At 52.5% G+C, this 141228-nt stretch overlaps 2 protein-coding genes and 2 long non-coding RNA genes across 6 annotated transcripts; 1 reads left to right on the top strand and 3 right to left on the bottom strand.

Annotated features, from left to right (window-relative positions):
* Positions 1-11876: 11876 nt before the first annotated feature.
* LOC140696167 (uncharacterized) lies at positions 11877-28633 on the bottom strand. Its single transcript, XR_012072273.1, has 3 exons — positions 28241-28633; positions 13107-13178; positions 11877-12120 (listed from the first exon to the last, which is right to left on the bottom strand). It is a non-coding gene; the product is annotated as an uncharacterized lncRNA (long non-coding RNA).
* LMX1B (LIM homeobox transcription factor 1 beta) lies at positions 27129-108716 on the top strand. 3 transcript variants are annotated; one of them, XM_072960135.1, is made up of 9 exons: positions 27129-27156; positions 29294-29422; positions 30260-30446; positions 102380-102612; positions 104911-105092; positions 105263-105340; positions 105489-105555; positions 107509-107673; positions 107966-108716. In XM_072960135.1, the coding sequence occupies exons 2-9, from the start codon at positions 29353-29355 to the stop codon at positions 108121-108123; spliced, it is 1140 nt and encodes a 379-aa protein (XP_072816236.1). In that variant the 5' UTR covers positions 27129-27156; positions 29294-29352; the 3' UTR covers positions 108124-108716. The 3 variants fall into 3 exon arrangements, with proteins under 3 accessions (XP_072816236.1, XP_072816234.1, XP_072816235.1); XM_072960133.1 differs by lacking the exon at positions 27129-27156 and having other exon boundaries at positions 29002-29422; XM_072960134.1 differs by lacking the exon at positions 27129-27156 and having other exon boundaries at positions 29002-29422; positions 107509-107652.
* Positions 88149-89678, bottom strand: LOC140695910 (uncharacterized). Its single transcript, XR_012071746.1, has 3 exons — positions 89184-89678; positions 88856-89059; positions 88149-88322 (listed from the first exon to the last, which is right to left on the bottom strand). It is a non-coding gene; the product is annotated as an uncharacterized lncRNA (long non-coding RNA).
* A 13259-nt stretch (positions 108717-121975) lies between the features above and the next one.
* LOC102531872 (large proline-rich protein BAG6-like) lies at positions 121976-123402 on the bottom strand. Its single transcript, XM_031677210.2, has 2 exons — positions 122590-123402; positions 121976-122097 (listed from the first exon to the last, which is right to left on the bottom strand). Exons 1-2 carry the CDS (start codon positions 123351-123353, stop codon positions 122067-122069), a joined length of 795 nt encoding a protein of 264 aa, XP_031533070.2. The 5' UTR covers positions 123354-123402; the 3' UTR covers positions 121976-122066.
* Between the last annotated feature and the right edge of the window lie 17826 nt (positions 123403-141228).

Raw genomic sequence — 141228 nt, forward strand, 5'->3', positions numbered from 1 at the left:
GTAGATACACATGCCTACATGGGTGATAAAATTGCACAGAACTAAACACACATACAAATGAGTACCAGTAAAACAGGGGAATCTGAATAAACCCTGTGGTTTATATCAATGTCAATTTCCTGGTGATGATATGATACCACATTTTGCAAGATTTACCAATGGAGTGAAGTTGGGTAGAGAGCATAGGGATCTTCCGATGTTATTTCTTAGAATTGCATGTGAATTTACAGTTATCTTAAAATAAAATGTTTAACTTAAAAAAAAAGGTATAGGATGTCCGTCAAAAACAACAGCACAGCTGTTGACTCCTGGGTAGATGATTGCCAATGGGCCAGTTGTCCACTAAGAGTCAGTTTGTGATAATAGAAATACATCATTCAAATACACAAAATAAACTAAAACTAAACTTCTCACCTCTAGAGCTGTGCTGTCCAACAGTAGCCAGTGGTCATGTGTAACTACTGAGCACTTGAAATGCAGCCAGCACCAACTGACACTTGCAGCTAGTGTGAAATGCACACCAGATTGTGAACACACATATGAATGAAAGAATGTAAACTATCTCACTAATTTTTATATTGACTCCATGTTGAAATAATAACATTTTGGATATATTGGATTAAATAATATATTTTATTAAAATTGGTTTCACCTGTTTCTGTTTTAATATGATTCCTAGAAAATTTTAAATCACATATATTTTATGTATTTCTATTGGACGGCACTACTCCAGAGCAAACAAAGTATCCACAATTATCATCAAATCATGAAGGTTCCACCTGGAACACACTCCGGGTTGATGTCACTTTTCCAGCTTCCCAGAGCTCTAGCTCTGCAGGGCCCAGGATCGGTCCCACGTGGGCATCAGAAACCAGCTCAGCTCATAAGGCTTGGCCCAAGTTCTCCCCAAAGGTCAAGACATGACCCATAAAAGCCACAACCACCTGCTCTTTCTGGAAGGCTTCCTCACAGGCGACTCAGAGGGTCAGGCACAAGGCTGGTTCATTCTCATCTCAGGTCCCAGCCCAAATGTCACCTCCTCAGAGATGCTGTCTGGACACGCTTGAGCCTTTCAGATGCCGATGGGCTCTTCTGCCTCTATTCCAGTTCCACATCAGGGCAGTGGGACGATGCCTCATTCCAGCTGGGCCGCGCTTGGCTCACCTCCTGCCTTGGGGCTTCTCACCACACACTGCGAGGTGGGAACTCGCTCTGAGCCCACACTTTTGCAACCCAAACATTCAGGAGATGATGTTCAGTGGGGTGAAACATTGACCAGCAAGTGGAGTAAAACTCTGAGCAATGGGGGACTGCTGTGGTGAGCGAACGCTTCCCCCATCTGGCCCCAGGTAGGCCGTCCTGAGATGACACCTCCATGGGTCCAGTGGGACTAAGCAGACATTGTCCCTACATGGCAGAGGCCAGCTTGATGACAGGTCCTCAAACTGGCTCTCCCACCTCCCCGATTCACTGTGTCCCTCACTCCTCCCTGGGGTCACATAAAATACTTTCACCAAAGACTTTGTCTCGGGCCCTACTTCTTGGGGAGCCCAGGCTAGGGCGGAGACCCTCCCCAGCTGTCTGCTCCAAAGCGGTTCTCTGGGCTCCAGCCTCCGAGCTCCCCCATCTCAGTATCTTTCATGCTTCTGATGATCATGTTTGTTTGTTTGACTTGTGTTTTCCTCTCTGCCTAACTAGACTGCAGGCTTCATTGGGGGTTCCATCCCCAACACCTGAAACTGGGCCTGGTGCATACTTGGTGCTCGACTGAAAGGAATGGCCCCGACCAAGCCTGACTGCTCCTCTTTGAGAACATTAGGCTGAGAAGCCCAGACTCCGCACGGCGTATTTAGAATAGAGTACCTAGTAAGCTGATAGGTCTTCATCCTGGGGAGAGAAGATGCGGTTCTTCTGAAAAACAGGATGCTACCTTCTGGATCCACCCAGAGAGGACCTTGCCCTTGAAGGTGATAAAGGTCAGCAAAGAAGCAGGTATTGAAATTCACCAGCCAGAGAGCATTTGGAACACTTCTGGGGACACATAATCTTCCCCTGGAGCCTTGATGGCCTTGAACTTCCAAGTCAACTGGGATATTAGGAAGTATCACTGGGCCCCAGAGAACAGCCCGGGGGGGGCTGAGCTGACAAAATGGACTTTCTTTTGCAAAGTGGTCAAGGTACTACAGGTACTGAACTTGCACAATCTCATTCACCAGCCTCTCATTCACCAGTAGGGGCAGAGGGTGGAGGGGCTTCCTCAAGGGGTTGAGGTGAGGAGCAAGTAAGGTGCCACATGCTGGAGTGCGTGACATATGTATGCACTGTCTTCATCATCGTTCTTCCCACCTACGACCCAGAACCTTCCTGGTCAGACCTAAAAGGCAAGCCCCAGTCCTCTCACACAGACCCCAACTGCCCCAAGGGAGCAAATCTAGAGCAGGGGTTCTCTACCAAGGGCAAGGTTAGCCACGACCCAGGTCATGTTTGGCAATGTCTGGAGGCATTTTGGGTAGTCACAGCTGGTGGGAGGGTGCTACTGGCATCTGGTGGGTAGAAGCCAGGATACTCAATCCTGCAGAGCATAGGACAACCCCTCACAATGAAGAGTTAACCAGTCCCTAATGTCAGTAGAGCGTGGTTAAGAAAGCCTGAGCTGGAGGATTCAGGGTGCATATGGACTGTGCCCTCAGCCCCCTGCTGTACTGGGCAGCGTGGCAGCAGGACTACAGCAGACCCGGGTTTGAGGCCTGGAACCCCCATTGAATGGCTGTGTATCCTGGAGCAAGTGAAGTTCCCTCTCTGAGCCTCAGTTGCCTGGACTAGAAAACGAGAAAGACAACAGCCGTCTCTTTAGGTGGCAGGAGGATTCAGTGAGATAATCTAGAAAAGGTTTAACTCAGTTCATCACAAAGAGAGCTCAAGGAATGAGGGGTCGTGCTGGGCTGAACAGTATCCCCACCCCTCACCCCCATTCATGTCCATCTGTGACCTCAGCCTGTGACTTTATTTGGAAATAGGGTCTTTGCAGATGTAATTAGTTAAGCTAAGATGAGGTCACACTGCATTAGGGTGGGATGGAAATTCAATGACTGGTGTCTTTATAAGAGAGAGGAGGGGGACATTCAAACACACAGGCACAGAGGTGACCCTTGGGGAGAAGGCCACGTGGAGACAGAGGCAGAGATTGGAATGATGCAGCTACCAGGCAGGGAACACCAAAAATTGTGGCAACTCCACACACCAGGAGAGAGGCGTGGAACAGACCTTCCCTTGGGGCGCTAGGAGGAAACAGCCCTGCTGACACCCTGATTTCAGACCTCTGCCTTCCAGAAACTGTGAGAGGATAAATTTGTTATATTAAATCACCCAGTTGGCGGTACTATTTTACAGCAACCCTCGCAAGCTAATCCCGGCTCTGGCCATTCTGTGCTCGTCATTACACCAAGAGGAGAGATCCGGAGCCTACAGAGGCCTCCACACCCTGAGGGCACCTGCACACAACTCGAGTGCCCAGGCTGACTCTGGAGCTCTGGGGTTTTCTCCACGGATCAGGGAGAACGACTGTATCTCCAGGCACCTGGTTACGTTTAGAAGGTGCAGTACGGGAGGCTCTCCAAGGATCTCTAAAGCCTCTGGGAGTTACCAACGGTCCACATGTATACAGTCGGTGCTACCTGCGTGCACCACCCCCGGGATGTGGTGTGTCCAGAACGGCACACAGCATGGTGCGTGTACTGACACAGCTCACCACGTGGGTCTAAGGAAAGGTGAACGCATTTGGAGGATGGATGGAGCCTGCAGCAGACGTGCGCGTGCGCAGGGAGCACGCGGTGCCGCCGCGTCCCCGGCAAACCAGCAGTATTCACCGCACACGGCAAACCCGCAGCGCCCGGACGCACCCCCAGCTCGCCGGGGACACCCGCAGTCCAGGAAGGATGCCTGCCTGCGGAGATGGCTACGAGGGGCTCAGAGTAGCTATGGCACATGGAAAGCAGAGAAGGAGGAAAATCCATTTGGGGCCAAGAGCTCTGTCTGAACTTTGTCCTTTTCTCAAGCAAAAGAAAATATTATTTCACCCTCTAAAGAACCACACATAATAACAGGCGAAATGTCAAGACCAATGTTGATCTAAACCCCCAAGGAAAACAAACATCTCCGTACCTTCTCCGCGGCCTCCCCACCTCACCCTGCTCAGCTAGTTTAAACAGATCTAGTGGTGGGCAGAGGGGAGGCGGGGCAAGCTGAAAGAGCCTGCCTGGCTGGGAGAGCTGTGAGGGAAGCCGGGCCTCTCCAGGACCAGGAGCCACTGGGGCAAGCCTGGCCTGGAAGGACGCTGACCAGGCCAGTGGTTAAGAAGCCATCCTGAGTTCAAATCCCAGTGTCACTCACTGGCTGCGTGACCTTGGGCAAGTAGCCTGACCTCTCTGAACCTGAGGCTCCTCATTGGCAAATGGAGAGAGAGGATGGCGTGAGATAACGCAGTAGGGCACCAAGCACAGTGCCTGGCATGAGTGCTGAATGAAAGTAGCTGATCATTATCCTCTGTCAGACCAGGTCACCCCAGGAACCCCTGCTCCTGCATGGCCACATGCAAGAACATTTCCTGAACACTCACTAGGCGCTGGCACTAGTCTAGCTGCCCTTCTGAGATCACTGACTCCATGCGGCCCTGTGGAGATTACCGTCGAGTTGCAAGAGGGGAGAATAGGTTTGGAGAAGCAAAGGGGCTCGTCCAAGGTCACACAGCTAGGAAGAGGGACTGCAATTCAAAGCCAGGTCTGTCCAGCTCCAAAAGCCCCAGGCAGGAATGACTGTGAACTCATCCAGGAAGCTGGAAGCCCAGTTCCAGCCCCAGAGGTTGCAGGACTCTGCACCCCAGGATGTGTGTTGAGGGGTGTTGGCTTATACTGCCCAAGAGACCCCCGCCCCAAGTTTGGCTCTCACTTGAAGCCTCAACTCATCAGCCTCTGGCTTTTGGTCCTCTCAGGCCCACCCAGGTGATCCCCCAAACTTTCAGCCCAGTTTGTATTTTTATTTTCTTTTCTGAATTGAAGACAATCCAACAAATATTTGTTGAGCTCCCTCTCAGTGCCAGACCCTGGGCTGAGAACTAGAGGCTCAGAGCTTAACTCTCCCTGAGCCCAACCCTCCAGAAACTCTCAACCCAGTGGGGGTGGGGGTGAGGGAGACGGCAAGATATAACAAGACTGTTACAATATAATGAAGACTTGCTTTCATGGTGCCTGTGTAAGCTCCAGTGGGACCATAGAAGAAGGGGCACCTGAGACTTACAGGGGAATCAGAGGGAGGTGGCACGTGAGTGAAGACTTGAAAGGAACAAGAGTTTACCTGGAGGACCAGAGGAGGGGTTGTTCAAGACAGAAGGAACAGCGCGTATAAACGCGTGGAAGCAGCAAAGCCTCAAGTGACAGGGATCTGCATGCAGTTCGTGTTGATATTGAGCATGGGAGACTAGCAAGAGAGCGTAGTGGCTGATGGAAGACCCCCCCCCCGCCGCTGCCATGAGAAAATAGGATGCAGAGGCTGGCAGGGACCACATCAGGATGGGTTTTATTGTGAGAACAACAGGGAGCTATTGGAGGGACCTAACCGGATCAAATTTGCATTTGAGAAAGATGGCTCTGTGTACAGTGGGGAGAAGAGTTTGAAGGAGCAAAGCTGGAGATGGGACACCAGTGGGGAGGCAAGAGAACGTGGTGGCCTGAATGAGGGCAGTGGGCGGGGGGTTGCCAAGGAGGAGGGGGAACAAAGATGTCCACAAGGTAGAAGTGATAGGATCTGGTGCCCCATGTGGAGCAGGAGGAACGGAGAATGGAGGAGAAGAGGGAGGAGTCTACAGGATGCTCCAACTTCATACCTGCTTGGAGGCTGACAGTGATGCCCCCTGGCAAGATGGGCAGCGTACGAGGAAGGCACTGGACAATTCCAACAGGGATGTGCTAAGTCTATGAGGCCAGCGGGGTATCCCAGCAGAGACCCCAGGACACCAGGAGGCAGGTGGCTCTATGGGTCAGGAGAGAAGCTAGAGCTGGGGTGCATGCAGGTTTGGACATGACCCCTGTGGTACGGTGACTGAGTTTTCCAGGGAGGGTAGGCAGTGTAGGGAGAGCTGTGGTGCACCGACATTCAGGTCAGACGGAGAACAAAGGAAGAAATGTCAAGAAGTAGCTGGAGAAGAATCCGCTAGAGATGGCGAACCAGAGAAGAGAGATATTAAGCATGTTACAATAAAAACTAAAAACCGGACAAATGGACAAGATGACACAGGGGTCAGAGGTGGCCTCACCAGAACCATTTCAGGGGAGGGATGGGAGAAGTGGGCAGAGTGAAAAGAGCTGAGGGGTGGGCAGGGGTGAGGAGGCGGGTATACGGGGGGCCATCCACTCGTCTCTTAACAGCTTGGCAAGAGATGGAAAAAGGGACAGAAGATGGCAGATACGTCAAGGGAGGGTTTTTATTTCAAAATGGGATCGTTGAAGAGCTGCTGGTGATTCAGGAGTTCAAGTCACAGGAGCTGATGGGCTCCTGGAGGCAAGAGGTCCCTGTGGAGAATGCTGGGGTTGAGGTCTGGAGCCCATGGGTTGGGCTTCTGCACTGAGACTGAGGGGCAGAAGTGATGAGCTGGAGGGTGAGCCCAGAGAGGGCAGAGGAGAAGCACAGGACGTGAGGCCAGGAGAACATCGCACCGGCCATGGTGCTCGTGAGCCAGGCTGAGGACTCAGCAGTGCCGCAGATCGCCGGGGAGCACAGGCTCTGCGTGCAGACTGACCTGCGCTTGCATCCCAGCTCCCCCACTCACCAGCTGCGTGACCCTGAGCCCCCACCTCCAACGCCCCTGTTCCCTCTTCCCTGCGACCGGGGTAGCAACAGTCCCTGCCCCACGGGAACAAATGCACGAAAGGCATTCAGCGCAGGACCCGGCGAGCAGAGGACCTCGATAAATGTGAGCGAATAAGAATAATAAATAATGAGGAGCCATCGAAGGGTTTTGAAGCCGGGAAGTGACAAGGTCAAATCTGTATTTTAGAAAGACCCTGCTGGAGGAGGAGGTAGCCTTGGGGAGAAACCAAAAGGTCGTGCACTTCTCGAGGTATTTCTCTGAAGTCTGTGGGAAGTTTGTAGTGTCAGGTTAAAGATTTTATTGGTTCCATGTTTGGTTTTTGATTCGGCTGTTTCCTCGGGTCCTCACCCGTCGGATGCCGGTCTTACTGGCGGGCTCGTAACTGGCCTGGTGAGTTGGGTCTATCTGGGGCTTCGAGGCGTATTTCAGAAATGAAATGAAGTGATGGGAAAAGTAAATACAGAAGAATAAACAAATAATGGGGAGAGTGGATTTGGGGGAGGGCCTGGGCCAGGGGATGGGTGGTCCTGTGGTCCCGTGAGGACAACGCAGCAGGGAGAGGGGTGCTGGCCCCCCTGGGGAGGGGCTGGGGGTGGTTCTTTGTGAACCCCCTGGTCTGCCCTCAGGGACGAGCGGCAGCAGGGATTCACACATGGGTCAGCCCTCCTTCCTCACCCCTCCTGGCCTCGGCAGGAAAAGCTTCCACTTGGGAACGGCATCTTGCAGGAGACTCCGGGGCCCACGGGGAGCTGGGGGGTTTAGGGCTGGGTGAGATGGGAGGACGGCAGTGCTGATAATAACATCAGTGCTTCTTATCGAGTCTCACTCCTCATCAACCTGCACGGCTCTCTGACGAGACAGACACTGTTGTTAGTCCTGTTACACAGAGGAGGAGGCTGAGGCTCAGAGAATGCTGCCTGTCCAAGGCCTCAGCTTGGATTAGAGCCCCTTGGAAGAGACGCCCGCGCTCTTCTCCATCCTGCTCCAGGGACCCTGGCCTGTGTGGAGCCCTTGGCAGTGCTTCTTCCATGAAGCCCCAGGGAGGCTGAGTTTCTCTGTCAGTAACTCAGGCACAAAGTGGAAAGAGCCCAGGGGAGCAGGCGGCCTCCTCTTCCAGCACTCTGCTAGCCTGCTGTGTGACCTTGGGCAAGTGGCTTCCCCTCCCTGAATCTCGGCAGCCTCCTCCTCAGTCAAGTGTGACTTGGCATCTAATCTCTGGGGGTTGGGATTTCATTGGCTCCTGCCTACCCTGGGCCTAGCACATAGTAGGCACTCCACAGAGGCCTGAGCCCTCTTCTAGGGCTTCCCTGTCAGGGCTGATTATCTCCATGGAATCCACACTGTGAAAATAAACATGAACTCAAGTGGCCCCGGTCTCCGTGGCAGCCAAGGGGAAGCTCGGTCCCCAGCCTGTGTCTGTTCTAGGCAAGAACAAAAGTTTCCCTGTGAAGTTGCCCCCACCCCCTCTTCCCTTCTGGAGCCAGCTGGGAGGGGGAGGAGGGGAGGGGGCCAAGCCTGCAGGCTGGTGAGCTGCCTGTCAAAACCCAGCCTCCCTCCCACCCAACCCCATCCTGACACCAGCTGAGGCCCCGGCAGGTGAAGGGCCCCCAAACTCAGGAACCCCAGGGGTAGAAATCTGGGTCTGGGAGTGGGATCTGAGGAAGAGAAGGTTCCTACGGTGGCCCTGAGGACAGAGTGCATGGGACTGGAGTCCAGGATGTGGAAGGGAGAAGCTGCTGAGTTATCCTTGCACAGAGCACCGTGCCAGTCACCCATCTCACACCCCTTCACCCACCAGCCTCCCCACTGAAAGCCTCTCCCATCGCGGGTTTCAGGAGCTGGCGGGAAATGGCCAGCTCTGGCGGACATGGCAGAACCAGCACAGAACTTGGCATCAGAGAGAAATGGGGTGTTCTGACCCCATCGTAACTTGCAGACACCTTGTGCAGGTGAGGTCCTCTGAACCTCCATCTCTGCATCTGCATCACGGAATGAATCCTCCGACAGGGGCCGAGGGGCAGCCGCATCCAAGTGCAGCAACAAGCTTCTATTCAGCAGCTGCTGTCCCCACAGAGGGTCAGGTGCCACCCTGGGATGGATGTGAGGCTTACCCACAGTGGGGTCAGACGTGTGACATGTGACAGCCAGGACGAACCAGCGAGCTGAGTGATGGGAGCAGGGTGTTGGAGAGGAGCAGCGGCCCCCTGAAAGAGGGAAAGAGCCAGACTCAGCCCAGGGCCTGAGGCGCAGAGCTGGGGGGCAGGCAGGGTGTGGCTGCTCTGGGTGGCGTGCAGCGGTCTCGACCCCTGCGTGGACACAGCTCTCCTGACAATGTGCTTGCTCCCTGCAGGGGAAGGGACTGCGTGGAAGGAAGCCTGACTTCACTGAGCTCTAGCCCTTCATGTGCCCAAGTAGTGCTGTTGCCAGGCCCCCTAAGCCAGAGGAGTGACCTCTCCTTCCCTTCCAAGGTCATCAGCACACAGAAGTCCACAGGGAGGAGCATCTCTGTGTAACCAGTGGCCACAGAGGTGAACTTTATTCAGCAGTGCAATGGCACAGGAGGTGAGGGAGGATGGAGGAGTTAAATGACAACCAGGACTTGGCGTGAATTATATCTCAAAGCTGCTTTCAAAAAACGTAACTTAGGACAGTCCATTGCTAGTTTATAGAAATACAATTGATTTTTGTATTTTGATCTAGTATCTTGCAACCTTACTAAACTCACTTACTAGTTTTAGCTGCTTTTTTTTTTGTAGGTTACATTGGAATTTCCCCATAGATGGTCATGTCATCTGCAAATCAACCAATTCTACTTTTTCCTTTCAAAATAAAGTGACAGCTAGGACTTACCCGTGGGTGCATGTTTCACACCTCTTGGGGTTTCCTTGAAACACCTAGACGAATGGGGCTCTGCAAGGTGCTAGTTTCTTGAGTGAAGAGGCTGATGCCCAAAGCCAGCAAGATCTGGCTTATTGTCCTCATAGGCTGATGAAATGATGAAATCAGAGTTATGGAGATCACAGTCCCTCCCCTCCAGGGGAATCATGAGAACTCATGACATCAGAGCTGTAAAAGTGTCTGATGGAGAGATTTGGAGCCCACAGAACTGGGATCCCTGCCATCTGGAAGACATTGAAATGTTTGGTAACACTGCCAGGGGCTAAATGTTTGCGTCGCCACCCCCAAATTCATATGTTACAGCCTGATCCCCAACGTGAGGGTATTTGGAGGTGGAGCCTTCAGGAGGTGATTAGGTCATGAGGGCTCCACCCTCATGAATGGGATTAGCATCCATATAAGAGAGACCCCAGAGAGCTCCCTCAACCTTTCCACCATGTGAGGACATAGGTGTCTGAATCAGGATGTGAGTCCTCATCAGACACCAGATTGGCAATCTTGGACTTCCCAGCCTCCAGAACTGTAAAAATAAATTTCTGTTGTTTACAAGCTACTCAGTCTCTGGTATTCTGTTACAACAGTCTGAAAAGACTAAGATGTGTGTTTTATTCAAAAATTAAACATTCCAGTAAAGATTACAATGTAGGTTTTTACATCTGTAAAACTCTTTGACTCTGAAATCCTAGTCTTAGAAACTGATTACTAGAAGATTATGAAACACACAAAGATACAGATCAATCGAATGACAGATAATAGAGAATGCCATCACAACATCATTTATATAAAAATAACTTTGTGATAATTGGAATATTCAAAACATGGAATGCTGTGTAGCTGTTACAAGTGACTGTGCTGTGCAGATAAGCCGTTGTGATGTGCTTGATTTCCGTCTAAGTGAAACAGGTTCAATACAGTATTAGAGAACAGCCCCATGTGGGTTTTTATAAATCCATATATCTAAGAAAATGTTTGGAAGAAAAATATTTCAAAATATTTACCTGATTATCCCCTAAGAGGTGAAATTAGGAATAACGTGCACTTTGTTCCCTGGGTTTTGTTTTGTCTGTGTTTTCTTGCTTTTCTACAAAGTTATAATGATAATAATATAAACAACTACCATTTATTAAGCACATACTTTGTTCTAAGTATTGCTTTCTGTATGTTTCCTTGTCTAATCCTTGTAACAATTCTGGGAGACAATTCTATCGCTTTATCAGGCAGGATTCTTTCACTTGAAAGTGACAGACTATCCAATTCAAGCTGGTTTCAGCAAAGAAAGAGGATTCATTTGCTGGTGTCAATGGAAAATCATGACTGGCTTCAAGCAGGGGCTCAAAAGTTGTTCACAACTGGTTTCTCTTGGCTCTACCCACCTGGAGCACACTCCATATATTTGGGAAAAAGATGGGTTTATTGCAGGGACCAGTCACACCGTCACAACCGCAAGGTTATGGAAAAGAAGTGATTCACAAAAGCCCTAAGACTGGCTTGGGTCCCATGCACCCCCACCAACCAATCTCTGTCATCAGGTGATGGGTCCACTGATTGGCTTAAACCCAAGTCACATACTCACTCACGGAGCCAGGGAGGGAACTCATAGTTCAGGGTAGCAGAGAATTGATTCTCCCAGAGCAAAAGCAAAAGCCGGGTAATGGATGCTGGATGGAGGGGGAAAAAAAGCTGTTCACTGCAGCTACCATATCCACCTTACTAATGAGGATGCTGCAGCTCAGAGACAGGATATAGATTGTTCAAAATGATACAGATAGTAAGTAAGGAGACAGGGATTTGAACCTTCATTGTCCAGCTCCAAAGACCAGAAACTTAGTTACCGTGTGATATTGACTTCCATGATTACTTGTGCAGTATTTTGATGAATTTAGAAACAAAATCGTAATCTGGCTGCTTAAGGTCAGGGTGGGGTCAGAGCACACCTGAGACACTCATGCCCAGTGCTTCCTTCCAGGATGGTGATCATCCAGTTGCTTTGTATCTTTCTACCCAGATGAGCTGTCAAGAGCAACCCCGACACCAGAGAATGGCAAGGGCAGCTTGGAAAAAATAGAAGACGCTTCAAACACACAAGGTATAACAATATCTGATATTTATTGGTGGCTTCTCATGTGCCAGGCATTGTGCTCAATTTCTGGTGACTGCCCGTGGAGGTGGGCGCAGGTGCTGCCCTGTGTTACAGATGAAAGAACTGAAGCCCAGAGAGGTGAAGGTCCTTGCCAAGATCACACACCCATCTCAGGTGGAGCCAGTTTAGGCTGAATCTGACTCCAGAGCCAGCCCTTAATCACACACTCTGATGCCTGTATCACAGTTCTTCTGCAGCCACAAGGGAATTTTCGTGGTACCTACAGAGATCAAAACTGTAGAAAGTGAATGTGCTGATGATGTAACTCTGAGACTTAAAGGAGCCAAGTAAGGCTGATGCCTCCAGCTGACGTTCTCAAGGCATTTCCCAGGGTGTTTGCTGGGGAAAGACTGAGCAGCCATGGCTGAGGCCCAGTGTGCAGCCTGGAAACCTGCTAAATATTCTTCCCATGTTGATTTCAAACTCAGTCTTGGGTTTATAATTATTTTATATGGTAAAGGATGTCACCGTTGGTGAAAATAAATCCAACCTCTAAGTAGACACTTAGGTTTGAAAGAATGTTCCATTAGGAAAATGTTCATGATACACGGTTAGTGTTTTTTATAATGTAAACTGCAAAGCTATATATATAGCAAGATCCAAGTGTTGTTTCTTTAAAAAAGATATCCAGACATATAAAAGACCAAAGGAATAAACAAAAAGACTAACCCTGGGGGCTAGTATTCTGGATTATTTTTGTCTTCTCATTTGTGAATTTCTATACTTTCCAAATTTTCTATAATGAAGTATGTTATATTCATAATTTAAAAGTTACGAAATTTTTAACAAAGGTTTCTGAGTGTAAGAGGCATAAGACTTCCGTAATAACCTCAAGCATTGTTCTTCTTTCAACCTTCTTTCTCCGTTTATTTATTTATGCATTCAATAAACATCCACTGATTTCTGCTGTGCGGGGCTCTCGCTTAGAGTTGATCAGATTCCCTGGAGGCGCTCCCTGTGCAGTGGGTGGACCGACAGACGAACAGATGCTCAGACATGAATGATCCCACTAGACGTGAGCCCCTTGAGGACAGAGCCCTGCCTGGTTCATCTCCGTATCCCAGGACCTGGGATGGGGTCTAAAACAGAGTTAGGAGCTCTGGAAATATTTATGAAGAAATGGGTGAAGTCAGGGAGACACGGGTTCCAGTCCCAACTCATTCAATTCTAGTTTCCACTTCTGCAAAATTGGGGGATAATACCTACCTTATGGCGTTGTTTGAAGGCTCAACTAGTGTGCAGAAATCTTTTTATATAATGCCTGGAAATAGCAGTAGGCTGTTGACAAAGAACAGAAATTATTTATTTCCAATTGGGTAGATTAGGATGGTTACCTAATAGGAAGAGGACAGGGGAGATGGGCAGAGAAGGAGCTAGACTACTTGTAATAGCCCATGATTTGTAGACCTGACTTGGAAACCAGGCGAATATTTTACATAATCATATGTTAAACATGTTAAATATTTAGAAAAGAAATTCCAAATATCAAAAGCAAAATAAACAAAAAGCTAACTTATGGCAAGTTGGTGATAAACACATGGAAAAGAATTACCCCAAATGACTAAAACACAGTACTTTTGACTGTCCATCCCTCATAAGATATTCCCTCAAGGCAAAGCAAAAGTAAATAAACTGCAAAGAAAAAAATCAATAACTGTATTGTTGGTGGCATCAGTGTTCTTATCTGACAGTGTTATGTGGAAGTAGGACTCAGCATATGAGTATCTCTTTCCCTGGGAACTGGGGAGAAAGGACATACAGCATGGGAGAAAGGATATGCAGATGTAAGGTGGATGAGGCTAAGTGAAACACTGTAACCCTGAATTTAAATTAGAAGTGTCAACAGAGACTCACAGTTTGAAAATAAAGTAATGGACTCTTTTTTTTTTTTAGCAGTTTAAGGTTTATAGAAAAATTGGGCAGAAAACACAGAGAATTCCCATATACCATTTCATCTCCCCCTGCAGCTTCCCCATTATTAACATCTTGCATTAGTGGGGTACATTTGCTACAATTGATGAGCCAACATTGACACATAATTATGACCCAAAGTCCACAGTTGATTTCACTCTCCGTGCTGTACATTTTAAAGGTTTTGACAAACTTATAATGACATGTAATCCAGCATTGTAGCATCATACAGGCTAGTTTTACCACCCTAAAAAATATCTTGTTCTGCCTATTCATCTCTCCCTCCCCACCAACTCCTGGCAACCACTGATCTTGTGTCTCCACACTTTTGGTTTTTCCAGAATGTCATATAGTTGGAATCATCCAGTATGTAGCCTTTTCAGATTGACCTCTTTCACCTAGCAATATGCATTTAAGGCTCCTTTATGTCTTTTTAGAGCTTGATACCTCATTTCTTTTTACCACTGAATAGCATTCCATTGTGCAGATATATTACAGTTTGTTGATCCATTCACCTTCTAAAGGACATCTTTGTTGCTTCCAAGTCTTGGCAGTTATGGCTCACTCTGTATTCTATCTTTAAGAAAACAAATGTCTTCCCTAGCTCTGTCCACTGAAAATGCCCAGAAACAATGACCAACTCAATGACAATGAGCATCACTCAAATCTTGACTGTGGTCCCTAAAAACCACTCCCAACTCGAAGAAACCAGGGCTCCTTGGAGAAATGGTTGATTCCAGGTCTGGGGCAGAAAATGTCCAAGACAAATCTGGGACATCTTGCTAGTCCTGAAAGCAAGGAAGTTATCAAAGTTTACTAAGGTCAAAAGGCTGCAGGAGCCAATGCAAAGAACCTCACTCTAGCCGAGTGGGATCATTTGAGCATCAATAAGAATAATGATTGTGGGGGATTGAAACACACCAAATCACATTAAACCCTCATGTTCATAATGACAGTAAAAAAGAACTCAATAAAAAATAACTCCAAGGATGTCAGGAAACCAACTCATTATTTGAGAACTGTTAAAGAATCAAGTCTTTGTACCACCTGTGTTGTATGTACAGTGGATATTGTACTGTACCTTGGGGTAACTAAAGAGTTGATGAAGAGAAGTTTCCCGTTTACAAGTATTCCAGCTAATAAATGAAGAAGGAAGACAGAATTAGAATATCATCATCTCGCATCCTCTAAGGAAATAATGAGCCTGGGCAAAGCCCATCGATGACTGCCAACTTCACCAAAAGAGAGTTCACAAGACGTTATGGGCCTCCTGATGGAAGAACACAATACCTCCTGTGAAGTATTATGGCCAAAAATCGAACCTGAATCTGATCAAGACTTAGATCTAATTACAGGAAATACAGAAGACAGAGGAACATGTTAAAGAACCCCACAGGAATACAGTCCAGATTGAGGGAAACTCCACAGGACAAACCACCAGGTTCCTTCAACAAATAAATGACAAGGGTAGAGACGGAGGGAGGGGAGGGCACTCTAGATTAAAAGAGACTTAAGAGTCATATATGGACTTTTTTATAAGGTGCAAAAAACATTTATGAGACAGCCAGGGAAATGTAAACATTGACTAGATATGTGCGCTGATAATAACTTACCCACCATGGTAGTATCATACAGAATAGTTTCAGCACCCTAAAAATCCCCTGTGTTCTGCCTATTCATCAGGTGTGATAATGGTATTATGGATATAATCTTGTTTTTTAAAAGATGTTCTTATCTTTTAGAAAGATACACTGAAGTAGCTGTAGTTGAGATGTTACAGTGTCTGGGATTTGCTTCAAAATAATCCAGTGGGAGAGAGAGATTGGGATGCGATGTAGATGCAACAAGATTGGGCATGAGTTATAATTGTGGATGCTGGGTGATAAGTACATTATTCTCTCTACTTTTATATGCATTTGGAATTTTACATAATTTTTTAAAGTTTACCAAAAGTAAAAATATAAACTCTTTTTAATAAAGGCAGAGGCAACCCAGGATCTCGTGTGCCTCTGATGTTTTTATGTTGTCACTTCTTTGTGTAAAATATGACCTGAGTAGCAACTTTCTTCCCTTCTTCCTTCCAAGTGCCTGTTGGTGAGTTGGTTCTAACCTGCCTGAGCAGGGGTGAGGAGGGGCCACCTGTGATGCCCCCTCCCCCCATCAGCCTGCACCCTGGGAAGGACCACCGACCATCAGGCAGAGGGAACCAAGCTGGGTTTGAGCCCTAGCACTGCAGCCAACTTTGCGTAAGTGAGGAAAGGAGAATTATCACCCCCACCACCATCTGGGCAGGCTCCCCTGTGGGTCCCGTGCAGTGTTGGGGACATCAACCAGGTGGATAAAAGCAGAATCATGTAGTGATTGAGAGCCTGGGTCCTTATATGAGTACCTTCCCCATAAGGCTGGTGTGTGGATGCAGGGTGAGAATGTGTGTAAACCACTGTGCTCAGTGCCAGGCTGGAGTGGTTCCCAACAAATGGTGGTGATTTCTGCTGCTATTATTATTGCTATTATTTTATATTAATTATTCTATAGCTAGAATATAAAGTAGGGCTTTTCCTCTCAAAATTATTCCTTATATTTGCCTCGTTCCAAAGCAAGTTGTATTATGGGACACTGTCTCGATTATTTCATTGGACCAATAGAACGCTGTTTGGGGAAGACATATTAGCCTGAAATGACCTCATTGGGTGCTCATTTTGCTGCTAATCGCAATAAGCTGACAAATGGGCTAAAAGAGATAAAGTAATTTTGTGTAGCTATAGAATTTCTCCTGGGAGTGTGGCCTCATACGTACACACTGGGGTTGGATACTGTTGCAAACAAGCCTTTTACAGTTCACTTTATGATGCAATACAGAAACTGCAGATCATGAATTTGTATCTACAAGAATAAGTATAACCTAGTGGTGTAATGTTTGGCAAACAGGCATTTGCGGCTGGGATGATTACAGCACCAGACATAAATTTGTCTGTCAAACTACTTAGGGAGAAATGGGGGGAAGTGCTCTGGAAAGTGATGCTGGACATTTTGAAAAGCAGCTCAGTAAAGGCAAAGGACAGAAATTCAACAATGCAGGCAAAGTACAGGCAACAAAAGCAAAAATAGATAAATTGGACCTCAAAATTGAACATTTCTATGCATCAAAGGAGACAATCAACAGAGTGAAAATGCAACTCACCGTATGGGAGAAATATTTGCAAATCATATATTCGATAAGGGATTAATATCCAGAATATATAAAGGACTTCCATAACTCAACAACAACAACAAAAATCCCACCAAGTGAGGAAAAGACTTAATAGACATTTCTCCAAAGAAGATATACAAATGTTCAATGAGCACATGAAAAAATGTTCAGCATTCCTATTCATTAGGGAAATGTAAATCAGAACCACAATGATACCACCTCATACCCATTAGGATGCTACTATCAAAAAAAAAAAAAAGAGCTGGGGGAGGGTGTAGTTCAAATGGTTGAGTGCATGCTTAACTTACACGAGGTCCTGGATTCAATCCCCAGAACCCCCGTTAAAAAAAACTACTAATAAATACATAAATAGGCCTAATGACCCCCCACCCCCTCCAAAAACAACAACAACAACAACAGAGGACATGGAGAAACTGGAACCTTTGTGCACTAATGGTAAGAATGTAAGTTGGTGCAGCCGCTGTGGAATACAGTATGGCAGTTCCTCAAAAAATTAAAATAGAATCACCATATGATCCAGTAATTCCACTTCTGGGTGTATACCCAGAAGACTCGAAAGCAGGGATTTGAAGAAACATGCTCATAGCTGCATTATTTGCCATAGCCAAGGGGTGGAAGCAACTCAGGTGTCCACTTCCAGATGAATGGATAACCAAAACGTGGTGTATACGTACAATATTATTCAATCATAAAAAAGAAGGAATTTCTGACACATACTGTAACATGGATGAACCTCAAGGATATTATGTTAAGTGAAATAAGTCCCTCACAAATGGACAAGTATGTACGATTCCGCCTAAAGGAGATACCTAGCGTAGTCAAATTCATAGAGACAGAAAGCTGGATGGTGGCTGCCAGGGGCTGCAGGGAGGAGAGAATAGGAAGTTATTGTTTAGTGGGGACAGAGTTTCAGTTTTGCAAGATGAAAAGAATTCTGGAGATGGATGGTGGTGATGGCTGCATAACAAACGTGAATATACTTAATGCCACTGTATACTGTACACTTAAAAACAGTTAAGATGGTCAACTTTATGTTCTGTGTATTTCATCACAATTGAAAATAATCATAAAAAGGAAGAAATGTAAGTGAAGAGTTTGAGATTAAACTGTCTCAGAAACTGCAAGGAAAAAAATCAATATTTATATTTACTATCTCTTTTTAACCCAGTTATCAGGTTACTGTTATAAACATACAAAATTATAATAAATATTGTGATTATAACTTTGCAGGTAATACCCAACTCAAAGCATAAATATTTTAAGTAGGCATTTGACAGTCTCCTTGTCTTGAGTTTCTATACTCAAAATGGCCAAAAAAAAAAAAACACACTTGAGGGTATCTTCTCATTAGGGGAATGCAGGGTACTTACTGCCCATCCCTTCTCACATATTCAGGGCATAACAGAATCATCTCCCATCACCACTGCCCCCCAGCCTGGCTCTCCTTTGGACAGCCTGGACTGTTCCGGGCTCCCACGCAGCCTAGAACCCAGAGCTCAGGGCTCCAAGACTCCCACAAAGCCTGCCCTCCTGTGATGCAACGTTTCCTAAACCCAGAGAACATTTAGTGTCTAAAAGCTCTTCTTTGTGTTATGCTTCTTAATGTTCATTTATTTTTTAAAAATGAGTGTCTTAAGGAAATGATTGAAAACAGATTTTTAAAATTGCTCCTGTGCCCTAACATCCTCAAAACACAGTTTTCCTTTTGAGGGGTTCCCTCAGGGCTGCCATCTTCCATTTGCCCCCACAATGAGGTCCTTCCATGGGAGTCTCTGCTCAAGGGCAGCAGACAAGGGCTTGCGGCCTTAGGGATGGAATCCTGACAGTCACCAGCACGAACTGGGTGTTTCTGACAAGGACCGGGCTCCTAACTAATGCCTCTTGTCCCCTTGCACTGTGTGAGCCCATCACAGCGCCCCTAGGAGCTGTCTCTGTGGTTGCCATCAAGAATCCCCAGGTACATCAACCATACTTCAATTAAAAAAAAATGTTTTAAAGAATTCCCCAGAGAACAGCCTCTCCTTTCCTCACCCTCTCCCATCCCCCACCTCCAGGCCTCCTAGCTCCTCTCCCATCCCCAAGACCCTGCCGCCTCAGTTTCCCCACACCATTCCACCCTCCCCAAGAATCTAGCAAGCCCAAGGCTCCATCTGCATCTTCTCCAGCGTGGGTTGTGAGTCCATGCTGTCTTCTCCCCCATGCTTAGCGCCCCAGGTAGAAGGGAAGGCAGTGAAGGCAGACGAAGGAAACAGGGTGACCATTCAGTACAGTCAGACTCGTCTCGTGCAGTGAGAAGTCGTTTCTTGCCTTGAGTCCTCAGCTGGTCTACATGGGAGAGGCATACCTCCAACCATCGAGACAGCACAACACAGATGGTGTTATATTCCAAGGGCACTTGTCCCCTCCCCATCTTACAGATCCCCTTCCATTGCCTTGACACTGAGGATGCCCTCCCCATCACTCCTTCCTCACACTGCAAGGAGATGGGAGAAGGGTGGGGAAGGCAGATAACCCATCTCAGCGTGACGGAGAAACACATGTTGCTGAAAACATGTAAGATGGAGACCTAGGAAGCGAGGAAGGCTTCTGGGAGGTGGTGACATTTACACTGAGACAGAAAGCATGAATAGGAGTAAGCTAGGAAAACGGAGTGGAGAAAGCCTGCCAGGCAAAGGGAACAGCCTGTTCAGAGCCTGTAGGCAGGAGAGTATGAGTTGCTTGAGAAGCTGAAATAAGGCCAATACACTTGGCGAGTAGCACAGCCTGCAAGGGAAGGAGGCAGGGATGAGGCCAGGGAGGTGGACACGGGCCAAGAGGACTTAGAGGCCACTGGGAGGATTCTAGACTTGGAGGATTTTCCTGGGTTTGGAAAAGCCTGAATTACCAAGCTCTTCCAGAGGAATAACTATGCCGGGCAGATTGTGTGGGCTGAAGTGGAGGTGGAAGCCAGGATGCCAAGTTGGAATTTTCTGGCTTTTCTGTGCCCTGGGGACAGTTGGAGGGCCGTCTGGATCCCACAGAACTCAACAACACGCCTGCTCACCATCCTTCTGAGGCTGCCCAGCAACCATAGGTGGCAGCATAAGGGCAGTGGATGCCAACCTAGCTCTGCTGCTCAGTAACCATGAGCAAGGCACTTCCCCTCTGTGGGCCTCACTTTCCTCGTCTGTACAATGGGTATCAATGCCAGCTACCTCACAGGCTTGTTTTAAGATGCCATGAGATCACAGATGTTACAGACTTTACAAAGGGCCTGGGATAGTAAGTCCTCAATAAAGGTTAATTATTATCATTACTCTTGTTGCTATGACTGATGTTTGCAGCCTGTCCTAACTCATAAGCACTGCTCCATCTGTTGGTTGCTAGACTGTTTCAAGGACAGACATTGCCAAGCCCCGGGACTGGGATGTTCTACTTTTTTGCATAAATGTGCATCTTGCATTCAGAAGAGCCCCTCCTTCCACAGAGGGTCCAGCGGGGTTGCTCGGGGGACACATTCCAGAAAGAATAACTCTGTGTAACATGAAACCCTGAATCTGGAAACACAACCTCTCTGGGAAATTAGAGGATAAGGTCTGCTCTGAGGACCGCCCAACCTCATTCCATACAAAAGGGATATTGAAACCCAAAGGCCTCGTCATTTGGCCTCCGGCCTATGGTCTCGCCCCCTCACTGCAGCCAGAGAGATCTTCCTAAAAAACAAACTTGACCGTGGCACTATGCTGTTTAAACCCTCCCATGGCTCCCTACTGCCCTCAGCTTCAAGTCCACACTCCTCATCATGACCTATAATGTCCTGTGGTCAGGCTCCTGCCCACACCGGCAGCCACATCCTTCCTTCGACCAGCCATATAGGCTTCTTTCCCGCTTCAGGAACTTTGCATATCCAGTGACCCTCCTGCCCCCTCTAAGAGGCCACTGCCAATTCTTCCACATTCAAAAGCCCACCGACCTTGTTGAACCTCCAAATAGTAATGGAAAGTAGAAATAGTAACCCCATTTTCAGATGAAGAAACTGAGGCCCTATGAACTACCACATGACCCCTGAAACTAAGCCTCAAGCCATGCCAGCCAGGCTCCAGAATCTTTGCACACCCAAGAGGAAGCACTTGTCTGTACCTCCATCATAACAGGAGAGTGGAGGGGGCTCAGATAAAAGGGCTGAACCAAGAAGAAGAGTGGGGCCAGTGTGGCACAGAGCAAAGGCATAGCCCTCATATACTTGTGCTCTAAGGCAAGATATTTGACCTCTATCAACCTCAGTTTTCTCATCTGTAAAGTGGGGCTACATAATAATACCTACCTCATAGGCACCTTGTGAACATTCAGGAATGACATACAGGAAGCACCTGGCTTGTGGTGGATACTCAGTGGTTGGCATGATGCCGCCCTCCCTTGCTGCATCTGGGGAGGCTTCACCAGTCCAGACCAGCCCGTCCCAGACTAGACTTGCATCACCCGAGGTTAGGCTGCCGGGGCCTGGGAACCATCCCTGCCCTGTTTTCTGTTTTGGGTTTTGTGTTTCCCAGCGTTTCCTTTGGAAAAAGTCCAGCTTCCTCCCTGCTGGAAGGAGGCAGAAGGGGATTGTTCACGCCTGGGCCTGGATGCCCAGGGGAGCTATGTGGGGAGGTGACAAGAGCCTGGGGTTTGGGGTCCAGCCAATCCAGGTTTGAATCCAGGATCTGATACTTACAATGCTGTGTGACCCCGGGCAAGTGACTTCACCTCTCTGAGGTGCTGATTTCCCCACCTGTTAAAAGGTCTCATGGTTTCTACCTCAGGGGGTACTGGATGTAGGTGGAGAGACTGGGATAAGAGAAGATTCTGGATATACCTTCTCAGTTTACATACAGTGATTCCTTTGAGGGAGGGACTGAAGACCAGGGAAAGAAGCCATAGGCCGACAGCAGGAGTCACCTGGCAAACTGAAGAGGGTGGGTGTCCTGCCTGGGGCAGGGTGGGAGTGGGGGTTAACTGGGGGATGGAGGAAGGGCTCCAGATGATCAACACCCTGCTGGAATCAGGGTCCAAGATAATCAGACCTCTGATTTTTCAGGAGCAAAATCCGTATTTCCATACAAAATCTCATGATTAAAGTATGGTAAGGAGCACATACTCTATGACTCCACTTACATAAAATCCAAAAACAGACAAAATTCATGTATGGTGATAGAAACTGGATAGTGGTTTCCTTGGAGGAGGGGGTGGGTAGCACCTGGGAAGGGGCATGAGGAGAGATTCTGGGGCACTAAAGATTCCTTGATTGAGGTGTTGGGGGCATAAGTGTGCCCCCTTTGTAAATGTATGCTTTGTGCACTTCTCTGTATGTATATCATACTTCAATAAAAATGCTAAAATAACTTTAGAACAAATAAATCAAGACTGTGGTGCTGGGAGGAGAGACAGCAAACGTGGGCCAAACTGAACACACCTGCAGGCTGCATCCTGCGCACCAGGTGGACACCTGAGACAGGGGCATAGGTGCTCCTAGCCCCTGCCATCCTGGACTGGTTTCTGGCCCTTAGGGAGCACCCCTGCTTCCTGAGCCACACAGGAGAAACTCCCATCCTGCCCCACCCCAGCCACCTTGTCGAGAGACGGCTGGGGAGCCACATCTCCATCCAACCTGCCCCTCTGCCAGATTCTGCTGAGCTCAAATTCCAAAGAAATCGGTTTATCCTGCCACTTGAATGATAACATGCCGCCCAAAAAACTCACCCTTATTTATTATTCATTGTGCTCCACCAAGAATACCCAGAGGACAGTAATCAAAAGGCAGGCAGAATTCTGTTTCCAAAAAAAGCCTTCCTAGAATCTGCATTCCACCAAGCTTGCCTCCCAGCCCTGAGCAACTCCGCACAGCAGACCCAAAGGGTGCAAACTCATTTGGCGGCCTCCGCAGTGCCTACGAGTCAGGGGGTGGTGGTCTTCTGTGGGACTGCCTTGGCTCCACCCCTCTGCCTGGTCCAGATATCTCGGTTTTATTTTTATTTTCACTCTCATTCTTTTCTGAGGGCCAACAGAAGACGCACATGCCTCCTATATAAAGCGGCACTAGCCAAAACAAATGCACATCAAATGCATTTATTTGCACAGACACTCATAAAAACTTTACTAGACACCAAATAATTACAGGAAGAGGCAAACCTCCAACTCTGCTGATGCCCAGCTTTTGAAGTGGATTTAAGATAAAGATCAAATAGGATGGGCGCTGGCCCCCACATCACACCCAGCCCCCTTCCCCAGCCATGGACCCTCAGGGTGGAGACCAATGAACTTTCCTGCTTTTGTGAATTTGTGTCCAATTCATATAAAATGTCTTTCTGCAAGTTATTCTTAGTGTCCTAATGGGGCTTTTATGGCTGCAAATATGGTTCTTGGCCTTTTCTTTGTTCTGGCTCAGGTCCTTCGCTGGGGAAGCCCCTGGTTCTACATGGACTGCTGAAATAACCCAGCCCATCCATTTGGCAAGAAATGCAGAGATTCTTGAGGAAAGTGCCTTTTAAAAAATAAATATAAACGGCACCTTGAGAGTCTCACATGGTCACTTTTGATGCATTGGGTTGAAGCCCCTAATTCTGTGGCCTTCCAAATACCCCCAGCCCAGACACCACAGCCAGAGGCAGTGGTGAAGGCAGAGGCTGGCTGTGCTGGATGTCTGGGCACTGCTGAGGGGGTCTCCTGTCCCAGCCCACAGCTGCCTAGCCCTGAGTTCCACCTGCCCCAAAGGAAGATAGATTACCGAGCTCAAACATGTCTGGTTCCCCTTAGTCTCTGGTTGGAAGAGGAGGAGGCAGCTGTGATTTCCCCAAGTCCTGAGGACTCCCTTTCATCCAAGTATTTGAGTAGAGACTTACTATGTGCCAGGCACTGTGGTGAGCATTTATATTTCATTTTCACAAGGACTCTATGCTATTATGCCCACTTTACAGATGAGGAAGCTGCCGTACAGAGAAAGGGCAGGACTTCCCAGAGGTCCCACAGCCAGATGCCGAACCAGATCTGAACCAGATCTGGATGACCCTCTGAGACCTGCTCTTGAACCCACTTCTAACCACTGCCTAGCTGGTGAAAAACCTTAGCCCTGGGCCACCTGGCCAGTGCACTGGCCCTCTCCAGCCCTGAGGGCTCTCAGCAGCCTTTGTAGCTGATCTCCTGACCCACCAGGGAGGAATCCCATGACTAATGACCCGGACCTTGTGCTGAAAAGTCATGAGTCTGTGGCCAGAGACCCCACCAGCTGGTTGAGAGTGGAGCTGGGCCGCAGAGAAGACAGAAGGACTTTGCTGGGGTTGGGCAGGCCCCACATTGCACACACAGCCACAGCAGCACACTGTCCCAGAGCCACACACACTGTGCCTCACCAGCAAGCTCCGACTAAAATCCTTTCCCCTGCCACCTCAGCCTCAAAAACCCCAGATGGGAGAGTGAGACGCTGCTCCCACCACTGCGTCAGAGGGATCCCAGCTTGGACCTCCCCAGCCATTCCTCTCTGTGGACCTCCCCAGGGCTCAGCGCCTCTGAGCTCTCTGCTGGCACATGAAGACCACAGACACTTTTCCCTGGGCTGTGGGAAGGGGGCCAGATTACTTATCACACACACTCATCTCTCTGGTGGCTAAGAAGGGGCCCGAGCCTTTGACTCACGTGTCCTGGGGTCAAGTACACCAGGATCCGGGGAGGGAAGTGTGGTTACCGCTGGCTCCGAAGCCCAGGACACTCGACCTCTTTCAGTGCCCCCCTGTTCCACTTCCTGAGCACCCAGGTCTCCGAACACCAGGCTGCACCCTGGAAATAGCAGACCTCGGCCTGGGTCTTTCCTTGCAACAGCTCTGGTCCAGTCTGGCTGCCCCCTGCCCAAGGATCTGAGGCGCTCTAGGGCCAAGGATGGGCGGGCAGCGCCGAACAGGTCTGGGCACTCTGGCAGCCCTGACTCTCCCTCCTGGCAGGGTGGAATCTCGGATCCATGCGGCTCGGTGCTGGCGCCTTCACGTTGCGCCCTATACTCCATCCCTGCCCAGGATTCTCGCTTTCAGCTGGGGTTGTGAACAGGGAGGGGATCCCGTGGCTTGGCTCTGGTCAGAAGCAGGACCCTCCAGGATGCACAGGGCTCTGATGCCAGGAGTGGGTCACAGGGTTGTGTTCCCAGACAGCTAGTTGCACAGGCAGGCGCCGAGAGTGCAAAGCCTTGAGAGGAGCCAAGAGGGGTAGGGAAGAGCTCTGGAGATGGGCGTCCGCAGGATTGGGAGAGCTGAGACTACCGCCCTAGAGCTTCCATCTCGATTTTTGCTTCTTCCCAAGTAATTCCAAACAGCCGACTCGGTCTCTCCTTATGTGGAGAAAATCCAAAGCTCTTTCTGACGCTTTAGTCCGAGTCTAAGAGAATCCCGGATCTGCCGGAGCGCCCGGGTGCGGTCGGCCGCCAGCGTTGTGGGTCCGGGGTCGCCCCGGGGAATCGGCGGGTCCCGGATCGCACCGGCTCCTGCCTGGCGGAGAGAGGTGCCGCTCGGTGCCTACGAGCAACACCCGACTTCTGGCCTAGGCCGCGGTTCTACCGTCCAGTCCGCCACGTTTTCAGCAGGCAAAGCGGTCGGGAGGCGCAGGAGCCTTGATTGTGCTCCAAAGAGATCTGGGGCCTCGGAGCGCGCGTGCGAAGGAGCCGGACCTCTGCTGACTCCGCTGCGGGGAATGAGGGGCCCAGGGAGCCGAGACAAAGAGCAAGAAACAGGACCTATGGTGTGATCCCGAGTGTGGCGTTGGGGTGGGGTGGAGAGTTAATGTACAGTGAACGGTGAGGACGTGGAGAGGGGATACCAAGTTTGTGGTCTGAGCAGCCCCACTTCCAGACCAGAGAAAGCAGCCCGATGCTTGGGTCCCGGCCCCGCACCTCGGCAGCCGCGGGTGGCTCTGAGCATCACCCTTGGCCCTCCTGATGTCGGCCCTGGTGATGTGGGCAGGGGCACGGGGTGAAGTGCCCTGATTCTGTGCGCCCCAGGACAGAGAGCCGTGGCACCCTAGGGGGGCCGCCAGCACGGCCTCCTGCCTAGAAACCTGGGTTTCGGGCGGCCGGGGACCGCGGCCGACTTGGCTCTGGACGCCAGCCAGAAGATCAGAGAAGCCTCAGAGGCCGGGCCGCAGAGGCCCCCATTCTGCCAAAGAGAAGTGTGAAGAAAGAGTCCCGGGCACAGGGAAGGTGGGGAGTGAGACACACGGGGTGGGGTTGGAATGCTGTACTGAGAATTTGGAGTCTGGTGTAGTTCTGCAGAGTCTGTGATGGAAGGAGGGTTCCTAAGTGCTTTCTGAAGAAAACGAGGGTCTGGGCTTGGTATTAGGACCCTCTTGCCTACGGGCTGTCGCCCGACAGCGGATGCAGGGACGGAGTGTTGCCAGCAGAGGGCAGAATGCGCCCAGTCCGTCCGCCAGCTCTGCACCAGGCTCTGAGCTGCCCGGCTCTGCGCGCCTGAACCTTGTCCGCCGGGCTTCTCCCGGCAGCAGCCGAGCCCCCGCCCCAGATGTCCGGAGAGGGCGACCCAGGCCCAGAAGCAGGCCCAGCCTCCGGAGCTCAAGGCCTGGGGTTTCCAGGCTGCGCAAGAACGGGGGCCAAGGGCGTGTGAGAGAAAACCCACATCCACTCATCCACCGTCCTGGATACAGACACACAAAGACGCCAAGAAATACACGGAGACACAAAGACACACACACACACACACCCCGAAAAACTCTGAGGCACACAGGGACACAGAATCATTCAACAAGTCGTAAGTACACACAGACACATAAAGGTGACACGAAGACACACAAACAGAAAAGGGTCCCAGACACAATACAGAGGATGGGAGACAAAGACCTCCGCACCCGCATAGAGTGACACATTCACAGGGACACACAAAAGACCTCCAAAAACACGGAAGATTCGGAGCATGAAAGGCCTAGGAGATTAACAGCCAGACACACACACGGATGCAGGGGAATCGCATACAGATTCACAGATTCACACGCTTGGAGCCCAGACAGTCGCAGGGTCGCAAAAATACTGTATGTGCACAGAGACACGGGTGCATAAGCATTTAAGAGCCTCAGAGGCAGGAGCATCGACACGCACAAACACAGAGAGATTCACCGACACACACGCAGGTACTGGGGTGGGACGGGAGCCTCTAATCTTGCACAAAGCCGGGCCCCTCCGCGGGGCCCCGCGGCACAGGGGGCCACTTCTGACCAAGCTGCCCGCAGACTCCAAATCCGATCCGCCCTCTCGCCTCCAGCGGGGTCAGGGGACCCGCCTCTCATGCCCTCCGCCCCCGCCCCGCTCCGCACCGCTGCTCCGCGCCGCTGCTCCGCTCTGGGAGGGGCCGGGGCTGCCCCGCAGCGGCTCGCGGGGGTCAGCCTACGCCTGCCTCGGGGCTGCATCAGCCCCTCTGCTCCTGGGCGAGCGGCGCCTCCGTGGGGACCCCGGGGGCCAAAAACACAGCCGGCCAGGGTGCGGAACACTGCAGCCCGACGCAGCGGCCTGCGCACGGAATTCGGGTGCCAGGCCCGGCATGCGCCCCAGTCGGCCGCTCGGTCTCGCCGGCTTTTCGCTTTCCAATGCCGAGTCCCACTCTGTCCAGGCCGGCTAGGGCGCTGTCCCTGCGGGGCGCGGCCTACCGACCCCTGGCCCCGTCCTTCCACCATCAAAGGTCGCCCATCGCAGCAATCAATCCGGTTTCTTTCGAACAGCAGAACGCACGTCGTCCTGGGCCTTCAGTCAGCGCGCGACCCTGGGGCCACCACCCCCTACCCATGCCCTTCACTCCCAATCCTGCGAGGCTAGGTTCTCGTCCATTGCCCCTAACCCTAACGGAGATCCCTTTCTCACACCTAATCGTCCTCTAAAGTCTACGTCGCCTGAACCCGGGCCTCACCTTTTTTTTTTTTTTTGGCCTGCCCCGTGCCCAGTGGGCATCCTTGATCCCGGGGCCCCTCTCGGATCTTCGTTCACCCCTCCACCCGACGTCTGCCACGCTTGAAGGTTTCCCGGACCTTCACCGCAAATCCGGGGCCAAATTCGCTCCCCAGCCCGGGCCAGAGCCCTCTTTGGCAAGTCCTGGACCAGGAGCCCTCCCCTCCTGCCGGCCCCCGTCCCTCAATCCCAACTGACAGCCCTCTCCACGGTCCAAACCGGCCCTGGGAAGGCGCCGCCACCCGGGGGACGCCAACTTAGCCCAGTGCAACCTACCTCGGCCGACAGTCGGGGTCCCTGGGCGGCCGCTCCCGGCCGGCGCCGTCCCCTGGTGGAGCCACGGCGCTCCTGGCCGTCCGTGCAGTCTGGCCTCGCTCGGGGCGACTCTTAGCACTGAAGCTTTACAAAATATTAATAATAAAGAAGGCAAGAAAGAAAAAAAGAAAGCCTTCATTCCCTAACTCCCAAATCAATTTTTCAAGGGGGTGGGGCAGAAGGATTTGTTTAGAAGGCAACCTAAACTTCTGCGAGGGGCCAGCGGGGAGCTCGCCCTGGCCGGGGAGCCTCGGCCCGCGCTCCGGAACGGGAGCGGCGCGGGGCGCAAGCCGGGGGCGCGGGGAACCCTCCCGCGGGCGGGGGGGCAGCGACGGCACTATTTGACGTGGAGCCGCCGGCTCATCCCGGCGCAGGGATACGAGGCGCACCAATGAGTTCAAATGTCAGGAAGTTTGAGGAGGGGTGAGGCGGCTCCCGGCCGGAGTATCCCTCCGCCGCCAGCCCCTGCTCTAAACCGAGCGGCTCCTCGGGCGCACCATGGCACTGGAGTAGTGCGGGGAGCGCGCCTGGAGCCCCGCGGCCCGCTGCGCCCCGCCCGGGACCCCGCTGCGCCGCCCGCAACCCCCCCCAGCCCGCGGGGCCGCCCCTGCACCCCCGCCCCCTCCCCCGCCCGCCGCCGCCGCCGCCGCCGCCACCGCCGCTGCCGCCGCCGTCTCCTCCCCGCGGCTTCGTCTGCCGCCGCCGCCGCAGCCCGGCTCCCGGGCTGACAAGCAGGTGACAGAGGAGCCGGCGCGCGTGGCTACAAGTGCCCGGGAGAGCGCGGCGCGGACCGCAGCCGCCCCCGCCCGCCCGCACGACGCCGGGGCCCGGGGCTAGCGCGTCGCCGCTCCGCGCTCGCCGGGGGCAGCCTGCGGCCCCAGCCGCAGCCCCAACCCCGGGGGGCCGCGCCTCCCCGGCTCCGGGGCCGCGGCGGCGGGAAGCGGGCAGGCGGGCGGGCGGGCGAGCATCCTGGCCAGCGGGGCCCACAGCGCGCCCCGCATCCCATGGATATAGCAACAGGTCCCGAATCGCTGGAGAGGTGCTTTCCCCGCGGGCAGACGGACTGCGCTAAGATGTTGGACGGCATCAAAATGGAGGAGCACGCCCTGCGCCCCGGGCCCGCCACTCTGGGGGTGCTGCTGGGTGAGTGCGAGTCGGAAAGCCCGAGTGGTCACGGGCAGGGGACAGGGGCCTCGTCCCGAGGTGGACACAGGCGTCCAGGCCAACGGATAAAGGCAGTGGTTTGCAGAACATGGGGACGTGGGGGACACAGAGAGAAGACTCCTGGAGTTAACCACCAGAGGGGCAGCAGGCACCCCTAGACAGGCATCCTGAGGGGATAGAGGTACGCAGGGACACCACCTAGGAGGAGGGAGGGCAGGACAGCTCCAGACACCACCCCCCATTCTCACCGGGCCTCGGTTCTAGAGCTGCCACTCAGGGCGAGAGGTAGGAGGTGGGTGGCAGGGGTGATGGAGGACCCAAGTAGTCACCTTGGCAAGCTTGGGAGTGGTGTCAGGTCACTTGGTGGGGGGGAGTCTCTAAGAGGAAAATGTTTCTGGGGCACCCAAACCACAGGTTTTGGGGAGATGGGGGACAGAAGACAAGGAATGCCACCGTGGGGCGTGTCAGCGAGCGGCGCCTTAGCCTCACCTCGTCTGTCTCGGTCCCAGCCGGCTGCCCCGCGCCGTACTCGTTTTCATATGTATTAACATCAAGCGTTGAATCTCCAGAGAAGGGGAGAGCGCAACGCAGAGCCAAGCCTCGAGGCCCGAGGCCTCTCCGCTCCAGAGTCCGCGGACTGGGACGAACTAGCTGAGGCTGCCCGGCCCCTGGCGTGGCGGCCGGGGAAGCGCCGGCGGCGGGCGGCGCGCCCGGGCTGCCTCGCCTTTGGGGCCGGGGCTGTGGGCACCGCGCGACACGGACGCCGGGCCGGGCTGGTCCGCGCTGACGACCTGGCTCTTGCCCTATGCGCTGCAGGCTCCGACTGCCCGCATCCCGCCGTCTGCGAGGGCTGCCAGCGGCCCATCTCCGACCGCTTCCTGATGCGAGTCAACGAGTCGTCCTGGCACGAGGAGTGTTTGCAGTGCGCGGCGTGTCAGCAAGCTCTCACCACCAGCTGCTACTTCCGGGATCGGAAACTGTACTGCAAACAAGACTACCAACAGTAAGCGCCTCTCGTCCTCCTTCTTCCCTGCCGCCGCCCGGCACTCGAGCCCGGCGGCCCCCCCTGCCAGGCCAGCCTGCGTCCGCCCTGCCGCCGGCCCTGCGTGCCGCTGGGCCTTGTCAGCTCCGAGAACTCCGCGGGTTGCGTGTCGCCCGGCAGGGTAGGACCACCGCAGCCCGGCCAACACTGGTAGGGTGGCCGGGAGCCTCCGGCAGCCCCTAGTTACCATCCTTTGTCTGGGAAACCTGTGCTGGGCCGCTCAGTTGGGGTTTGGGACAAGGCCCTGGGCGGACTGGGGGGGGTGGGTTCGATGCTGTGTTTGTGGGACAGGGCCTGGCCCCACTGAGGCCTGATTTGGGGATCAAGAATTGATGTTCAAATGAAAGCAGTGCTTTAGGGAGCCAGGCCCTGGCGGTGTGCTTCGTCGGCCCAGGGGCAGGATTTGTGGCAGTTTGGGATTCCTGAAGCAAGGAAGTGGGGTGCCGGGGTGATGTCGAACTGCCGGAGTAGTTGGGAATGCCCCCTTCCTGCCAGGCTCCCTGGTGCATTTTTAGTCCCTGATGGGGAGAAAAGGGTGTTCATCCTCCCCAAACCGTTCCATGCGGGAATTTTACACTTACAATTATTGTTGGCTGGAAAAGCTGTCTAGGAAGAGGACCTTAAGAGGTGGCAAACCACAATCTGGGCTCCCCTTGGGGTGAGGAACTGACCAAGTCAGCCTTCCTCAACAGGCCTTCTTCCTCTGCTCTGCCTCAGTGTAGCCCAAGCCTCAGGGTTGAGGCCAGAGACTGTGGGCTGAGCCCTACCTGCTGATTTTTGTTTTTAGCTGAGGCTGTGTATGGGTTTGTCCTGCAAGAGGCCTGGGACAGATGAGAGTAGATCCAGGTTTTTGTTGTTTTTTTTTTCTTTTGATCCTCTCAGGGTTTTGTGCCTGGCAGTGTGAGTAAGAGAGAGGCAGAGAGGAGCAACAGCAGAAAGAGGGGTGTGGGGATCCCCAGGGCAGTATTTCAAAGACAAGTGGGTGCCTGTGAGAACTTTCTAGTGAAGCCCAGAAAACCATTTCAAATGGGGCTGAAACGTGGGTAGGTTGCTCAGGTGGTTTGGGGCTCAGAGTGTGTGTGCCCAAGCCTCTGGGAAAAGTCTGGCTGCCAGTGCCTGGTAGTGAGTGCAGCTTACCTGCTCTGCCCAGGGACTGTCCCTAAATCCAGGCCTAGATGGGAGGTGGAGCAGTGGGGGTGCCCCTTCCTTACCTCTCCAGCTTCTTGGCTGAGACCTAGAAATAGGTGGGACTGCAGGCCAGAGCCTTTGAGAGGGTATCGGGTTCTACTCCGAAAGGTTCTGGATGAGCCCAGTGCTAGCACCTAATCTGACTATGCTCCTTTGGTTTGGGGGCCCAGCAGGAGCTTCTTTTTGTGCCTCACTTTTCCTACCAGCTGGGGAGGTCTGCGGGCAGGAATTGGGGCCCTGTTCAGAGTCAGCTCTTTTGTGTTCCCAGATGCCTCCTCCTCTGCCTGGAGTGCCCCAGATTAGGCACACTGCAATGGGTTTGTTCTGTGTCCTGTACAGATATGATTGTAGTTCCAGGAGAAGATGAGGCCACCAGTCAGCTCAGCCACAGGCAAGCATGGAGTTTGGGGGTAGATGTGGTTGGAGGCTTTGGGCTGGCCCCCCAGCAGGGCTCACCAGCCTCCAGCCCACATGTGTCCTGCTGTCCTGCTTGCTCTGCCTGCCCTTGGCTTGCTCTGCCTGCCGGACCCAGGCTGGGCTCTGGCAGTGCCACAACCCATGCTGCTCAGCCTGGACGACTCAACACGTGGGGGCCGGAGGCCCAGAAAACTGGAAATGTGCCGCTGAATCATTTGTGCAGGTTTTTGAAAAAAATGTTTACATGTTGTAAAGACTCTTTCCAGCCTCTTGTACATATCTGTCCATTCTCTCCTCTCCACCTCCCAGTCGTTTATAGAGCTTTTCTTTAAAACGGGGAGAAGATGCCCCCTGGTTCTTCAGAGCACAGAGTTGTAAAGTCATAGAATTTGAGCTGGGTGAGCCCTTAGAGCTGAGCAGCAAACTCTCTCATTTTACAGAACAATTAAACATTAAAGAGAGATTGTTTTGCCGAAAGTATATTTGTTTAAAAAAAGAAAAGGCGCCTAAGAGCTTTCTCCTTCAGTGCAGTAGAAGTGTGTTTGTGAGTGAATTTTGGATCCGGGGACTCTCCAATTCCGAGTCTAGGGCAACGGGCGGGCATTATTCACACCCTCACGGCTCCCTGCTCTGCCCGAGCCCCCTTTTTTCTTCTGATAAGGCCAATTAGATATATGCACTAGGCGGGCCGACTGGGGGCTGAGGAGGGGTTGTTATCAAGACAATCTGGGGGACAAATACCCCAGTGGATCTGGCCTCAGCGTTTCTCAGGGAGAGACAGTGCAGAGAGGCAGGCGGGGGCTCACTGGGAAGCGATGTTCTCTGCACAATAAAAATGTATTTCACGATTATTTTCTTTGAGGATCGCAGATGCATATTTATTGCATCTGTGCGTAAATGCTTTTCAGACGAGAATCCAGGCAAATGGACGCAGAAACGTGCTCTCTTGATTTTGTCTTAATTTGAGTCTGGGCATCAACGGTATTGGGAAATTAACACCACCTCCACCCCCCCAACTTTTGAAAAATGTTTCTTCCACTCGGGAGGAGCTGCCGGGCTCAGTCCTTGGAAAGAGGTTGCTATTTTTATTAAGCGTCTCTTCCTCCTTTCGATTTGTTTTAAAGATCTGGGACACCCAGAAGCACAACGTTATTTTACGCACCACGGGGGTGATTAATTAACGTTCGGGTGCATTTAATAGCATTTGATAAAATCCACTCGTATGTCCTGGACCTACAAAGGGAAGCCCAGGCCACGGCATTTGGGGCATTTTCAGGCATAACTCGAAGTCTCCTTTTGCTCAGTACGTGTTTTGGGGGGCTTCTTAAAGGGAGGGAAGCATCGGATCATTTTCCTGTGCCCGAGACCCTGACCCCTCGGCAGCCCGAGCTCCTTCTCGCACAGAAAACCCAGTTAGAAACCGAGGAGGAAACTCAGCCTCCAAATGCAAAATCAGGAACACCTCTCTCCTTCCTCCACCGGAGAACAGAGGGGAAAAAAGACAACATAACCCACCCCTCCCCCTCATTTTTTTTCTTTGCCGCTTAGCCAAATAGAATTATGCAAGTCTCTTTCCTTGTCGTCTGTCGCTCGTCTGGAAAGTGTTTCTATCTTTCTATCCCGAGGAGGTGGCGAATTCCGGGAGGAGGCTCCGGAAGGGGGGAGGGTCGGTGGGAGAGTCCAAAAATCTGTCACAAAATGGAGCCTGATCGCTTGTAAGACAGCTCCCAGGTCTGGCGACCCGCGCCTCCTCGGTGAGAGAGCGGGAGCCTGCGTGCGCGCGGAAGGAAAGACGCGGGGCTCCTGCCCAGGCCGGGCCGTGCGCCCACCTCGCGTCCCGGGCTGGCGGCGCCCTTCCGCCACCGGGCCTGCCCAGGCGGCCTCGCCTCTCCGCTGCAGAGCCTGCGCGGGTCCTCTCGGCCTCGCCTGCCCAGGTAGGATGCGCCCACTGCAGAAGGAGTCTGGCAGCGAGGCTCTGAGTTTCACAAAAAAGCCGTCTGAGTCCTGGGGTGGTTTTTTTTTTTTTTAAATTTACCCCAGCTGGCTAAGACTCCAGTGGCCCAACCCCACTCTTCCCAGCACATTCCTTGCCTGGGAAGTGTTTACACTGGGAAAGGCCTTCCTGGGAGGCTCACCTCTCCTCGGAGCACCCGGTGTGGTGCAAGGGAAGAACAAAGTCAGGCCTCAGCCTTTTCTGACTGCTGCTTCTCCCAGCTTGGGAGTCCCCACTCAGGCCCTACTGCAGGGTGACAGTTAGCAGCTCTCCCTCCACCAGTGGGTACCCCCCCCCCCCGGCATGGCTCCCATCAGACTAATTCAGAGCCACAGACACCCGTGCCCACAGCCTGGGGTAGTGGGCCTGTCCTGGAAATGAATTTCCTTGGAAGGAAGAGCCAATGCTTTGCCTTATAGAAAGGCCTTCGTAGTGCTCTCCCTGGAGATCTGAGGGCTGAAGGGCTCATTCTGCCAGCCCAAGTCTGGGGACCCTCTGGCCCCCCGGAAGGGCATCTCTCCATTTAACCCCAGCACTTTGGCTGCAGGCTGAAGGGTAAGCAAAGGCCTTCCTGAGGCCGCAGTCCTCTGCCGCTGAACGGAGGCATTATTCACAGCTGACTCCTGGCTCACCCTGTATTCCCCAGGCTCTGAGCTGGTGTAGCCTAATTTGTTTGCTGGGTTTTTCTTGAGTTGGGGAAGCAGGCTGTGAGGATCCCCTCTGGAGTATGTGATCAGTGACCCTTAGCTGGCTCCCGCCTGTCCATTGGAGCTAGGCTTAGGACCCCCAGAGCCCTGACACCTACCTGAGCCTCTTCTGTGAAAGGGGGGGACATACCCACCTGGGGGAAAGTATTATAAGGATTTGAGATAACGTGCCCCAAAGGACCTGGCATCTTGCCTGGCATGTTGTTAATACTCTGGAAATTATTGTTGTTACTTTATCACCATCAGCGTGGCAAGGAATGCCTTGTCTCCAAGGCTATACCAACCTGGCCATGGGTTCCATGCCAAAGAGAGGGGCAGCTGGTATGCTAGGCTTGCAATAAACCTTCTCTGCAGGGAAGTTGAGGAGCACCCCTGGGAAAACCATTTCCTTTGCCTAAGTGGGACACTGTGAGACAGACCTGGGTTTGCCTGCCAGCCCCAGCACTCAGCAGCTGTGTGATCTTAGCCAAGTGGCTGCCCATCTCTGAGCCCTAGGTTCTCCCTCAGCAAAGTAGGGGTGATGAAATAATTTCTTAGGGTTGTTGTAAGGATTACACAGGGCACCTGGACAGGGGGTGGAGGGGCTTCAGTAAATGTTCCATACTCCATGGGATCCAGTTTCCTCTCCTGCACCTCCAGAGAGGCAGAAAAGCTTCTGACTGTATGGATGAAAACAAATGCCAACTGTGCATTTTCAGGAAGGGCAGGCAGCAGGCTGAGTCTGGGGTGCTGGCCTATTTCTCCTTGGAGGCTGGGGATTGGGCTAAAGTAAAGATCTTTCCACTGGGGAGCAGTTGGAATCTCCTGGGTTTACATATAGCTTGGAAAAGCATACTCAATAATATAATTTAATATTTGGAAAACTGTTCATGCTCATTGTTTTTGTGATTCAAATGACAGAAAATAAAACTCAACCAACATCTCAGAGGCTGAGGGGGAGATTGAGATGCGGGGGTGTTGGAGGGGGAGGAATCCAAGGATCTGTATATTTCTCAGAAAGAAGATGAGATTTAAAAGGTGAGAAACACCAGCCCAGGCAGTCAGAAGGATCTTCCAGCCCAGGGAGGTTTTCTGGTCCATGAAGAGCTGGCAGTTCTTCCCCAGGAAACTTCCTCTACCCTGCAGCCGTGAGGTTTTTAAAACAGAAAAGAAACACACACACACACCCCCCACACATACAACCACCCAGTCCTACTTTGGCATTAGTTAGGCAGAGGGATGGAGGATACTCTCAATGACATGAGTTGTAACTTCCAATTTGTTGGACACCACAATCAGGCCTCAGCTTTAGGGAGGGAGGAGGAGAGGGATAGTCCACTCAGCCAAGGAGTTGTATGAGCTGTCAGTCAGTTGAGGGTGCTGGAGGACCCAAGGCCCTTGGCTCTCTGGCTGACCCAGCCCTCTCCAAACCCCAGATTCTGTGCTGATGGCAGCAGAGAGCAAAACCAAAATTATATATCTTTATTGCCACTGCAGTCAGAAGTGGGGAGCTGGTGGTAGTGAGGGGAGGGCAAGGCTGAAAACCATATTTGAAAAAGTTGATTCACGAAGGCAGAGGAAGCAGAGTGGCAGACGTTTGCCATTTCATCGACCGGCTGGTGTTCTCCATTCATGTCATAAATGTCTCCTGTCATTTGAAGCCAAAAGCAACATGATTTGGTTCCCCGGTGGCCTATAGGGTTCCCCCCCCTTTTTTTTGCAGTAAATGTTTATTTGTTAATAATATACTTTAAACAGCCTAGCCTTGACCTCAAGTCTCCTGAAGCATCCATCTTCTCTCAGAAAAATCTTTCAAAGTTTGTATAATTTTGGGGGGAAGGTGTAACTGACAGGGCAGTGAAGGGCCTGTGTTTGCTTTAACTACTGCGACGTCGGGAGTGGAGGGGTATAAGGGGCCACTGTGCTCCGAATGGCAACTTTCTTGGGTTTCAGGCCTGGCTGACAGCACTTCCTCGCTTCCCTTTACCTTTGCTTCTCCTGATCAGTACAAATAAATTTCTGCATGGGCCCTTCCTTTGTGATTCCCGGGGCAAAAGTGTATGCATTTCTGTTCAGCTTCTTGACTGGCAGCCGCTGGACCTGCCTGGTGGACCCTGGGGCCCTAAAGGGAGGTGGGGGAGTAGAGGGGTCTTGGGGGAATGTGTGAGCACACTGTAGGGGGAGGGGCCTTTGTGTCAATTGGGAACCAGGCCCAGAGGGGACCAAGGGTTCTGGGTAATGGCAGAGCACCTGGCTGGCCTGGCACTTGGTGAACTGTGGGGGAAACCTGGTTCCTGGAGTCTGGTTCCAGAAGAAACAAAGATGTTTGCTTCCCAACCGGCTGTGCCATAAGAGGTATCCCCGGGAACCGGGAGGTGGTTGCCAGCCAGGGAGGGTTCTGAAGGCTGCCCAGAGCGACAGAGATGCCCACCAGGGCTGGCAGAAGTGAGGAGACCACCTAGCAGCTGGTTGGGTGCAGGAAGATGAGTGAGCATGCTGCAACACGGGGCTGCCGGGGTCCCCCCACCTAGGTGCCTCTGCTAGCGCTGCAGCAGCAGTGGTGGTGGGAGGGGAGGAGCAGTACTGGGTCCCGACAAGCTGGGTGTGACTGCCGTTCCCCCACCTCCCGCCTCCTGCTTTTCTCTGGGACTCAGTGACTATTGTCATGTGATTCCTGAATTGCCATAGTTACTGGGCTGCCGGGGTGTGGGCACCAGCCCAGGCCTGGAGTTGCCCAAGCCTGTGGAGATGGAGAGGACCAAGACGCTCTGGGGCCACCTCCTCCAAATGAAAGGCTCTCTGGGTGGGCACTTTTTTAAAAGGAAAGAGCAAAACTGCAGTTATAGATTGGGGATCGAGATCATCTCTGGGTCCCAGTGACACAGGCCAAGGGCCTTAGGGAAAGCTGATGGTCTCAGTTTCAGTCTCTTGAGTCTCAGTTTCTATCTGTGTCGAATAGGGGTGATCATTCCAATCTCACGAGGTTGCCCTAAGGAAAGTGAAGCAGACCCAAAGGTGCCAGCCTACTTTGGGCATTCAGTCAATGTATGTTTCCTTCCTCCTGCCTGGGAAGTAAGCCCGAGGCTCCCTGCCTGGCAGGAATGCATTGTCTGCTGCCTGTGGGAGGCCCAGAGAGGGAGCCTCCTAAACAGGCCTCCTGGAGGGGCCTTGCATACCCTCTTGCTCCTCACCTGGGTCTGGGCTGGTGTTTTGAATTTTTCCCTTGCAAAAGGAATAGGACAGGTCTGGCTGTCAGAAATGGTCCTTGGAGGCAGGCAGTCAGCAGCCTGTGGATGGGCCCCCATTACTAGTGAGGCATGTATGGCCAGTGTGGATGTGACCTGGCAGGAGCGGAACCTTACGAACCCCAGAGGGGTAGGCCACAGTAGTGCATCTGTAAGGAAAAGAATTGGCATTTCTGGAGCACCTGGATGTGCACTGACCTCTTTTGCTTTAACTCCATGCATATATAGGTGAGAAGACCCAGACTGAGGGAATTCAGTAACTTCCCCCAGTCTGGAGTTACCCTGTAGCAGACTCTTCTCCAGGCGAGTCTAACTCCCAGAGCGGATGGGATCCCTAACCCCTCACTCCTGACCTCCGGAAGCCCCAGATTCCCCACTCTGGACATTGAATCTCCCTAGAGCACCCAGCCTGGAAGAGGTTGTGTGTGTGTGTGTGTGTGTGTGTGTGTGTAGGGGGTGTCACTCCCTGAGGGCTGGAAGAAGTGGAGTTGGGTGGGTCATAGCCCTCTTCCCGCCAGAAAGCCCCCAGTAAGGCCAGCCCTTGCCAGAGAAGGAAAAAGGTTAGAATAACTGCCTTTCTCCATGCCGGGTAGCTTCCTTCGCTGGCCCCCGGCGCGCGGGCGGGGCTGCTCTCAGCGGTCTCCACCCAAGCTCTCCTCCCGGCCCACCTCTCGGAGGGTTCTTGCTTCTTGTTCTCCTTTACCCCCGAGTAGGGCAGCGCGGTGCACAGGCTCCTGAGCTCCTGGGCTCCTTGGCCGAGCCGCGGGCGCCAGCGGTGGTTGATGAATTTCGGTGTCACCAGGGGTTTAGCCTGGATTTGGGAACCGTGCGCTCTAATACGCGCACACGGTCCTGCCCTTTCTAAAGCGCAGCCCTTTCACCCAGCCGCTGATTTATGAAGGAATCCGATCCCGGGACGGGCTGGGCTGGAGCCGGGAGCCCGGGGCCCCCGCGGCAGCCTTCGGGCTCCTTCGCGTTGCGGGGACCTTTGGCGGCTCGGGGCGTTCTCCTGGGCTGGACTCAGGGAGCCCTGCCGGGCGGGGCCTCCCGCGGCCCAGGGGAAGCGAGTCCCCTCGGAGCCGTTTAAACCCGCTGGAACGGAGCAACGCCGGCAGAAAGAGTTCGCATTTTCATTCGGAATTGAGCAAAGCCCTCGCCCCTCCCCAAGCTCTCCGGTCGACCCCCTCCGGCAGGCCCAAAAGCGACGAGATCGAGAGGTTTGTTTATCGAGGGAATAGAAAATTGAAAAAAGAGTCTAAGACCTTTTTCCCGCCTGAGAAATGTGCAAAGTCCCTCCGCTCCTGGAGGCGGCAAGGCGCCCCGATAGCCGAGTTCCCGGCGCGGATGCTGGGGCCGACCTAGCCCCCTCCCTCCTGCGCCCCGGCCGCAGCGCGGCGGGAGGGCGGATTTTTTTCAGATTTGGTTTGCAGGGGGGAAATGGGGTTGTATCAATCCACAAATATTTACTCTTAACAGACTTGTATCTGTGGAGATTTCGAACAAAGACAGTTTAGGGGGATTACAAAAACCCTAAACCCCGTTTTTCTCCCGGACTTGGTGCTTTAAATGCCAATTACAGGCGAGCCATATCCAACAGCAACGGGGGGAGCTAGCAGGGTCGGGGAGCGGGTGGGGGGCGAGTCCAGCCATTAAATGTAACTTTGCATTATGAAAAGGATTTCGCCGGTTTTATCTTCTAATAAGATTATGTCACGAACACAAGTACCTAGGATGGTGCTGAGTGACAGGGCTCTGTCGTTTAATCAGAGGCTGCTCCGCTCAAACCGCGGGGCCCTTTGTCCGACGAAGTGAACGACGGAAACTTGCCGTCCTAATCCCCTTATTCATGTCAAGCACAGAAAAGAAGCCGAGCACCTTACAACCGTGTCCCCTCCACCCCTTCCGAGGGCGGAGGGAGGAGGGGGGCTCCGGCCTCGTGGCCCCCGGGGCGCCTTTCGTTTCCCAGTGCTCTTGGGTCTCCTGAGCTTGCCAGGCGTTGCAGCAAAGGTGGGGGAAGGGGTTGCTTTGCGGGAGCCTCAATTGTCAGCTTCTGGAAAATGGGGGCAAAGGCCCCAGGATCAGAGGTTACAAGTTGGGGATTTTGCCTCCACTGATGGAGAGCACAGGCCCAGACCGGTCCCCTTTTCCCAGGAAAGGTAGCGCTGAGCGATTCACACCCACCATCCCAATTAAAGCAGGATAGTCAAGCAGTGAGAGGCCGAATGGAGATGCCAGGCTACGGTCCTCCGCAGGGCTCATTTCGTTGGATCCCTGGGACTGATGTTGCCACGTTGCTACTCCTTTGAGTCTCGGGGTTGACATTCCCAGCTGCTCACTCGGCCCCTTTCTTTCAAGGGCGAATTCCTTTCTCCGACCCCTGCAGAAACCTGCTTCAACACCGGGCCAGTGGCGCCGCCACCCCTGTCCCACAGTTTGCAGATCTCTCCTGCGGCGCTCTGGCCACGCAGATCCAGCCAGGTCCACTGACCGAGCCCTCGACGTTGCCACCCTGAGTTCTGGCTGCCTGCTCGGACAACTAGAACTCCAGCCCGCACAGCGGGAGCCACAGGAGCGGACTTCAGCTTCTGTGTTCGCCTCTGGGCACAGTGGGAAGCCTCGGGCGTTGGGGAAGCCACCGCACGCGGCTCCGTGAGTCGCTGCACAGGCTGAAGAAACCAAAAGCAAAACCAACACCCAGCAAATGAAGCCCGCGCACCCCCGGGGCTCTACTCTGCACCCCTCCAGTGGACCAGGCAGGCTTCTTCTGGTCCCACTTCTAGGATCTTACACTCAAGGCCCCAGAGGCAAGGAGTTGGAGGGGGACTTCGTAGGAATTTGTCTGTAATATACCCGGCTCCTTGGCCTCCCTTTAAAGGTCTTAGGCTGTGCTGGGGCAGCCTCCCAGGGACCCCAGTGCGCCCTGGGAGCGCTCTGGAGACGCCTGACTGCACGCAGTCTCCTCCCTCTCGAGCTTAGGCTCCGGGCTCGGGGAGGATCAGGCTGAGAGCAGGGTGTCACCTCGTAAAAGCGACAGGCAAGGGTTGTTTTATGGGGAGGGAGAAGGGGCAGGAAGTGATGCTTCCATCTCTGGCTGTTCTGGGATGGAGAGTCCTATGGATGGAGCTCCATCTTGGCTGGGGGCGACCAGGAGGACAGGGCAGGGTCAGAAACAGTCAGGTCCACGGCTATTAAGCAGGAGATGGGGACTGGTCAGAGCTAGAAAGGGAATGGATGGACCTGGAAACCCAGAGCTCACCTCCTGCCTGCGCTCTCCCAGAGCCCCCTCTGCAGTCTGGGGCTCGGCCTACAGCTCCAGCCCTTCCTCCCAGGCCAGGGTGGGTGGGGGAGATGCTTTCTCCCTCGAAACACTTGATACCAACTTTGTTTTTTTGGCAAGAAAAATAAGCCTTGTTTGGAAAGGGGGGGGGCTGGTCGAATGAGAGAGGGAAGGAGTGAGCCAGCAGCAGAGCAAACTTTGCGGATTAGGTTTCAGCGCCTCCGCCCCACCCCCAGCCCCGCGGCAGTGATTTGTGTGCGGGGGTCTGTGACCCTGCGAGGCATCAAACGGCCCGCGGGAACCGGCCGAGTTCAGAGGGACAGTGGGCAGAGGGGCAGCCTAAGACAACGCAGATGGTTCGTATCAGCCCGGCCGGGCCAGCCCTGGGCTCGCAGTGTCTGCCTGCTGGCCTGGGCTCCTCGGCAGGGGAGAGGCCAGGGTCTTACAGGAAGGCCAAGGCCTGAGCGGCAATAGGGGACCAGAAATGCAGCAGTCAGTGGCCAGTGGGCTCCAGCTGAAAGGAGGCTAGGTAGCCAATGACAGAGTTTCTCCAGCAGGCGGTTCTGACCCCATTCAGCTCAGGTGGAGCCTGACCTCCTTATCTGCCCGAAGTAGCCTCTGAGAACTGACTGGTCGTGAAAGGAGACCCTCCCGCCTCTGCCTAGTGGCCAGAGTTTACCCCACCCCTGCCCTGCAGCAGCTGGGGCTCATCCAGGTCATAGTGTTCCTGCCCGAGGGACCATTAGTAGCATTTTTACTCTCTGGGAGGTGCCCTGTCCTCAGCCCGCCTGCTGTATTGAGTTTGGGAAGCCCTTGCCTCCTGACAGCCATTCATTCATTCATTCAGAGACCTTGCTCTCTCTGCCCACTTAGCCCTTCTAACTAACTCTTTTCTCTCTCCTAGCCCCAAGGGAAACCTAAGACAGAGGCGCAATCAGACCTTGGGCTCAGAGCCTTGCTTTGGGGGTGGAGCCCTGTTTGGTTGGGGTGGGAAGGGTGCTTACCCACACCAGCCTTGACTCTGAGACTGCTGCCCCCTCCCTGCAGAGCTGAAGTCCTGTTGCGGACACCAGCATGCCCAGGCCTCCCTGCCCTGGTCTCCAGGAGCTGGCCTTCTCTGTGGCCTCCTCTTCAGTGACCACAGAGAGAGTGAAGCAGGATTACATCCACCACTGGGACCTTGGCCTGCTTTAGAATGTTCCAGCTGAAGGGCTCTTCAGGATCCTTGTAGAAATGGGAAAACTGAGGCCCAAGTGTGGCCAAGACTTGCCCTAAATCTCACTCAGTTGTAGCAGAATAGAGGCAGGAAGCTCAGTCTACCCGCTGCCAGGTTAGAGGTCTGTGCGGCAACCCCACAATTTTTTCTAGAACCCTCTTCCAGGATCTGGCTTTATCAGTGACCTAGTCTATCCGCTTAGGGTAAGGTCATTGGGAGGGAAAGGTCCTTCGATTCTGGTTCCTGAGAGGGGGTAACAGGCCTCCATGATGAAATGATTTTTCAAACTTTCTGGATAGTATGGGGTTATGTGAGTTTGGGAATTTTATCTTCTAAATTGGGGCCTTGAGGGACAGGACTCAGGTGTGCTCATGAGCTCAGTGCCACATCCCACCTTTCCTCCATCCTTCTAGTGTCTGACTCCCAGACACCCTGGGCTTAGCCCTTCCTCTCTACAGCAGGTCACAGGGAGGCCAGTGGCCTGGCCAGGGCCACAGAGAGCCATTGGGCTGCCAGGACCTCTCAGGGCTCCATCTCCCAGGGTCCCTGCCTCGGGGGAGCAGCCGGCTGGGTCATCTGTGCACGGAAGACACATCTGTCCTCCACATGTTGGAGGCCGAGCAGAGGACATGTGGTTTGGGATGTGTTATCTTAATCATATTTATTCACCAATCCAGAAATTTTAAAAAGAGTTTGATATTGTTACGATTCGGAAAAGATCCCCAGATCTACATGGTAACAGATCGGGAGAGACTGCCAGCGACAGCCAGGTTTCTTTCAGCTGGGATCAGGACATGGCTTTGGAAGTTCTTTGAGCTGTTCTAGTGCGGTGGAATCTCTATGCTGTGAAACAACACTTACCGCTTTCATTTTCCCAAGCAGAGATCTGAAGCAAAATTAATTACCCACCTTGACTGATAGTTGTTCTGTTGGAGTATGGTTCTAATCCTTATTAACATTCTCTAAAGTCAGGCATGAAATATGACTTTTGCACCACACTCTTTGGCATATGTTTTTCTTTTCCAGGATATTTTTCAGGCTATCTCTGAGCCTCACTGCTGTTCATTATTTTTGCCATAGGTCTAAAATTGCCAGCCCCAGCTCCAGAGTCAGTCCCGCACAGAGCACAGCGAAGGGGGTGGGGAGTGGGAATGACACATCTCTGCTCACGACGCAAATTGCTTCTGATTATTGAGCTTTGAATGTTTTCCTCCATCATGTTTTTATTAAAAACTCCAGCATATTTACGCTTGATGGTGTCTTCAATTAGGTTTTTTTTTTTTAAAGCCAGGGGTTCCCCTTTCTATAGCAGTATGTAAAGAAAATAGTTGTTATGACCGCAAAATTACCGTTCAAACCTGGTTCTAGTAAATCTGGCCCTGCTTTGACAAGCCCAGCAGGCTGGGAGCTTTTTTTTCTTCAGTGTTCCAGCTGCTGGGGAAACAGACCAGGGAGGAAGCCCACAGAAGCCTGCATTCTGCAGGGTACACTCAGGAGCTAAAACTTCCCAAGTCTGTGAGCTGCAGAAGGGGCCTGGCTGCAGGGGGCTTGCTGATGGGCAGGCCCAGCCCAGACAGCGCACAACAGCAGCCGCCGCCGCAGTGATGATCACAGCTGATGCCTGTTGCACGATCGTGGTTTGTCAGGCGCTGCTCCAAGTGCATCACGTTCTTTACCAGCGATATAACAGGGGCACTATTATTATTTCCATTTTCAGATAAGGCAAGTGGCGTGGAGAAGTTGAGTAACTTGCCCAAGGTCACACAGCTAGTAAGGGGAACTGGGATTGGAGCCCAGGCAGTCTGTCAGGAGAGAACATTCAGGGACCCTTTGGGAAGGCAGATTCTGACCGCTTGCTGGGTTCCTTGGCCTGGTGATGCCTGGCACCAGAGCTCACTGTTATTTGTTGAATGAATGCTTCATAATTAAAGGCCAGTGTTCCTTGCTGCTGCCTGCGGTAAAGGTTCCATGGGAATTAGCCCATTGAATCTTCTCACTGACCTGGGGAAGGTATTATTATTATCATTTCCCATCTTGCATCCTTAACCTGAGAGGTGCAGTGTTTTTCCCAAGGTCACACAGCTTCAGATAGTAGTGATAAGAGCTACCATGTATACTGGGTAGATATATATACGATATATCTACGATTAGGGCTAACCCCTTGGCACCCCAGATCTTGATGAGAGTTCCTAAAAGCTCAGTTGTTTACCCAGGTTCCTGAACTGGGGCTCAGAGAGGTAAAGCCACACACCCAGGGTCACATAGCCATTGGGGAGCTGCACCAGCATGGAGCCAGCATCATCAAGTGCCAGGACTTGACCAACCCTCAGCCTTGAGGGGCCCAGAGTTGGGGGAGTCCTAGGACCAAACCCTCTTGGTGGGTCTCACTTGGGCTGAACAACTGCCCTGGCAGTAGGTGGGGCATATGCTGGCACTGAGGGGAGGAGCGTGTCTGTGACCTGCCTCAGGCCAAGTGGGCATGGCATCATCCCATTCCAGCCTCCCTCTTCAGATGGGAAAACCAGGGCAGAGAACTGAAGTGACTTACCCTGGGTCACACGGCTAGTGAGCAGCTGATGAGAATCACATTGGGTATTCTGGCTTTGGGGTGGTGTTTCTCAGAGGGAGACTCTGACTCATCATCTTCATCGTCAGCACTGTCGGCATCATGCCTGACCATCCCTGAATGCCTTCTGAGTGCTTTGCAAATACGGTGGCCACAGGGAGGTTCCCAGAGGGAAGGTGATTTTCCCAGTGTTGCACTGCAAGGTATAGCCCGACGGCTGGGCTGTGCCCTCCTGCTCTGGGCAGGGGGACCAGGGAGCAGGACCAGCCCATGGATGGGAGCTCTGCCAGCTCTCCCAGGGCTGCCTCCGCCCCTGCCCTGCCTTCCCAGCTCAGGCTGCCGGTACAGCAGCTCCGGGCAGGCTCTGTCTGCCCTTTGAAGGGGACAGACGCCTGAGCCTGTCACTTTGAACTGCAAAGGGGCCTGTGGTGAGGGCTCGGCCCCCTCCCACGTGCCCCCGCCTGCCCACCCCTCCAGGTCTGGTTCCAGTCGGCAGGCCTGGAGCCGGAGGGGCGGGCAGGGCGGCGGCCCCCCTGTGGGATGTCAGCCTGATAAGTGAGCAGCGGCAGACCCCTGGAGGAGGATGGAGCAGGCCGCCCACTGGTCCAGCCATCCCACGTGGCAGGAGTTCGAGCCAGTCAGTGAGGTGCCATCCTCCCACAGACATGCCCTTGTGGCCGCAGAGAAACATCTCTCCAAACGTCAAAGATTTAAATTAAAATAACAGTAATGATGGTAATAATAATAATAACTTGTAAAAAGAAACATCTTGCCCTGGAGCAAAGGGAGTATCTTGGAATCAACCATGTGCTCTGCATGGTGACTGCTCGGTGGCAGGAAGTCAGGAGGGGTATTAGGTAAGAGACTGGGGCATCTGGGCGGCTAATTACCAGGAACCCAGCTGGGGTCTTTTAGTTGCTCAGCCAGGTTCTGGCTCAGTTGGGCCAGAATGGAGCTGACCCACCCTGCCCTCAGAGCGCTCCTGGGCTAAATGGATGTGGTGGAGGTGGGGCCAGAGTTAAGCAGAAATCATTCCAGCACAGGCCCTCTGCCCAGAAATGTCGGCCTCTTCTCTGATTTTATGACCCCAGAACTGATTCTTTGGGTGGCCAAGAATCTAACAAGCTTCTTAGCCAGGTAGATGCCGGTGCTTTGAATCCTCAAGGTTCAGAGTTTGATCTAGGCTCTGCCACTTACGGCTGTGAAACCTAGGGTTAGATGCTTTACCTGTCTGTGCCTCAGTTCCTTCAAAGTCTGTTGAGGACCAAACACCTGCCTCAAGTTAATGATGAGATTTAAAGGAGAGAGCGGATGAGAGGCCCTCATGCTGGGTGTGTGGCTCTTGCTCGTATTGTTACTGATGCCCCAGAGTCCTCTGGGTTGGGCTTAAGCAGGCATCTGGCTTTGGTTACATGTATCAGGCCATCCTCTGACCAGAGTTCTTTGTGTGCACCATGCCTTGGCTAGAACACGGCATGACACACAGTAGGTGCTCGATTAGTATTGAAAGGATGTATAGGCAAATAGTTCAGGGCCAGACTGGCTGGGCTGGATTCCAGGCTCAGCCTCTTTCTAGCTGTGTGACCCTTGGCAAGTTCCTCAGCTTCTCTGAGCTGAGCCTGTTTCCTTGTTGGTAAAACGAGAACAATCAAAAAGGCCAGCTTCTAGGGTGGTTGTATTAAATGAGACGATGCAGGCAAAGAAGCAGGCCGGGAGATGTACGCCATTTTTGTTATTGAGAAGGGCCGTGGCAGGGGTCTGCTTAATAACACAAGACAGCAAAAGTCTGCGCGGGTTACCCTGGGCAGGTGCCTGTGAGATGAGAGCCTGGAGCCAAGGAGAATTTCGAGAGGGCATTCCAGCTAGGGGCAATGTAGGAGGAATATTAGGGGTTAAGTTGGTGGACTGAGAAAAGTGGCCTGAGACAATGAGTCTGGCTGGAGAGGCTGCCTAGGGGCTGTCGGGACGCAGGGCTGCAGTGGGAGGCAGGGGCCAGTAGCTATGCAACCGGGTTTGGATTTTTTCCTGTGGGCAGGAGGGAGCCATTGAAGGTTATTGGACAGGGGAGTGACAGGACTGGAGAGGCACTTAATGGAGATGACACTGGCAGTGTGTGCACAGGATTGGAGACTGGAGACAGGCAGGAGGAGCTGCTGCCACTTTGGAGGCCAGGGAAGTGGAGGGGACTGGAGAGGGGACAGGTTCAAGCCAACTTTAGGAGGCAGCTCTGAGGGCTCAGGGGAGGGGATGGGGCAAAGGGAGAATCAGAGGGGCCCGGGGCTTGGAGCTGGGTTGACTAGAACCCTGGGTTCTGAGCACTCTGGACTGGACACAGCAAGGGTGACCCACTTGACAGGTCCAGCTTCATGGACCTATTAACTGTTTGGTCACACTGGGCCCTGCACTTGGAAGGGTTCTATACTTGGTTTAATGCTCTGCCGTTGCCCTCTTGAAATTCTTAATATGTTTTGAACAAGTACCCTGTGTTTTCATTTTGTGCTGGGCCCTGCAAATTGCATAGCTGGTCCTAGTCCCTGAGTCTCCTGAATGGAGGCCTGGGAGGGCTCGAGCTACAGCCAGGCCTGCGGGGCTTAAGGAGACCTTCCTTTCTACCACTGGCCCAAGGCTTGTCCTCAAATGGCTTCTTCCTCCTGGCCCTCAGCTTGGCCATCAGGCCTTCCTCAGTCAGGCCCTGCCAAGGCCTCTCATCCTCTGAGCTCAGCCACCAGCTCACCTGCTATTCCCCACACATCTCAGATGCTTGTCCACATCAGAGTCTTATTCAGGTCCTAGCAGTTGTGCAGGGTATGTTCCTGGCCTCCATCATCCTATATTCTTCTGGAAAAGTCCTCTGAAGGCCTGGCACAGGAGTCACCAGTGTTATGGAGTTTCCGTGGCTTCATATTCTACCCCCCACCCTCTGCCGAGGCTTGGATCTGTCTCCTAGTACTTGTTTAACATGCAGATTCCTACTCCAATTCTCAGGGTGAAGCCTATGAATATGTATCCCTAACTGACCCCTGGGGGTGCCTGTGAACACTGAGGTTTGAGAACCTCTGTCCCAGGTGCTCCCAAGCCTGGCACAGGGCCTGGTACCGGGTAGGTGCTCCATGTCTGTATGCTGAGTGAATGAATGAGCTGTGCTTGTCTGTCATCTTGATGTGCACAGCCTCCCTGCGTCCTGACGTGGAGTGGCACCAGTGGGTGACTTTAGGTTGTGATGGGATGGCAGCAAGTGTGGATCTGGAGGAGGGTTTGGAAGGATGCCTGACCCATCCTGGCTATTCTGGCTGAGCCAGGGTTCTTCCCCTCTCCTTGAAATCCCAGGATGTGGGGTGTACCCTCTAGGAGACAGGAAGTGTACAAAGCTCTCCCCACCCCCTTGTAAAGGGCTGTCTGCTCCTGGTATGGTTCTCCCTGCCCACAATCATAACAGCACAATGGAAGTAAAGGGCTTTTGTTTTTATTTCTTTACACTACATAGGCACTGAGTTAAAGACTCAAGTTATTTCATTAAACCTACACAAGTCTGTGAGGGAGGGTCTGTCATTCCCATTTCAGAGATGTGGAAACTGAGGCACAAAGAGGTGAATTCAGCTATCCAAGGCCACACAGCTTAGCTCAACCACTCCATCAGTCTGCCTCTGAGATGACTGATCCCTGCTGTGGCTTCTGTTTGTGATGTCCCAGGAAAGCACCTGACCTCTGGCATGTGCTCAGTGAGGATTTGCTGAAAGAAGGGAGAGTAGAAGGAAGCCCAGCACTGCCCCCATCCAACCAGAAGGACCCCTGCTCCAGGCAGGGCTGAGCTGACACCATGAGCTCAAGGTGAGCAGGATATCCTAGCCTGGTACACATGGGGATGAGGAGTGCAGGCGGGCTCAGGGAAGAAGCAGCTGACTCTGGCAGGACGGGCTGTGAGGGGGCACCCAGAAAGCTACGTGGTGGAGCACGGGGCTGGGAAAGCCTCCTTGCCCAGTGGTGGCGGGGCTCTGTCAAGAGGCCCAGATGGACCAGTCTCGAAAGGTGGCATTCCAGAAACATGGTGGAGCCCCCTCCATGCCAGGCCCATGTGAGCACTGGGGAGGCCTGAGGAGCAAAGACAGATGGCAGCCTTGCCCTTAGGGAGTTCATGATCCAAGGGGCAGACAGCATGGAGGGGACCTGGTCAGTGGGCCCTGGGGCACAGAGCAGGGTGGGGTCCAGCCAAAGAAAAACAGTTGCCAGGAGCAGACCTGGCACATATTAGGTGCTCAGGGATTGTCACCATGACATTTTTCAGTTGTCCACCTACTGCAACAACCCCTTTAGTCAGCACCCGAGAGAGCCAAGCTCCAGGCCCTCCCTAATGCCATGACTATGAGGGGCTGTTTTTGAAGAGGACTTTGGCCTTCCTGAGCCTCAGTTTCCTTACCTGTAAAATGGGTACAACTCTTCCTCCTTTCCAGGTCATTGGAAGGATTAACCCTAGGTGGGAGGTCATCACTTAAAGAAAAAAGAGAAAGTAAAGGAAAAAAATGTTTCCTTTATAGCTATTGTTATTGTGGTGGTCATTATTATTTGTGTTATTAATAAGAAGTCTAACAAAACAAACCATAGGAAGACCAGTCTTCCCCTCTGAGCCCTCCAGAGACTGACTCACCTCCTTTTCTCCTCTCCCTCCCTCCTCCTCGGGGCCGGCCCCCATTCTGGTCCCACTTCCACCACTGCACAGGGAGCAGAGGTGACTCAGCTGGCCCAGACCTTGCTGGAGCTCCAACCTCAGAGGGGACAGAGCCAGGGAAGGGCAGGGATGGCAAGGATAATCCTGTGGGTGGAGAACTGTGATGGGGGTGGTTCTTAGGGAGGGGGCACCTGGAGGAAAGAGGTGATGAGTGCTGCCTGGGGAGGCAGGAAAGGTTTAACTAAGCAGCGGACATTTGGACAGAGCTGGGAGAAGTGGTGGTGGGGCTTTCCAGGCCGAGGAATGGTGTGTTGGCCAAGGCCTGAAGATGTGGAAGACTGCGGCCTGTTAGACAAAGCGCAGTGTCCCCGCCCTCCCGTTCCCTTCTCACTCTGTCCCTGGCTGTCCTCCCCTCAGATCAGTGCTGTTCAGCAGATCTGATTCCAAGTCCTGCTACGTCCCAGACTCTGGCTGAGTTGGTCACTTGCACCCTCTGAAGCCCCATGACATGCCTGAGAGGTAGGTGTTATTATCATTCCCATTTTACAGGTCAAGAGACTGAGGCTCAGAAGTGGTAGGTGGCTTGTCCTGGGGTGTAGAGCTGCAGCACAGCTAGGTCCAACTCCAGGCCTGCCCCGCCCCCTCTCCCCCACCCCCTTCCCCTTTTAGTCAGCCGCTACCATCTACTCTCTCATTGCCCACATCCGTCACACGGGGAGCAGGCAGGACATCCTTGTCATCCACAGACAAGGGGCGTGGACTCTTGGGACTGGGGAGACTGGGGACAGGTACAGGGAGGAAGCTTTTGAAAAACAACTGCAGTCGGAGGAGGTGCTGTGGTGAGGGCGCTCCAGGCTGCAGGTACTGTTTGGGCAAAGGCAGAGAGGCTGACAAGCCCCGAGCACACTAATATTCCCTGCACATGACTGATGACACTACTCAGTCACACTCTGACCTTGGAGGTTCAAAGGATGAGCGTGTGTTTCGGAGCCTGGTGTTCTTGAACTTGGTTCCATCCCTTCCTGCCATTTAACTGCAGTTTCTTCGCCTATGAATTGGGCAATCTCAAAACCCAAATCAGGATTTTCAGCAAAGAAATAGTAGCTGCAATTTTCAAAGTAATAATAATAACAACAACAGCAGCAGCAATAATAATGGTCTCAGAAATTTGCAGTTGAGGAAGCTGGAACTTAGAGAGGTTAAGTGGCTGCTCTGAGAAGTGCGTGATTTTCACTCCGGCCGGAGGGCTGCACCTCTTGGTACTGTGGGCTGCTGCCTCCCTCCAAGGCCTGATTTGAACCCAGGCGGCCTGAGCCAACACCTGCCCTGTGGGCTGCCAGCCCTTCAGTGGTGGACAGCGGGGAGACATTCCACTCCCACGGTCTAGGGACACGCTGAGGTCAGGGAGTGACAGAGCAATAGCCACTTCTGCAGAAGGGCAGCCTGATGGCCCAAGGGGTCTCTGGGTACCTTTCGCTCCAGCGCCCTCCCCTGAATGACCCTTTCAACACTGGCTTTTCTGTAGGCTTCACTCAGTCTCACTTAGGAGGTAAGAGCCCACGTGTGGCTTCCTCCACTTTCTAGTGTTTTCTGAGAGGCTACTGTGTACCTTATCCCAGATACTGAGGACACAAGGCAGACACAGCCCTGTCCCCAAAGAAATGGAGGAAGTGTGGGGCATTGTGGACCCTGGGGACAGGGCTCCTCTCCCAGACTAGGGGGTGTGGAGGAGGGCTTCCTGGAGGAGGAGCTGTCCACGCTGAGAGCAGAGGGATTATCCAGTTAAAGAGGGGAGAGGAGCAGCTTTGAGACGGAGAGATGGGCATCCTCAAGGGCCTGAAAGTGGGCCGTGGTGGGGGTGCAGGGAGAGGTCAGATCACACAGGCTCTTGAAGGCCGTGCTAGGGGTCTGGCCTATACTCCAGGGGCCACTGGAGACCGTGGAAGAATTCTAGGGAGAGTAGTGTCATGGTCAGATTTAAGCACGACATTCATTCCAATGGCTGTGTTAATTGCTGGGGGAGCAGGGCGAGGCCAGGGAGGAAGCTGTGGACCTGGGGAGGAGGCCCTGCAAGGCAGTGTTCAGGTGTGCACACCTGAGTGCACGTGGCTGCGAGTACAGGTGGACAGGGCCATCTGTGTGGGTGTCAACAGACCTGAGCCCCATGAGGGTGTGGCCCATGGTGGGGACTTGATGAATATGTGGTGACACGTGTCAGTGGGCACCTTGCACTCATATCCGTGTGACTGTCAGCGATGATAGCGTGTCCCTGTGTGTTTCCAAGGGTATTTGTGTGTGTGCACGCATGGCAGCCCTTTGTCCAGCCCTGCTGTCCTGGAGAGGCCCAGGGAGCCTTGGACCAGAGGGCTAGAAGCTGCTGGGCTCAGCTGGACTGGCCCAACGTGTGTAGATACCACCTGGTCTTGACACCCCTCCCCTGGCCAGAGGCTGTCAGCTCTGCCTCTGCTCAGCGTTGGTGCCTTGCCGTTTGTCGGGGTTATCACTGCTGTAAATTGTCCTGAACAGTTTAATCACTGCAGTACCTGCCTGGCTCATGGTGGCCGAGCTGACGGTGGGCGGGTGGCGGGTGGTGGGCACAGCGCTCTGAAACAGGCAGCATCTGGAGAGGCAAGCTCTGCGCCTCCTTGGGGACCCTGGCTTATTCTCTCACATTGGCATGCCAGTGCATGTGTCGGGTGGGCGGTGGGGAGGACAGCACCTGTGTCATTGTGTTTGTGTCCCTGGATGTGCTCCTGTGTGCCTGAGCGTGCTGCTCTGTGGGTGTGTCTGTGTGCCTTTGCTTCCTCCTCTGTGCCTGTGACAGTGTGTCTGCCTGTCAGTGAGCTCGGGTCTCAGGGTGCACACATGTGTTTGTCTCTGTCTGCCTGCGTCTCTGTGTGTCAGCGTGGGAGGGCGTGCTGCTGCCTGTGTGTTTCTCAGTGTGTGTGTGGACATGGGTGATTTCTACAGCGGGTGGTGTATGTGCCTGTCATTCTTGGGGATGCTGGGTGTGGGAGTGGGTGTTGGCTATTGTGGGCTGACATGGCAGGATGTGGGGAGGGTGTACACATGTGTCGGGGTGGGTGTACACATGTGTCAGTGAGGGCACTGTGTGTGTGTGTGTGTGTGTGTTTGGACACATGAGTTGGGTATGCCAGGTAGAGCAGCAGCTGGCCCCTCCTGGTCTGTGACGTCCGTGGCCATGACTCCAAGAGCCCAGCCCAGGTTTAGGCAAGAATTTCCTCTCACCTTTATCATGGTCAGGAGGGTGGAGGGTGGGGCGTGATGACAGATGACTGCTCTGAAGCAGGCAGGCAGGCAGGCAGGCAGGCACCCTCCCAACTCCTGTCCCAGGTGGGAACAGTCGGCAGCTCCTCCTAGCCCCCTTCCCCTTTCTCCTTCTCCTCCTCTCCTTCCCTTCTCTTCTTAGGTGCTGGGCCCAGGCTTAATTTACAGGCCAAAGGTGTGGATATTCAGGACACCCTCCCCTGAGATTGAGGTTGGATGCAGACCCTGGGAGGAGACACACACTGCTCCCCGCCACAATCCATCCTCTTCTGTGGACCCTCCTGGGGTCTACTTTAGGCCTGTGGTCAAGGAGCCTCATCAGGGTGCCCAGGCTGGGGCCTTAGGGCCCGGAAGCACGTGGAGAGGGGTCAGGATGGCACAGTACAGAGCAGGGGGCAGGTTCCTGGAAGCCCAAGGAGCCCCCAGCTCAGGTGAGCCCCTGCCGGTGTCCCTGGCAGGTGGGTCACGACAGGTGCGCTCCAGTGGATGTGCCCTGGCTGCTGTGTCCTCACAGGTGTGCTCCAGCCCTCGGTCCCCAACAGGTGTGCCCTGACAGGTGTGCCCTGACTGAATTTCTCTGGGAGGAGCAAGTGGAGCCGGCCCGCTGGGGCCCGAGGGGCCAGTGGCTGAGCCTCCAGGGCTCCCGCGGACTCGGCTCAGCCTCAGCCTGCCCTCCCCGCCCCGGCCCGAGGCCAGGGCTCCCCCGCGACTGCTGCTGCCCCACCAGCAGCCCAGCCACCCCGGGGAGCTGACCCCGACCCCACCGGGCCCCCCACGTCCCAGCTCAGGGGCTCACAAAGGGAGAGGAGGGAAGAGAAAAATCGCAGAGATTTGTCTTGTCTGGGGCTGACAGCGGAGCGAGTGATTGCCAGGCCCGCTTGGCAGTTTTTAATCATTTTATCTCTGTTCTCGGCTCTCCGGGGAGACAGCCAGTGCTTAGCAGTCTGCTCAGAAAGACCTCGGGGCGCGTGGCGCAGCGGCGGCTCCGAGCTCCCATTATTAGCTGTGCTCTTCGGAGCGCGCTCCGATCTCTCCCGGGGGAGCCGGTGAAAAATTAACACGGGCCGGCGGCGCGGGCGCCCGGTGTAACTGTAATTACTCCATTGATATTCCTCACACAATAGCGCTGTCATCAGTCATTTACATAAACTTTCTCTCTGCAAAGACGGGCGGAGGTGCCTAATCCTATTGGGTGCTTCCACTGCATGCATTATACATGGCAGGGGGCCCCTAGGTGCGAGCCGAGGGGAGGGGGAAGGGGAGGAGAGAGAGGGGAGGGGAGGGGAAAGAGTTGGGAAGGATCATGGAGAGGAAAGGAAGGAGGAGAGGAGGGGAAGGAGGCATCACTGAAGAGAGAACTGGAGAGGCGAGAACCAGGAAAGGGGCCGAGGCACGAGTGAGGGCTGGAGCCGGAAGCCCCCTGCCTCCAGAGGGCAGGGTCCCGGTGGGCTGGGGTCCTGCTTTGCCTGATGAGAGTCCCGGCCCTCCAGGGCTGGGCAAGCGGGGCTCTGTTATCCAAGGGCAGGTGAGCCTGGTCCTCCAGGAGCCCCCAGCAAACCTTTGCCCCCGAATAGGGGTCTATCTCCCGCCCCCTCTCCCACCCGGAGGGCCAGGCTGTGAACCCCACTGGGTGTCTGGGCTCAGGCTGGAGGCTCTTCAGCTCCTAAGGGGTTAAAACCTCCCTGGAAATTACCCCTGTAATGACCTAATTACAGACTTGTGGGGGGGGGACCTACTCCAGGATGAAAGCTAATAACACCCGCCCAACAATAATCCTGGTGAAGCCCCCTCCCCTTATTGCTGCAGCCTCAGCCCCCTTCCCACCACCCTCCCTTGACCCCGTCCTCTGCTCTTGCCTGCACAAACTCTGGGTGGCTGGGGCAGGCCAGGGGCTGAGCCCCCAGCTGGGCAGGGAAGGGCTCCGATGGGACCGAGGGGAGAGGCCCGGGATAGTCAAATTTCCGTTGCTGAATATTTAATGAAGCCTCCGCGGTTTATTTCGTTGGCCTGTCGATTTTTATTCTTCTGTCAATAGCTTCTCATATGTGGGGCTGTGATGATCTTTAGCAGGGCCTCTCCAGGGACGGCTGCCACTAAATGCAATTATGGATTTTATACCTCAATGTGTTTGATATTTCCACTGATCTAATTTGCAGCCTGGTAGTTTATTGTTTGGCATTTTAATGGCGTTCAAATGCTATGGGAAATTTGATTTCTTTTTATAATTCCTCCTTAACGCAGTTAATGCGGGTGGCGGGATGGCCCAGATTTTAGAGCCCAATGTATAGAAAGAAGAGAGAAAAAAAAGAACACACCCTGTATATATTTGAGGATGTGTCCATTGAAGGGAGATGTCCCTTTGAGCCATGGGGCCCAGGTGCCTCCCTGCCTCAGGGGCTGGGGCTGAGATGTGGGGGAGCTGATGGTGTGCCCAGGGCTCAGGCAGAGGGGCCAGCACACAGCCCTTTGCTCCCGCTGTCCTGAGCTCCATGGCCTGTAGGCCTTGTCATAGGACCACTCCAAGTGGCTGTAAGGTCATTGCCCTGTCCAGTTTTGAGCAGCTGCAGAGTCAGAGAGGCCAGCCCTCCCAACTGCCACCAGTTTTTGTGGCCTGCATCTGAGGGCAGGGGCTACACCAGTCCTGGACCTTTGAGAGTGGGGGTGATTTTATGACCTGCCTGTCATCTATGTGACAAGTCCTTGTGGGGCCTCAGCCATATTCACCACATGTGTCTACTTCCAAGTCCCAGGTCAGGGAGGCCCCCACTTCTGTCCCTGCCTGGCCTCCTCCGGGAGGCTGAGTGTCAGGGCACGGCCGGGTCAGGCACTGGCTGCTGTGTCCCGGACCTGGGTTCTGGGAGGCTGTGCTGGTTCTTTTCTAGACTGGACTAGAGCGGAGAGGTAGCTGAGGTCCACAGAGAAAGGTTGAGGTCCCCCACTTCCTTAGGGCAGTTCCCCTGAGCTGAGCCACCTTCTTTCCTGACAGTGAGTCCACAGGCTGGGCTCGGACCAAGAGTGGCCTTCGGCCCTTGGTTAGCAGGTTGCGGCCATGGAGGACCCTCGGAGAGCCTCCCCTCGGGAGATGCCCGCCCATTGCAGGATGTCTTGGGCTGGGCTACCAACAATTGCTCTAGACTTTCTAAAACATCTGGGGAAAAGGAGTCCAGAAAGGCTCAGAGGTGCTTCCAGGTGGCCTGCCTGGAAGTGGGCAGGGAAAATGACTGGGGGCAGGCAAGGTGAGTTCCTGTGTCCTGGGTTCCCAGGCAGCCTGGCTGGGGGTGCAATGAGGGAGCTCATCCTCAGGCCTTCCGGGGAGGATGTGTCCAGGCCCTCTGTGGCCTGCAGACTCCAATTCTGATTTGAAAGGTGCCCTTTCCTGGAGCACAAGGGGGCCTGGGGTCCAGGAGTCTGGGGATATAGAACGAATCCCTCTGCCCTTTACTGGACTCCCACTGTTTGCAGAGCAGCTCCCTAAGCACTTTGCATAGGTTATCTCATCACGTTTCCAAGAAGCACAGGGGCTACTTTTATCCCCATTTCACAGAGACACAGACTGAGGCTCTGAGAGTTTTACAACACCTGCCTGAGGCCATAGTAATGGCAGGGCCAGAACGTGAATCCAGGTGTGTGTAGCTTCAGAGGTGCTGCTCTTGACCACGGTGCCTGATAGTGTGTCTTCCCCGGGCTGGGCGCGCCTGCGCAGGGAGAGATGTCACCCCCTAGCCGGGACCCTCCTCCTTTTCCTTTCTCCTCCTCCTCCTCCTACTGGTCCCCCCCAGCATAGTTGGCCCTAGTTTCTGTCCCTGGACCAGGCTACTCCCATAATCCACAGAGCTGCTGGCTTAGCCAGTGGGTGGGTTCTGTCTCTGGGGTAATTTTGTACCTTTTGGACATGAATGGCTGTCCTTCCCATCCTTCTGGGAGATTCTAACCCCCTCATCTCTCCCAGATTCCTGCTTTGTCCAGTCCATCTCCTACCCGGTTGCTGTCCACAATACCAGCCCCACCAGCCTATTGCACACTTAAATGTGAGCAGTCTTGGTGAGAGCTTACATTCATGAGCCCCTGCTCTGGGCCAGGCCCTGGGCGAGTATTTCCCACGTGCTCTCCCACAATTCTGTGAGGCAGGGATCAGGGATCATATCCCCATTTCACAGATGAGGAAACTGAGGATCAGAGAGGACATATTCCTGTTAGGGTCCTAGTGAGACTCAAAGCTTCCCCCCACATCTCCCCCAGCTGGAACAATTATATTGCCCCATAGCTTTCTTGTGTGTCTCATGCCACCTAATGCCATGGCAGTTTGTGTTCATATTTGTCTCCCCAGCCAGCCTAAGTGGCCCAGCAGGTCAGGGGCTGGGTCTGTCCTGCTCATAGTCTGTCTGCTGCTGTAACAGGACCTGGCACCCTCTAGGTCCCAGAAAGATTGTTGAACAAATGCACGAATGAACAAGGGAAGCCCCAAAGCCCACACTCTTGGCCTCTCCTTCCAGCCTTTCTGAGATCTCCTGGCACCTTCAGGAGACATTCCAGTCTGGGTGCCAGTTGCCAAGGTTTTCATAGTTTTCTTTCCACAGACCCCTCAGGTCCCATTGCCAGCCCCTCAGACCCCACCTCCAGATGCCAGTTCTCACTTTCCCTGGACATTGAACTGTCTGTCATGCCTCCATGCCCCGTCCTCACTGTCCCCTCCACCAAATAGCTTTCCCTTCCCTCCACCAGGCAAACTGCTCATCCTGTAGGACCCAGCTCTGGGGCCATCCCCAGGCAGCCTCTGCAATGCTCTGGGGGCTGGCCCTGCCTCCTCTGGGCACCCCTGCTGCCCCACCCCTTATCACATGGCTTTGACACTGTCCCCTGCTTCCCTGGCATTACCTGGAGGGAGGCTCTCCTATTATAGTACAAACAATGGGGAGGGTCTGTTGAATGAATGAATGAATGCATAAATGAGTAAAAGAAGGAAACGGGGAAGAAACACTTCTGTTGGTCCTTTCAGATAACTCCCCAGGAACTTCCTGGTGGTGGCCCAGACTGGAGGTTTGAGACAAATTGGCCTGTACTCACCCAGAAACTCCCACCGCGGGGTGGAAAGGAAAATGGATTGAAACTCTGTCAGCCCCAAGTGTGGACGAGGACACTGTCAGCAGGTGACAGATAAGCAGCCCCCTTTGGCCTCACCCTGTCCTGAGAGCTGTCTGGGTGTTAAGTGGACACCCGACCATCCCACCCCCAATCAGCAGTGAAATCAGACCTGCGTAATCTGATGTTCCACTTAGGAAAGAAAACAGGATTCCCCAGGCTGGGAGGAGGCGGGCGGGATAGCCTGCTAGCATCAGCGGCAGCCATCAGGGACCTGATAAGATCTTCACAGCTTGTTATCCTGGGTCAGGCTGACTTGTGTGCAGGGCTGCGGGGAGCTCTCCAGGTAGCTGGATCTGCTCTCTCTAACGTGCCTGTGGAGGGCTGAGGGGCTGAGTGTACGTGTAGAGACAGCTGCAGTAGGAACAGGGGTCCCAAGACCTCTGTCTGCCCCCAGGAACACCAACTTTTGACCCTTGAGCCTTCAACTGCATCTCCCATAGAACCCAGGAGAATGAATGCAGGCAGTGCAGGTCGGTGGGGTCACACAGACCAGGGCTCAATCACTTCCTGTGATTGTGTGTCCTTGAGCTGGTCACACACCCTCTCTGAACCTCAGTTGCCTACTCTGTAACTAGAGAGCACGACTCCTACTCCTGGATTGTTGACAAGATTTAGTGACACTTGTCCCTGCCACAGCTAAGCTACTCAAAAATTAGGTGACCAAGTCATTCGTTGTTTAAATGAGGACACTTTCAGAGTGAAAGGGGACATTATTAATAATTATGCTGGGACCATAGGTATAAACCAAGAGTGTCCCAGGCATCCTGGGATCTATGGTCACCTATCAGTAAAGCACTTTTCCACAGGTCAGGGACCAGGCATGTCAAGGTGTGTCACAGTGCTCCCAGATCTTACCTGGTGCTTGTTGGTAGGCAGAGGGCTCCTAGGATGAGCTAAAAACAATGTGGTGTAACATTTATGGAGCACTTACTGCATGCCAGGCACTGTGCTCTCTCATGGGATTGTCACAATAGCTCAATGAGATAGGTACCACTTTGTGCCCACTTTACAGATGAAGAAACTGAGGCTAGAGGAGTCAAGTGACTTGCCAAGTTCTCACAGCCATGAAGGAACAGAACTGGGCCCTGAAAACAGATCTGGTTGACTCTCAAGCTGGAGATGTAACCACTGGACTGCACTGCCCACTCTTCCACCAGGGCAGGCCAGTCGCTCTGCCCCAGCAGCCGAGAGGAGAAGAGATTGGGCTGATAAAGGGCCATCTGGAGGCCAGGTGGAAGCCATCTCACCCTGCCAGGTAACCGGGCACTGGCTCTATGGCCTGCACGGGCCTCCTCAGGCCCTCAGTGTCCTGCACCCCGCCAGCGGGGCATCTGCAGAATAGGTTTCCCGGCTGGTGGGTCTCCCCCATCAGCTCAGCAGCTGTCAGGATTAAAGAATGAGATGGGAAGAGAAATCTATAAACGGAGGTTTTGAAAAACCTGTTTGTTGGGTGAGCTATTGATTGACTGGAAGGCTCCTCCCAAGCCACCATTTAAGCTTAACGTGGAGAGAGGATGGTGGGGTCAAGCGCAGAAAGGAAGAGGGAAATGCCGACTCCCCACACCCCACCCTCAGCCTAATCCCCTCCCCAAAATAACTTGCTTGGGCGTCTTTGGGCAGTCCCTTTCCCTGGAGGTGGGGTGCCCCTGCAGCCTCTGGACAGTTGTCTTTGGGGACCAGTTGTTCCCTAATTGAAAGCTCCCTGTTTCTGCCGCCTGCATCACAGGGCTGTGTTGTGACAGGGCAGGGTATGCCCTCCATGAAACAGAACAGGAGGGAGCCTGGCTTTGCCGTCCAGCTGAACCAAGTGAGAACCCTACCCTGCCCCTTCCTGGCTGCGGGACCCGGGACGAATGACTGCCCTTCCCTGAGCCTCAGCTTCTTTTTCTGTGAAACGGGACCACTACCCACCTTGCAGGGCACCAGAAGACTCAGAAGTACACCTGGCTGGGCTCGACCCCGACTCTGAGGGCAGTTCCTGGGCGCATCTTCCTGAGTTAGGTGGAGACGGGCGCGCTTCACTTGGGATTCTCTGGAGCAGGACAGGCCGTTCGGCAATTATGTTGAGTTCCTTAGAACCCCTGCCAAGCTCTGACAGAGATGGGGGCCTGGGGGCTTCTCCTGCCCTCCCAGCCCACCAGCTGTCAGTCTTCCCCCAGAGAGGCACGCTGCTCCCCATCTCCCACCTGGCCCCAGCATCCACAGGCATCCTCCCTCCCTGCATTCTTTTAGCTTCCTCTGGCTAGGTTGCCCCCACCCCACTAGAGGTCCTGTGAAAAGCCATCCTCAGACCAGGGAGCCCACCTCTCAAGGAGACCCCCCTGCCCCCTACCCAGTGATCGCCTTTCTCGAGAACTCAGCACTTGGCCCTAGGCAGACCCCTCAACGGCACCTCTTCTGGGCCCAGTTGGCCCTGTGGAGGGACAAAGGGAGCACTCAGACCTGGACCCCCATCCTCGGGGAGCACACAGCCTGACAGGGGAGACAGATATGAACACTGGTGATACCAAACTCTGGGTGATCCCTGCTGTCCTTGAGGGATGTCCCATGGCCCAGCAGGGAGCAGAACTACTTCTAACCCAGCCCTCCCCACAGGGTTCTTGCTTGGCAAGCTGAACACGGACTGAATTTCAACCCACTCACCCCTCTAGAAACATCTTGTTCAGTGAACAACTTAGGCATGCATACAGGGCAGCCTGGGAGGTCCATGGAGGCAAGATCCATGGAGAAGACAATAATGTAGACCCTTTAAGCCAGAGATGGTGCTTACAAGGCCAGAGGGTGGAAGATCTGCTCTCCAGGGCCTGTGAACCCACTGGGAGGGAAGGCAGGGGTTAATGTCGGTGGCAAATGGCTCAAGGGGAGCTAGGGGGAAGTGAGCTTGTCCTCAGAATTCTCAGATTCCATGGGTAAGAGTTTGAGTTGACTCTGGACTCTAGAGGGAGCCACAAAGGGGTTTTTGAGCAAGGGAGCAGTGGTACCCCAACTGCTTCAAAGAGGGTGGGTTAGAGGGGAGAAGCCAATGAGGAAGGAGGTTTAGGGAAACACTCTACCTCTGGGATGGAAGTGCAGTGAGGGCAGGGCCTGCCCTGGCTTGTTCTGCACACTTAGTGCAGTATCTGAAGCCCACCAGGCACTTGATAAGTATTTCCTGACTGGATTATTAACCCAGGGGAGAGGGTTAGAATCTTGGCTCAGTTCTTCTCATTTAAGGCCAGACATTCTTGGTTTCTTGGCAGTGTGACCAGGGCAAAACATTGGGCTAAATTCTGTTCGTCCTCTTGAAAAGAAGGAGAGAACCTTAGTTTGCTCCCCTGTAATAAGGGGGTGTAGAACAGAATGTGGATGAATGGAATGTCTGAGTACCCAGAAAAGCAGGAAGGTGTGCTGACCCCTCCTACCTCATATATCCACCACCTCACTCTTTCCATCCACCCATCCACCCAGCTATCCATCTAACCGTCCACCCATCCATTTATTTACCTATCCATCTGTTCATCCATCCATCCATCCATCTGTCCACCCATCCATCCACCCACCCACCTATCCATCTACCCATCTATCCATCATTTGTCCATCCATCCATCTATCTACCCATCCATCTGTTCATCCACCCATACACATATTCACTCATCCACCCATCTGTCTATCTGTCCACTCATCCTTCCATCCACCCATCCGTCCATCCAGTATTTACCGAGAGTCCAATCCATACCAGACCCCATGTTAGATGAATGAAAACACAGCAGTGGAACCTACAGGCATAGCTGGCCCTCATGGACTCACAGCCCAGTGCAGGAGACAGACAGGCAGTGAAGTGACTAGGTACAGCAGACTCCAGTCCCATAAGTCCAGAGCCAGTGTGGACATCTGGTAAGACGAGCCCTTTGGCTCCTGGGTCCCATTTCTGGGAGATGAGCAGAGTCCAGCTCTAAGAGCCAATGTCCCCAGAATCAAACTTTTGGTCTGTATTTCTTGAGCTCCTCCCCTGTGCCAGACCCTGCCCTAGTGCTGGGACACTGCAGGTAAGGTCCCTGCCCTCGGCTGTTGGGGGTCCACGCTCACACCTCATGCTGGCTCTAGAGTTGCTGAGGTGAATTGAACAAAGTCATAGTCTAAAGGAGAGGGGGACACAGTTTGTGATATGTGCCCCAATAGCTCCAGAATCAAGGTTTGGAGTTTGCCAAAAGGAAGGACAAACACATTTTGCTTTGGTGGATCAGGGAATGTCTTAGGTAAGAAAAAACAAATGGACTAACTCTTTTGAACAAATATCCTTTTAAAATTATTATCATGATTATTACCAAAGCAATAGAGGCTAGGAAAAAATTCAAATACAGAATGTCTAAACAAAGAAGTGAAAGATCTCTCCCACTGCCCGCCCCGCTCCCTTGGTGGGATAAATTCCTCCAGACATCACTCTACACATTTACGTTCAGTTCTGTGTGCATAACTTCAGGATGGAATGGAATTGTGCTGCATATAGTGTTTGGCAACTTGCATTTTTCACTTACTGTAGGTGAATGTTGGTGCCTCCTCTTCACTGTGTGCTGGCCCAGAGTTCCTTTAACCAGCCCTTAATGGGGTTTGCATCCAATTTTCACTATTACCAACACTGCCACGGTCAACATCCTTACAGAACAGCTTTGCACAGATACTCAAGGAGTGGATTTGGCCGTGGATTGGGAAAGAAGAGGCGGAGACCACCAGACAGACCTGAGGGAAAAGACAAGCACCCACAAACACAGAGTGGCTTCTGCCTGGTCCAGGGGCTGGTTAGTGGCTCCCAGGGGGCTGAAGTGTTATATGCCTGATGGGAATCCATGATCTGGCTGATCCCTTCAGGAAGCCACACCAGGAGGGGGCTCAGAGCTTGGGGCGCCTGCTCAGGACTCTGCCACCCTACCCATGCATGAGGACGACAGCCTCTCGGGGAAGCCCAGAGGTGTCACACAACCCCAGGCCCAGCTCCACAAGCCCACCCGGTGTCCTTAGAAGCAGCCAGCCCAGGGCAGTTCCAGGCATGGACAAGGTGAGTTCATGGGGACCCAGGCTTCTCTCTCCGGGGATCCGATATCTGCCCCCAATGCTTCATCCTGCTGCCTCCAGGGACCTGCCATCTCTGCCCCTCCCCTGCTCTCCTGACCCTGGCAGCTCCTTGGGTGATGGAGCAGGCAGCTTTCCAGCAAGTGGCCCTGACGCGATGCCGTATGCATCTTCATTTTTTCAGCATGTTATGAAATTCATAACACCCAGTAATGACTTCCTCACTGTACTGGGTAAAGAGAAGAAAGGGGGAAAAGAAGACCCTTGAAGAAAAATGAACCGTGGCAGGCGTGGACTCCATTTGTAACAATATGGAAATTGATTGTTGAGTCAGAGGAATATTTTGTAGTTTGCTTAGCTGTGCTCGGCACTAATAGCCGGGAACATTAGTGAACCCAGGGAATGAGTTATGGGCACATTAAGGAGGCTCTGAGACTCCCAGGCCTCCCTCGAAGGGAGGTCCCAGCCCTTCGGGTCTGCTCGCCTGGGCACTAGCTCCTTCCTGCCCTGGGAAAGCGAGGTGGGGCTAGAGCTCTGCCACTGGGAAAGAACACAGGTGCTGTCTTGGTGGAGTGGTGGGGGCAGGACTTGGGTTCAAATGTGAACTCCTCTCACTTACTTGCTGTGTTACCTTGGGCAGGTGACTTGACCTCTCTCAGGCTTAGTATTCTCAACTATAAAATGGTGTTAATCATCCCTCGCTTAGGGAGTGTGGGAAAATGTAATGACTGCAAAGCAACAAGCCCAGGAACGGGCAGAGTGCTGGCTCAGTAAGCCAGATGGCTAGATGGTGGACAGATGTATAGGTGGATGACTCCCCAGCTGAAGATGATGCTGGACTCAGGTGGAGAGATGCTGGCTGCCAGTGAAGGCACTGTGAGTGAGCAGTGGGGCTCCCTAGGACCAGGAGGTCACCAAGACTGGGGAGGCTGCGACCTTAGGAACCACAAGTAATTAGGTGGAGGGAGACCATGACTTCCGGCCCCCTTTGCACATTAGCAACTTCCAGACCCAGAGCTCTACCTAAATGGGACATCAGTGCCTTTTTCTGTAATTGAAGAATAGTCAGTTTACAATGTTGTGTTAATTTCTGGTGTACAGCATAGTGATTCTGGTATATATATTTAAATATATATATATACACATTTATATATTGCTTTTCATGCTCTTTTTCATTATAGGCTATTATGAGGTACTGAATATAGTTCTGTGCTATACAGTAGGACCTTGTTTATCTGTTTTATGTATAGTTGTTAGTGTCTGCAAATCCCAAATTCCCACTTTATCCCCTCCATTCCCCACCTTTTCCCCCTGGTAACCATAAGTTTGTTTTCCATGTCTGTATGTCTTTTTCTGATTTGTAAATAAGTTCATTTGTGTCATTTTTTAGATTCCACATGTAAGTGATATCATATGGTATTTTTCTTTCTCTTTCTGGCTTACTTTACTTGGAATGACAGTCTCCAAGTCCATCCATGTTGCTGCAAATGGCATTATTTTATTCTTTTTGTGGTTGAGTAATATTCCATGTCAGTCACTTCTTGACTTCCTCATGTGAGGACTCTGCAGGACCCTGAGACACCGCTGATCAGAACCCCCTACCCATCAAGCCCTCCTTCCTGTCTTGGTGAGAGGCACCTGTCATCCTCCTGGGTACTGAGGTCAGATTCCTTGGTGCCTCCTTTTCCCTCACCTCCTACATCCTGGCCGTTTGACTCCTTGACTGTCACTCCAACCTCTTCCCTTCTTTCTGTCCCCTGGGCCATCCCCAACCCAGGCCTTCCCATCCTCCTTCCCCTGAACAACTGTGTCAGCCTCTTCATGGCCTCCCTGCCTGCCAGCTGCCCCCTCCTCCCTGAAGTCAGAGTTTACTTTTTAAAATGTTGATCTTTGTCACTCCCTTGCTTAAAAACTTTTCAAGCTCTCCAGTACCCTTTCACAGATTCAAGACCTCCTAGGAACCTCCCAGAGGCTTTCAGCTGCTGAATCTCTCTGCATCCTCCCAGCTCCCCTCCCATGTACACTCCAGTACCAGGGTTCTCAAGCCTGAGTGGGCATCAGAACCCCCACCCTTGCCCCAGGGCTTATTAAAATAACTACAAACTGTAGTTTGTACCAACTACCAACAAACTAGCTTGTTAAATTAAACACTTTCCCAGAGTTTCTGATCCTGTACGTCTAGAGTAGGGCCTGAGAATTTGCATGTCTAATAAGATTCCAGGCCTCCAGGCTGGGGCCACTGTTCTGCGGAACCTCACTTTGAGAACCACTGTTCTAGGCACACACACAAAAAATTTTTAAACTGTTCTCAAACATCAGTTTCATTCTTGCCTCGAAAGCTTTGCACCTGCTGTACCTGCTAAGACTATTCTTTCTCTTCTCAGCCTGGTGAAGCCCCTCTCTTACAGTTTCCTTTTGTCCCTGTTAGTCCATGCAGCAGGGAGCTCGTCTGACCACCTCTGAGTCTCCATGAGGGCCAGGCTTCGGAGCCTTCAGATAAGGGGCTTTCTGCCCTGCCCAAGCATCTGGGCAACTTGTCCTAGCACATCAGGCACAGGACCTGGTTGCCAGGGGTACAGGCCATTTGTGGGGACACAGACCCCTGTCAGTCCTCCTAGAGGCCAGAACAAGAAGAAGCCTTTGGGAAGACAAGGCCAGAGCCGCAGCTCTGATGGGTCAGCTGAAAGGCTGGCGGGGCTCCGAGGGGGCAGCCCAGTGTTTTGTTTTAATCACGAGCAAGATGCTGACGTGGGCCTCCCTGGGGACAGTGAGGGGGAGACCAGCCCCACGGGTGGTGGAGGTGCTTCTGCAAACAGTGAGGAAAACCCAGGTCAGCAGCGGCGGGGGAGAGAGGGCCAGCGGTCCTGGAAAGGGAACATTCATTACGCCAGGACGGCAGTGAGAGAGCTCCGAGATGGCCCTGCGGCCTCCTGGCTGGCTGCTCGGCTGCCCGCTGCTCGGGCCTGGCCCCGCGTGCCCTTCGGTCCCCAGGACAGTGTGGCCAGCCCCACAGGAGCCTGGTTAGGAGCCTCGGTGCAACTGGAAGTTGTTGGCCACAGCAAAACTTCCAGCGCATCCTTTTTGTGGGTGCCCTGGGCGGCCCTCTGCGGGCTGGGAAACTGCTCACCATACCTATTTTAAACACCAGTGTAATGGTTTATGGCCCATAGAGGGATAATTACGGAGTGCAGAACCCGGCTTTTATGGCCCCTCCTCCCCGGGGCGCACTTAGAGAACAGTATGTGTCATGTAGCCAATTTAGATAATGATTCTGATAAAGATAAACGGAATTGTTTATTATAAGTAATTGGGTCTGCTAAGGCCCAGATGAGGCGGTGATGGGGAAGGATGCAGTTGGATGTGGGGATGTGGGGACAGGGGCCTGGATGGGGCTCCAGGGCAGAGACAGGCTTGCCTACCTTTCATGCTCTCTCTTTCCCTTTCTCCCTCCTTTCTCTCTCTCCCCCTCTTCCATCTCCCTCTCCTTTCTGGGCCTGAATGGAGCCTCCTCCATCTGCATCCTGGGCAGAGGCCGCTCCTGGGCATAAATAAATCATGGGGTTTTCTGTCGAGTCAGCTGAGCGGGGGAGGCACCTTGAAGGAGGGCTGGGAGGAGCGTGAGAAGGTTCCCACCCACCCTGGACTCCAGGGCAGCCTGGTCTGCTGGTGGCCGTGGACCCTATGCAGGTCCCGGGTCCCCTGAGGGCTGCCGTCCTCCTGGCAGCTGGCAGGTGCGAGGTGGGGGTTGCAGGGAACTGGGGGCAGCCTGGAGCTGAGATGCAGTGTGTCTCAAGGGGGACAGTGGCCCCCTGGTGGGGTCTTTGTGAAAGATAAACAAAATGAAGGCCCTCTGAGCCCAGCCCCGCCCCACAACACACACACCTGAGACCTTTAATTATGCCTCAGCCACAGGCAGGGCCGTGGGAACGCTGCCCCTTTAACCTGCCCGCCTGACCCCTCTCCCTCAGGTCCCAGTTTCCTCTCCCGAGGCCTCCTGGGTCTCAGTGCCTGGCTCTGTGGGAAAGGGGAGCAGGATCCTGGTGACCCAGATTCTGAAAGATGAAGCGCTCAGAGATGAGAGCCTCTGAGAACTGGACCTGTGTCCCCAAGGTCTCTGAGATGAGGATCCCCAAAGCCATGTCCTAAGCTGATGATTTAACAAACCAATGTGTGCACTCACAGATCCTGCCAACTAGTGCCCTTGGGGGTGGGGTGGGGACCTACAAGCCAGGGTCTTAGATGGATCCCACAATCTAGTTTGAAAGGGAGACATTACAAGCTAAGGTGTGAGCTTGGAGACCCCACAAAATAGGAGAATCCTATAAACCAGAGCCCTTGGGACAAAAAAACAAACCATGAGCCAGGGTGCCTGAGGCTTGGGGGCCCCTGCGAGCCAGGACCCTGGAGGCAGGGTCCCCACAGCAGAGGCCCCAGTGGCCCATCAGACCCAGGTGTAGGGACCCCAGCTCGGCTGCCGGAGGCTGCAGCTCCCCCGATTGAAACCCAAACCGGAGGAGCGGCCTGTCACCGCGCCTGTGATCCGCAGCGTGATTGAGAGGGGGCGAGGCGGGAGGGGGGCTGCAGGCCCGCAGGCAGCCCCCCTGTGAGGAGCGGCAGCACAGCAGGAGTCTGAGGAGGAGAAAGAGCGGGGATTTTCTCTTTCTTCCCTGTCTGCTTATCTGATCACAGCGGAGGGGAGGGCTCCGGTTCAAAGGCAGTGTCCTTATCAGCTGGGATTTGTTTGGGGCGTGATAACTGCACCTGGCAGGGAAGCCTTCCTGCAGGTGGGGGGCAGGGGAGGCAGCCTGGGCAGGTCTGGGCTCCAGGGTGCGTGTGTCCCCGTGATCATGAGTGTGCACACATCTTTACGCACATCCACGGTTTCTGCATGCAAAGGTCTGTGTGCCGTGTGTGCACGTGGCTGTGCTGGTTCTGTGCACGTCTCCCACTTGTGTGTGACTTTTCGGTGGGTGGGCACGAAGCAGACCTGCTCGGCGCAGAGGACAAAAGGAAGGGGCTCAGATCTGTGCCTGGGACCGAGCTTCCCTAGTGATGCTGGTCCCTGCGGCTGGCACTTTCCTGTGGGAATCAGGGGATGGGTCGGTAAGCGGTGTCACAGGTCACTCATGGGGACAGCGGGGACGGGGGAGGGAGAAGGGACATGATGCTGAGGTGTGGCCCTGGGGATATTCATGGAGAAGAAAGAACCTGTGGGAGAGGCCAAGTCAGGTGAGGGGGACTGGTCTTGCCCAGCGCCAGGGGAGACTAAAGGGAAACCAGCTGTAGGGCCAGGGTGCCCAAAGGCTGAGACAGAGCAGTGAGCCCAAGGGTGCTATGGGGCCTGGGTCTTTCTGTGCTAGGAGTTGACTTAGCTTGAGGCCTATCCTGTACCCCCCTGGTTTTTTTCAACTGATGTTTTTAAATTAAGGTTTTATTTGAAGATAATTGTAGATTCATATTCAGTTGAACGAATAATACGGAGAGACCCCCTGTACCTTTTACCCAGTTTCTCCCAATGGAAACATCTTGCACAACTAAAGCACAATATCACAGGTGGGACACTGACTTCGGTACAATTCAGATTTCCCCAGTGTTACATACATTCGGACGAGTGTGTGCCAATAGTTCTGTGCAATTTTATCATATGTGTAGGTTCCTGTATCCACCACCACAGACAAAGTACAGGCCGGTCCTATCACATCCTTCTGCTGCCCTTCTATAGCCTCACCCTTCTCCTGCCCACCCCTCCATCCCTAACCCCCTGGGGTTTATTGTTTTGTTTAATCTTAGGTAATGACACCTCTATATCCCAGGCTCCCACGCTGAAAATCAGCCTGTTGTCTTGGTACCTCTCATCTATACTCCCCATCACTGTGCAGTGCATCCAGTCAGCAAGGCCTGGGCATCCACCTAACCCTAATCGTTTCTGAACTCTCTCCCCTTTTCTCCAACTCCCATCACTCTCCCATCACTGGCTCATCTCTCCATTGTATCTGGTCTCTCCTCTTCCAAGCTGGGCCCTGCCAACCCACCCACAGTGCCAGCCATAACTGGGCACTGCTTCTCAACCACAGCATTAGCTCCATCATGGCCACAGACCCCAGGTGGCCCACTGCTCCACTGTTAGGACAGGAACACGAAACACGGTGCTAGCTCTGCCCTGCCCACCTCCTCAGCCCTCGCTGTCTTTCACTCTGTGTTCCAGTCGTTCTGAGCTGCCTGCAGGGCCCCCGGGGTGCCGCACGACCAAGCCATTCCCCCACCGGGGCCCAGCGACTGTTCCTGCCTCCTTCTCTTGGGGAACCCCAGCCCCTCCTGCAGGTTTCAGCTGGAGTGCCGTATCCCGGGGCCTTCTCCAACTCTGCCTGGGTTTGCTGCCCCTTGGCTGGGCTCCCGAAGTCCACTGTGCTCCCCCCACCCCCCAGCCCCCAGCCCACGTATTGTCACGATCTGTTTACTCGCTGGTCTTCCCCAGAGACAACAAATAACTTGAAGGCAGAGACTGCATCTGGTTTAGCACAGTAAGCCTTGGGTTTACGTGGCTGGGAGCAGACATGAATCGAGTTTGGCTGAATGATCAGTGGACGGATGGGTGGGTGGTAGGTGCCTAGATGGGGACCTACAGCCAGGAGTTGGAGCCAGTGGAGGGAGGGACTGCTTTGCTCTTGCCAAACCATAGCCACATGTCCCAGAATAGGCCCTTCCCACTGTGAACTCTGTCTTCTCTCCTGTGACCTGAGTGCCAAGGACTGAGCAGCTGGCTCTGGAGAAGGAAATAAAGGAACAATTATTGAGTGCCTTCTGGATATCAGGCCCAGAGCATGCCACCAGGAACAAGGTGGGCCAGTGGGAAAAGTAGGGAGTAGGGACAGTTGTGACACACAATCCTGGGTCTGTTTTTGCCTGCTGGGTGACCTTGGACAAGTCCCTTCACCCTGGGTCTGGAGGGTCATGATAAAATCTTCCGGGTGCAGTGTCTAGGAGGAGTCAGGGAAGCGGTGGGTACACATGTGATAAAGCTGTGCGTCCATTGTGGGATAGTTAACTTTTTGGAGGCCCCCAGAGGTGCTCCAGCCTGGAGTTGAAGCCAGGAGGGTGTCCCCAGCTCAACCCTGAGAACCCTGCTAGTCCTGCCCTCCAGCCCTCTTGCGGTGGCCCCACCGATGGGAAGACCTATGTGTCCCCTGCCCCAGACACACAGCTTGTTCTCCTGAAGGGGTCAAGCCAGATGGGGGCAGGATGGGTTGGGCAGAGCGGGCTGCCCGGGGCCAGAAATTGGGGGTCACCCGCCCAGCACAGGGGAATTCTGTCCCTAGAGGGAAGACAGGCGGCTGGGGAGGGGGGCTCTGGGATGACTGGCATCCCAGACTGGAATCCTGGCTTTGCCCCCTACTGGCTGAGACACTCTCCACAACAGACACAGCACAGAGGGAGGGGGTTTGTTGTTTGGTTCACCGATGCATGAATCCCTAGTATCCAGAACAGTGGCTGCTCAAAAAACATTTGTTGAATGACTGAATCTATCTTGGGCAAATCACTTCTCTAAGCCTTGGTTGGAAATGGGACTATAATGCAGCTGTTTTGTTTGTTTTAGACATAATTCGCCTAACATAGAATTTTGTATAACATAAAATTCACCATTTCAGTGTGTCCATTCCACTGGTTTTTAGCATAGTCGCAAGGTTGCATGCTGCTGTTTTGGTCATTGAAATTGATATCGAGGGGCATGCGATCCACAAAGTGACTGGCTGGGGCTGCCCTTCATGGTTTCTGATGTACACCTACTCCTTCCTGAGAGGGTGTGAGCAGCTTCCAAGATTCCTAAAATAAAAGCAGTGTGGATCCAATCTCTGGGGAGTGCATGGGAAGTCAGTCGAGCACCCAGGCTAATACATTACTGAGATAAGGGTTACATTGAGCTCTAAGCATCCCAGCAGCCAAGGCACAAGGGGAAATAGGATGGAGTAGAGAATCCCAGTGGTCTGACCACAGGAGGCTGATGAGTTTATTGTGAGAGACTTGGGTTTTGTTTTGTTTTATTTTCCGATCACCAAATCTTCTTTTTGCAGATGTCCTGTATGAGGAATGGGAAATGGGCAGGTGTCAGATCCCTAGCCCTTGCCTGGTGCCTGCCCATCAGAGGCTCTAGTTAAGCCTTTGATGAAGTGGAATATTGAACAGGACTATCAACAGAGGCTGTCTCCCCTCACTCAGAGTTTCGAACAAACGCGGACGAAGGGCACAGAAGCCCTTGGAGAAGGCATATTTGAGGGTCATATGCTGGGGAAGGAAGGGATGTGATGCTTCAGGAAACTCAAGGAACCTGGGGGACAGGAAGGGCTCAGCAGCCCAGCCGGAGGGCGGAGGCACATCCCCCAGCTCTCCATGCCCACGCTCCTTAGTGCTGAACTTCGTTGGCGAGAGTCTAAACCACGGTTGGACCACGGCATTTCTTACCCTGTGCGCTACTGCTCTTTGTCGTGAGGGGCTGTCCTGCGCACTGCAGGGTGTTCAGCAACATGCCAGCCTCTCCCCACAAGATGCCACTAGCACCACACCCCCCAGTCACAACAATCAAAAGTGTCTCCAGACATCGCTGATGCCCCCCCTGGGGGGGCAAAATTGTCCCTGGTCGAGAACCACTGAGTTGGAGGAACACTTACACTTTGGGTTGGCTGCTTTTGGAGATGTTGTACACTGATACCCCAAGCTGCCCTCCATCCTGGGTCCAGCTTTTGCCTATCACCTGATGAAAAAAGGAATCAGCACTCTTGTCGGTGGCACTGGCCACCCCCCTCACCTGGCCCCACTGCCACCTTTTAAGTAATGTGTATGCATTTTTTCGACTATTTTATTACATTTTGTTCTGAGCTTCTAAAAAGTCAAACAAGTGGGAACTGGTCAAAGTAAAAGCCCTACTGCTAGTAAGAGGAAATGTTCTTCTCACAGAGGAGACACCATCAGCTTGACAAAGTGGGCAAAAACTGGTTGTGGAGGAAAATAATACTGTTAGAGAACCCCAACATGGAAGTGCATTAAAAACACTGGAGGGCATCTTCAAAGGCTGGGCAAGTATTTTATACGACACACAAAAACGGACAGAAGGGGCCAAGTGTGCTTGCGAATCTGATCGCAGTTTTTGTTCTCTGCAAACAGAACTCTGCTCATACGTGTAAGTCTGCTCCCCAACAGTTCCCAGGGGCTGCCTGCCTGCAGTGGGCAGAGGTGAGGGCCGTGGGAACGGGATCCCAGAAGCCTCATGAGGGAGGGTATCCAGGCATCCTCACTGTGGAGCCCTTGCCAGAGTTCTGGAAGTAGGGGGGTCCTGACGCATTCATCCATTCAGTCAGGCAGGACCTGCTGTGGGCCAGCCACCGTGTTAGGCATGGAACAAACGGAGATAAGGAAGGGAGCTCCCAGTTTTGTGAGAGCATCTAAGGCCACTTGTGAACCATTGTATAGGTTGTTCACTGCATAAGGGCAGCCAGCGAGGGGGGTGAGTAGGAGACTGAAATCTATCTTGTACTCTGTTCACCTGGTACAGGGCTCTGTCTGGCCAGGAGAAGGGGTGCCACCTCCATAGCATCAAGGGCCAGTGTGGGCTTGCAGTCCAGGTAAGGGAGGGACAAGGGGCTTTGGGGCTTCAATTGGGATAAGTAGCAGTGGGAAGAGGGGGAAGGAGTCCCTCAGAAGAGGGGCTGAGGGACATGATAGCATTGTCAGAGATTCCTAGATGTGGGGGGCAGAGAGGGAATTCTCAGGTGAGTGCAAAGGTCGAGGAGGCATGAATTAGGATACTGTCTTTGGGGCGAGTGGTGGCTGGGTTGTAGGAGTTGGGAGAGGGGTGAGAGGTGAGGCCAATGGAACAGGAGAGGTTGAGCCTGCAAAGGGCACCAAATGCCAGGCTTGGAGCTTGGGGGAAGGGAGTGGGGAAGGGTCTGCAGCCAGGGAGGGACTTGTCAGCTCTGAGACCCCTTTGGCCAGGGCACAGGGAGGGGCTGGAAGCAAGCCAGCCTCCAGTTTGGCCTGCCCCTCCCGCAGGCAGCCAGGCCCCCGGGGGCCTGGGGGCACCTGCCTGCTGACCCGCTGCCCTCCCTGCCGCCTGCCAGCCCCCTCCCTCTGGTCCAAATTCCCACCTCCTGATTAGATTTGGGAAGGACTAATTAGATATAATTCATTATCCTCAAAAATGAGATCAGAAATCAGGAGCTCTCCTCAGAAGAAGGTGGCCTCGCCCCTCATCCATCATGCCTCTAAGTAACCAATTTAAAGTCAGGCGGACGCACGCCGCAGCGTTATTACCTTGTCATAAATAGTTAGGGGAAGGCCCCCGAACGAGGCAGCTTTATAAATGGTTTTTATCACATTAGTTTGCAGTTATTTGTCATCCACTTTGCTTAAGATAAATGCTGAACAAATAATCAAATTATCAAGCCAAAACCTTGGAAAATCATTTGCATTAATTGCAGCAGGAAAGACCAGGCATCCAAATCCAGAGAGCCCCCTGCCCCTCTCAGACCTGGTTTGGCCGGTGGGGAGTGAGGACTTCCTAGCAAGTGTGGGAAGTCTGTACTGAGGGCCAGAGTCTCCCCCCATGGGACACGGCCAGCCGGACCTGGGGCTGGGGTGCAGGCTGGGGAGGGCCTTTCAGGGGGCTAGGGCTGGGGTGCTTGAGGGTGGGTCTGCTGGGGCCCCCTCTCCCTCATATACACATAGACATACACAGACATACAGACAGACACACACAGATGCATGCAAACACATGCAGACTCACGCACGCGCGCGCGCACACACACACTCCTTACCCTCTGTTGCTGGGAGCTGGTGCCTTTTGTCTGGACCCAGAAGGGCCCTGTCACAGGCCTGAATGGACCCCCTGCCCGCTCAGAGTATGACAGCTTCAGGCAACTCATGCCCCAGGCCTGTCTGGTTCCTGTCCCGGCCACCAGTGCTGGGCAGGTGGTGAGGAGGGTCCTGGGCCTGGGCGGAACATGTCCAGGGGCGCCCGCTGACCCCCTCCCAGCTGGGCCCGGAAGGCTCCCTCCAGCAGTAGCCCCTCAGTAGAGAATGGCAATTTCACGCTGCCCCCGGGAGGCCCTCCTGCTCCCCAGCTGGGCCGGGGATGGGCCAGGCCTGCAGGTGCCCACCCCTCCTCTCCACGAGCAGGGCCAGCCCTGGCCCATGCAGCCTCCTCCACGTTCAGGTCAGGGCAGGGGCCCTGCTCAGTCATCTGCCTGCAGACACTGGCCTGACCTCAGAGATGATCCTGTGTGTGCGTGTCTACACTGACCTTAGGACTGTGCTGTGAGGGGCTGTCCACACTGGCCTTAGAGGCTGTCCTATGTGTGAGTCTCCACTAATGTTAGAAGTTCTCCTCATGTGGCCAAGGCATTATGAGCTTGCTGTGGTTGGGGTAGACCCTCTTGGAGCTGCCCAAGAAGTGATTTCTAAGGCCAGTGAAACAATAAAGCAATTAGCATCGACTCTGGGACCAAGTGGATGCGGTCAAATCTTCCCTTGACCGCTGTGGGACTTTGGGCAAGTTGCTTAACCTCTCTGTGCCTCAGTTTTCTCATTTGTAAACAGGGTGGTAACAACACCCACCTCCACAGGGCGCTGTGAGGGTTAACTGGGTTACTATTTGTAAAGTGTTTGTACTGAAGCCTGGAACACAGCACCACAGCAGGGCTCGAAATACAAGAGTCTGGGTGATTTCCAGGCTCCTGTGAACTTTGGGGTGATCTTTGCTGGATAGATTTGTCTGCCCATCCCTCCCTTCCCTCATCTGTGTAGCCGGGGCACCTGTGTGGGCAGGGGCTGTGGCTGGAACCAAGCCGGCTGTGGTCCAGGCCTGCTGTGGTTCTTGGGTCGGAATGGGGACACAAACAATGAAACAGGCAGTGTTGGGGCCTTTGGAAGGTGTCCTGATGGAGAACACACAGACTCAGAGCAGGAGGGCTTAACCAGTCAGGGGTCCCCACACCCCACAGAAGGTGTCCCTGTAAAAGCAAGATCTAAGATCTGGGATAGGAACAAGGTAGCTCAGGGAAGAGTAGGCAAACTTCACACGGGACAACCTCTGAGTCCAGTGTAGAAACCCCGACCACGAGTGGCCTCTGCAGCCAGTGCAGACACCCCACGCAGGGTGATCTCTGAGGCTAGTGTGGACACCCCTATGCAGGGCTGCCTTTGCCGGTCCCTTGGCTGCTTGCCAGGAGCTCCAGCCGGACCAGGGCGGGTTACAAGCTGGGCAGCCGGGCAGCCAGGGCAGCCGAGGATGAGAGAGGCAGACCTCTCCAGGGCAGCTGCTCAGGGTGGTGGGCAGAGGCTGGCGCGTGGGGGGCACTGAAGCTGAGCTGCAGCACATGGTTGCCGTCTGTTTATTGGGCAGCAGAGCGGGTTTAATGGGCCAGCCCGGAGGCCATAGGGAGGCGGCCCTCAGAGGAGCCAGAGCCAAGGGAGGCCCCTCCCTCCTGCCCCAACTGCCCCAGCTCAGCTGGGCCTCCAGAACCTGCCCGCCCCTCCCCACCCACCAGCCTGCGGTGGGGCTGTGGCCCAGCCCTGAGCAGGCACCTGGAAATGCCAGGCCCGGGGGGGAGGGGCTGGCCTGCCCACCCCCCGACCCCCTGCTATCATCAGAGGGGATTCTGCAAGGTGTGGCCATCACAGCCGGGAGGAGGACACCTGGCCAGGCACGACCTTTGCCCTCGTCCGGGCAGGCCTGCAGCGCCCCCCCGGCCTAGTGGCCCCCGCTGCCCCCAGCCGTCTCCATCATTCATCTCCCCACCCTCAGAACAGCTGGTGCTTCCAGGGAAATTACCTAATGAATCAACAATGCGGGGATTGTGGAAGCAGAATGGCTAGAAACTGGCTTCTGCCAGCGCTAGGCCCACAGGGCACAGACAGTACCTGCCGGACAGAAGAGCCCCCTGCACCCATCCCCCACCCCCAGCTCCCACCCCCAGCTCCCTGCAGGTTAAAGAAGTCTGGAGTCAGACAGGCCTGGGTACCACTGCCGGTCTGCCACTTGCCAGCTGTGTGGCCTTGGGAGAGTCACTTTACCCCTCTTAGCTTGCGTTTTCCTTATCTGTACAAATGGCGTTAATACGGTACCTTATTTGAGCTCAGGGACTGTGTTGACTGAGTGAGATGGCCCATGCAGTGCTTGGCAGGAGCCTGGCATGAGTGACTGCTTAGTACATGTGAGCCTAATAATAATAATTATCATTACTCTATCTGCCCAGGAAATACTCATTTATTTGTAGTTCCCAGTGACCCTTGCCGGGGAATTCCTTTCAGCCTCACTTTCCCTACCTGTCAAATGGGGCCAGGAGCCCCTTTGCTTGAGGGTAATGGCAGGGACAGAAATGTCCCAGTCTGTGCATAGCGTCTGGCCTGGTTCCTGCCGCTGGAGACCTCCTGGCTCCTAGCCTGGGAGCACAGCCCTGGGAATACTGCAGAACCAGTTCCCTGGTCTAGCTGTGTGTGACTCCCACGCCCTGCCCTCAGGGGGAAGGATGCCTGCTCCCAGGGTGGGCACAGGGGCCTGGGGAGGAGCTTCGGAAGTATGTGGGGCTGGGACTAGGCTGGTAGCCGGTGGGCGGCCTGTTGGAGCAGGCCCTGAGCTGGGCACAGAGGGCCCATTGTTGCTGGGCCCAGCCAGGCCAGGCCCTCAAGAGAGGACACCAGTGCCGAGTTTCGAGAAGTGTCTAGACAGGGCAGCCCCAGGCCCTAGCCTGGCCTTCCTCTGGGCGGGGCTGTGCCACAGGGGACAGGCAGGATTGCTGGTATCCTCAGCTCAGACAGACAGAGGAGGCAGGGTGGGGACAGGGCTGCCAAGCGGAAAGAAAACAGGCACAATTCACACTGCTGGCAAGGAGGGTGGTGTTGGCTGTGGTGACTCACCTGGGACCTGGAGAGGGGCTTGGACCTGAGAGTCAGAAAACCTTGGGTTCCAATCCTGGCTCTGTTGCTGTGTGACCTGGGGCAGGTGAATGCCTCTCTCTGGGCCTCTGGGCCCTTTAACAACTCTGAAGTCAGAGAGACTTGGTTTCAAATTCCAGCTTCGACAATCCCCACGGCTGTGTGCCTTGGGCAGAGGGGTCTTTGTGAGCCTCAGTTTCCTCATCTGTGAAGCAGGGATAATAATAATCCTTCCCTCATTTCCAAAGTGAGATGAAACACGTGGAACGTTCAGAACAGAGTGAGATGAAACACGTGGGACGTTCAGAACGTGCCTGGCAGGTAATGGATGTGCAGTAAACGTTAACGACCACAGCTATCGTTATCATCGTCATCGTCCTGATTTGTCTTGGTTGAGGCCAGATCTGCAGATCACTTGCCCGGTGGTGCCTGGCCCAGAGCCAGCACTCACACTTGAGAGAGCCTTGTCTGAGACTGCGGGCTAGGGCCCTTGTCCTGGCCTTGGCCTCAGTTGCCCTGCCCAAGAGATGGGCTCATCACAGACGAGGCCACCCACGACGCAGGGGCAGCGGGCCAGGCTGTCTGTGGGGAATCCCCATCCTGGCTTCTCTGCCTTCCAGCGTGGGACTGTCTGTAGGTGGGTGGGTAGGAGCTGCTGCTCTTATCTCTCCTGGTGTTTTTGGCAGGTCCTGACTGACGGGACTCCTCTGCCCTCCTGTGCCAGCAGCGCCCACGGAGCCTGCCTGAGTCCTGGGCCTCCCACCCCAGCCCGGGAAGACAGCAGGTTTTAAGGACACCTGTCCAGCCACCTCTTATTTGCCTCTAGCAGCCTCCAGGCCACCCACAGCTGGCCCTAGGGCTGAGGCTGTGGGGGTCTTACAGAGCCCGCCAGGCTCCCCTGCCCCCCATGCTCTGTATGGTTTCCATGGCAATGAGCACAAATCCCCTAGCCCTGCACAGAGGAGCCTTGTTTGTTTTGCCCGCATAACTCTGGAGACCATGTCACAGGCCCCGGCCCCCCAAATCCCCACTCAGCCCAGCACACTTCCCGACCTGATCAGATGGATAGGCCCAGAGTGGGGGACAGCACACTCTTCTCCTCTGGACCAGGCCACGGGGCCACTGACAGGGAGCCCAGCCCATCACCTCCCAGTCCCTTCCCCACGTGGGGCCTCAATTCCCTTATCTGTAGAATGGGGATGTGTCATGAGATAGAACATGTGGTGTGGCCTGTACCAGGTACTTAATAGATGCACAAATTATGCAAAAATATTTCCTGTCCTTAACTAATTTGCTTTTCTGAGCCTCGATTTCTCCACCTGCAAAACGGGGGTAAAAGTCTGTACCTTTATAGAGGGGACAAAACATTAAACGAAACGATGCACGTGACAGTGTTTAGCATGGTGCTTGGCCCAGAGCAAAGGCCCATTCAGTGGGGATGCTTTCTTGCAGCTAGTGGTTCTGCTGTGCTATTATTATCTCCAGGTGGGGGTAGGGTGCTCCCACCGTGCCCTCCTGCCTCTCTGGCTTCCTCCAGCTCAGGGAGCCGCTGCCGGAACCCAGTCCCCGTCCTTGCACCCCCCCACCCCACCGCCTGGTAACCTGATTTGGGGGGGAGGGGCGGCTCAGCCTGGCACGGCCCATTGTTCGCCTCCCCCTCTAGTGGGGGGGGCGGGGCGGCGGCGGGGGCGGGGCTGCCAGCTGTGCGGTGACATTCCGCAGCCCTGCTAACCGCTGCTCCTGACTCTAGTGGCTAAATTGAGTCTCGGTTTCCTTAAAATGACTATTTATTGCTTTAATGCAGTATTGAGTATTTACTGAGTGTTGGCAAAAGGCTCGCCCGGCTCGGGGCGGCGCAGCCTCCGGCAGCAGCGAGCGGCAGCGGGGCTGCTCCAGGAGGGCTCGTCTGGAGAAGGGGGGCAGCCCCTCTTTCCCAGGGAAACAAAGGCCCCTCCGGTGCTCCCTGTGCTGGGCTGCAGGGGCGGGGTCACCGAGTCTCTGATCCGGACCACCCCCCTCCCCAGGTGGTGTGTGTTCAGGAGGAGCGGGCCTGCCTGAAACCCCCCACCTCCCCTCACCAGCGTGGAGAATTGCTGGCCTTTGAACAGATCAGGCACCAGCTGCCCCCCACCCGCCCCCGGGTAGCCCGCTTCCTCAGTGGGGCCAGATCATGCCAGCCTGGGGCATCTCAGCTGTGTCCCCCCTGCACTGAGACCCACACATACCCAACGAGGGGGGCGTGGGCCCTCCCTGAGGGCTGCACCATTGTCTCCAGGGTTAATGCAAACACTGACCAAAACCCAGGAGTCCTTCATGGAGAGGCTGCAATGTGCCAGTGGAACAAAGACAGGAGGAGGAGGAAGGGTTTCCATCAGAGCTACCATTGCCCAGCACTGGGCTGCGGGGCTATGCCCTGGAGGGCAGTAATCCTTCTGACAACCTGTGAGGTAGCCACTGTATTTGCCCTGTTTCACAGATGGGAAAACTGAGGTTTGAGAGGTCAGATCAGAACCCAGTTCTGGCTGCTCAGCTCTCCAGCTCCCAGGGGCTCAGGGCTGTTATGGCAGCCCACAGGAGGATGCCAGGGGCACAGGCAGGCTCCCTGGAGGAAGCACCCATTGAATCTAGCCCTGAACGATGGAAAGTGTTCAGCCCACAGCCCCAGAGGGGCACCAGGCAGGCCTGGAGGAGGATGGGGGGAGCAAAGGCATCGAGGTGGACGGGGGAGGATTTCAGAATATAGCGTAGCAGCCTGAGGGAGGCTGATCAAGTGAGTGGGGCCAGATCAGGGAGAGCGTGCCTTTGTGCAGCTGGAGCCTCACATCCACTTCTAGAAAGAGAAGGTGAGGCAACGAGGGAAAGAGAGAGGACGGAAAATTGAGGGCCAAGAAGGAAAGGGCAAAAGGAAGAAGGGAAGTGGGAAAGAGAAGTTGTTGAAGTGGCCACAGTGATGACAACAGCTCAGGTGTCAGTGGCCTTTCCTCTGAGCTGGTGCAGTTCTAGGTGCTTCACGAATATTGAAAATGTAGACGGAGCACTCAGGCTGGCTGAGGAGGATGCTGGAGGCACACTCGGATGTCTGGCCTGCTGCTGAGTGGAGGTCCCCTGAGGCTTCTGAGCAGTGTGGCACAGTTTGACTTTCATTCCAAAGATCCAGGAGGAGGGCCGGGAGGCCAGCGGAAGGCCCAGCAGGGTAGATGTACAGGGGCAGGGCCCGCAGCGGTGCCATGTGAGCAAACAGGGAGAGGAGTGGGCCGTGGGCCCTCGGTCCTGGACCTCAGCCCTGGAACATGGTGGGCATCACCTCTGGAAGAGCTGGTCAGAAGGGACTGAGCTTAGGGGGAAGGACAAATGGAGTTGGGGCATTTTCCTTTCTTTTTTATACTATAAAAGTCACTATTCCTTGTTTAATAAATCTAGACCAAGCAGGGGTAAGTCAAACAAAACGGGACAGTCGTCACCCCTTCCCCCACCCCCTTCTCAGAGGCGGTGAGCGACTGATGGGGAACATTCCAGACCTTTCTTACATGTGTGCGAGCATGTTCTACGAGCATGTCCGGTGCACATGCAGCCGGCTTTCCTTTTTACGGGATCCACATTTTCTCAGCGCTGCTCTGCTCCCCATTTGCTTGCTCCACTTAGCAACATGCTGAGGACATCTGCAGTGTCAGTGCATGTGGATTTACCTCTGTCTTTGTAACCACGACATAACAGTCCAGGGAATGGGTGAGCTTTGATTTATTAACCCATTTCCCCCACTGACAGCCCCTTGGGCTGTAGCCAGTGCTTCACAGTCACACACACAATACATCAGCAAACATCCTGGTATATATATCTTTGTGCACATGTGCCTCTTGACGGGAACTGGGGTGTAAACACATTGGGCGGTGCTGCCCTGGGGGCATCGACTCGGAGCAGCCCAGGAAGCAGGTGGGGAAAGGGATCTGGAGCCCAGGGGAGGAGGAGGGGGGCCTGAAGGAGGGGTCAGTGCTACAGAATTGGAGGTGGTGGCTTGAGGGCATTTGGCATCAAAGTGACAATCAAAGTCATAGGGGACAGAGCCCTGGGGGTCCTAGCATTTAAGAGCAGGTGGAGAACCAGGAACTTGCAGACATGTCGGAGGAGACCAAGGCCATATGTCATCAGAGTTTCCAGAAGAAAGGGATGGCAAATGGCAGAGGAGGGTGTCAAGCCCCGTGCACAGTCCTGGCCCATAGTAGCTGCTCAGTGAACACTGGCTGGTTAAAGGAATGAATGAGTCAGTGAGGCCCTCAGGTCTGGAAGGTGGTGTGTTTTTTTTTGGCTGAATAGTACTTTTGGGCAAGTGGAGAAAGCTGAAACCAGGGTGCTTAGAGGAGGGAGCACAGGCAGAGTTGTGGTAGCAGAGGGTGGACATTCTCCCCGGAACCTGGCTGGCCAGAGAAGGGGAGAGGCAGGCAGGTTGAGGACGTGGAGGGGAGCTGAGTGTCCTGGCAGGTTAGGAGAGGGAGGGCGAGGAAGAGATGAGGCTTTGGAGGGGGTGTGGGAGTCACTTCCTGAGCACTGTCCTGGGCTGTCAGCCCTATCTCAGTATGTCTTCACCAGGACCCTGCAAAGGCAGATTATAACTTCCCATTTTGCAGATGAGGAAACTGAGGCTCTGGAGGTGAAGTCATGAGCCCAGGCCCTCCTGGGGTGGTGCTTAACAAGGAGTAATACTTAAATGCAGAGCCAGAAGCTGCCAAATGTTTCCCTTTACCCACAGAGTTGGGAGAGTTTTTTGCATTTTTCCTCCTTTCTTAAACCACTGTGGATGCTTTATTGGGTAAAAAAAGAAAAACTGAGATGCAGTCAGACTTGTTTGCCATTTAGGAATGGACACTGAGTCTGTGATGGGCCTGGGATCCAGTCCAGCCAAGGGGCTCTCTGGTCACCTTCAGCACTGAGCAGCCCTGGCTCCACAGCCTGGGGTGGGAGGAGGAAGAGTGTGGCTTGCACAGGCAGAGAAGTTGGGAAGGCATCAAGGGAGCAGCCGGGCAGGAGTGAAGGGTGGAGAGGGGACAGCATGTGCAGGAAGCAGCAGGGAGGCAGAGCAGGGCCCCAGCTGAGGGCTGGGGCTTCATGGCAGCTGAGATGGGATGGGGCCAAGGAAGGCTGGATGGAGGGCAGGGAGACCTGAGCAGGCCTGGGACAAAAGGGCCAAAAACGGGACAGATGGCTCCCAAGGGTGTGGGGACTGGGGGAAGGTTGGAGTTCAGGAGTAGAGGAGGCAGTCAGCGAGCTGGAGGCCCTGGATGAGCCACCAACCAGCCTCGGCCTGTGGGCCAGCCACTCCCCTCTCTGCCTGGGCCTTCCACCCCATCCAGCATTAACCCAGTAGCCACTTTCAGGATCACCAAACCTTCCTAGACATTTTCTCCTTAAAAAGAGCTCCACTTGGGCCTACAGTATGTATTTGTGTGTGTGTGTGTGTGTGTGTGTGTGTATCTGTGTGTCTAGGTGTGTCCCTGGGCACCTATGTGGGTCTGTGTATCTATTTGTGTCCTAGTTTGTGCAGCATCTCTTGTGTTCTTGTGTGTTAGTGTGTGCCTGGGTTTTTGTGCTCCTCTGTGTGTGTCTCTGCACACCGTGTATGGCCAGATGCCTGTGTGTACCTTTGTATGTGCCTGCACGTTTCCCTCTGTAAGTAGATGGCATTCCAGTCACCTTAGATGTGTATGACAATGTGTCCAAGGTATGCATATGTGTTATGGGTGTGTCCCTGTGTGTGTCTTTCTATGGACTTATGAGGCCATGCGGCACTGGGGCCTGGGGGGTCAGTTGTACCTAGTGCAGGGCAGAGAGGGAGCCCCAAGTCCCTTGGAACCTGGGTAGCCCACTTCCCTTCTCCCAGGATGACCTCCCAAGCACCCCAGGGCCACAAGGCAGGACAGGAGCCACAGTGACCTTGGCAGAGGTGAGGGAGGCAGGTGAGAGGGAGGAGCCTGCAGAGGCGGCTAAGGTCAGGGCTCCTAGTCCTGAGATTGATGACAACTGTAGGCAGGACTTTCCTGACTGACAAGGACCCCAAATTGGCAGCTTTTCCAGAAACCTGGCACTGGGAGGTCTCCCAAATCTGAATTCCCAGGAGTACCTCTGGCCTGTGCCTCAACCTCCCAAAACGTAGGCCAGCAGAACTGGGTCCCCTAGAGCAGTCACCGGCTTGAGATCTGAGTGACACTCCTCTAAGGGGCAGACCCCTGAAACAGCCCCGACGGCTTCCCAAGGCTAGACACCGCCTGCGTGATGTCTCCCTGGTGGAAACATTTGTGTGTCCATGTGTGTGTGCAGGTGTAGGAGCAGTCATACATTTGTATAAACGTGTGAAATGCTCAGAGATCAGCCTGTAGATGTAGCTGTGCACATGTGCAGTACTAAAAGGTGGCGTGTGAGTGTGCGCCTGGATATGTGACAGGACGTGTGTGCGCGTGGGTGCAGACACTCATATTTGTATAGACAGGCATGTGTGAACAGCAGGCTCGGGCAGATACAGAGGTTCAGGTGGGTGTAAGTGGCTATGCGTGCATGTGCATGGATGTGTGGGAGCCTATAGACTATTGGTGTGTACAGCCCCGGCAGACACACATGCATGTATACTAGGAGGCATATGCATGTGTGGAGTCCTGTGTGCCCTGGTGGAAGGCGAGCTCACAGGAGACTTGGGGACATAGACCTCTTCTCCCTGACCAAGCTCGCTGCTACCACAGTGCGTGCCTGGTGGGGAGTGTGGGACCGATCAACACACAGCCAGGGGGCATCCATGGGGGCAGAGCTGGGGACAAGGGAAGCTCAGGGTGAGGCCACCTCGTCAGCACTCCTGGAGCTCAGCATCCCAGACACATATCCACACCCAGCTCACCCACAGGCAGGATTCAACCCCACCCCAGTGAACCCAGCTCTGCTCCACCATGAGCAGGGGGAGGGGACCACACTCGGAAATCGACCATAAATTTCTCGAGATGCTTTAATTTTTAAAAGCCCCATGTAGATGCTTTGCATTGCGAAAACCCACAAATATCAGCTAAATGAGGTGCGCCAGCGGAAGGCCTGGCCAGGCCCGCCGCCCTCCCTTCCCGGCAGCTGGGCCCGGGCTCAGCTGGGGCCCCTGGCCTGACCAGTGGGGCCAAGGGGCCCATCTTTGTTCGGAGCAGGGCTCAGACTGCAGAGTGGCTGGGTAAATAGTCGCCCAGTAATCGCAGGCTGATTCCAACTAATTAAATCCTGCGCCAAGAGCCCACTCCAGCCAGTATCCCGAGAGGCCACGAAAACACAGACACCCCAGACGGGGCTTTGCTCCAGGTCGGGTCTGGTGCTCTAATCCCGTATCTTTTGAAAGATAGGCGCGTCCCGGGATGAGGGGTCAGCGGGCCTGCCCTGTGCCGAGCGGTGGAATTTTTCAATAACCAGCAGCTGGGTCACCAGGCACACAAAGGCAGTGTAATATCCTGTGGGCTTACGCAGGGAGAGAGCTCAGGCCGCGCAGAGCCAGCTCCCTCCAGGCCTGGGGCGGCGGCCCCCCACAGCCCAAGCCCCCAGCGGCCAGGCCTCCGCTCCCCTCCCACCAGAAGGGCAGAGAGAGCCTTGATGGAAGCCTCTGCTGCCCCCTCCGTCCGAACCCGGGCTTCCAAGAAAATTCGTCTTCCTTATTAAAAACCAGCCTTGATGCTCTCAGGCCCCAGCTGCAGCTGTAGGGGGACCTGCCCGGGGCAGGGCTGCAGGTACCAGGCCCCTTCCAAGGGGCGGCGGATGCCCCTCGTGTGGGGAGGCCATGCCATGCAGGGCAAAGGTCTCCAGCTCTGGCGTCTGAAGGATGGTGGTTCAAATCCCACGGGGCCTGTGGGCCTGCGGCGATCCTGGCTGGCCCATATACTGGCTGATAACCTTAGGCAAGGTGTTCACTTGTCCCCTCTGTAAGTGGGTTACCAGGGTGTGGTCGCTCTCTATTCCCTCCCCAGCCTCAGTTTCGTCCACTGTGCAATGGGGATCAGGGCCTCCTCACAGGCTCTGGGGAGAAGCAGGGTCTGTGCCCCTGAGGGGCTCACACACTGTAGAGGGCTGTCCTCGGCAGGAGCCACGCAGCACATGTGAGAGTGATTAGAAACTGCAGAGACCCAGTTGATTTTATTTTATTTTATTTTTTCTTAGAGAAACAATAGTTGCCCCCTCTCCCGAGTCTGGAATGCTTTACGCCTAGGGTCTGGGACCCCTCATTTAAATTGGCTGCGAAGGGACAGGCGCTGTGAGCCCCGGGAGGAGGTTGTTAGGGATGGAAAGCCGGGGGCCCAGGAATTTACAATCCGTTACTTGAGAGGTGTCCTGCCTCCCCCTCACCCCATCCAGACCTTCACAGGCCCAGCATGTGCCGTAAAGATGTCACATTGGGTGGGGGTGCCGAGGAGGGCTCCAGGGCCTGGCCTCTGGGCTTGGTGGGGTGTGCACAGCCTGGGGCAGCACCGTGTCAGGTCAGATGAGCCCGGACAAGAGCTTCCCTCTCTGAGGTTCAGGGCCCACCCTCTTTAAAGCAGGACACAGATAGAGCTGGGTAAGGAGGAGCATTTAATCACGCATCCTCCACCCCAGTGCTGCCAGCTGGGAGACAAGTGATGGGCTGGTGTGATGAGATCACAGACCCCGTGGGGTGCCTTGCAATAGGGACCTGGTCAGAGTTGTGCACTTCTTAGTGCCTGCCTGTGCCAGGCATGGTGCCAAGAACTCTGCTCACATACCAAGCAAGCAGCTCTTGTTGTCCATTGCCAAATCACACACCAGCCTTCTCTCTTATGTGGGGCTCTGACACTTTGTAGATATGAAGCTTGGCATGAAGCACATTGCCTCTCCGAGTCTCAGTTTTCTCATCTGTGAAATGGGTAGTGATTTCCCTTGCCTTATAGGGTTGTGGGGGACAGGGTTGGGGAATGAGATAAATAATGCTTGAGTTCGGACCAGGGCCAGCCACAGAGCAGGCAATCAGCACACAGTACTGTCAGTGCCAGTGCCAGTGCTGGTGCCGGGGCAGACGGAGAGCCTGAACCTGCAGGGGCACCTCCCAAGGGAAAGGGCATTTGAGGGCACCAGGGATGAGGAATGAGTGGGGCCACCAGCAGAGGAAGGGGGAGGATGCAGCATCTGGGCACTGTGGGCACCTAACACACCCAGGTCCCACAAACAACTCACCACCAGCCGAGGAGGGTCAGATTGGAGCCACCACATAGGGGCTTGAGGAGGAGTCAAATGTGGGGACAGGAGTCGAGGGAGAGGGGGCACCCAGGGGTTGCTCAGGCAGGGGTGCAGGGTGGCTGTTGGTGGCCTCAGAGAGATGGAGACACAGAAGACACTGGTCTAGAGGCCAGTCAATGGGGTCAGCTTCTCTTGAGGCATCTGAGGGGTTATGGTTGGGACACTGAGCCGGAGCTGCCCGGGAGCTGTGAGAAGGGCTGAGGGCAGGCTTGGCACGGGGCCCGGGAAGCCCTGGGCAGACAAATGCCTGAGAGGTGATTTGAGAAGGTGATTCCCCAGACTCGCTGGCTTCACCACGTCTCCAGGTTCTGAGACACTCAGTTCTGCTCTTGGCAGAAAGTGGGCATCAGGGAGCATTGCTGGGCGTCTCCTGGACAGGGGGTGGGCACCTGGCTGTGAGCTCTGTGGTGCCTCGGGGGACTGTGACTGTGGGCCAGCTGGGCAATCAGCCATTTCTGTCACCAACTCCTGGAGACCCCCCGCCTGGAGCCCTGAGCAAGGACATCCTTTTTGCAGAGTTGAGCATTTCAGAATCTTCTCAGGGGTGTGGGAGGAGCAGGGGTGGAGGGAGCATCCCCAAGGGGAGACTGCAAAAGCCCTGAGAGAGAGAGAGAGAGAGAGAGAGAGAGAGAGAGAGAGAGAGAGAGAGTGAGTGAGTGTGTGTGTGTGTGTGTGTGTGTGTGTGTGTGTGTGTGTGTGACTGTGTTGGGGGAAGGAAGCAGAGTAAACAGCATTGCCCTGTCCTCTCTGTGGCTGTGGCCAGGTACACAGGCCTGTTTGGACAGCTGCCTTGTCTGTCCGTCTGTTTGGTAGATGCTGGCTGATAGATGGGGGTGGGCTGACTCTTAACCCCTTGCTGCCTGCAGTGCCACATGCTCACTGCCTCCTTCCACAGGGTTCAAGATGGGCAGAAGGTGGTCCTGGCTGCCCCCACCTTAGCTCCTGAATGGGAGGACACCTCTACTCTGAGTCAGGGACAAGGTTAGGGGGCTCCAGAGCATGAAGAGTCCACCCCCACTCCCACCAGGGAGCCAAGGACAGAGGAGAAGGGTGTCCCTCCCAGTGGTGACCAAGGGCAGAATCTGTCCCAGTCTGTCCAGAGCTCTCCTCGTCACCCCCACACCCAATCCCTAGGGAGCCTCCTCCATGTTTATTAAAAAGGCAGCTACTGGGCTTTCTCAGGGCCGCCCCATCTCCACCACCACCAGCTCAGCCTGAAACAGAGGAAGCAGGATTCAGGGCCACCAGCAGCAGGCCCCTCTAAAGTGAGAGCAGGCAGGGATGCGGCTTGAGGTTGGCTGTCAGAGAGCCAGCTCAGACCCAGAGAGCTTGACTTGGGGGAAGATCCCAGACCCAATGATGAATCAGACACTGCGCTGGCTGTCGGAACAGTGAGACCAGGGTGACTGTGACCTGGCGTCTCCACACCGTCCCCCATCCACCACTACCTGTCCCCACCTTGGTCTGGGCTCTTCATCCACCAGGCAGAGTCAGGTCAAGGGAGCTACCTGGGGCTCCTCCCACCCACCCCAGAGCCCGGTCCATCTCATGCCCTACATCGCTCTCCTCTCAGAGCACCTGCTCCCTTCTCGCACTCCTCCACCCCCTGGCCGGGACCCCCCCGCACCTCTCGCTGTCAGTGCGCCGACAGTGATCCTCATAGCTGGTCTCCCCGCTCCCACCTGGTCTTCTCCCGATCTGGGTCCCTGCTCTGCAGCCAAAATGATCTTTTCAAAATGTAAATCACTCAAGCCACTCCCCACTTAAAACGTTTCAATGGCTTCCTGTGGCTCTTGAGATTAAGACAAAAATCCTGTAAATGGCCCACAAGGCCATCAACAGGGCACTGGTTAAATAAATTAGGGCTTGCTCATACAATAGAGTATCCAGCAGCTGTAAAAGGAGGTGCTCCGGGCCAAGCCGTGGGATCCTCTTCAGTTATGCAGGTGGGTGGGAGGGGGTAGAAGGGAGGATACAAGGAAAACAATGTGTAAGGTAGTGTTTGCATTTTTTTAAAAAAAGGAGGAAAAAAAAACCCAACCCTGAAAAAAAAATCGGGTGAGGGGAAAAAATGGATTCACACGGGCTTGTGTATTACATGTGTGGGATATCTTAGGAAGGGGATTCAAATCGAAGACCTGGCTCCTCTCTGGGGAGGGGACCTGCAGAGCTAGGGATGGGTGGAGGAGATGGCAGCGAACACCCTTTTGTACATTTGAACGTTAAACCGTGTGATGCACTACCCATTCAAAATTCTATTCAATTATTTTTAAAATACCCAAATTTTTAATGTAGGTGGTCTGCAAGACCCTGCACACTCCAGCTTGATCCTACTACTCTTCAACCTCCTCTTGTCCCCCACCAGCTACACACCCTCCGCAGCCTTTATTTCTGGTTAATGCTCATCTGTCTCTGGGCCTTTGCACACACTGTTTCCTCTGCTGTCCATTGCTTCCCATCCTTACCTGGCTGATTCTCCTTCCTTTCTGTCTCAAATCTCTGTCTTCGGGAGAGCTGTCTTCTCTGTCACAACCCCCCCAGCCTGAGCTGGATGCCGAACAATTGTGCTGCCTCCCTATTTGCTTGTCTCCCTTCTTGGCTTGTAAGGTCTGTGTGGGCAGATCCCACTTCTGGCTTGTTCTCAGCTGTTCCAGTGCCCAGCACTGTGGCTAGCACACAGTAAGACCACATCAGTATTTGGGGGAATGGCTGTACTCGCTGGGGGAGAGGATGCCCTGGGGGAGAGGAATTGTAAGTAGAAGGCTGTTGCCATGAAGGCTGGGAGGTGCCCACCTGGGTCTTGAAGCAGGAGGATTTTGCCCAACTCACAAGATGTCTGTTCTTCAAGCAGAGGGCAGTGCCAGGCGCAAAGCCCAGGCAGCTGGATTTCTCTAGCACCGCCTGCCAGTCCCCGCTCCCCGCTCCCCGACGCCCAAGCCGAGCTGTGTGTCTTGGGCAAGTGACCTGCCATCCCTGCATCACGGTTTGCTTCTTAGCAAAACCGAGGCGTTCTCCCGGGTCTCTCGAAGTCGCTAAGGGCGGGGTCCGCGGATCCCACCGGGAAAGCGCGCACACAGTGGGCGCTGGATAAATGCCGGGGGAGCTGCTGTGGGCGCGGGGAAAGGGTTAAAGTCGGGCGCTTTTTAATTGTCAAAGGACTGCGGGCGATTAGCGCTGGCAGCTTCCTCAATAATCGCTCTTCTCTGTACCTGCTGGGAGCTTAATTAAAAAACAAAGAGGCTCAATTTAAAGGCCATTACTATGCTAATGCGGCCGGGCGGGCGGTGATTAAGCGGCTCCGGCGGGCGGCGGGCGGCTGGGGCGGGGCGCGGGGCGCGGGGCGATCAGTTACCCACTAAACGGGCGGCCGGGCGGCGGGGGCCGGGGCGGCGGTGCGCGCCGGGGCCCGGCCCTGACCCGGCCGCAGCGGCCTGAGCGGGCGCCGAGCCCCAGGGAGGTGTCTCCCGGAGCCTCTTCCTAGCCCCTAGCAAGGGGTCCGGGCTGTGAGGAGGAAATCACATCACCTACACCTCCGAGAGCCGCCGCCTCCAGAATTTCCCCTCCGGCCTCCCACCAGCCTGGAGTCCCCTCCTCTCTGAACCCACTTCTCAGATTATCTCTCGGCGCCTCCGCCGGGGGTCGTGTTCTGCTCACACACTACGGCTGCGTCCCTGCAAAGTCAGCGGCGCACAGACAGGCCGCTGGCTGGGAGCAGATCTCAGGCCCCCAAACTCTGGGGCATTTGCTCCCCTGTCCCCACCCATCTTCCCGACCTCCAGGAAGGCAGGAGAGCGGTGGTTACTAGCCAGGCTGACCTGGGATGGGGTGCTGGCTCTACCAAAACCAGCTGGGTGACCTGTGTAAGGAAGGACTCCCACCTCCGAGGTGGGGTCATGCAACATTGGTGAAACCTCTGCGTGTGAAGCTCTGAGCAGGGTTTCCGCAAGTGTGGCAATGGGGATGTATGCCAGGGCGTAGTTCAGAAACTGGACAGCAGGAACACAGGTGCACGTGTGTGTGTGTGTGTGTGTGTCTGTGTGTATCTATGTGTGTGTCTGGGGCAGCGGATGAGGGGGGACTTAGTCCAGATCTCATGAGATTGGGCAGTGAGGCCCTCGGTGATTGGGCTAGCAAAATTAATGTTATCTCTGGCTGCATTAAGAGGAGCATAGGGTAGGGAATAAGGGAGGAGATGGCTCTTCTGGCCCCTGGAGGACTGTGTTAAGCAGTGAGTTGCTGAGTGCCATGCTTTTTAAGGGCTGTTTTGGCAAACACAGACTCATAACTGGAGTGTAGAGAAACAGCCACCAGAACCTCGGGAGTTTAACCAGCAGAGGAAAGTGTCTGGGTAAGAAAGAGCATGCTTACTTAGTCTAAGGGGTCCCAGCTGAAGCTGGACATTCGCACCCAATATATGATACCACACGGCTGTCCTCACCTGTGGTTTTGACCCTGAGCATGTTTTCATTGGCTGCTTGGTAAAATCTGCAGTCATAACCTTTGGTACTTTTGTTGCTGATGTTAAAAACCACCCTACCTGAGCCTGGGGGGAGATTTAACTTTGTACATTAACCAGTACAAAACACAACTGACAACAGCGAAACTACCCACGGTAAAATGTATCACTGGCTACAAATTAACGCAAGAGTCAAATCCTGATAATCAGTTAGATGCAGTACAGGCACAAACCTGACAATGGAGCAAATGTTTATTGAGAATTTTTCATGGAAAATAATGTATCTCAATGAAAATAATTTTAGTAAAATAAAAATGAAAATGGAAACAGTTGTAAATTATTTAACTGCACTAGAAAGAAAATTGATCAAAAAACTAAATTGCCTTAATGGAGTTTGTTCCAGAAAATACTTGCTCAAAGGAAGTTTATCAATGTTGTTCCAACCGTAATTAAAATGTTGTGGTCTGTATGCAAGGAGTCCAAAATCCTTGGGATCAGAAAGGGGGGGCCAAAACGTCAGCTTGGCCACTTGTTAGGCTCTCCAGAGGTGTCCCGGATTTCTCCTTCTGTGACCTCTCTCCCCCTGGAAAACCTTGTTCCCCATTACACCATGAACTCACTGAGGGGAAGTGATCCTGTGTCTTGTTCCTCACTGATTCCTCATCACCTAGCACAGTGCTTGGTCGTTGTGGGTGTTTGGAAATGCTTACAGAATCAGCAAGCCTTACGGTAAAGCCTTAAAAGGCAGCTTCTGCTTTCAAGAGGAGGAATCATGGCACAGGATTTGGCACAGAGTGAATGCCTAAGTGTGTGTTGGATAGATGGATGCATGGATGTGTGTATCTTTGGATGGATGGCTGAGAGGGTGGGTGGGTGGGAGATGGGTGGATAGCTGAGCAGGTGGATGGATGGGTGCATGGATGTGTGTGGATGGATGGATGGATGGATGGATGATGGTTGGGTAGATGGGCAGGTGGTTGGATAAATAGATGGATAGCTGGCTGAGTGGCTATGTGAGTGGGGGGGGGTGGATGGATGATGAATGGATGAATGGATGGATGGATGGATGGGTGAGTAGATGGCAACAAAAGAAACCATCTATCTTCTTTAGCCCAACATTCAAGGCCTCCAGCTTGACCCTTCTTTTTCACCTATGCTCCAACCTTTCTGACCCATGTCTCCCAACCCTGAAAATGGCCTCCGCTTATTCAACCTCTCCCTCCCAGAATGGCCTCTCTGCTTCTCTGCCCCTACCTACACAGAGTCCAGACTCTGGACTTAGACACACTCCTCTTCACACCCCAGCCTGACCACTTACCCCATTCAATCTTTTTTTATTTTAAATTTTTTGGGGGATAAGTAGGTTTATTTATTATTATCATTATTATTTTTAATGGAGGTGCTGGGGATTGAACCCAGAACCTTATGCATGCTAAACAAGCACTCTAATACTGAGCTATACCCTCCCCCCCATTCAATCTTTTGCACTCTTTATAGCTTCTTCTCCAGGAAGTCATCCCTGCTCCCCGGCCCTGGCCTGCCTCTGGGAACTCTACCCTCATCAGGCCCTGTCCTGGATTCCTCAGCCCTTCCTCAGCACACAGCTCTGGGCCTAGCCCATTCTGGTCACTCAGGACCCTGGAGAGAAATCCAAAGGTCTCTACAGCTTGTGGTGTGGGGTTTCTTATCTTCCACCCATGTTGTTAGCCCCTCATCTCTGTACCTGTGGCACCCCAGCCCCAGCCAAGGTCGTGGGCCCACAGCTCTGAGCTGATGGAGCAAGTACAGAGTCATTCCAAGTGGTGGGCAGAGAGGCGGAGGCAGAGCTCCCTCCCAGCACAAGGAGGTCCAGGTGGCAAGGCAGGGAAGGTGAGCTCTGGAGCCTGACATCCCAGCTTCAGTCCCCATTCTCACACTGAGCAATTGTATTACCTGCTCCAAGCACCACTTTCCTTTCATGTGAAAAGAGTGGCAGTGCCTATTTCTAAGTGGGCTTATGGGAAAGGAGTCTGTGTGCAAATAAGGCACGGGCCCTGGTATGTAGGAAACACTTAAAAATCTTAGTAAGTTATATTAACAATAATAATGGCTGCTGGATTTGGCAACCAGGAGCTGGTGACTCAGTGCGAATGGGGGAAGGGAACCTGGGATCAGCTCAGAGGGGTTGGATGAGCAGTTGGGAGAAGGCTCCTACTGTGAGCCCAGCATAGGGCCTGGCTCATAGTAGGTGCTCAATGAATGTTAGGTGGATGGGTGAATAAATGAATCATCAAGTGATTGGAATTCACCAGTGAAGAGCAGAAAAATAGAGGGAAGGGCATCAATCCAAGGGTTAGTGAAATAACAGGGGTAAAGCGCTTAGCCTGGGGCCTGGCCTGGTGCTCACCTCTGGTGCACGTTGGCCCTGGCTGGAGGGCAGGAAGGGGCAGTTGGGAGGATGGCCAAAGGGGCATGATGCTATACCTCCCACCTGCCCTGCACCATCCTGCACCATTGATTGTCTCTCCCTGATATCACCAGGAGAGATCTGGTCCCCAGAGAAGTCCCAGTATCCCCAAAATGAAAAGAAACTCCTGGGGCAGTCTGGGCCTTGCCTCTACACCCCCAGGGATCAGAGCCCCAAAGGTGAGAGACTAGTTATCAGCTGCCAAGCCATGTGCTACTCACTCTGTAGGAGTGTGTGTGTGTATCTGTGTATATGTGTATCCTGGCAGCTCCCAAAGAGTATCTCTAGCCTGGGCCTCTCTCTGAACATGCAACTGCCCCCTAGACACATCCACATGGCTGTTAAAAGGCAGCTCAGATAGAACATGTCCAGAACTGCACTCCCGACTCTCCCCTCCCCCACCTCTCCTTGGTCTCCATTCATTTAATGGCAACTCCGTCCTTGCTCAGGTCCCCAAATTTTGAACTCACCTATGCCTCTGTCTTTCCCTCACATCCTCTCGTGTCCCCGTCTACCTTCAAAATGCATCTGGGACAGGGCAGCTTCTCAGCACCTCCCCTGGTTTGAGCCAACCCTAACTTTTGCCTGGATTATGGAGATAAACTCCCAAAGCATCTCCTGGCCCCCGCGCAGCTGCCTGAGGAACCTGGTTAAATGTCCGTCACTTTATATACCCCTCTGCTCAAAACCTTCCCGCCAAAGCCCTACTTGATCTGCCCCACCCCCTGCTTCTACCTGCACCTCCTGGCCTTCTCCTGCCGCTCATCTGCTCCAGCTTGTCATTTCTCCAACACCCCAGATACAGTCAGGCCTCAGGGTCTTTGCACTTGCTATTCATTCTGCTGGGAACCCTTTTCCCTCTGGGGTATCTCAGTAAGGCCTCTGACCTTTCTTTCTAACTGCCTTAGTCACCTTGATGGCTCTTCTTTGCCTCATTATCATCATTCTCACCATTTGTTATACCCTTTATGCTAGAGAGGTATCTATTTCTAGCTTGTCTCCACACCCATTAGAATGGAAGCTGGAGGGGGATGTTGGGAGAAACTGTCCAGTTGGCTCACTGCCTCTCCCCAGGCTCCAGACAGTGCCTGGCAGGTAGTAGGTGCTAAATAAATAGGTGTGGAATCACGGAATGTGTGCCTGCCTGGCGAGGCTGGCCCCTGGATGGTACCCCGGGCTGCCGGCTGGGCCCGTCCCTCCTGCCCCAGGCCCGTGACCTCCAGCCCCGGCCGCGGGCTCCCGACAGCGCCCCGGGCCGGGATCAAAGGGCCTTGGAGCCAGCGGCCCCGCACAGCTGGGTCTGTGCGCCCGCAGGAAGCGCCGGGGCCGCCCTCGCGGCAGGCCCGGCCCCGGCGCGGCGAGGCGGCGGAGAGGCCCTGCGAGGCGCGCGCGCCGCCGGCCCGGCAGCCGTCGGTCCGAGCGACCGGCCACGCCGCGCATTCCAGCCGCGTGATTGACGGGCGCACCGGGGCCCCCGCCTGCGGCTCCCGCCTCCGCCCGCCTGGCCCGCCGCCGCCGCATCAAAGCAGATGTTTGCAGCTGGTTTGAGTTGGAGCCCCATCAACAGGCCCCTTTTTGTCTCAAAATAAAAAACAGCTACGCCCGGAATGATAAGGACGCGGCAGGCACGTGGGGGAGATGTCAACGAGTCCAGGAGGGAGGCGGCCAGGCAGCTCCCTCTGCCTGCTCTCTCCCCATCAGCTCCTCCGAATGACAGGCAGTCTCCAGCAGCAGCAGCTGGAACCCCAAGAGTGTGGAGTCCTGTCCCCTGGACTCCTGGGAACTCCAGCTCATCCTTCAACAGGTATCATTGCAGACGCCACAGTCCCAGCAGCAATGACAGCACGAGCCGCCTACTGAGCACTTCCTATGTGGGGCCCAGTTAGTGCCCTGGGATCCTGCCGAGAGCCTGTGAAGGTGTGGCACAGAGGGTAAACATGTGATTGCAATCACCTGTAAGGGGGGGATTGCGGTCCCCGTTTTCAGGCTGGAAAACAGGTCAGTGAGTAGAGATGGCTTGCCCCAGGTTCAGGCAGCTGGGATTGGCAGAGGTGAGATTCAGACTCTTCAGACCATTCCTTCTGCTTCCAGGACCAAGTTCATGTCACCTCTTCCAGGAAGTCCTCAGCTCTCTTCCAGATTGACTAGCATACCTTTCTATGCTCCCCCAGCCTGCTGAGTGTACCGCATCAAGGCACATGCCGCATTATGCCAGCTCCCAGGGGACAAGATTTGGTCTGACTCAGTCCCCCAAGCATCTTGCACAAGCCTGGCACAGAATCAGCCTCCTTGGGTGTTTGCTGTATGAATCAGTGAAGGTTTGGCCAGTGGGGACAGGGAATTCAGTTCCAGGGCCAAGCCTTGCAGTCCCCATGAAGGGAGTGTTTCCAGGGACTGTGGGACTTAGGCCTGGAGAAGCCCTGAGAGAAACCAGGCCCAGAATCTGCCTGGTCCCCAGTGCGGCTCTGGGTAAGAGTCTCCCAGAAGATCATACCTCAGGGGGAACTCAGGTTCAATAGTGTAACAGGGGCTTCAGACTGCAATTGGAGGTGCAGACGAGAAGGTTCCAGAGCCCACACTGGGGACCACATGAGACTTAGACTAGGGAAAGAAAGGGAAGACACACCTGCAGAGATGCCCTCTGGGCCAGGCACTGGGCTTGGCTTTCTCATATCCAGTAGAACTCACAGGATTCTCAGTCACGGGTGAAGGAGGGATCAGCACCCCCATTTTACAGAAGAGGAAACTGAGGCTCAAAGAAAGGAATGTGAATGACCCAAAGCCACACAGCTGGTGCTAGAGATGTGGAAAGCCATTCCTCTGAGAATGAGGATGGGGATGGGGAGCTGACAAAGAGCCCTTGAATGAGCAGGAGAAGGAGGGGACATAGGACAGAGGGGCCAATTGGCCCACCTCGAGTCCGGTGTCCAGGCCTGGTCCAGTCACTCAATGGTCAGGGGAGTCATTTTATACCAACATGGCACTCCCGGGGCTTTCCCTGTGTACTAGGCAGGAGAGTGCAGCCGGGGGTGTTACTGCAGGATTCCCAGCTCAGCAGAAGGCATGTATAGAATTTTGTTGATAAAAAATTGGGACACTGGCCTCCAGGTTGTGTAGTTGTGAAAGGGGCAGGGGAGGGAAAGTTCACTTATCTTGCTAGCTGGCCGTGTCCTCAGACCCCCCAGCAGCAGAATATCCAGTGTTCTCTTGTCCTACCTGACTGCCCATTTCATTTCTCACAAGGTTATTCATTCATTCAACAAACACTCAGTAACCACCAACTCAATGCCAGAGCCCAGGGTAGGGGGTTGAATTAGACCCAGTTCCTTATTTCTAGGTCAGTGGAGGCTTTAGACACATAAATATCTGGGTCTTTGGGTATCAGGAAAGGCTTCACATAGGAGGTGATACTTGAATTGGATCTTGAAGGATGAAGAGGAGTTCAATAAGAAGCAAAGGAAAGGGGGCAAGAAGACAGGCCTTGGAGTCAGATGAAATTTTTGGTGCTAAGGAGGCAGGAAGGGACTTACTGTGCTCAGGGAACAATGAGAAGCATGGCAGCTGGAGCAGAGTACCTGAGGCCAGGTATGAAGGGGTAGAGTCGGGCTTTGAATGCCATGATTAGACCTTTGGGCTTATCTTAAAACTGCTGGGAGCTCTTGAACTGAGAACCCAGCGAAGGGCTACATAAACTGTAAAATGCAGTGATGTGGGTCTGGGAATGGCAGTACAGTGAGGAGAAGAGGGAGGAGCTTCTACTCGGCAAGGATAGTGAACCAGTGCTGGAAAGTCTGGGAGAGATGATGACAGCAATCATGGTCCCCACTTATGGAGCCTGTCTTGTGTGCCCAGCCATTATCCCCATTGGACAGATGAGGTCACTGAGGCTGAGAGAGGAGAAGGGACTGGTGTAGTGTTCCAGTGCTGGAAAGTGACAGAGCCAGTATTCCAAGCCCAGTGCATGTCATATGGACTCCAAAATCTGGGGCTGAAGATCCACGAGGAGAGGCTGGATAAAACCGATTTTATCGGAGGTAAAAGAATCAGCCTTACTGCATGCATCTCTGCAGGTGTCAATGGTTTAAGAGAAATTATTCAGATTTGTAGTCCATGTTCAAATGTTCCAGAAAAAAATTGGTTTTCTAAGTTTTGTTTGTTAGCTTTATGAGTCTAATAAACTGAGCATTAAACACATAAACCAGTAAAAACTCAGGAGATGGAGATGTGTGTCATAGCCTGGGACTCTTTAAGGGAAGGACATCCCTAAAAAGGGAATTTCTTACTCTGCAATCACAGATGATCCTGGGAGAGGGAGGATGTGTTTGTGGGAGAGAGATGTTCAGTTTGGTTTAAGAAAAACCCACTCAGCCACACCGACTGGGTGCTGGGCTTATGCCAGAAAATAAAAACTTGGCGTGTTCTTGGGGAGGGCACAGATGTGGGCATGGTACTCACAGCAAAGGGCAAGGGTCATTGACGAGAGAAGAAACATTTGGATGCACGGAGTAGGGAGGGGGTGTATGGTGATGCTGCCGTATGACCTTGAACCTGCCTTCTACACCTTCCTGTGCTCGTCTGTGACATGAGGATAGAAACAGCAGCGTCCTTTTAGGGTTTTGTGGAGATTTGATGAGGTGATGCCATTAGATGTTAACTGAGCTCGATGATATTAATGAGACAGACAGAGAACTGAGCCAGGGGTGCTTTGTCCAGCCCAGCCAGACAGAATCTAGAAGGACCGATCCAGAACCCAGGGTGGTCATGAGAGGGAGGTGTGGTTGGGCTGCTCCCAGAGACCACTGGGAGACCCCAGTGAGGGTAATTGACAAAGGCATGTTGGACTCATAAGGAATAAAAGAAAGACAGACGCCAGCTCTTGTGGGATGCCTTCTGCATGCCTGCACGGGGCCGAGGGCTTCACACGCATTCAGCCCTCCCAACAACCCTGTAAGTAGGTACCATCGTTCCCATTTTTACAGATTAAGAAATGGAGGCTCAGAGAGGTTAAATGTCTTGACCAAAGTCACACAGGGAAAAAGTTATGGAGCCAGGAAAGAACTCCAGGCTGCCTGCCCCCGCTCCTTCCCAGGTAGCACTGTCTCCTCAGGTGGCTCCCACCAGACCAGTTTGGGAGTGGGGACTGACGCCCTGCCTCACACGCCAAACAGGACTATATTGGTTGGTTTAACATTCATTCAACAAACAGTTACTGCTCACCTTAGTGTGTGGGGGGGCTTGTGCTCAGCATTAAAGACACAGGTGACTGTGGGGAAGGTGGACCTGGAAAGAAGTAGAGTGGAATCTGTAGAATACGTTTTACAGTGGTGGTGGGGTGGGGGGGACATTGATCTAAGACGAGAGGAGAAGAGAGCTTCCTGGAGAAAGGCGTGCCCAAGCTAACTCCTTCAAAATAAGCAGGCATTTGCTGGGCAAAAGTTGGGAGAGGGGGAACGGCATTCTAGGTTGTAGGGATAGCGTGAGGAAAGGGTCAGCGGTTTATATGGAGAATGGGAACGGGGACTGTGTGGGTTGCTGTCAAGCCTGTGTGTCTGTGATGTGGTCATGAAGCTGCTGTCTAGATTTGGAGTTTCCAGATTAGGGGAGGAGCCAGATCGAGGGGATTGGTGCCAAGAGGGTGGGGCAGCTAGAGGGGAGGCCACAGGTAGCTCCTCCCATCCACTGACCCCAGGGCCTGCCCCATCCTGGCCTCCCAGCCCAAGTGTGAGAAGCAAAAACACACCCATCTGGAATGCCCTGCTCAGTTCTGGGGAGTGGGGATTGTTGTTTCTTACAGATGAGGAAATGAGGCTCAGACTTGCCCAAGGTCGCAGAGCCAGTCATGATTGAGAGCAGGACCTGGGCTCCCGATCCAGGAGTCCCTCGGGGGGCAGGAGGGGGAGGGAGGCAAGAAGACTCGGAGCTTTTCAGCCTGAGCAGTTCTGTATCTCTGGCCAATATCTGCAGCTTCTGTACAGCATTCACGGGAAGCTTGCCTATGCCCCTTGACCACCCACTCTGTGCTGGCAGCTTTATCCTGACAGCTCCCTACATTTTCCCACTGAGAAGCAGGCAGTGTTGTTGAGCCCATTATACAGATAAGTAAGCTGAGACCTTGAGAGAGGAAATTACTTGCCCAGTTACAAACCATCAGGTGGTAGAAACAAGCATTGAACCCGAGTCCATCTGATTACAGGGCCATCCGCCTGTGGCTGGGGCTGCTTCCTGATGGCTGGTTCCAGCAATCTTTCATGGTGGGAGGGATCGAGGAGGGGGCGTGGGGGCGCACAAAGAGGGGGGCATGCTGCTGGTGCCCCAAGCCCGCCCACACATGCCGTTAGTAGTTCTCACCCTGACACGGTAGACAAAGGCAGCCCGTAATTGGGAGCGAGTATTTCATGCATCCCCCCCGATGTTTTATTGGTTGGAGAGATGCTTGGAGACCAAACGGATGGCACATTCCGTTTATAAAGTGTGCACAGTTTGTTTTATTTCCCGAGTTTTTGCAATCTAGATAACAGATGATGCCCCGAGTGGCTGGCGCTGCCTCCGTAATGGCGGCGCCGAGCCTTTGGAGAAGTATTAATAATAGATTGTGTTGATGAGTTTGGAGAAAGTAGCAATCGACCCCCTGCTGCCAAGGCATTAGCGCGGCAGTTCTGAACGAAGCCTGCATGGTGGCGGCGCCTGCAAATGCAGGTCACCCCCCTTGCTGCCCCCTCCCCCTGACTAAGAGAGCCACCTCCTTGGGAGCCACCCAAGGTGTACCAACCCAGCCTGGGGCTCTGGCCCTGCCAAGTGGCACAGATGCAGCCATTCCCTGTCCGCCTGGGGGCCACAGCCCTGAGTGAGGCCCCTAGGTCAGGAGGTAGAGCGTGGGGAGGGGTCAGAGAGGCACTGGGAGAGACAAGACAGAAGTGTCCTCCATGTCAGAGCAGCAGGTTCTGCAAACCTGGCTCCTTCCCCAGCCCCGTGGTAGAGCTGGAGGACCTCTAGGGGCCTCTGTCTAGGGCGCCATGGACAGTTGGGTGGGTTGCACCCTGAACAAAGGTCTTCAGCCAAAGGGCCAAATTGGAGATGAATTCATCTTGTGAAGCTCTGTGGGCCAATAGAGTTCTGTCTGCCTTAGCCTCTGCACCCGCGAAGCCTTCACTCACCTGCTTCTCGAACACTCACTGAGGTTTCCTTGAGGATCAGGCAGACCTGTGTAGAATTGGGAGCTGATGGGGGCATGCGCTATCACTCTGATGTGATACTTATTCATCGAGTTAAACGCTCAATATCATTGAATCCTGACAATAGCCCTTTGAGGGAGGTCCTGTTGACATCCCCATTTTACAGTAGAGGGAACTGAGGCCTGAGATGAGCACAGAGGAGGCCACCTCCTCGAGACTCGGGCTTCAAAGAAGGCTTCCCAGAGGAGGTGGCATTGGAGTTGGGCATTGCAGGATGAGTAGGAGCCTGCTGGGTAGACTAGAAGTGGATGGCAGGGGTTGCTGGGGTGCCCCCAATTTGAGTGCCCTGGCTGGTGCCAGGGCAGCAGGCAGAGCTCGGATTGGCCCTGTCCACTGCGCCCCACCAGCTTGCTGTGGGCGGTGCTGATGGCAGCCCGGGGAAGGGAGGCAGGCTGAGAGCCTTGCATTTATGGCCATTTCTGTTCCAGAACCGATTAGTAGAGAATTGCAGCTGTAATCTGTGCCTGTGATGGCGGGCCATAAAGAGGGATGGGACGTGCGCAGTGCTCCCAAGGTGGCGCCCGCAGACGTGGCCCGGGGACGCGGGGAATGAAAAATGGTTTTAATTCCCTCCCAGCAGCAATAATTTGATTCTTCATAAATTTTTCCATCAAAGTGTTGTTGAGGCTGAGTTCCCACAGAGCAGGGCACGTGATAGGGATGGGGGCCTGGAGGAGCGGTCAGTAGGTCTGGGGAGAGGCGCAGCCATGCTTTTTAGACTCCTCTGTACACTTGCCAGAGGCAAGGAGACCCCCTCACCCCACCCCCGGCTTTGTCTCCGGAGATGGAAGATGGATCCTCTCTGTGACGGAAGGACTGTACCAAGCCCAGGCGCAGAGCCAGTTCCGTCGCTTACTACCCACGCGACCCTGAGCAAGTGACTCCGCCTCTTAGCACCTCAGTTTCCTTATCTCTAAAATGGGATGAATATTTGTTCCTGCCTCGTAGGGTTTGTTACAAGGATTGAATGCATTTCTGCACAACGAGTGCTTAGAAGAGTGGCTGGTAGGCTGTATGTGCTCCATGAATATCTGTTTATGGTGGAGATTCCTCAGCTGAAATGAGGGACAAGCAAGTGTGAGGGTCAGAGAAAGCACAGGTCAAAAGGCCAGTGTGATGGTGCTCTGGAGAGACTGCAGGCTGTTCCACGGGGCCACAGCCTCGGGGAGCAGAGGGATGAGAGAAGAGGCAGAATTGTGAAGGGTCTGAGTGCCAGACTCATGAGCTTGGAGGCTCTCTGAGGGCACTAGGGAGCCATGGAAGAGTCTGGAGCAGGGAAGCGGCATGATCAAATGTTTGTTTTAGCCAGATCCCTTTGGCTCTCATCCTGGAAGTTGAGTTGAAGGGTTGGAAGGACCAGGAACCCAGGGAGGGCACAGAAGCAGCTCTCAGGCAGGAGACAAGGGGCCCAGGCTGGGTGGTGGGTTGGACAGGCCTGGGGATGTGGGGGAGAGGGTAGGGCAGCTAGGAGGCAGAGCAGGTCCTGGAGTGAGGGTGGATGGGACCTGTGGGCTGCCTGTCCTTCCCCTCAGGGCAGGGGCCGACCTGGCTCTCGGGAAGGTGGAGGCTGACCCTGCACTCTGCCCTCTAGTGGCCACTGTGTCTCTGAGCGGGAAGGGCCCTGAGCTACTGCTCCCAGAAGAGAGCACCTCTGGGCAAGATGCCCAGTGCCCACCATGAGCCAGGACCGTGCAAGCCAAGGGGTAGGGCTCCTACTGTCTGGCTTTGTGCCCAGGGAGGGCCTCTCCCACTTGGGCTGGAGGGTCAGGGTGGCGGGAGGAAGAGGCCTTCCTGGGCAGTGCCTCTGGGAGGAACCCCTGACCCCAGCCAGTGTGCCCACTCTGTGCACCTGCAGGCTCTTCGCGGCCAAGTGCAGCGGCTGCATGGAGAAGATCGCCCCCACTGAATTTGTGATGCGGGCACTGGAGTGCGTGTACCACCTGGGCTGCTTCTGCTGCTGTGTGTGTGAGCGGCAGCTACGCAAGGGCGACGAGTTTGTGCTCAAGGAGGGCCAGCTGCTGTGCAAGGGTGACTACGAGAAGGAGAAGGACCTGCTCAGCTCCGTGAGCCCCGATGAGTCTGACTCTGGTGAGCCGGGGCTGGAGCTGGGGCAGGCGGCGGGGAGAGGGGCTTGGCAGCGTGCCATGGAGGGCCACCCCTGCGGGAGAAGCCGGCTGCTGGCCCCAGGACCCGAGCTCCATACAGACACTGCACCCACATCCCATGCATGTGTGCACTGATGTGTTCACATACACACGTGCACATGTCTGGGTGCACACGGACATGTGCGCACAGCCCCACAGGCACACAATTGCACCTGGACACTATCACCAAGGCACATGTGCTCGTGCACATGTGTAGGTGCACATGATCACAGATGGACACATACCAGCATGTAAAATGCATGTGTGGATACCCATGCCAAGAGTGCAAATACCTGGACACATGTACCTGTGTAGACGTGCACTTCCATGCCTGAGCATGCAAAAGGCCACACCCAGGGACACACACATGTGTATACGCATGTAAACATGTGCACACGTGCCCCAACACACATGCAGTAAATAAATTTATCCACATGCTCATGTGTACTGTGGTTTGCACACAGGTGCACACCCCACCCTGCCCACCCCACCTCTGGCCCAGCACCCTCACCCTCACTCTTTCTTGCTGTGGCCCCACCACAGCACAGCACCACAGGGGTCTCTGCCAGCACTAGGTGTGCAGGCTGCAGGTGTCTGATCTGATACGTCCTCTCTCCATCAGCCCCCCAGAGCCTTCAGCAGTGGGGAGCAGTACCCCTAGCTAGTCCCTGTTTCCTGGCTTCATGGGGAGACCGAGGCCCTCTGTGGTGGAGGAAAAGGCCCCCTCTACCCTATTCCAGCCCCCAAAGATTTTGCCAGTTTGGAGCCCTCCTTGCAGGAAGGGCGGGGCCAGCCAGGAACAAGTCTTAAGGAGGGAAAAGCCAGGGAGGGATTGGTGCCTTGTCATTCCTAGGGGTGGTGGGGACAGACTGGAACAGGGAGCGTGGGGAGGAGGTGCCCTGGTCTGCCAGGCCCTGTGGGGGAACCCGGAGCCAACGGTCACAGGACCTGACCATCTAGATCTTGGAGGCCCTTGGAAGAGGTGTGAGCCCCCCACCTATCTGTCCCTCTGTCCATCCCTGGGTGGGGCAGCACTGCAGCCAGGCTACCTGGACTGGGGGAGAGCAGAAGTCAGCCAGGTGCCATTGGCACATTTGTACCAGGCCCTGGGAGAGAGTCTCAGAGGGAGACTCCCTCCCCAGGGGCTCATGTTCCGAGGAAGATGGGCTGGGAGAAACTAGACCAGTTCAGACTTGGGGTCAGCAGAAGGCACGGGAGTGGGGAGGGGGGAGGCTCTGCTGTCTGTCTGGGGCTCACATCTCTGAGACCCACATTCAGGCCTGGAAATGGCTTTGTGTGCATGGTGGGTCTGAGTGTGTCCCTGGGTGAGTAGAAATGCTTCTTCATGCAGGTGTGTGTGCCTGTTCAGATGTGTGCATACCTGAATGTTCCCGCCTGTGAGCATGCACCTGTGTGTGTGTGTGCACGTGTGTGCAAGTGTGCCATGGTTATGAATACTCCTGTGTGAGAACATCTAGAATGTGTATCTTTGCCTGTCAGTTCTTAGTCCCTGGAAGCTCCAAAGAAGAAGGCTCCTCTCTGTGCCCTGAGCCCTGGCTGGGGCTGGGCCAACAGCATGGGAACTAGTTTTCTCAAAGGCTGGCATGCTGGGCTGGGGTCTCCCAGGCTCTGGAGGCCGACAGGACAAGGTGGGTCCCAGGCAAGATGGGTCAGGGGAAGCCCAGGGCCAGAATGAACACAGACACCAGCATCTCTCCTTGGGGGCCTGTGGGCAGATTGGCCGTGTGTGAGCATCAGTGAACTCGTGCTCCCGTCCGTGTGTCCACACACAGAGGCATGTGCACGGCCATGTGTGTGCACCTGGTTATCCTGCAGAGTCCATACCTGTCCCCACATGGGCCTGTATCTCTGCCCTCTGCACACGTGTGTATCCATGTGTGTGTGTGTGTCTGTGTCTGCTCATCTGGGTGCTTTCCTGTGCATGTCTGCCTGTGTGGTCAGCAGAGCAGGTCTAGGGGCCTGGGTTCAGGTCTCCCCAGGGGCCCCAGATGAGGAAGTAAGGAGTGTGTGCCAAGGAAGGGGACACACAGGGAATGGGCCAGGGGACAGACAGGAGATGGGAGACTAGACAAGGCAGGGCCTGTGGGCCAGGGGAGGGGTGGTCTTTACCCTGAGGGCCCTGGGGAGTCAGGGCAGGTGTGGGCAGGAGGTGATGGGATCCCATCGGGCGGCAGCTTGCCTGAGGATACAAGTCTGACTGGCTGAGTTGTGTCCCCCACAGTGAAGAGCGAGGATGAGGATGGCGACATGAAGCCAGCCAAGGGACAGGGCAGCCAGAGTAAGGGCAGCGGGGACGACGGGAAGGATCCGCGGAGGCCTAAGCGGCCCCGGACCATCCTTACCACGCAGCAGCGAAGAGCCTTCAAGGCCTCCTTCGAGGTCTCCTCCAAGCCCTGCCGGAAGGTGAGGGGCGGCTGGGGTGGGGTGGGGGCTGACACCCCGACACCTGCTGCCTTTCCAGTCACCACCCCTTCCACTCTTGCAGGGGGCTGGGACATCCCTCCACCTCCCCAGCCATCCTGAAGTCCCCCCTGCCCACCCCCAAACCTGACCGTCTCCCTCTCGCCCGGCAGGTCCGGGAGACGCTGGCGGCGGAGACGGGCCTCAGTGTGCGCGTGGTCCAGGTCTGGTTTCAGAACCAAAGAGCAAAGGTGAGCACAGGCCACCTGCCACCGCGCTGGGCAGGGTGGGGTGGGGAGGTGGGCAGGCAGAAGATGGGGGCGCCTGGTGTGGGTGGGGCTGGGAATGAATAGGGGCTGGGAGGCGGCTGGCACGTCCTGTGTCCCGTGTCTCTTGCAGATGAAGAAATTGGCGCGGCGGCACCAGCAGCAGCAGGAACAGCAGAACTCGCAGCGGCTGGGCCAAGGTGAGCCGGGGCGGGGCCGGGGCGGGGCCGGGGCGGGGCTCAGTCTCCCGGGAAACCTTCTGCCAAGGCCTTCAGAGCTCCGGAGCTGCTGCCTTGGAACCTGCTGAGATCAGTGAAGTAGAGAGGCCGTGGGGACCACGGGACACAGGAGGAGAGATGGCAGCCCAGAGGGGTGGCTGAATTTCCATATTTAAAACTGACATCTATGCACCCTTGCTTTGTGCCAGGCACTGTTTCCACCATTCAACTCACTTGGTCTTACTTAATTCTCACAGCTCCCCGAGAGGAAGGGCATTGTTACATCCCATCTCTCAGATGAGGAGACTGAGGCTCAGGGAGACTAAGGGACTGGTTGGGATCACTCAGCTAGTTAGGGGCAAATCCAGACCTCAGCCCCAAATGTGGGGCTCCTGAGCCTCTGCTTTTGACATGACCACACACTCTGCTGCCCACGATAGAATTCAGTGGAATTCTCCAGAGAAATCTCCAAAGAAAGCCTGCAGGCTGTTGAGGAGTCGAGGATGAACTGGGCTTTGCCCAAATGCTGTTTCCACATTGTGGGCCAGGGTTGGCCTCCCAGGCCGCCTGGGGACATAGAGCCTTCAAGGCCTTGAAGGAAGGGCACAGGGCCTCAGCTGCCTGCTCCCCGGTGGGATGGGAGCTCCGAGGCAGATGCCAGGGCATTGGTGGGCAGCCCTTTCTACTCAGGACTCTGGGGGCAGACCAGGGTCCCAGGCTGGACTCAGGACTTCATGGCTGTGACCTCAGAGCCCAGGGCTTCCTGTCTTCTCTCTCTGCTCCCTCTCTGGAGACGCCCAGCCTCCTGGGGCTGCAGCCACTCCCTCGGGTCTCCCAGCCGGCTCCCAAGCTGTGTCTCATTCTCCGGTGTTCCCAGCTGCCCCCTGGATGTGGCCTCCCTGAGAACGTTCCCAACAAACACCTCCCACTCCTACCCGACCCCTCTCCCAAATGGCACCACCACCCACCCAGTCCCCACACAGGGAACCTGAGCGTCGCCTCTGACCCTTCCTGTCTTCCTGTCCTACATGCACTGCGTCTGCTCAGTAACCTAGTTGGGCAGTGGCTTCTTGTCCCATGTCCCTTATGCCCCTCTTAGTCTGTCCGCACCTGCTTTAATTGGGACCCCAGCCCCTCCCCGTAACTTCCTCCTCCGTGGTCCCTGCCTCTGGCCTCCAACCTCCCAGCCTTTGTTCACAGTCCCTCTACAGCTAAGACCCTCCACTGGCTTCCTGCAGCCTCAGGGGACCCCCACTCAGCTTAGGCCCCAGGGAATCATCTCTCTCCCCACGCATGACCTTCCCTTGTCCTCATGCTCTGGCCCCATGGACTGGACTCCCTGCTCCCACCTAGCAGTTTCTTCTCTGCCTTTGCTGTCCTTCAGCCTGGCCTGCCTGCCCCCTGCTAGGCTGGTCGAACCTCTGCTGGTTCTTTAAGTCACGTGGAGGTGGAGGGCCCCTTCCTCCAGGAAGCCTTCTTTCCCTAAGCCTCACTGGCCTGGATGCAGGCTCCACCGTGATGCTTCCAGATGCAGGGTACTCACTGCACCCACACGTTGAGCCACTGCTGGCTGCTTAGGTGTCTGTCTTCCCCGGGATGTGAGCTGTTGGCGGACAGAGCTGTTGGAGGAAGGGAGGAGGTGGGGAGGGAGGGCTCTCTGACTTTGGATAAACTAATTCTGGGAGAGAGGCTGCAGTGAGTATCTGGGGAAAGATGCTAGTGGTCAGAAACCTGGGCTAGGTGGCCCTGGAAGGCCCCAGGGAACCTCAGCAGGGGGAGGGGCTGGGGAAGTCCAGAGGAGATCCGAGGGGATGCAGTGGGCAGCCTGGACTGGGGGGTCATATGGGAAGTCAGTAGGGATTGCTGGGGTACACCTGTGAGGTCTCCAGGATAGGGCAAGCCAGGCCGGTCAGTGAGGGCGTGCTGTGTCCCCAGAGGTCCTGTCGAGTCGCATGGAGGGCATGATGGCCTCCTACACGCCGCTGGCCCCGCCGCAGCAGCAGATCGTGGCCATGGAGCAGAGCCCTTACGGCAGCAGCGACCCCTTCCAGCAGGGCCTCACGCCACCCCAAATGCCAGGTGACCACATGAACCCCTATGGTAAGCTGCCCGCCTCCCGCTGCCCTGGCACTGCCCTGCCCACTGGCTGACCCAGCAAGCCTGGGGCCGAGACAGCCACCTCCCGCCCCAGGGCCCACGCAGGCCCTGCCAGCACAGCTCACCTGCCTCCTCCTGACCCGGAGGGGGCGCCCTGGAGACTCCACCCCAGGCCTCTAGCCCCTCTGGTCAGGCGCTTTCCCTCCCTCCCCTCCAGTCCAACAGCCTGCAGGGCCAACAGGGCCCCCAGAGCCCCAGCCCGCACCCCGGTGCTGACGCCCCCTCTGCCCCCCAGGGAACGACTCCATCTTCCACGACATCGACAGCGATACCTCCTTAACCAGCCTCAGCGACTGCTTCCTCGGCTCCTCGGATGTGGGCTCCCTGCAGGCCCGCGTGGGCAACCCCATCGACCGGCTCTACTCCATGCAGAGTTCCTACTTCGCCTCCTGAGAGCCAGCCAGGCCGCACGGACGCTTGGGCAAGGGTCCTGGGGTGGGACTGCGGGCCGCTGAGGCCAGCCTCGCCACCCCTGGCCCCACCGCCCGCACAGACTCTGCAGACAGCCATACGGTGCCCTCCCTGCGGCCAACCGGGCCTGGCTCAAATGCCCACTGGGCACGGCCAGACAGGCAGATGGGCATGGACTGGGCAGGGGCTGTGTCCTGCCCACAGAGACCATGTCACCCCCAGGGACCCAGAGCTCTAGGACAGCCACTCGCCTCCATCACTTCCTTCCCCCTCCCCATCTCTTTTATGGGAAGCTTAAATTCTCTCTATTTTTTTAAACGTCCTTTCTGTGTCAAGCCAACCTCCATGGCCTGGGGCCTAGGTCAAGGCAGGGCCCCCGTACACGCCCAAGACGGTGGTGTGTGAGGTGCCTGTTACCTGGAAAAGCGTGTGTACCTGTGCCCTGGGCTGGTGCCCACCTCCCCCACCTCTGGGGGCAGGCCTGCCAGCCTGGGATCGCCCCTTCCAGCGGAAGCCTGGAGCAGAAGTGGGGAGGAGCCTGGCAGGTGGGCCAAGCCCATCACAGCTCTGCCCTGAGAGGGAATCATCGGGGGGCGGGAGGGCGGGTACACTGAGCCCAGGTGGACTGTAAGGGATGGAGACACACATATGAACGCACACACTCTTAAAGGCACACCCATGTGGATACGCACAGAGATACATAGAAATGCTGAAAGAGACAGAGAGGCCTCTGCGGGTCAGCCCTGCCTTGTCAGGAAGGGGAAAGAGGCCAGATAAGGGCAGGGACCCCCTCTCATAGCAACAGGAGGGGTGGGAGGAGGGGAAAGGATGGGGTGAGCTTGAAGCACATGGACACACATGTATCTCAGCCTTGGCCCAGATGAGGGCTGCCTGGACAGGCAGGGCACCCCAGACCCAACCAGCTTCAAGGGCAGAGACAGAGGCCCCCAAACTAGGTAGAACCAGGCCAAATGGCAGAACTTCCAGGTGGAAAGGTATCTCAAGGGTCACCCACTTGGCACTCCATCAGATGTTTGGCTCCTGCCCAAGCCATCTCTGCCTCTCCTTGCATACCTCCAATGACAAGGAGCCCACTACTTCATTGGGCTCCAGATCAGCTGCCTTTTCTGCTGATTTTGCCTCTGCGTTTTTCAACCCTGAGTCCTTGCTTCTCAAAGCCAGGCTTTTATAGCTTCTTCAGCTCTTCCTTTTAAAACTGTACCCCCCAGCCTGGCTCCAGCTTTCCCTCTAAAGGTGTGGAGCCGATATAACCCAGTCTTCCCACTGTCATCAGCCAGCCAAAGTGAGTAGGTCCATCACCTCCCCCACTTTAGGCACCCTGCCTCTGTTAATATGGTCCAAGATCCAGCGAGTGGTTTAGGCCATGTCACCTTGGAAATTCACCCTGCCCTTCTATAACCAGATCCTCTGACCCTCACACATGTGTGACAGATAAGCCACGTCTCTCTTCTCTCTGTGTGTGGGGGGGCCACTTATTATTTAGACCCAGCAAAGGACCTTGACTTTTTTTCTTGTTATGTTTCCTCTTATTTGATTCAGTCCAGCCTGTGGAGTTTCTCTGCACCCCAACTCTGTGACCACTGCTTTGATCTCGCTCCTGAGCACATCTGCCGATGTAAGGAGTCGGCCCTGTGTCTCTGAGCCAAGGAGTGTGGACCATTTTGTCAAAGGCCCTGCTAGGAGCCAGATACATTGTGTCAACCCCTGTCCCCAATCTACTCGACTCTAACCCCTTCAAAAGAGGAAGTGAGGTCAGGCTGATGGGCCCTGTTCTCAGTGACCCCTCGATAGGCCTTGAAGGCCACAGTGTCCTCAGCCAGTGCTCACCACCCTGCCCTTCATCCTAATGCCAAGCCCTAGGCCATCACCCTAAGGTCTGCCTGGTCCAGCCTTTGAGCTGATGGGATGACAGGTGTCTCTCCACCTTTGGGCCCCTCTGCCTGGCCCTCTCTGGGATCCTTGAAGTGCACCAACCCCCTCTGTGGTTTTGCTTCTCTGTCCTCTGGGGAGACCTCAGTCCCTCCAGAGCGACCTGAGCCAATCTCCCTGCCACTCCTCAGGCCAGAGCAGCCAGCCTGGGCCTTCTGGGCTCTTATGGCTCCACACAGAACTTTGTCCTATGTCCTTCTGCAGCCTCAGCCCACCCAGGCTGTGTGCCGTCTCCTGGTCCTGAGTCACCACTGGTCCCTTCGGCAGCCACTCTGGTTTCTTGAGAGATGGTCCCTTTCTCCTTTTGTGCCCACAGTTGAATCGTGCTGGGAGCACTTGAGGCAGGCCCAGGGGTGGATGTCCCCCCTCAGGAGACCTGGCCCTTCTCTCCCAGTCTCTTTAAGTTGGAAGGAACCTCAAGAATGGGTCAAATAGTCCACCTCCTTATTCTGCAGCTGGAAAACATGGGCCAGGAGAGGGCCAGGGACAAGGCCTCTCTCGTCAAGTCAGGAACAGAGCTGGAGCTGAGAATAGGGACGCCACACAGCCCCTCATCCTCCTTATCTAGTGAACAACCTCCAGGTCATGGGGCATGACTTTTGTTAGTAAACTTGCTGCTCTGGGGCATCACAAAGCACAGGCCCAGCCTGGGCTCTGCCCCTGCCAGGAGCTGGTCTAGAACACCCACACTCACGACCCACAGATTGTAAAGCAAGAGGGACCTCAGCCCCTCTGCGAGAGACGCCCCATCAGCCAGTTTAGGTAACTTCTTCACTGCACCGTGCCCCAGGCTCTGATGCCCCCTCTGTCCGGCCCTGGGCTGGCTGCGGGGGACACAGATGAGTGAGAGGTAGGGCCCGCCCTTGAGGGGCTCTCTCCTCAGAGGAGAGGCACACACTCCATCCCAGGCTTGTCTGGAGATTGTTGGGGACCCATTTCCCAGATAAGGAGCCTGAGGCTCAGAGAAGGTCACCCAGCAGAGGCACGCAGAGCTGAGCAGGCTCACCGGGGTCTGGGGCCGAGATGATCTAACCCTTCCCACTTCATGTAGGAAGCACGGCCTTGATTTGGGGTGGGGGACATGAGTAGCCAGGAGCACCCCACCTCTGCCTCAGAGTGGGACCACCACCGCATGGTAGCTGGGTCAGAAGCCCAAGGAAGGGGGAGGTGACAGTCTGGTCTCTGGAGGAAGGAGAGAGTGAGAAGGGGGGAGGGGGAGTGTTGGAGAAAAGCCAAGTTCTGTTTCCCTGTGGAGAAGTTGAGGCTCAGAGAGAGGGAGGAATCTGCCCCAGGTAACACAGCAAGTGAAGGCTGGGACAGGAAGGCAGGCTCCTGCCCCCACAGAGCCTTCCAAGGAGGCCACATGGACAGAGCGACACTGTGGTTCTAAGGGTCAGAACACGGGGCCAGCAGAGCCCATAGAGAAGGGGCCAGTGTAAGTGCTGGGCATCTTGGGAGGCTTCCTGGAGGAGGTGAGGTGGGAGATCCACCATGTCCAGATGAGCAGGGCCAGAGCAGTGAGGCTTGGGGGAAAGAGAATTGGCCGATGCCTGCCTGGCCCCAGCCTGCGGTCTGGGCACCACCTGAAGTGAGATCTCACCTCCCATCTGGGACAACCTGCAGCTCTGGGACTCACTCTGCCCCCGGGGGAAGGGGGTCCATGCTCACACGCACGCACACACACACACTCACACCCAGATGCACACGGAGGCTCACAGACCCACACTCACAGACACACTGCCTGGGGGCCCAGGGAGCAGGAAGGACCCTCCAACATTTGGCCCTTGGATGCTGCAGTTTCCAAGGGGCCTCTCTGCTGTGCCCCTGCCCCTACCGGAGGTCCCGAGGGAGCTCAGCACAGCTGGGTGTGGGGACCAGGCCACCGGCCATTCCTGTTTTTCTTGTACAGACTCTCACTGTCCACCCGCCATCCCCAGACACATTTTATTTAATAACTTGTCATTGTTAAATTATTTATTAGCGTTTACCACATCACCACCCCCACCCTGCCCTCCACTCTCACCTTCCGCCTCTTCCCACAAAAGCAGAAAATGGAAACAACAAAAAAAGATGAAACATCAGTATATTTGTAAATAAACCAACCTGTACACGCCTGTGATGCCTCTCCTTGGGGGGAGGGGCTGTGCGGGGCCCGAGCCCGTCCTGCATGAGACATTAGCAGATTTCTCAACAGGCACCAGGGACAGCAGGTCACGGAGGGAGAACCTCGGGTCCTCAGTCTTGCCCAACACATTCCTTGTCGCATCCCATAATCTTCATCTCCCCATCCTTGTCCTATCCCAGCCCCGACCCAGCTCCATCCTTGAAACAAACGCATCCTTCCCGTCTCACTCCATCCCATTTCCCAATACTCATTCAACCAGCCAATATGAAGGGCCCCTTAAGCACCAGCCATTAGGCTGAGAACTGGGGCAGGTCCCTGCCTGCAGGAGGTAGATAGTGTGGTGTGAGCTCAGTTGTTACAGGGGCACCCAACCTCATCTGGAGGGATGGAGCATCATAGAAGGCTTCCTAGAAGAAACTATATGTTAAGCTGAGGTCGGCATGGGAGGGCTAGGGGGTGATGAGAAGTATCTGTGAGTGCTCCAGGCTTGTACAAAACCTCAGGGGCAGGCAAAATCTTGTCAATCTCCTAATGTGTAAGAATAGCTAAGTTTAGGGGTAGGGAGAAGCAATGAGGCCAGAGGCAAGGCCAGGTATCCAGGGTCTTGCTGCCAACTGGAGAATAAATCCAATTAGGTCAGGTAGACTGGATGGAGACAAAGGGGGTCAACTGGGTTACCTAGGTGACAGGTGATGATGGCTTTGACTAGGCTGGTAGCAGTGCTGATACCAGAGGTATTGGTGAGAGAGGGGAGTCAGTCAACATCTAGGTTCCTGGGTCACTGAGCCGGGGGTTCCTGGAGCTCTCTGGTCTGGGGCACGTGGACATGAGGGTCTCTGGAGCATCCAAGAGATGTTTTTCGTGGGAAGGGCTGAGCCTCAAAGGACCAGAACTGAGCACCCAGGTGTTCAACAACCAGGTAGATGGTCACTGAGGCACAAGGTGGGTGCATGCACCCAAGGGAATATGACAGGGAGAATGAAGGAGCTGAGGCCAAACCCTGAAGAATAATGAGGACTTGGGGCCAGACATGGCCCTGGGATCTGGGGGAGATGGGGGTGGGGGTAGGGGTATGAAGATGGCAGAGACTCAAGGGATCTGGTTCCCAAAGTGTATTCCTTGAGGTCTCAAGCTCCCTCAGAGTACCCTGGGGAGCATGAGTGTGTGCGCCTGCGCATGCGTCTATGGCACTAGCCCTGGGGGCTGGCTTGTTTGGGTATATCACGCAGGTATCCGTACACGTAGTGCAGCCGGGTGTCGAGATCTGTGCATGGAGTAGGGCATCTCGGAAGTGTCTGCGTCGGTGAAGACGATTGTATATCCACACCCGCGTGTCTCACACGTCTGCGCACCTGGGAGGCCTCCTGCCTGCAGACTGAAATCCTAGTGCTCTCTTCCTTCCCCCACCTTCAGGCTTTTCCTTCTCAGCCCCCTCTGGCCTCCTGCAGTCAGGATCACCTGGAGGCCACCAAGAGCATCTCTTCCTCTGCCCAGGGGCCCCAGCGCCCCCTGGGGGCAGCCCCGCCCTCACCCTCTCCTGCAGCCTCAGGTGCCTCAGAGCCCCAGGGCTTCTGGGTGTCTAGACACATGTCGAGGGCCTTCCATTCAATGCCTCCTTTGCACATGACACACCTGGAGAGGCAGATGTCAAGATCCCATGTTTCAGAAGGGAAGCCCAAGGCTCAGAGGGAGGAAGTGCTCAATATGACTAAATATGACAAAGCTAAAAAGGGCCAGCAGAACCAGGGCTCAAAACCAGATCTGGCTGCAAACCCATGGCCTCAACACCTCCCTGGCTGCCTCCCAAGCCAACACTCTTGGGCCCTGCAACCTGGTCCTCCAAGGTCAGGCCTGGGGGCCCAGGGAGCAAGGAAACTCTCCTACCTTCAGAGTGGCCTCACCGAGGCTCAGAGAAATTGTCACTCGGCCCAGACTGCACAGCACAGGGGCAGGACTAAACTGGGTCTTCCATCCAAGCTCGAGGCTGAGGCTTCTGTGAGAGCGGCCTCCAAGCTCCACACCCCCACAGCAGTGGGCTGCCAACTCTCTTAAAATCCCATCACTAAAAAAACAAAATGTCCGGGGTGGGGGAGGGGCTGTGCTGATCCATTGCTCCCCCTTCTCCTGCCTGTCTCCTCCCCCCGGCCCAGAAGGGGAAGTCAGGGGACGGGGAGGAAATGCAGGCCAAGACTGGAGATAAGAGGGTATGGGAGGTCTCCCTCCAGGTCCCTCCTTCCCGAGAACCAATACTAGCCAAGTCCCCACCACCGCCAGTCGCAGACCAGCTCACTGATCCTCACAACAACCCAGAGCAGCTCTCATCCCATTGCACAGATGAGGAAATCCAGGCCTGGGGAGGAGTAACTTGCTCCAGGGTGATTCCTTCTGGGAACTTGGGGTTGGAGAGGATCTAGCCACGATACCGTGGGAGCGGAGAAGGGGGGTGGCCTCAGGAGAGGAACATGGCTCTGAGCTCAACCTACAAAACTTGTCTTCAAGGGTCACAGGCCTGGCCCAGTCCTGCCTCTGGAGTTCACCACTGCGGCCAGAGAAAGCCGCAGGCTGAGGCCTGGATTGGAGGAGGTGAGGTCTGTTCAGCTGCAAAATAGAGTGAGAATCCGCCTGGACAGACAGGCAGTTAGACTGATGGTCCGACAGGCATTTCTCAGGAGGAGGGTCAGAAGGAGGGCCGTCCCCTGGACTCTGGCAATGCTGCTGGCCTGCTTGTCCATGGCTCACCTGCCGGAAGGGTCAACAGGCGCTGAGGCAGAGAATCAGAAGGCTGAGGAGCTCCCCACGCGTTGCCTCTGGGAGTGGGAGGAGCAGCCTTCAGGGACACTCACCATGCACCCTGAGTTCTGCTGAGCCTCACACATCTTGTCCCACTTTCTCCTCAAAGCCCCGGGGGCGGGAACAATTGTAATGTCTACTTGACAAGTGAAGACTCTGCCTCCTGCGGCCAGCATTGCTCCTGTGGCCAATGAGTGTCCCAGGCCCCATGCCAGGCAGACCTTGGCCCCAGGCACTGACGAATGAATGGGGCCTCTAGGTATGGCTCTGACTGCAGGGCAACCCCTGGGGCTTGACCGCGGAGTAGAGACAGTGACCAGATTGCTCATCCTTTGGGTCTTCACCTCCTGCGTGGCAGACCCCCTAGAACCCAGGCCCGCTGGGAGGAGCACAGGAAGGAGCTAGGAGAGAAGCATTAAGGACTCTAAAGTTGGGGGAGGGGTTCATCAGCTGTGCCTGGGAAATCAGGGAAAGCCTCCAGGAGGAGGGAACAGCCACAACAAGTGCTCACAGGTGGGGGCCGCAGAGGACCAGGGAGGCGGGGCACACCGGGCTGAATTCAGGGTCTAAAGGCCAGAGACGCAGGAGGTGAGATCCCTGGCACTGGCACCGGCGTTAGTCAGGCCCTTGGCAGTGAGAGGATGCCCGGCACGTCCCATACTCTGATGTAGCTGAGAATAAAGTGCGCGCACTGTGAGGTTTTGAATAATATGGAGAAGTCTGTATAAAGTACCTGTTTATGGCCTAAAGAGGAATAATAAAACACCAACACCTCTGCATCCACTCCCTAGATAAAGAAAATGTACATGTTCAATTCCCTGGAGTCCTCACTGGGCCCCCACCGTGGTCCCAGGGGCCTCTGTTTCTTCATTTGAAAACCTCTGATCAAATCAGAGCCAAATCAGCAACTAAGGAAACGGTAAGTTCTTAGCACAGAATCTAGCAGGAATGGACCCGGAGGCAGGGGGCCCCTCGTGCATCCCCCATCTGCGCAGAACACCCTGGTGCCTTTCTGCAGGCAGCATCCCATTTTCACTCCTTACCTCCCTTATCAACAGTTGGGGTGTTTCGCTACTAAATCCCAAGACGGATCAGAAGCTAGTTTGAATCTCACTACTGAACCTGCAGTCACCCATCAGCCCACAAGGTGGCAGCCAGGAGTCAGGCAGGTGCGCGCTGAGCATCTGGTTAGGCTCAGATGATGCAGAGATGGCCGAAGCTTCAGATTATAGCCAGAGAGGGAAGGAGGGAAGAAATCCTCCTTCTGGGAGGCTTCTGTGCACCAGGCCTTGTGTGGCCGCTTTGCAAGGACGATACCCTGCACTCCTCAGCATTCCTATGTTAGAGAACAGGGAAGTAGGCTTGAGAAGTTAAGGAATCTTCCCGAGGCCACACAGCTAGGGAAAGGCAGAGCTGGGATTTGAACCAGAGCTGGAGTGGTGTCAGAGACAAAGGAGGAGGGCAATAAGGGGATGTGTGTGTGTGTGGGGGGGGGAATAGCAGCCTCTTCTTGAGCCCTTGCTTCAGTGACTCCCAGCCTTTTTTTCCCATCTCATTGACTCCACACACTCATCTGTGAGGCAGCTACTCTCACCAGCCCCATTTCATTGATTAGGAAACTGAGGCTGGGAGAGGCTAAAAGCCTGGGGGAGGCTGCTTATCCTCAGTGCCCTGGCTCCTGGGGAATCAGCCCTCCTGAGCCCAGAGGGAGGACTACAGGGGTGAGATGAGGACTGCTGAGCATCCCCCCAACACAGCCCTGCCCAACCCCTTCTCTTCCACCCCTCCTTGAGGACCCAGGGCAGACTCACCTTCCCCAGTCACCTGATGGGGGCTTTTGTCACTAGTGCAAATCCAGCTCCACCCTCGGTGTGTGCTGTGCTGGCCCTGGTGATACTTCCAGAATAGAAGATGTAGGTCACAGCTGGGAGCCCCTGATTTGAGCGTCAGTATTTCATTCTGATCATTTTTGTCACTGGGGCCTCCCAATGGTGGGGGCACAACTGATCTGGTAGGGGGCCTGGGGGCCTGGGGTTTGAGGGTGCCCCATCCCATTCAGCTTCACTGGATAGGGAGTGCAGTGTTGTCAAGCTCCAGTCTCAGCTCTGCCACTCACTAGCCACGTGACCTTGGGCAAGTCACATGACCACCCCAAGCCTTGGTTTCTTTGTAGACTTAGGGATGAGCACAGACCCATCATGAGGGTCATGTGAGCAAGTGAGCCAGGCACAGGGCTCAGCCCTCCCCAGGTCCTCAAATGATGGGGCTAAAATTATTTACAGGCGCCCCTCTCTCTGCCTACCCAGGAGGCTAACTCAGCCCAGCACCCTGCACCAAAAGGGGCCCAAGGGCCTTGAAGGGGTGGGTATGGGATAGTGCTCGGCACTGACCACGGCAAGGCTCCCCCTACCCCTTTAGGCCAGGGAAGCTTCCAGGAGCTGCGTTTCCTGTGGCCTCAGCCTTCCTTTCCCTGTGCTTTGAGGCTGACAGACACCTGGGCCTCCCATGACCTCAGAGGCCATGCCAAAGGAGGCATCGAGGCACAGACAGTGGGAGCTTTCCGCTGCCAGTCAGTCAGGCCTGAGTGTCGTGGCCCAGGCCTCCTGACCGGTGATTGGTCCAAGGTGAAACTGGGTACCTTGGAGCACAAGTTATAGGGATGCTGGTAGTTATGCTCCTTACCACAGTGGGGCGCCCTAGAGACCACGGCCAATTCACCCACAGAAGGAAAGACGGACAGAGACAGAGGCTCCCAAAGCCTCAGTTTATGGTGGCATTAAAGGGCTAACAAATGCAGGGCTAAAAAAGCCCTTTATTGTTTAAGCCAGTTTGAGTTGTCTCTGTCATTGGCCACCAAAGAGTCCTGGCTAAAACCCACACCATTTCACAGGGTTATTGGGTGAATAAATGAGATAATATTTCCAAGTCTCTGGTATAAAAATCAGTGCTTAGAAAAAAAGCAGCTAAGAAGGTTCTCAACAGCGTACAGTAACAGCCTCTGCACTTCCTCCAGCCCCAATTTTGCAATATCATCCCACTTTGCTTATACAAATACAGTCCGTGAAAACTCTCCCTAACATGTACACAGGTTTTGAGCTAGTATTTAAAAGGAGACATTGTTTGGTGGGCATTTTCTCTAAAAATTCCAATAAACTGGATATTGTCAGAGATTTCTGAGAACAAATAAGAATAATGATTGTTGGTGTAAAACACACACAATTCCTTTCATCTGAGCTCTTGGCTGTGAGCACCTGCCTAGTGTGGGGTCCCCTATGGTCCCACACACATGAAGGGGAACCCTTTCCTCCTGCTTCACCCACAGCTGCAACTGGGAGGCTGTGCCGCAGGGCCAGGCAGTGGGGTACTTCATAAGCAACAGAGTTCAATCGAAAAAGTGAATTACTGGTGCTGAGTTACTAATAAGCAAATAATCAAGTTATACCCATCACAAAAATGTCCACAAACAGAGCGATTGTGACAAGGGCAGAAACCTGGAGTCTTGCTCTTCAAAACAAAGTGAAGCAATAACTCTGGAAGAAGGTAACTTACAGCAATGGGTCTCTTGGCTTATAAAGTACTCTGCCAGTGAGTAATGCTGATACTACTGATGATGACCAGGACAAAAATGACAGTTGCTGAGTACTGAGTACTTACCACAGGCCAGTGCCTTCAGGCATTATCTCATTTCATACTCCAAGTGTTATTATCCTCATTTTACAGATGAAGACACGGAGGCTCTGAGAGGTGAAGAAGCTTGTCCACAGAGCTAGTGAGTGGCAGATCCTGAGAGCAGGTTACCACTGTAAACAAGCAATTCTGCCTAGAAGAAAGGCCAGGACAGACAAGGAAAAGCCCCAAATATTTTGCAACTCTGCCTTTCTGAGGGGTGGAGCAAGCTTCACCAGACCAGGCTACATGCCAAAGAGTGCCTTGGAATGGCCTGAGGGACAGAGGAGGAGGCCACAGCCCAGAGCAACAGGAGTGAGGACTCAGCAGCAGGCCACGAGGTGTGGCCCTATCCTAAGCTGCTTCCTGGGTGCTGGCCAGCAGGTTGGCTCAGACATGCCAGGACAAGAGAAGCAGGGAGAAATGGAGACTGATGGCCAGAAAGCCACTCTTCCTCTCGTGACTAGCCCAGCCCTATCACAGGCATGATCTGTGCCTCTTGAATCATTGCCTTGTGCAGTCTGGAAGGGAATGGCAGTTCAGAGTGATTAGCCACTTGCTAAGTTCACACAGCCAGTCAGCACAGACGGGAAGCCAGGGAAGGGGAGAGAGGAGGGCAGGTTCATTTTCAGATTAAAGGGCCCCCCTTCCCCCAACAGGCGAGTCCAGGGAAGAAATCTTGCAGATTAGGAACCTAGAAAGTTGATGAACATCAGGTGAGTCAGAAGATGAAGCAGGAAGAAGGAGGGGTCATCCATGGGGAGGCCAGGTATAGAAGCAAGCGCAGGGGCTGGGCTGGAGGCTGGCAGTGGCAGACTGAGACCCCTGGGAACCTGGCCACACTCCCCGAGCCCTTTCCAAATCATTGGAAAAGGTGGGCACCTGTCTCAGTGGTGACTCCTGAAAGCCACGACACAGCTCAGGAGTGGGTCTGGCTGTAGCACCGTTGCAGGGAGGACTCTCCCACCATTGAGCAGGAAGAATATTCAAATGACTGAGATTTTTTTCCCCTGGAGTTTCTACTTTATACCCACTGGCTGCTGTGTTGTTTGGTACAGCAAGGTTTATGATTGTCTTATCTGTCTCAGGTAATGTGTCTTTCTTCATCAGCCAATGTCTCTCTTTGCCCTGTTCAATGCTTTTGATCTTGAATTCTACTTTGATAATAATGTTGGTACTCTGATATCCCTTTTTGTTTGTTTGTTTGCCTTACCCTACTATTTTTGTCCAGCCGTTTATTTTACAATCTTTCTTTGTCCTTTTTTGGTTATTTCTTGTTTAAAAAAAAGCGTATAACTGGAGTTCATTTTTCTTTTTGTTATGTTACATTTGATACATACACAAAACTTACAACTGATGTAAGTTGTGAAGCATAATAAGATAAACACCTATGAACCCAACTAGAACATGACCAAAGATAGGAACTAGAACATTAACAAGACCATCGAGTCCTCCTGTGTATTCCAGCCCATCCCTCCCCCTACCTCATCCCGATGATACTATCTTGTATTTTGTGTTTATTAATGTTTCGCTTAAAAAAACCTAATTCCTGATCCCCTAAAGTTATATATTGTTCAGTCGTGCATGTTTCTGAGATTTACACTAGTGATACACTATGCATACTCTTCTACTAGCTCCATTATTTTACTCAACATTGTTGCCAGCACTCATCCACATTATTGCACGTAGCCATGATTCACCACTATATAATATTCCATTTATTTTTTAATTCTCCTATTGCAGATATTTGGGGTTTTCCAATTTTTCATCAAAATAAGCAATGCTGCAAGGAGTGTCCATCCACGTGGCCTTTAACATAACCTGGTGCAGGGTTGCTGGGTTGCCAGGATATGCAGAGGATCACCTTTGTCAGACAAAGCCAGTGTTTTCCATAGTGATTTTACTATTTACACTCCCACCAGCAACTGAGAATTCCCACTGCTCCCCGTCTTTGGCTGTACTTACTGATTTTGACCTGCTCTAAATGATCTGAACTTGCTGCTGCCTTACTATTAATATGGTTGGGCATCTTTTCATATGTGTATTCTCCACCTGTGTTTCCTCTTTTGTGACATGCCTATTTACGCCTTTCAATTCCCTTTTGGGTTGTCTTTTTCTTATCTACTACTAGGGTTGTTTTAAAAATATGTATTTGAGATACAAATCCTTTGCTAGTTATATGTGCTATAAGTAATTTCTTCCAGTTTGTAGAAGTTCTTCATTTTATCATAGTCTGATTTCATCATACACTTATAGTTTGTGTTTTTTTTGTGTGTGTGTACAGAATCCTTCCCTATCTGGGTCATAAAGATACTCTTTCACATTTTTTCTTAAATTTTGAAGTTTTGGCTTTCACATTTAAAATTTCAATCTATCAAGAATTTACTTTGGGGTACAGGAGAGATAAGCATCCAATTTCACATTTTTTCATATGAATGAACACATATCCAGGCACCTTACATCCAACAGTTATCCCTTCCTAGTCACCTGAAAGCCAGTTCTATTATATGCCAGATTTCTGTACATGTGAGCATTTTTTACTGTTGCACTGGCCTATTGATCTCACCCTGTGCCAATAGCACAGGATCCTAACCACTAACATGTCATGTAAGTCTTGATTGCATTTAGGCATGCTTTAACCTTTTCTTCTTCAGAAGTGTATAGCTAGTCTTGGCCATTGTTCTTCCACACAGATTTTAGGATCAGCTTGTAAAGTACTTTTAAAATTCTTATTGGGGTTTTGGTTGGAAAGACATTTGCTCTATAGCTCAATGTGGGGAGAACTGATAAAATGTGGATAACGAGTCCTTGACTCCTTGAACAGGATAAACCTCCCTGTTTATTTAGGTCTTCTTTAATGTCTTCAATAAAGTTGTATCATTTTCTGCATCAGGTTTTGCACATCTTTTATTAGATTTATTTTTAGATTCCTTACTTTCTGTTGCTATCCTAAATGTTGTCTTTTTCTGAATTGTTTTATACACTAGTGCAGAGACGAGTAGTTTATTTTTTTATTTTTTTAATTCTTATTTTTTTATTGCAGTGTAGTCAATTTACAATGTTAGTTTCAAGTGTAGCCCTTACTTTCTAAACTTCCTAAATAATTCGAGGGACCAAGGGGTGCAAGGACAGTGGCCGTCATAAAGATTATCACCTCTGCCAGGGAGGGAAAGATCGCTTACTTGCAAGTCCAGAGAGAAACCATTTTGTTGCGGACAATGTCTTTTGAGGGGGGAAGGGATGATCTGCACTTCACCCTGTTCCACCTGGGGAGTAGTGGAGGTGGTGGGGAAGCGGGGCTCACATTGTTGTTGTAGTCCGAGGTGGTGGCGGCGGCGGCATCCAGAATCTCACGGTAGCGCTGCAGGCAGGGCTGGAGGCGGCTCTCAAGCAGCTACAGCTCCGGAAGCACCTTGACATGACGGCTGTGTGCAACCCCAAGAGGCAGTGAGCCAAGGCTTTCCTCAGATTCCCGACCTCACCATGCCTGCCCTGTCTCTCCCTAGCCTCCCAGACCCCTGGCCCAATCCCTTCCGGAACTAGCAGAGCTTCTAGTCTTTAACCTCATCCAAGGGAAGACGAGGAGAGGAAAATAAACCGCTTCCACCCTCCCCACCACACAATCCTGTATCTACAAACGGCGAAGAAACAAACTGAAAAAAAGATGGGGCCTGGGTGAACCCAGGGGAAAGAATCTTCATCAGGCTCAGGATTTGGATTTCCTTGCCCCAGAGAGAAAAGGGCTTCTCGCGCAGCCGCCAATCCTAACCTCATTTACTTACTCCCAAGCCCCTCCCTGGCCCTCAACACTAACCCTTCAAGGAAGACTTCTAAGCAATCCTTTCCCATCAGACCTTTCCTGGTCCCCATACTTAGAACCCCCAACCCACCCCCAAAAGGTTCCGTCCATCTCTCACTTGGGTGGATTTGTCTCTGGGGCTGGTGTTGGGCCCGCTGGGCCTGGGCGGGAAGGGGTGAGCTCCCGGCTCTGGGCGGCGGCACGCTTCTCCACTTCCGCAGCCTCCAAGGCCTCCAGAGGGCGCACTTCACATTTGGCCGGCTCTGCTGTTTGAGAGCTCAAGGCTACTGGCCCCCGGGCCACAGCTGGTGTCTGAGGGGGCAGCAGACTGTGCTGCGCTTGGGACCCACCTCGGCACTCACTCCAGGGTAGGAAGGTCTCTATATCCCCGATCATGTGCTGAGCCATCACTGGCTGGACCTGGGGCTCACTCTGAATCGGGGCCTGTTCCATGTTGGTGGGAACATCTACAGCAGAGCCGTCATCACTAGGAAGACTGATGGTTCCGACCATGACATAGCTGTTGGCATTCCGGTCATGAACAGAGGCCCTAGGCTCACAAGTACCAGGCGGGGGTCCCCCACCATAGGTGGCTGCGGCAGACCCTGTCCCAGAAGATGCCAGAAAAGGGAGCCAAAGCTGAGGAGGAGCCCGTTCCACCAGGTGGATAACCTTTCCCCCAACATTGTATTCCTGGAGCGTCTTATCATCCTGCAGAACTCGAGCCTGGTAGATAAGTCGTTGTTTCTCGGAGGGGATGCTGACAGAGGCAGCAATGTGCTCCTTAAACTCCTTTACATTCATCTGGGCCCCCACAATAAAGGTCCGGGTCTGGGAGTCCAGAGTCTTCACCAGCACCTCCAGACTGTCAGGCCCCTCCATACTGGTACCGGTACTATCTCTGGGCTCTATAGCCGACAGCTCTCGTCACTTCCGGTCTCCCCCAACATGGCACCGATGGCCACTTCCGTTTCCCGATAGTATTGGGGGATCTTGAGGCGGTACTTCCGGTTCCTCACAGGTCCCCAAGCAGCAAGTTCCTGGGGACGAGCTGGGCCAGAGCCGGTGTGAGCCAAGTATCCTGAAGAGCCGCCGCCATCACCCCGGAACCCACATTCAGCAATTTAGTTCTGAATGCTATCTTATATCCTGCCACCTTGATAAACTCATTAATTCTAATCATCTCTTGGTATATTATTTTGGACTTTTTAATGTAGATAATCATCTCACCTTGAAATTATAATTTCATTTTTTTCTAATCATTATATGTTTCCTCCTTCTTTCCTTCCTAGTTTCCTTCTCATTCTTTTTTTATATTAAAATTATTGGCTAACACTTCCAATAAAATGTTGATTAGGAGGATATTGATTAAGATTCTTGTTTTGTTAGGGAGAATGCTTTTTACTTTTTATTAATAAGTACCATTTTGCCAAATCTCGCAAGTAAAGAAAATTATCTTATATTCCTAGAAAGTTTAATCATGAAAGTGTGTTGATTTGATTAAATGCTTTTTCTGCATAGATTTTCTTCTTTAACCTGTTAATGTCACTGCATATATTTATAATTTTATATATAAATAACACTATAGAACACATTATATACTAATAAAATCTAATTATTATATATATTTATTATATTAATATATAATATGTATTAATGTTAAACCACCCCTTACATCCACGGTGCCAGCCCAGTTTGGTCATGATTTTTAAATATTTCGTCGGATTCAGTCTTCTACTATTCTTTCTTGATTTTTGAATTTTAAGCACATTAATGAGGTTGTCTTGGTTTGGGTAATAAAGTTATACTGGTTTTTCAAAGTGAACTGATGAGTGTTCCCTCTTTGCTGTTCTCTGAAAGAGTTTGTATAGAATTTTAATATCTATTCTTTGAAAGTTTTCTGTGGGTTTGATGTTTTCTATGTGGGCTTAGCTATTCAATTATGTTTAGTGGTTGTGGGACTATTCAGGATTTTGATTTTTTTCTTAAGCCAGTTTTGATGTCATGTGTTTCAAGGAATTTGTGCATTTTGCCTACATTTAAATTTATTAATACAAAGTTATATAGAATATTCTCTTTTTGTCTTGTTAATCTCTATCTGTAACAATATTTCCTTTCTCATCCTTAATATTATTGGTTTACACATTTAAAAAATTCTTTTTAAACTTTACCAGATGTTTATCTACTTTATTAGTCTTTCAAAGAACTGATTTTGGCTTTGTTGATTTCTTCTCCTGTATCTTTATTTTTCTATTTGATTAATTTATGATATTCTCTCTTTTACTTTTATTGAGTTTTGTTATTCTTTTTCTAATTCTGTAAGCTGGATGCTTAGCTAATTGTCAGCTTTCTTTTCTTTTTTTTTTTAATAAGCATTTAAGTCTAAATTTCCCTCAAACTACCACTTACAATGCATTACAGAAGTTTTAGTATATGTGCTGCCGAAGTGAGCATGCATTACAAAAGTTTTGACATGTAGTATTTTCATTCATAAGGACTTTAAAATCTTCCAGTGTGATTTTTTTTTCTAATTTACAAGTAAATGGAAATTTTTTTACTCCTTGTTTTATCATTGGCTTTTAACCTAGTTGCACTGTAGGTTACAGAAACATGATCTATATGATACCAGTATTGAGAATTGCATTATGTTCTAGTATATGGTCACTTTTTATATATTTCCCATGTGTACATGGAAATATTTGTATTCTCTGGTTGCTAGATTTAGGATTTTATCTACACCCATTTGTTTGAGTTTGTTAATTTTGTAGTTTAAATCTTCTATATCTTAACTATTTCTTTGACATATCAATAATTACAGGAGATATGTGGAAATCTTCCATAATAATCATAGATTTATCAGATTTTCTCTCTAGTTCTATCCATTCTTGCTTTGTATATTTTGAGGCTATTTTATGAGTTGAATTGTTTTATCAAGTTCATTAAAACTTTTATCATTGCTAGGAACTCTATTTCTTACAATAATATTTAACTTAATGACTATGCTTTTGATACTAATAAAGCCAATTCAACTTTCCTTTGGTTGATATTTTTCTGAAGTATCATTTGATTTTTAGCCTTTTGGTGTCCTTACGTTTTAGGAGTGACTCTTGTAGACAACATATAGCTGGATTAAAAAAACTATCATTCTGATAATCTGTGTCTTTTAACTGAAGAGTTGAGCCCATTTACAATTTTTAAGAGTTAGTGATAAATTTGGACTTGTATCTGCCATCTAATTTTGTGCTTTCTTTTTGACCCACCCATCTTTTCCATGGTTCTTGTTTCTCCTTTCTCACTTTTTTAAAAACTGAGGGATTTCCCTCATTTATTTCATTTCTTTTCCTCTATGTATTTGGTAATTGCATACTCCTTTTCTATTATTTTTATTAATTACCCTTAAAATTTTATGTTTCAAATGTACAGAAGTCTCTAGTTAATAATTATCTAGTACTCCCCACCAAATAATTCAAGGACCTTAAACCACATTAACTCCAAGCACCCATCCCAATTTGTATATGATTGACATCCAATATTTGAGTTCTGCCCTTTTTTCTTTTTTGTCCACAAAGTAGACATTATTACTGCTATTAATACTATTTTATAAAGATAATTTTTGTTTAGATTTACCTGCATGTTTACCACTTCTTTTATCACCATTTCTTCTTGTATATCAGACCTTCCTTTTGGGATAATTTCCCTTCACTTTCTTTTAGTGAAATCTGACAGTGGCAAAACCCTCAGTTTTTGCTCATGTGAAGATGAGCAAAACTTTTGTTTTGTTCTCATTCTTAAAAGATGGTTTTACTGAATATACAGGCCTAGGTCAATAGTTATTTTGTCTTGGCACTTTGAAGACTGCTTCCCATTTCTTACGGATTTCTATTGTAGCTATTGATAAATTTGCTGTTAGTCTAAATGCCATTCTTTTATAACTAATTTGTTTCTTTCCTCTGGTTGCTTCTAAGGTCTTCTCTTGATTTTTGGTCTTTTGCAAGTTTATCACAATATGTCTAGGTGTGAATTCATGTCTCTTACATGTTCTGAAAAGTTCTCAGCCATTATCTCTTCAAATATAATCTCACCTTGGCTTTTTCTGCTCTTCCCTTGTGGGTCTCAGTTGCATAATAGACCTTCCTATTCTTGCCTCCATCTCTCTTTACCTACTTTTCATATTTTGCATCTCCTTTTTTCTCCATGCTATATTCTGGGTAATTCCTTCAGTTCTATTTTCTAGTTCATAATTATCTCTTCAGCTGTGTCTAATCTATTGAATCCATCTGATGAGATTTTTACATCATTGATCATAATTTTTATTTATACAAGTTGTACTTGGTTTATTATTCAAATCTTCCTGTCCATTTTTGATAAGTTTTTATTCTACATATTTTTCATGATGTGATTCCATCTTGTATTTCTTTGAACATTTTATACATGGTGATCATATATTCTGTATTTGGTAATTCCAATAGCCATAGTATTTTGGAAGGGTATCTCAGTGTATTGCTTATTGTATTGCTGACTCTTATTCATAGTGGTTTGTTTCCTTGTAGTCTGATGATCACTGATTGTGAGCTCATATTTTAAATTTACTTGGTGGGAATCCTGAGGGCCTAAATTGGAGGTGCATTCCTACGGAGGGCATTTGCATTTGCTTCTGCCGGGAGGGAGTCGGGGCCACTATTAACCTAGGACTACTTTAGCCCCCTTTAAGAGAACCTGGCACATTAAAAGAGTCTCAAGTTAAGTTCTTTCACCTTGCCTCTGCCCTAGGCTTAATTTGCCTGTCACAGTGCTTATTTCAACATTTAGCCTGACTTTCCTTTTTACCTGTTCGTCACCACTCCAGGCTTTAGTTTCAGTTCTCCAGTGTCTTGATGTGTTTTTCTTGGCAGAGGATGTTTAGTCCTTAGAGATTTCCCTTTCTAACAAACCCAGCAGTGTTTGTTTTTGCTTGTTAGTTTGTTTTGTTTTGTTTTTATAATTCATGCAGAATCTAGTTGTATTTTAGTGGGAGGGTCTTTCAGAGCACTAGTCCACCATCTTGCCAAAATTAGAAATCCCATGATTATCATTTTATCCCCATTTTATAGACGAGGAAACTGAGTTTCAGAGAATTAAATGTCTTGCTCAAGACTACACAGCCAACCCAACCAGTGACAGAATCAAGACTGGAACCCATGCTGTCTGACTCCAGAGCCTGAAACTGAGCTTGTCCCGTGGTTTGCTGTTCTCCAAAGGAGAAGAAAAATATTTAAAGGATTGCAGCCTTGAAGTGTGTGGTGCAGGCTCAGGTCAACTCTCTGGGATAAACCCACAAGCTTCTGCTAAGGAAGGAATGATACCTGCCCCAGAGTGGGTAGGCCCCAGCCATCCAGCACCAGCCGCCAGCTCAACAGCAGCTCAGCCAGAGCCCATACAAGGCAGTCAGCCCACAGCTCCCACTCTGGGAAGGGAGCCAGCAGGAGTTTCCTGCACTTGGGTTTCCATGACAACCAGTTGCCCTACATGAGATGCAAAAGTCACAAGCAATGAGTGGAACATTCTTGAATCTTGAGTCTTCATTACAGGTAGGTCTTCTGCAGCCTTGGGGGGCACTATGAGGGGGAATTCAAAGGAAAGAGAATTCACGTGAAGGGATAATGTTCAAACTCACCTACCCCTTTCTCCCCACCAACAGCTCAGTTACCATGGCCCCAGGGTCCCAGGTCCAAGGAAGTCCAGAAACAGGCTTAGAGTAGCCTGGTGCTAGGTCCCAAACAATACCAGGTTCCCCTTTTTCATTCAACAGAAATCCCCTCTTGCCTCCTCCAGCCAGGTCCTCAGGTTCCTATGTTAAATGAGGGTCCCTGCCCTTGGTGAGCAGTTAGTCTAGTGCAAGACCCAGGCAGGTCCTAACAGCCAATTACAACCAGAGGACAAGGGAGCACAGAGGCCATGAGAGCACAGAAGAGGGACTTCCTCCAGGAAGTCTTCCCAGAGCAGATACATTTGAGCTGGGCCTGGGATGACAAAAATGTAGTCCAGTAGATCAGGCAAGGAAAGGCATCTCAAGTACAGGGAACTACATGCAGTGGGCTCAGAAGCATGAAGGAGCCCGGTCATTTTGGTGAAACAAGATGAGGGAAGCAGGAAAGGCAGCCTTGAACTCAGTGCTGTAAACTTTGGCTTTATCCTGAGAGCAGCAGGCAGCCCTCAGAAGGTTTTACAAGGGTCTGACAGGGCCCAATTGTCATCATTGTATCGAGGATATATAGGAGCTCATAGCAGTAACACAAGGAGTGTCCACAGCAAGGAGGACAATGACTGTGGTGGCAGGGACAAGACAGAAGGGGACAGATGTGAGAGGTGTTTAGAAGGCCAAATCTACAGGACTTGGTGAGAGGTTTGGCTGTGAGGAATGTGAGAAGACAGGAGTGTTAACCAGGAGCAGTGCTGGGAACCCGGGAGGGGCAGCTATGACAGGCCCTTGCCAGGGCATGTGGAGGTGACCGATTTTCCTCATACAGATGCCAGTGGTCAGGTTCCCTGGAGTGTGCTGTCCAGGACACAGCCTCTCCAGGTCAGTGCAGAAAAAGAATGTTTCAGAGCCTTCTTCAGCCTGGCGGCTTCCAGCAGGTTTCAACCACCAGGCAGATGTTCTAGCTTCAGTTCTGCCCCCCACCCCCACCCTCTGCTCCCAGTTGAACCGAGCCATCCCTGGTGGCCCAGAGCCTCAGCAAAGGGTAGTCTGGGCAGCTGGTGTCTCTCAGTGCTAGGCCACTGGCTCCACATCTCCCAGGGCAGTGGAGCCAAATTTCTGTTTTGTGCCTTGTTGCCTTCTGGTTATGTGCTTGTCACAAAGTTATGTCTGTGGCTGCTTGATTGGGTAGCCTGGGGCTGTATTATTAAGAAGGAAATTGTCGAGGAATCAGGGTGATGATTACAAATCTTAGAAAGGTGCTCTGGGGTCCAACATAAGGGTGTTCAAATCCTGACTCTGTCCTAACGGGCTACGTGTCCGTGGGCGGTGCCTCCCCCAGTTAATGGGATCCTCAGATATTCCATGCCCTTCTGCTCACACTTCTTGCCTCCCTCAAGCCCCTCTCCTGTTTACTCTCATCTCCTGTTCGTCGTCATCCCCCTCCAGGGCCAGGCCATGCTCCCACCACCAGCTGATCCTGGTAAGGAGTTATCTCAGGCTCCTGAGGGAACAGTGTTAGGGCCCAGCTGCCTTCCCATATCCTCTCTTCAGCTCCGGCCCCCAACCTGATCTCCAGGCAGGTGCCAGGCCGGCCATCAGGGACCAGCGCTTGCCTGCCTCATCTGCAGTGTGTACTGGTGTACTGACCCAGATCAGGACTCGGAAGCACCATCCTGTCCCCAGGGGAAGCTGGAGGGGCATTTGGAAACGCAAGTGGGGCCCCAAGGTTGGACTCCATTTCTGCTCCTCTTTTTCCCTTTTCCAGTACCCCTCCGCCCCCGCACACCCCAACACTCAGCTGGCAGCAGGAGGAAGGAGGTGTGGTCGTCAAAGGAGCTTGGAAGAGGGGCGGGGCCGGGCCTGAGAAGCTGGAGGCAAACCCTAACCCTGGGTCCAGACAATCCAGACCCCCTCCATGAGGGCCCGGGGAACCAGAGGGTGGTCGCAGGCTGTGAGCCCCGGTCTGACCCGCGCCCTGCCTGGCGGAGCCACCCCTCGGCCAGGGAGGCTCCCAGACCCCAGCACCCGCTTCCTCCGCGGGGCGGGGCCCGGCGGCCACAAGCCAAGCGCCGTAAAATTTAAAGAGGTGAGAGAGACACTTCGCAGAAACCTTAGCAGCGCGGGGAAATGAAATAAGGCCTCCCTTCGGGGCGCCCGCCCCCGCCTGCGCCGCCCGAGCCCCCGGTCACCCCGGAGGGTCCAGGTGTGGGCCCCGCGCTTAACACCCCCTCCCCAGGGTTGTGGTAGAGACACGCTCCTGCCCCCCCAGCGTGGGGAGGGCGAGGCCAGGCACCGGGGATCGGACCCCAGCAACCTGCCGGGTGTTCCTGGCTAGGGCTGAGTCTGGCCACTCTCCCTTGTCCCCAGCAGGGCCGAGAGAGCGTCCCCTCCCCCACGTGGAAAAACTGACCCAGAAATGCCTCCCCAACTTGTCCCGATGCGTTTCTCGAGTGTCCGCCCCCTCCCTCTCCTCGCCGTCTGAGAATCCCCTCCACACCCGTCCAGCCCCCCGTCTTTCGCCCCATGATGGATGGAGCCTTCAGGGAGCCAGCGCGGGCGGGCTCGGCTCAGGCGGAAATGAAGAGGATAAGATCTGCGAGCCGAGCGGCCCGTGACACGGTGATATCCGCCACGCTCGCTGCGCTGCGGGTGATGGATGGGCGGAGCACCCCCACTCCCGGCTTGGTACGCTGTGGGGCCGAGGGTCCCTGCCCGGCAGCCCCAGAACTCCGCCCCCCGGGACAGAACTCGAGAGCGCGCGGGCGCGCACACTCCCGGCGCCCCTCCCAGAAACACTGCGCGGCAGCCACACAGGAGGCGGACTGACTCCCCCCGCCCCCCCCACACACTCAGCCCCCTACACATCTGGCCGTGCCCCACGCACATATATGGGACAATCCTTCTTCCCCTAATGCACTCGCAGCAGATCCTTCCATGGCACTCGCACAAATGAGATTGTCCTTAGTGCAAATTACACCTTGTACATTTGCCTATCGGACTGCTTCTTGCCTGTGCACATCCAGGCAGGCTGGACCTCCTTGCCTCCAACACGGTGTTCCTAAAGTCTCACGGGCCACTCAAGGAGAGGGTGTGACCACTGTGAAACTCTGGGCGGGTGTCTTGGGAAAGGGAGCAGGACAACAGTTGCTACTTGTGCACATCATCTTGTCTGGCCACTGAGGGGGTCAGGCTCGCCATGGAAAGGGACAGCGGGCAGCACTAGTACTGTCCAAACAGGCCTCACCATCAGTGTTGCCATGGTTACCGTCTTCCTAGCACGATCACACAGCAACATCATCGTTACTATGGTTGCAGGCACCGCATCCCCCTCCTCTGCATTTCTACCATTTGCTTGCCATCACCATTACCATTCATTCGTTCACTCATTTGTGTATTCACTCACCCCCTCATTGTGCTCATCAACTAGGGATACAGAGGTGAGTAAATCGGTGCCCACCTTTGGGAGTGCACAGTGGAATGGAGAGGGTTGAGAGGTAAGCAATGCATGGTGTGCATTCTGCAGCGCCCTGAAGAACCAGGAAGCCTTGTTACATAGATGGTTTGGTAGAAAGGATACTCAGGGGACACCTGGCAGGGAGCGCAACTGTCAGAAGGGTGTGAAGCCATCGACTACATCATCGCCACCACCAGGTGGTGCTCCGGGTGCTTGGAGAAGCGTATTCTCTAGGGTGTCATGAGCAGGTGATAGGGAGAGGAGGCTAGTTGCTGCCACAGTATGAGGGATATTTAATGACCCCAAATTCCCCGTGGAATAGATCTGGGAGTCTGACAGACTTAGGTATGAATCCTGACTTTGCCAATCCCTATTTTAGGGACTTTGGGCACATCATTTCTGCACAGTGTCTAGCACTTAGTAAGCTATTGTCTTTTATTATTGTTATTTTAAACCCGGTGAAGGATCTTTGGAGAACCACCAACTTTACCACTTTTGCTCTTTAAGGGAAGCTCAAGTTCCTCTCCTCACCCACCTCCTAAAGCCAAACCCAAGAGGAACGGTGGGTGGTTCAGGCCAAGGTCATTACTTACTGGAGGATGAAGTCTGGCAGTGAATGGAAGAAGTTCTTTATGTAACCTGAGTATTAATCCATTACAGTTTTTTTACTTTGAAAATATTTTCTCCCACTTTGTGGTTTTTAAATATCTTAAATTTAAGATGCTTTGTATATGGTTGTTTTGGCACAGGAATAGGCAAAACAATGAAGCAGAAAGGACAGTCAGATTTATACTCTCTTCCTTCATGGTTGGTTCTCTCTCTCTCCCATGTTTAAGAAATCTTTCATGGTTGGTTCTCTCTCTCTCCCATGTTTAAGAAATCTTTCATGGTTGGTTCTCTCTCTCTCTCCCATGTTTAAGAAATCTTTTCCTAAACAACACCATAAAATATTCTCTAATACTTTCCTCCAGTTGTTTCAGTCTTTGCTTTTTTTTATATTTAGCCTTCAAGTCACCTAGATTTTTATATATGGCCTTTCTTTTATATGTATTACTTTATATTGATTTCCATATAGGTGGCCAATTGTCCAAGCACCATATGTTACATGGTTCCCCATTTCCTCACTGATTTATGAAGTGAATACTGTCATATACAGACTTCTTATACATATGTAAGTCAGTTTCTGGGTTCTGCTTTCCATTCTGTTGATCTATTTGTTTATCCTTGTGCCACTACCAGACAGTTTGGATGATTATATTTGCATAAGAAATATTGATACATGGCAGATGTATTGAAGACTGGCTCACACTTTGCCACATCTCTTTTTTCTTGTTCTTGAGACAACAGCTGGGCTCCACTTGCAAGCAGGTGGGTGAGTTCTGGCCAGTAATGTGAATGGAAACAATGTACACCATTTCTAGGCACTGCCTATAAAACCTCCCAAGCATGCATGAGCCTCCATTCTCTTTCCCCTTCTACCAGCTTGAAGCAAACATGCATATGGTGACCTTGAAAGAAGGGAACAAAGAATGGAAGAAGACTGGGTCCACGAATTGCTGCTTGAAGGAGACAGCTGCCCACTGGTCAGGAATATCCGATTTGGATTTTAAACAAGACAGAAATGAAGTTTTATCACATTTGCACCTTAAACATGTTGAGGTTTGTTCATTTCAGCAACTATTGTCATCCTAATACAGTATGGCTAATTATTTCCCTGTCCTCTTGTTCTTCCTCCTCAAAATTGTCTTGGCTATTTTTGGCACATCCTCATAGGACTTTTAAGATCAGTTTACCAAGTTCCTTTTAAAGACCTGGCTGTTTTTGGTTGGAATTCCATTTAATTTCTATATTAATTTGTGGAGTCTTACTTTCTTTACAATACTGAGTTTTTCCATTCATAAACATAATCCATATATTTAGACATTATTTAGTAGATGTTATTAGATTTTATTAGATCAATTATGATACATAATTTATTTTATACATAACTCTTGTGTATTTTCTGCTACTTTTAGTCATAGTTATGCTGATTTTGTTGTCATTGTGAATGAAATTTTTTTTTTTGCTTTTCACTCTCTGTGTCTTAATTGGTTGGTGCTACTGTATAGGAACCCTAATGGTTTTTGAATAGTTATCTTGTATCTGGCAACCTTGCTAAATTTCTCTTATTAGTTCTGATGTTTATTTTTTTAGATATACCACGCACAAAAGATGCCTCCACTTGCTACCTGGTATTCCCTCTGCTTGGAACTCCTTTATCCCACCTGGTTCACTCCTTCACAACCTTCAAGTCTTTGTTCAAATATCTCATCAGACAGGCCTTCCCTGAGCACACACACAGCAATCTTTCTCCTCCTTTCTTTCTTTTTAGGACTGACGTACTATAAATTGGTTTATTTGTGTCTGCCTCCTCCACTAGAATGTAAACTCTATAAGAGCAGAAATTTTGTTTTGCTTACTTCCATATCCCCCAGTGCTTTGCTCAATAGAGTTTTCTTACAAAACAAATAATGCCAAATTTATCCCTTTTTCCTCCTATCCCTATTCCACATGTTTCTTTTCTTTTCTTTTTTTAAATAGACTTAATTTTTTTAGAGTAGTTTTAGGTTTGCAACAAAATTGGGCAGAAGGTACAGAGATTTCCCATCCTCCTTGCCCCTACACATGGATAGCCTCCTCATTATCAGCATCACTTCCTGGAAGGATACATATTTTTAAAAAAGGGTGAACCTGTATTGACACATCAAAATCACCCCACATCTACAGTCTACCTTAGGGTTCACTCTTGGTGTTGTACATTCTAAGGATTGGACAAATGTATAATCACCTATATTCATCATTACAATATCATGCAGAGTATTTTCACTGCCCTAAAAAAATCTCCCCCCACTCTCTACCTCTAAAAACCACTGATCTTTTTATTGTCTCCATAGTTTTGCCTTTTAAAGAATGTCATATACTTGGAATCATACAGTATGCAGCCTTTTCAGATTGGCTTCTTCCACCCAACCAATATGCTTTTAAGCTTCTTCCTTGTCTTTTTATAGCTTGGTAGCTTGTTTCTTTTTAGCCCTGAATAATATCCCACCGTCTGGATGTACCACAATTTATTTACCCATTTACCTGCTGAAGGACATCTTTTTGTTGCTTCCATGCTTTGGAAATTACGAATAAAGCTGCTATAAATATCTGTGTGCAGGGTTTTGTGTGGACATAAGTTTTCAGCTCCTTTGAGTAAGTACCAAGGAGTGCAACTGCTGGGAAGTATGGCAAGAGTGTGTATAGTTTTGTAGGAAACCACCAAACTGTCTTCCAAAGTAACTGTACCATTTTTGCATGCCCACCAGCAATGAATACAAGTTCCTGTTGCTCCACATCCTCATCAGCATTTAATGCTACTGCTGTTCTGGGTATAGTTTTAATGAAGTTCAGTTTATCAATTATTTCGATCATATCTTTCATGTTGCACATATTTCTTTTCAGTACAAAATCAAAGGGATTGTTTCTAATATTTCACCACTTTGTAGACTTCTGGTAGGTTCATTTTATCAGGTTAAAAAAGTTTTAATATTCATAGCTTTCTAAGAGTTTAAATATTTTATTTTTATTTCAAATGGTTTGTCTCCATCTATTGAGATTAAAAAATGACCTTATTTTTAATCTATTGAGTATGGTGAATTGAACCATTAGATTTACAAATATTAAGCCATCCTTATTTTCCTGAGATAAATTCAACTTAGTCTTTGTGTATTTTTAGTATAAAATTTAGGAATCATTTTGCCATATTAAAAGAAATTTTGTATTTTTGTTCCTAAATGAGATTGATCTATCATTTTTCTTTCTCATGCTGTTTTTTCCAATTCTGGTATCAAGGTTTTCTCAGCCACTAGGAAGGAGATGGAGATGAGGGGTCATTCTCTTTCTATTCATGAAAGAGTTTAAATAAGACAGGAGTTACCTATTTATTGAAATTTTGGTAAAACCCACCTGAAAAATATCTCCAAGTTCTGATGTTTTCATTGTAGGTCAAATTCTTAAGTGGTTATAGGTCTATTTGAGTTTACTATATTTTTCTGAAGCTAATGTTGATCATTTTTTAGATTTCTTTTTTAAAAATCTACATCATTCAAGTTTCTGAGGGTTTTCTTTGGGCTTGGTTTGGGTGTTTGTTTGTTTGTTTTTTTGCTGTGCCACTGAGCAATTTCCCTTCCCCCTTACAGTTTTCTAAATGCACTGGCATAGAGGCATTGAAAGTATTCCCTTACGATCCTTTTCATCTCTACTGTGTCTGTACTTAGGTCTCTTTAAAAAAAAAATGTCTTTTTTCCCTTCATTAAACTTGTCAGAGGTTGTCTATTTTATTATTCTTTTCAAAGAACTAACTTTTGATTTTGTTGATAATTTCTGTTGTTTCTTTGTCTTCTAGTTCACTTTTCTATCTTCTTGAGTTGAAAATGTGGTCCAATTATTTTTAGTCATTTTGGTTTTTCTAATAAAGCTATTTTAAGGCTATAATTTTTTAAGTTCCACTCTGGCAGCAACCCACAAGTTTCGACATGTGGAGTTTTAATAGTTCAGTTATAAATATTTGTAACTGATGGTATAATCTCTTCTTTAATCTATTGGTGATGTAGGGATGTTTTCCCACTCTGGCTAGCCTTTGATTATTAAATTCTAATTTCCTGAGGTCTTTGTGATAGTGCTTCTTTCCTATTTTTTGAGTCTCCTTTTCTGTGCTAGAATGGTTGGTATTTATAAACATTCCGCATCTGCATTAAGAAAATGTGGATTCTTCATTTGCTACATTGAGAATTCTATATGGGTTCTTTATATTAAGTTGGTTAATTCTGCTGTTTCCTTATCCTTACTAGTTTTTTCTCTTTTTTTTTTCTTATTCCAACTGAAATGTGTTAAATCGCCTAGCATTACTATGAATTTGTCAATTTTTGCTTAATGCCTTCTAGGCTGCATCAAATTCAGGGTGATATTTTCCTGGGATGTTGTTCTTTTGTATCGTTAATTATTAACCACTTTTCTTAATATTGCTCTTTTCCCTAATGTTTATTCTGTTTAGTAGTAACATTGCTCTACACTCTCTTTTGGTTGGTATCTACTTATTTACTGTACCTGTTTTTCTGTACATTTGCTACAATCTGTTTTCGTTCTTTTAGGTGTATCTCTTGTAGATAAGATATACAGCTGAATTTTTAAACCAGTCTGAAAAACTCCATCTCTTCATGGGTGAATTTAACTTTTTTACATTTATCGTGATAATTATTTTATTTGAGATTATTTATAACATTGATTTTGTGTCTGCATGTGTCTCTTCACTGTTTTGTTTTGTCCCTTCTTTCCTGCCTTCCATTGAATTAATAATTTTCCCTTTTCCCTTTTATTGGTTCGTAAGTTATATATTCCGTTTACCTTATCTGAGTAGTTATCCTTACATAACATAAATAATTGATGTGACAAATTCAAGAATTAATAATAAAGATCTCTATCATTTTCTATAATAATATAAGGACTAAGATATCTAATTTATATATCAGCCCATCATCTGTTTTTTTTTATTGTCCAGCATTTAGTGTTACCTTGCTTTTAACTCTCCCGTTAGATAGTTAGTTGTACTTTACAGCTAAGGCTTACAATATTTTATCAAATCTAAGATGTTATCAATTGTAAGAAACACTATTATTTTATGTACCTCTAAGAGAAAAGAGGGGTGATGTCAACAAAAATGACAATGTAAGGACCTCTGAAAATTCCCTTGTCTATAAAAGTAATGAAAATACTGGCAAAAAATTGTCAGAAATAACTTCTCAAGAGCTCTGGAAACTAACCAATGGCTTGTAACAATCTGGGGAGCATTTATTATTATTTTTTAAAAACCAATAGCTGAATCTCAGAATGAAAAGCAAGCTTTATGGTGTTCTAACTTTCATTATTCTCATATCCCCCTCCCTGGCCCTGCAGTTGCCCTTTCACTGCAATTACAGTAAAACCCAGCAGCTGTTGGAAGGAGCAGAATGAGTTGGTGCCCCTTCAAAGTCCCATTTCCAGAGAAGACTCAAATTACCAAAATCAGAAATTAAAGAGGAGAGAGTACTACTGAACTTACAGAAATGAAAAAAGACTGTAAGGGAATACTATGAACAAATTAAATAATCTAGGTGAAAAAAATTCCATAAAAAGACAGAAACTACTGAGACTGGCTTTTTTTAAAAAAGTTGAATATCTGAATAAACCTGTAACAAGTAAAGGGGCTGAACTAGTAATCAAATACTTTCTGCAAAGGAAAACCTAGGACCAGATGGCTTCACAGGTGAATTCTACCAAATGTTTAAAGAATTAACACAAATCCTTCACAAACTCTTCCAAAACATAAAAGAAGAGGAATACTTCCCATTCATTCTATAAAGCCAATATTATTTTGATACCAAAACCAGACAAAGACATCACACAAAAATCTATAGACCAATCTCCCTTATGAATATACACATACAAATCCTTAACAAAATACTAGGAAACTAAATTCATCAATTTTAAAAGGATTATACATCATGACCAAGTGGGATTTATTGTAGGAATACAAGGTTTGTTCTGAAATGAACATATGAACATATGAACATATGAAAATCAATCAATGTAACACACAATGTTATTAGAATAAAGGGCAAAAGCCACATGATCATCTTAATGATTATTGGACCTTTGGGATCATAGTGAAAGGAGCCACTCCCATTTCTACTCTTTTATTCCAAGACCTTGAATCCTGTTTATAGAATAAATGATACTACACATTGGTCACAATGATTCAGAGCATATACCACAAACTGGCAGATTCTGCCTTGGGCCCACAAGGTGTGACCACTCATCCAGTGTCATAATTGAGTCATCAAAAGGCCATTTCATTGTTTTATCAGGCTAGCTGCTACAGAGTAATGGGGAACATGAGAAGACCAGTTGATACCATGAGTCATGAGCCTATAGCCACACTTACTTCATTTGCTGTAAAATGAGTTCTCTGGTCAGAAGCTCTGCCCTGTGGTATACCATGACAGTAGATAAGGCAGTGGATGGTGTCTGTGAAAGAAGCATTGTAAGCAGGGAAGACAGATCCACATCTTAAGTATCTATTCCAGTGAGGACAAAGTGCTGCCCCTTCCATGTTGGAAGTGGTCCACTGTAATCAACCTACCACCACACGGCTGGCAGCTCCCCTGAGGAATCGTGTTATGTAGAGACTCAGTGTTGGTCTCTGCTGTTGGCAGATTGTGTACTTAGTGGCGACTGTAACCAGGTCAGCTTTGTTCAACAGAAGTCTGTGTCACTGAGCCCATGCATAACCTCCAATGCTGCCTTCATGGCCATTTTGTTCATGAGTCCATTGAACAAGGACAAGAGTGACTAGGGAAAGACGCTGACTGGGATCCACAGACTGGATCATCTTGTCTGTCTGAGCATAGAGATCCTTCTCCGCCAAGATTGCTCTTTGATGAGCATTTACATGGGACACAAATATGTTCACACAGGGTGACAATTTGGAGAAGTTTATTCACATATCTCTTCTCAAGATATATTTGTCACCAGTTTTCCAATCTGTTATTTCCAAGTCCCTGATCATCCAGACAACCATTGGCCACTTCCTGCAATTAACTTTACCAATCATTGTATATCTGTGTAGATCTTCCAGGCAAGATGAACAATGAGGTACACTGCTCAACTGCCCACTGGAAGGATTCTGTCTCACCACTTCTCTTCAGAACCACCCCAGGCGGGGCCTTTGTGCTACAGTGATCCACAATCAGGTGGCCATGCATCATCATTTTCAAATCCTCAAAATTTTCTTCCTCAGTTAATGGGCCATGGGGAAACTTCTCATAAGTATGTAGGGACAGATTAAGAGAGACAATGCAAAATAGCAGGAGAGCCACCTACTCATCCAACTTCGTTGTGCCTTCTAGAGCCACCAAGCCCAATCTAGTATAATCCACTTCCACTTGATGAAGTGATGTGATATGACAATGTGGCTGGTTTTGGAGACCGCTGAGTCCACATGGAAACTAACTCAAGCCAAACCTCCATTAATCACCCAATTACCGTAACCCTCTTCTATAATTGGTGGGCCACAATGTCATTTTGGGTCCCAAAGCATATAGTGATCCCCCTAAATCTGGTTATTTCCCATTCTCCCATGCACAGTCACCCTGGTAAATGGCTGCTGGTCCCTTTAGGAAGGGCAAAGACAAAAAGTCCCAGTACTTTAAAAAAGAGCCATGGGGGTGGGGAGGGAAGGGATAAATTGGGAGATTGGGAGTTTGGAATTAGCAGATACAAACCACTATATAGAAAATAGATAAACAACAAGATTCTATTGTATAGCACAGGGAACGGTACTCAATATCTTTAATAAACTATGATGGAGAAGAATCTGAAAAAGAATACACACACACACACATATACATATATATATAAATGAATAACTTTGCTGTACTCCAGAATCTAACACAACATTGTAAATCAACTATATTTCAATAAAAAGATTAATGATAATAAAAATAAACAATAAAAAAGAGCTACACTATACATTTTTGGCAGTGTAACATTCCTTCCTCAAGTGTGTCCCCATCATTCAAAGGGTTTGGGGCTCTATGAAGTGGCCCAAATCTGGGAATGGGTTTAGAGAATGCAGCACTTTATTCTGTTGATTCAGGCCAGACTTCTGTTCACCAGATCTAGAGCTTTTTGTTTATACAAATCAAGTAAGATGCCCATCTATTTCAATCCTAGGGACACCACAATCAACCAGTCCAAGATAAAGCATTCTTTAGGGGTGATCAGGTCTTATATAAGAAGTCCACTCTGGCATTCTGCTTTCCCTAAGCTTTTGGATGCCTCCTTCTATAGCATGGCTGAGAAGTTCTGAAATCCCAGCCTTATTCAGTTTAGGCTCAGGAGAGTTCATATTTGGGTCTGGGTTTCGACCAACCCGAGCAAACTGTTAGCCACCGCAGCCTCAAGGTTAATTTTGTGTGTCAACTTGACTGGGCTAAGGGATGCCCAGATAGCTGGTCATTTATTATTTCTGCGTGTGTCTGTGGGGGAATTTTTGGAAGAGGTTAGCATTTGAATTGGTGAACTTTAGGAGATGCCCCTCTCCCACATGCGTGAACATCATCTGATCCATTTTAGGCCTAAATAAAACAAAAAAGCAGAGGAAGGGCAAACTCACTTTCTTCTTGAGCTGACATCCAATGGCCATCAAACTCCTGATTCTCAGGCTTTTAGACTCAGATGAGGACGGACACCACCAGCCCCCCAGATTCCCAGGCCTTTGGAACTGGACTGAATTATACCAGACTGGTTTTCCTGTTCTCCATACTGCAGATGGCAGACTGTGGGACTTTGTGGTCTCCATAACTGGGTGAGCCAATTCCTATAATAAATCTTTTATCCAAATCTATCTATATCCTAATGGTTGTTTTCTCTAATACCCAGCCACTTAAACTACCAAACTAATCTAAAATCTCTTAGTACATTCATACCAATAAATTCAGCCAGATCCAACATTTCTTCCACCATGATCCAACACCCTTAGGGTCCGTTCCCATGTTGATGTAAGT

The sequence above is a fragment of the Vicugna pacos genome, chromosome 4 (assembly GCF_048564905.1).
Source record: "Vicugna pacos chromosome 4, VicPac4, whole genome shotgun sequence".
Lineage (NCBI taxonomy): Eukaryota > Metazoa > Chordata > Mammalia > Artiodactyla > Camelidae > Vicugna > Vicugna pacos.

Excerpts from the sequence above, each read along its gene's own strand:
- LMX1B (XM_072960133.1), top strand. The coding sequence starts at position 29,284 with ATGGATATAGCAACAGGTCCCGAATCGCTGGAGAGGTGCTTTCCCCGC. Across the intron at positions 29,423-30,259 it reads CACTCTGGGGGTGCTGCTGG|GCTCCGACTGCCCGCATCCC; the intron begins GTGAGTGCGAGT and ends TATGCGCTGCAG. Across the intron at positions 105,093-105,262 it reads CCTCCAAGCCCTGCCGGAAG|GTCCGGGAGACGCTGGCGGC; the intron begins GTGAGGGGCGGC and ends CTCGCCCGGCAG.
- LOC102531872 (XM_031677210.2), bottom strand. The coding sequence starts at position 123,353 with ATGGAGGGGCCTGACAGTCTGGAGGTGCTGGTGAAGACTCTGGACTCC. Across the intron at positions 122,098-122,589 it reads CCAGAGACAAATCCACCCAA|CCGTCATGTCAAGGTGCTTC; the intron begins GTGAGAGATGGA and ends GGTTGCACACAG.